Source organism: Cibotium barometz, chromosome 1 (genome assembly GCF_041138505.1).
Source record: "Cibotium barometz isolate CiBa-2024 chromosome 1, ASM4113850v1, whole genome shotgun sequence".
Lineage (NCBI taxonomy): Eukaryota > Viridiplantae > Streptophyta > Polypodiopsida > Cyatheales > Cibotiaceae > Cibotium > Cibotium barometz.
Genome location: NC_141046.1, coordinates 73767238 through 73908369, shown reverse-complemented (window position 1 = coordinate 73908369; position 141132 = coordinate 73767238). Strand labels below are relative to the sequence as shown.

Sequence of the window (141132 nt, the reverse complement as noted above, 5' to 3'; positions counted from 1 at the left end):
CTTAGAGAAGCAAACCAATGGGCTGGAGTGACATTGGTATCCTAGCCTAGGTGTACGACCAAATCCCATAGCTAGGCCACTATAGCCCTGGGTCAGAGAGCTCTACACATCAACGGAACCGCCCAACAACAGCCACACGACATGGCACAACAACAGTGCGATCCATCGAGGCGTTTCACAGCAACAGTGCCATCTAGCAGGACGTCTTTGCAGTAGCGGAAGGAGCATCAATGAGGAGAGCTCTCTCTCCATTTTCTTGTCCACACCCGTACCTTGGCGGGACTGTACCACAACACCACCAACAAAACGAACGCTATGAGCGTTTTAGTCATTCCCGGTGTGCAACTAACTCTTGGTCGCGCAGCTGCGCGCTGGTTGGCGAGTTTGAGAGCGGCTGCGCTGGTTGGTAAACAATAACGGGAAACGATGATGCCGGCCGGCCGTGCCCATCATCTTCACCACGGAAGAAGTTCTGCGAAAAAAACATTTGGCAGGTGTCCGCCAGCCAAGCACAACTGCTAGCAGCAAGTGAGCTCCACCAAAGCAGCAATGGCTGGCTGCACTGCCTTCTTGTCCAGGCGACTGGACCTCAGCAATTGCGGTAGCGTTATACTCTTCTTTTATGAGTCAGCAGGCTGTTACCTCGCGTGTGCGTGGCTATGGGCATCCATCCATCCATCCATCCATCCGAGAGGATACGAATGAGGGAAAGGTGCAATCTGGGAATAATTTGGTGGCAATGCAGCTCGTCCGTGAGAGTTGCCATTGCTCTTCAAGGAGGATCGGCTAATTTATTCCGAAAGGGAACCAAGAGCTACCATTGCTCTTCTTCAAGGAGGATCCGCAAATTTATTCAGAAAGCGTTTCTTGTTTTTGTTGGTTTTTATTTTTATTTTTTTGTTTGGAGATATAGTACTCCAACAGGGGTAAAATCTCTCTGGTTATGCACACAATGGTTCCCGGAGACTGGACTGGTCATATGTTCGACTCATAGTGTCTAGGTTTTTAATTTTTAATTTTTTAAAATTTAAACTTTTACATTCTTTTTCAAGTTGGCCATTGGAAGTGCCTTTTTGGTTGGCTATGTGGTGTGCCTTAATTAAGGCCACCAATCATATGAGTTCTTTCAGTAAGGACTTTGACCCAAACTCTAATCCAACTCATATGGGATTATAAGTGTTTATCATTCACCATGAATAAACGATGAGAAGATAGAGAATCGCAATTAAAAATTGTGATTGATCAACACATGGTGTTATTTGATTGACTGAGCGGACAAGATGTATTACTTTGATTTTATTTCATTAGCCTGCTTCAGGTTTTACGAGAGAGGAAAGTAATTAGTTTAATTTCTTGAAGATCGTATTTCGTGTTCTTTCTAAGGTTTGGATAATCATAGAATAAGGTCCATAGAGATCAATTAATTCTAAGATTCGTAGTAATCTTAGAGCGAGGTCCATAGTGATCTTTGAGTTCGGAGTTTATCAAACATAGAGGAACCTGGGTATTGATGATCTTATGTTCAACATGAGTTTTAATAGAGTACAGATATACTCTACCTACCTTTGGGGTATGTCATTGCTCCTTTTGTCCAATAGAATGGAAGTGCCTTGTTCTAAAGGTGGCTAGTCGATAAGATCTTTATAGATTGGCTTGATTACTAGTTTATGTAGTGGGCCATTAAGATCTTATCGGATTGTTCCATAAATACTCTAGATTAAATATTTGACGTTGTGAAACTTGATCTGGTTCTTAAAATTATAGCCATGTTGAACTTTGGAACAAACTGTTTCTTTTGTTTCTTCTGTGCATCATAGCAATATTTGATGCTGTGGAACTTGATCTGGTTCTTAAAATTATAGCCATGTTGAACTTTGGAACAAATTGTTTCTTCTGTGCATCACATGCAATGTTGCATAGTTCATCTAGTTGGAAACACCCATAGGCTTGGGTGCATAGTCATCCATATACTTGAGATTTTGTAGCTATTTCTCAAGGAGAGGAAAAGAGTCTATTATGTGTCATAATGAGCTTTATGCTCGCTCGATGATATCGAACATCAAGTGTTCATGAAGGTCATTGTGGTCTTAACGGTATGGGACACCAAGGTTGACCTTTTGGTTGGTTATACACAGTGATCAAGTGTTTGACACAAGATTGAGACTCACTTAATAGCCTTTTGTTGGGAAGAATTCCAATGACAAAGTTTGAAGAAGCTTTGGGTAGCACAGCCATCATCATCATAACAGAGTGGTTTCTGATTTGAGAGTGTTATAGAACCATTTGTGAGTAATGAGACTAGTATTGTTGGATGGTTGTTATATGTGGAGATGCCCTACAACATTCAAGAGTGTGGACTCACCTAGATATTCAATACTCGTGTTCATTTTTGAGCGTATGTTACTTGCTATCGTACAAATTATGGAAGTATGGAATGACTTTCATGAATAAGAAAGTAAATTCTTATTTTTCTTAAGCTATTTAGTTTTGCAAAGATCACATCCTTGTAGAACCTACAAGTTGTAAGGCACTGGGAAATGATTGAAGCTTTACAAGTATGAGATGGGGTTATTACATGGTTAAAGTGAGAAGTTCTTTACTCAGGACGAGCATGGTTATTTACTGTCATTGGATTCAACATAATTTTATACACCATGTTTGTGTTTGTTGGAAAGGATTACTAAACTAGAGAGCTTAGTGGAGTATCCTAACGTTTCCAGCAAGTTTAGGGTTGAATATGGTTGTTCAAAAATAAAATAAAGATTTGGAGCTAATTCGAAGAATCAAAGGTAAACCACAAGAAATTTGGTATTACTCTAAAATGATTACACTCAAATCTTGATCTTGATACTGGTATGGAGAGTCCAGTAGTTAACTTGATCGTCCTATTATCAGGCATGGCTTGTTGTACGTGCGTGCACTTTCCAACAATCATCACCTCCCTCACTAGAAATGTGTGCTGATCGAGAGAGATTGGTTGAGGTTTTTGCGATAAGAAGAGTGAGTGGTGCTAATCCAGAGCGATCAAACAAATCTCTTGGGTTATGTACTGAGATAGAGTGCTCAGGGGTGGACACTTTATGCCCTCTTGACCTTGTGTTAAATGGGGGTGATAAATTTATTGAAGCGAAAAGTGGTAGTTTCTTTTAATCGATATGGTGTGTTGACTTCCAAGGAGCTCAAACCTAAGGTGCTTGATATTCTAGATAAAGCCCAGAACTTGTCAATTTGGTGTGACCAAATTGTCAAGAATGTTCAATGTGTAGTCGGGTAGGTGTGAAAGTGTTTTCACACTATACTTGAGCATGGTAGGTAGCCATGAGATGGATCCATAAAATATTTGGGACAAGTTCTTGAAGGACTTTGCTATTTTTATTCAGATTGAAAGTTGAGTCTATGGCTCTACTATCACGGCCTAGGAGGACTCATAACTAGATATTAAACCATAGAGTTCAGAGATTAACATAGTTTGTTGATTAGATGTCATTGGATCAACAAGGATTGGGTGCTAGAATGCCCTTGACTTTGTGTTGTAGCACCAAAGGTTTTACTTCAATTGAGGTGAGCACTTCATAGTAAGTGGCTCAGCTGTCTGTGAGAGATGGCTCTTTTAGATATTTTGACGTAGGAGAGTATATCCATGAGTCCAAAGTTACTAATAGAAATGTAAAGAGTTACTCAACCAAATTGAGAGAGAGATGTAGGGTTTTGATAGAGAGGGTAAAGTGGATGTTGTTCCTCTTTATTTCGCTAGGAAAAATAAAAAATATATGCATTTGTGTTTTGTAATATGTTTATGAAGTGGTACAAAGATCCTTTTTTTTAAGGTCATCGTTACAGTTGGGTACTATATTGCCACCTACGAGTAGGTAGTGGGACTCTATTGTACCTGTCGACTAGCTTGACCTACATAATTATAGACATTTCTCGGTAATTTTTCTCTGTTACTTTATCTCATATATTCTTATATTCTGCCCCATTTGAATTGTACGAACTCCTTTTGAGCATTGCTTCTATTGGCATCTTTTCAAAATTGTGTGTGTATTGTTATCGATGGCAGCAGCAACAGCTGCAAAGCATCGCACAGTAACTCTTTGGAGAGGAGGACTTGATCTGTTGTACCATCTACTTTTGTGACATGTCCCCTCTTTGTTGCCCTATCATAGGATTTTAAGTATTCTACACATAACTCTATGCTGATTGTGCGGGGGAGGCATTCGGCCATTCCTCCAAGCCCCACTTTCACCAGCTTTTCTTTTACTTGTGAATCCTCCAAAATTTGTAAACACTCTGGGCTATGGTACTATAAGGTTATCTTTCCATGTACTGTCTGTTGATCTTTGCTTATCATTGAGCCCTTGAACATCTGTGCATACAGCCCTAGATTATTGAGTTTTATACCGCATGGTACTCTCTTCTTTCGGTCCATTGGTAACCCTGTGGTACTTGTTTATGTAATGGTGGCTGGAGTCTCTTTAACTTCCAGTTCTGGGGTTGCGGAGGACGACATCTAGAAAATTGAGAAAAGCGTCAGTCATAATGACTGATAAGAGCTTGTGGTCCACCCCCCCTTTTTTGGTGATATGGTGTGTTTATGTGTTATGCTTGATGAGAAGAATGTTAGTGGGGTGAGCAATAACAAGGTGTATAAGACATGAAGATGTAGACGTGAGTGCTTATTACTTGAAGATGCAGGCAAAATGCTTAAGTCGTGAAGTGTTAAATCATTGAGAGGCTTAACCCATGAGAGGCTTAACCCGTGAGAGGGCTTAACCTGTGAGAGGGCTTAACTCGTGAGAGGGTTTAACCCGTGAGATTGCAGGATTCTGACCCATGAAGTTGCAGGGTTCTGACCCGTGAAGTTACAGGGTTCTGACAACACAAACAGAAGAAGTGCTACTATTCAATGAACATGACATGTGCTTGATCCCCACTATTCCGAACAAGCTCCCACTTGAAATCGAAGGTCGCAAGTAATGACAGACGGAAGACCTCGTGAGTACAACCCCGCAAGCGATGAACACGAATGCAATGTATGAAGCTTGAATCCAGAAATCGCACAAGGAAATATACACAAAAGAGGAATGAAATGGCTTTTATGATTTAGTTGTCGGCCCCAATGGCTAACTTAAAGAAGCATGCCATGTGTCATTGTTCGATTGGTGGATGGCTAGCGACCGTTTCATAGCGTGAAGCACTAAGGAGGTTCATGACATGAACCGGTCTGACTGTTTCACGACGTGAAGTACTCAGCATTTCACGACACAAACTAATTCTAACCATTTCACAACGCGAAGCACTGAGTGTTTCACGACGTGAAGCTATCTGATCATTTGTCTGTGCAAATTTGGATACCCTATGCTTCCTATATGCTCAAACATTCAATACCCCATATTATGCATTCAGAGAAGGATTGAATACTCATGAAAAGAATGATCATGTTTCACGGTATGAAAATCAAACTCTTTTGCCTTGTATTCTCGAAGAATGGATACCTCTTGTACTTCTTCCCTATTTATTGCCATAGATACCAATTTGGTACTTTGGAACTTGTGGGAATTTGTTGTTGTAAGCGTTTCAATTCAGAGTGGGAGTGTCTGATTTTACCCTCCATCCAATTGAAGAGTTCATCCCCACTGAATCTTGTTGATCCTATTTGGTTGCTGATGTGTGTGGGTGCACGCTTTCCTTTCCCTTCTCTACAATTTTGGTTAGCTCATTTATCTTGGTGGGTGTAGTTGGTGGTATTGCTCCCTTCTGTTTGTTGGGCTGAATAGGTTTCTTCCTCTAAACTAATTTTTGGGTCTTCTTAGTATTTGATTTAGCTAGAAATTGGTTCTATGTGCTTTCATGGTCCTTTCCCGTACTTCTAAAAGTATATGCAGTACTGGAACTCAGGTAGAACCTAGGTACCCATATGGTTGTATTACCTTGATAATAACCTTGTGCAGCTAGTAAATCCTTTCAAACCCATTTCTTTTTAGTGCTGTTAAGATGGTAGTTCTACTTGGAATACTGCTTGTTGTCTTTGGACGGCCTTCTTTGTCCATGTCCTTAGCCTGAATTCACCTTGATCCCCAGGCTACCTCTTTTGTATCATAGTATCCATGTGCTCGAAGTTGGTCCTTGGGAACTCACTGTTGAATTACCAGATACTTTGGTTGTTTTTCCTGTGGTCTTCTTGTAAGGAGGTGTGGTTGTGACGATGACACCTTCTCTGGCATGACGGCTACTTTCTGTGGTGTCAGCGATTTCATGTCATGTATCATTGCCTATTTTCCTTTGTCTAAGGGGCTTCATAATGGCATGGTAATAATATCCTTGCCCTCATTGAGTTATGTTGCCCTCTCTTCCCATTGGATATTACAATTACTAGCACAAATCAAGATCATCTCTTCTTCCATAGATCCTGCACGCATAAAAAACACCTTTCCAACCAAGGGATTATTTATGATGGAAATATTAACATTTAAAATTCCCATAGTTGTGGTGGTTGACAAATGCATACTTCAGACTTGTGCATTAGTGGCTTCAAGGCAAGGTTGAGCTTCCCATGTTTCATAAGAGATCAAGTTATGACTTGATCCCATATCAATTAATGCAATGCTTGTTGCATAACTCTTTCATAGAGACTTTTACATTGAGGCGCGCCGACTCAATGTCCAAGTCATTTTCATCAAGGAGAGTTAGTGAAGCCATGTTTACATGCAATATTTTATCATGGAGTCTTTGTTTGGCCTTAGCTTCCCTTGCCCTGGCTTCCTCTTGCTCTTATTTTATTTTTTGCTTGGACAACTCTTCCTTTTGTTTCAAGTGCTCTTGGATGAGCATCTCTTCGGTCGGTGGTCCATAATACTTCTTAAGCTTGCTTCCATTGATGTATCCTTCCATTTACACTCCCTTGATGGTTTCAATTTGGATTGACCCTTGAGGGGTGATTTCGGACACTCTAAATGGTCCTAACCCTGTGTATTTTAGTTTCTTTTTTTTAGTACTTCCGACACCATACATGAGGACAACGTCCCCCATATTTTCAGTTTCTTTTGTGTCAGGTTATGGTCAAACCAACGCTTTCTTTGCAATTTCTCAACCATAAGCCCATGTGATGTAATTAGCCACGTTTCATCAAGTTTCTCTAAATCCACCAATCTTTTGGCTAATGGATTTTAGGTTAACCTCTCTTGCACCGCAATTCACAGGCTTAGAACTAAGTACTCCGTAGGCATCATTGCCTCAATGCCATAAGCTAGATGAAAGGGAGTATATCCCGTCGCTACCTTATACGATGTTGGATATGTCCATAAAGCTGTAGTTAGCTTGTGTTCCTAATCCGTGCGGCTGGCTTCTAATATTTTTTTCAAGATAGTACACAAAATCTTGTTTGTACTTTTTGCTTGACCATTTACTTATGGATAATAAGGTGATGACTTCCGGTGGACTACAAGGAATCCAGCGAGTAAGTGCTCAATCACCTCATTAATGAAATGTGATCCCCGATGACTAATTCCAGTGGGCAGCCAAATCTAGAAATGCTTTGTTCATATAAGAACTTAGCTATGGTTCGTGCATCAACTCATTTAGAGACTCTTACCTCTGCCCATTTTGTGAAATAATCTATGGCCACGATCACATATCGAGCTTGTGAGACAGATTCGCATTTGGACTAATGGGACCAACAAAATCAATACTCCACTTCTTAAAAGGTTTTCTTACAATCACGGGGGTGAGCGGCATCCTGTCTCTTTGTTGTGGAATAGCAAAGCTTTAACACTCCTCACATCGTTTTACAAACTCCATGGCATCCCTGAATAACGTGGGCCACCATAGTCCTGCTTGAAGTACTTCACGAGATGTAACTTCCCCGTCGAAGTGTCCTCTAGTTATTCCTAAGTGTGCTTCTTCTAGTATTGTGACAAATTCGTCTTCCTATATACATCTTCTTATGATATTGTCCTTTCCTAGCTTGTACAATTCTCCAGCCACCACCAGCAATCAATTGGTAAGGCGCGGCTAACTTAATAAGCCGACGCATTTTGTCCTTATTCAAAGGTCATTCTTACGGGAAACCATAAGCTAGATAGTCTGATATCTCCTCACTCTATTCAAGCACCATGTCTAGTTTGAACAATCAAGCATCTAGGAGATCATCAATAGACATGTGATCGGCCAACACATGTGTCCCTTTTCTTACTTGTGACTGTGAAGTCGAATTCCAAGAGTAAGAGCAACCAGCGTATGATTCTTCCCGTAGTGCAACGCTTATTCACCAAGTATATTAGGGCCTGATGGTCCACAAAGAAAACTAATTTGTTGGCCAATAGGTAATGTCGATATTTCTTGACAGCATAAACCATGGCCAACCCTTCCCATTTTGTGGTGGTGTAATTTATCTCTGCATCATTTAATTAACGACTAGCAAAGCAGACTGGGTAATCCAATTTGAACTCACCAGGTTGTGCCAATACACATCCTATTGCAAAATTTAATGCATCGATGTGTACATGGAATATAAGATCCCAGTTGGGTGGTCTCAGAATTAGTGTACTAGCCAGTGCTTTCTTCAACTTATTGTATGCTTCTTGGCATTTCTTAGTCCATTCAAAGACAATGAGTAGCCTATATAATGGTCTGGCAATTTCAGCATAGAATATTATGAAGCGACGATAATACCCAACGTGGCCCATAAACCTCTGTACACCTTTGTAATTGGTGGGTGGGGATAATTCCAAGATCAGAAATACCATTCTTAGAGAATGTGTCCTAAGATCACACCATTTTTTACCCAAAATTGGCATTTCAAAGGGTTTAAGGATATACGATACAGTCGACATCATTCAAAAACCTTCCTCAATCAAGCCAGATAGTGTGACCACCATCGTGAGTGTACACATAGATCATCAATGAATACCTCCAACCACTTCTGCAAGTAGTCTTTGAAGGTTGTGCACATCAATCGTTGGAAAGTTGCTAGGGAATTGGTGAGGCCAAAAGGCATAACCTTATAAGCATACGTTTCCCACATTGTATTGAAGACTATTTTGTGTTGGTCTTCTGGTGCTATAGACACTTGATTATAGCCTGAAAAATCCGTCCAAGAAGCTATATGCCTCTTCACCACCACAGCCACTTATTTCAATACATGTTTGATATATGGTAGTGGGTGATGGTCCTTCCTAGTGGCTACATTGACCTTTTTGAGATTAATGTAGACTCTCAGTTTTTCATTCTTCTTTGGCAGTATCACGATTGGTGAGAGCCAATCGGTGTGCTCAATCTTGTAGATGAAATCCGCAGCAATAAGTTTGTCAATTTTCTCCTTTACACATATTTTGGATTTATCTGGTAAGGTTTCTGCATGGTTGGTTTTTATCCTTCCATGGATCGTGTGTCGTACCACTTCAAGTGGTACACCCTTCATCTATGTATATGTCCAGGCAAAGAAATCCTTCAATTCTTTGAGGAGAGCAATAATGAGTTCATTTTCCTCAGTTGGAGTCAAATCCTTAGCGATATAAATAGGTTTGTTTTCCTCCCCCTCTGGCTCTGCAATATCAATTTCGGACTATCATATGATGTGGATAGGCCATCTTCCTTTATTCTTTTAGTTGTAAATTGGACCACTTTTTATTCGTTAATGGTGTGTGTTTTGAAATGGTTCGGCACTGAGAGTAGGTCTGGTTTAATACATCCTCTCTTTTTGTCTGCGCCATCTTAGCCTCGCGCTCGGCTTCAGCCAAAACCTTGTTTCGTTTTTGGCATCCTACTTTTGTGAGCTTAGGCATTTCTGACTCTTGAGGGATGATCTCCTCCTTATGTTTTCCTTCCAGGAATATCATACTCAACTCCTCACCCCGATTCTTAGAGAACTCCTCATGCACCTTAGTAGCTTTGAGATATCTCAGCCACTGGGCGTCCGTGGGTTTACTTCGTAAATAGGGCATTTCATCAAGCGATATACCTCTTCTGTTTTAGCCATCTTCAAAGGCATTGGGCACTCGTGTGGCCTTATGATTCTATGCTGGAGGCTTCATCCTTTGTATCCTCTTCTCTTGGTTGCACATTTACCATGCACACTGAGGTGGTTGGGACATTTCCTAATTCAACATATTGGGTTCCTCTGGGCTGTAAAACATCTATAGTGGCCAGCACATGCATCCAAGAAGTCTCTGGAGGGGGGAGTGACGCATACATTGCATCTTCTTCCTCCTCCTTTGAAAATTCTACCATTGGTTGGCAGACTTGTAAGGACGCGGTTTGCTCAGTGTGGTGACCGAATCATTGCCAAACAATTGCCCTTCCATTGGATGTGCTTTCCACATTCGTAGATATATCTTTAGGATTTGCGAGCCCCTTCAACATACACGTGATTCAATGCCCAATCATGCACCAATTTGGATTCCCTCATGAAAGGTCTACCCCAAGACGATGTCGTATAAGTCTGGTTGGCGCAGAAAGTCCATTACAACAAATATATGATGCTAGTAGAACGAAAAGAGTTTGAGTCATATATTCTTCAATAGCCCCATGGGGGTCTTGATGATGTTCCATTTGCCATTTTGACATTTTGACAATTAGATCCGCTCTTTTCCAGATCTAGTTTTTCCCAATTCTCCCAACATCATTTTGTAATGATACTCACTCTCGCTCCTCCATCCAAGATAGCCAATGCTTGGTACCCATTATGATGAATTGGGATTGTAGCATTTGTGTCATCGCTCTCATAATATCGGCCCAGTTGATTGACCGATATTTTGATGAATCTGGGGATTCTCACCTTTGCATTCTTAAGGTCTTTTTTCTGCCAGAGGTGACCGAGTCTCCTTTGCAGCGGACATTGGGTGGTTTAATCTTCCTTCTACCTAATCTTTTATATTTGCCCACAATGCCGGTGAATTGCGTACAATGGTCCTAAGGTGATTTGAACAGTGGTGGATAGTACGGCTGCGAGACTGCCTATGTCTCTTGGCTTCCTGGAAAATGAGGGCTCCTTCCATGTGTTTGTCTCATATTCACCCCTAGGGAATGAATGAATGGTCATATCTTACTCTGCCTCCTCAAACATTCTTATCACGAGGTCACTGTGTGTCCCTCCCTCTCAGACTCTTCTGGAATTAGAGTAGGCACATCTGATTTCCTTTCCCTTATCAGCTCGTTTCTTGGATACATTGTATCCCTTGCCCTGTTAGGCCTTAATTTGGCTTCATGAATTCATTGGCACTCCTCCACTAGGGCCTTAGCTTCTTCAAGAATTCTTATCTCTTCCTCAGCATTTGGGTATTTGCTAGTCTCCTTAGGGTTGCCGGTCTCTCTCTCTTTGTGCCTCTTGGGTATGCTCATCTGATTTTGGCACTTTTTTACTTCCTTCATTTGATTGGGTGTCAATAGTATCTTCTTCGGATCCATCCCAGATTGTGACCTTGGTCTCCTCCTTATGCCAGTACTAGAGGTTGGGTTCTTCCCTTTGTCCTCTTGTTTGGCTTGAGCTCATGTCAAGACATTCAGTGGCATGATGTTCCAATGTTACACACTTATGGTCATGATAATGGTCTGGTTAGAAGTGGAAACGAAACTACTACCGCGATATGGACAATCTTTGATCAAATGATGAACCCTGCACTTAACACAAGTAAGTGTTGGCATGTCATTAGGCGGTGCTGCCATTAGCTGAGTTTAATGAGCTGAGTTTAATGTGCATGAACCACATTCTGTTGGGTTCTTCCCTTTGTCCTCTTGTTTGGCTTGAGCTCGTGTCAAGACATTCAGTGGCATGATGTTCCCATGTTACACACTTATGGTCATGATAATGGCCTGGTTAGAAGTGGAAACGAAACTACTAGCGCGATATGGACAATCTTTGATCAAATGATCAACCCGCACTTAACACAAGAAAGTGTTGGCATGTCATTAGGCGGTGTTGCCATTAGCTGAGTTCAATGTGCATGAACCACATTCTTGTTAGGAAAGTCTGCTATTTAATAAGGTCCACCGCAACCAAAACATTATAGTGGCCCCCTTCTCATACCTGAGTTCACATCTTTACCTTTCCATTGCATCGTGGTTTGGAACATTGGCATTGGCATGCTATTTTGTAAGACATGAAACTCTGGCATAATCTCCACGGCCTCCTCATAATAATCATTATTGATTTCTACTTCACGCACAATCTCACCCTCGTCTAATGGCTCCTCAATCAATACTTGGTTGATTTTGGCCTATGGTGGTTATGGTGGTAGAACAGGTAGCGAACAAGGGCAATGTGTCCTGCATCCGGAACATGCCTGTTGGTAAGTAGGATGATTTTGGCTGCCCATCTGCAACGGTTTACATGGGTAGTGTTGGTAAGGCTAATCGCACTCTAGGTGCCAGCAGTTACGCTACGGTTTGGAACCTCGGATACCTAGACATAGAAGTGTCATGGTTTCCTAATTTCACACAATGAGCACAATAGAGTAGTGGCCTTACTCTTAATTGAGGGCATTCGGTAGTGGTGTGATTCGTTCTACAAAGGGAGCACCATACCAGATCCCTCCGAGGGTACAGATGAGCATACCCTGATGCTTCTCTTCCATCCTTGACTTTTAATTTGTCCAGTATAGCATTACTGAGCTCGTCCCATAGTCATGTTTCCAACTTGCTTGCTCTGTGTTCCTGTGTCCTGGTGACTTGAGACTCACAATGTTATTGCTACTTAAGCTGCCTTGGCATCTTCAGGTTATGGCAATTCAAGCATGTTGTCTTGGCATCTGGGTTCTTGTGTCCTGGTGACTTGAGACTTGCAATGTTATTGCTACTTAAGCTACCTTGGCATCTTCAGGTTATGGCAATTCAAGCATGTTGTCTTCATATTCTATTGCCAACTTATAGCATGCATCTAAGGTAGCCAATCGGGCTAATACTAGATAATCATGTATTTTATGATCTCGGACTCCTCTGTATAGAAGCAAGGACATAACTGATCATCCGTTAGTCTCTCTCATAGCTTCAATCTTGAATTCATGGGCTTGAGCCGGGATACATAATCTCGCATAGACTCATTATCTTTCTGCTTGATATTGTGAAGCTAAGCCACATAACTCCATCTGTCACCACTTCGAGTAAAGCCGGTATGAACACATTCTTGAGCGAAATGAAGTTGATTTTATCTTCTGGCTTCAAGGTTTGACACCATCGATGAACCCTTCCTTCTAGGGTCAGTGAGAAGGCATGGATCATTGTCACATCACTCACTGGCCCCCACAGGTTTCACATGTTGACTCAAAGATCTCAACATGTTAGATCGGGTCCCCATCCCCTAAGAACTTTTGTATAAGCTTGGAAATGATATGTGGCTTCATTTGGGATGGCATGCATTCTACAGCAGTGCCTAGTTCCCTACTAACCATTCCTTAGCCCATTTCCGAATCCATATTGAGCAAATATGCCCTTGTGACCGTGTTAAGATCTGCATTTGGATCCACCATTGGTCTTTGAGGAGCTACTCCCCCCCTACATAAACCTCGTCCTCTTCCTACATAAGCTCTTCTAGGCAATTCGGGTCTATGGGTAGGTCCGACCAACTCATTATGGCCTAGCTCATTATTAGCAGCCCTTAGCCCACCTTTGTTGAATTAAGAGCTCCATGTTTTGTAAGAACACGGGATCATTGATCATTTGCTCTATGTCTTCCTTTGTATAAAGGCTATCCTCACCTTTAGCAGTTTTAGTAGGTAAATTGTCTCCTTCATTGTGCATATTAATGCCTTCCTCCTCCCTTGGATCTTCATTGATGGGTTCTAAATTTAGGGTTGCTTCTTCAATCATACCCAACTCCATACCATCAGTGGTGTTTCGTGATTAAAATGAATTTACATTCTCCATTTCCTTCTGTTTAGCCCTTGTTCTTCGAGTATCGAGCTCTTGTTTCCTTAAGCTCAATAATCATAGTTGTCGCTCTACTTCAGCCCTCTTCAAGTCTAATTCTATTTGTTCTAATGTTGGGAAGAAAACTTGACCAGTCCTAGCGGCACTTTCCTTATCTCTCCTAAACCTGGGGGTTCCACTGATCCTCACAGTGTTAGACAGCGTGGTACTCAAAGGCTGGGTTGGTACTTATGGTCTTAGACCTTGTCTAACACTGGTTAACGGGCCTGTACCCGTAGATTGTGCTTCATCTTTTGTGTTATTTTGGAGACCAAAAAATCCCCTCGCTAGCAAAGATACCACTAGATCTTGTAGGGGAAGATGGTTTTTCTTCCTCTCCAAACCCAGAGAATTGTAGCCCTTCTTCCATTGACTCTTCACTACTTATATCAATGGTAGTTAGATTTCTCTGAGTCGAAACACTCAATTGAGTGCTCGCCGAGTGGCCTGAACCAACACTCTTTTAATAGGAAGATCCTGGGTGATTGGATGCACTATCGTGTCGGGAGCAAAGTCGTCTCCGATGAGTTTACCAGACCTCAACTGCGTGAGAATGTGATTTGATAAGATAAACCACTAACCTAATTTAGATTTTCATAGGGTTCTGTCGATCTAAATTTTTAGGTTCACATCGTGAGATAGCAAGGAATTGTTCACGCCGTGAAACCGTAATTGGTTCACGTCGTGGAGCAATTTTATGCACTTTCATGTGTTTAATAGTCACTTCAAGTTTAAGGTCCGTGTTGCCTTGATCTGAGTTGGTTGGTCTCAATTTGCATAATAAAGGCACTTTCCCAACTCTGACCTGACAGTCCTTGGTTCGTGAACTATATCCGTCACTCATCATTGACACTTCATGCCGTGAAATCACAGAAAATAGTTCACGTCGTGAAGTATGAAATGGTTCACGCCATGAAACAATGGATGTTTCACATCGTGAAGTACTTTTCTGCTAATGCATAGAATTAGATTCCTTAGGATCCGTTGTGTAAGAGGTGTCAGGATAAATTACCCTATTTTTAACAAGGTAATCCCGAAAATTATAGCACTGATTGCAAAAGGCAGTTCACGCCGTAAAGTACTAGGAAATGATTCATCATGAACTGTTTCTGCACTTTCACATGTTTGCCCCTCGCGTCGTCGACATAATGAAGTTTGGGTGTAATTTAGCTATCCAAATGTTCTAGAATGGTTGTGCTAGGAGTAAGGAATCTAATGCAAGTTATAAGCACAACCATTGGCTCCTTATTTTTATAATTTTTGTGAATTTTTTGAAAAAATAGAAAACATAGTATCACACTTGCTCGTTCATGGTAGAAAGTTTGGTGATACAAACATCAAAATTAAAAGAAAAAACGATGCAGCTTTCCTCTAGGATAACCCAAGTACTCACCCACACACTAAAAACAAATTCCCTGGTAGCGACGCCAAAAATGTTAATGGCTATTGCACTGCCCAAGAGAACTCTAAACATTCACCATTGAAAGAAGCAATAGACAACAACCATCATTGGGTACTTACCAATGCTTCGAGCTCACGTCCCTTGAGATCCCCAAGCTCACTTTTGGAAGCTCCAATCCTCTAAGCTCCACCTCCACGCTGTCAGCGTAGAGCTCGCACCACAACATAAGGCAATCTCTCTCTCACTCTACACATATGTGCATAGAGAAGGAACATGCACTAGAGTACACTCTCACACTCTCTCTCTCTCTCACACACACACATAAGACAAGACAAGGGCTGTCATAGCAAAAAGGGGGATTGTGTCCTTCTATTATGAGAAAATGCCTTATATACAATTGGCCCTTATTCACACTTGGGCACCCAAAACTTACTAACTTAGACCTTGGGTGGCCAATATCTCATAATGTACAACTTTTATAGTGCCTTTGCATGACACTTATTAATGTCCTCAAATGGAGAAACATATTTGTTAATCCAAAATGGGATTAATAGACCCCCACTGCAGTTGTTCATGGTATGATGCCTGAACAGATGTTTACAGGCATAAAAGCAGACGTGTCACACTTGAAAGTATTTGGGTGTATTGTATATGTGCATGTTCTCAACAAAGTGAGAACAAAGTTAGATCCAAGGCAGAGAAATGCATCTTCATTGGTTATGCTTTGAAGCAGAAAGGTTGTAGATGTTATAACCCTACCACTCATGAGATGCGAGGTGGCAGAGATATTATCTCCTTGATGAGATGAGTACCTGGTATGCACTAGCAATGAAGGTAGCAGAAGATGTAGATGTAAGAAGTATTGATGTTGCACCACATGTAGAGCAGTAATCACAGGTGCTTAGTGAACATGGAGAGTCCTTGAGTACTAGGTTGCCTTGTAGACTTTCCTACAGCCTTTAACTATACATAACCTTGCAAGGTACATGATACTAACTCCATGCTGTTCGTCGTTTTACGGAGGACGGATCTATGGGGTCATCTACGGACATGGAAACATTAGGAGCTACATCAATAGGTACATCCTCGATCCCTCGCAAGCCCGAAGGAGATCGCGTCATCTCAGTCTACCTGATAAATACAGTCAAGCTCGGCTTGGGACAGGCCAGACACGGAGGACAGCATATGAGAAAACCCCCCTAATCCACCTAGCGGTGGCGAACTACCCCCACTAGCCACGACGTAGGTTGAGGAAAGTTGTAGGTACACATGTATCACGCAAAGGGAAGGAAAAGGTAGATCAACTTTTTGTGCTTGATCTGTTAGCACGTCACTCATATGTATGGATGGTGACTCTAATGGCTCTGAGTAGAGCCTTGATGAGGAGCTTTGCATTCCGTTTGTGGTTACTCCTAGTGTAAGGAGAACCAGGGCTATTTTTAGGACACTTGGTAGTAGTGATCCAAGTGTATGTAGGTCTACGAGGGTTAGGTACCCTATTGATGGGTTGAGATATGATGGATATATAGCCCATTGTTATGCTTACTTGGTTAAAGCAATACATGATTTGGAGCCCACTTGTTTTGAGTAGGCACTTGGAAATAAAAAATGAAAGATGCCATGAATGAGGAGATGGCAGCATTGGATGCAAATGAAACATGGAAGTTAGTGCCTTTTGCCTAAGGAAAAGAAGTAAGTGGGTGTATAAGGTCAAGAATAACGTAAATGGTTCGGTGGTGTAAGGCGAGATTGGTTATCAAGGGCTATACGCAGATCTATGGCATTGACTATGAGGAGACATTCAGCCCGGTTGCAAGAATGGCAACCATGAAAGCTATCATTGCTATGGTAGCAAAGGGTTGGTCTTTACATCATATGGATGTAAAGAATCCCTTCTTGCATGGTGAGTTGCAAGAAGAAGTATACATGATGCAACCACCAGGTTATGAGAATGATGCATATCTAGATTTTGTGTGCAGGTTATGCAAAGCCCTGTATGGCTTGAAGCAGGCACCTAAAGCATGGTCAAACATGAATGGGGGAGTTCTGAGGAGGAGGAATCATGAATGGTGGAGGATAAGGAGAAGGAGAAGGAGGCAAATGAACAAATGTTTTGTTTTTGTTGTGAGTGTTACTCGTGTTGCTTCCTTTGTGTGGCTTATTATTGCAAGGTAAGGTCCTCCCAGATAAAGAGTTTGGTGTATCTCTTCCTAATGAAAATTTATCTTATTGAGATGTTTTTCTAATTGGCAATATACATGGTATGTTGCTTACACATCCATCTAAAGCATTCACTGACTCTATTTTCCATGGCTTCCATGAGTGCACCATTGATGACTCTTTTGGCAACCCATTTAGCCTATATATATAGATATATATATATATCTATATATAGATATAGATATATATATATATAGATATAGATATATATATATATATATATAGATATATATATATATATATATATATATATATATATATATATATAGAGAGAGAGAGAGAGAGAGAGAGAGAGAGAGAGAGAGAGAGAGAGAGAGAGAGATGATGATGATGATGCTGAAGGAAGAAGAAGAAGCAACCTAAGATTCTTTACCTTTTTAAAGAGCTTATAAAATATGTGTTCGCATGTGTGTGAGTGAATGATAGCATTTGCACATGTCAGTGAAATTTGATGTTACATCTAAAATATGCCTGACATGGTGGGAATTCTTATGTGTCATTGGGGTGTTATAAATGAAGTTGTAGACACACTATGTTCACGGGAAGTTGATTTTAGTAGATGCAAATGTGGCATCCACCATATGCCACATCCACCATATTACAAGAATGTGCACATCATGTGAGAGTGTGTGCACACATGGCATGCATATGAAAATTAACAGCTAAATATTAAGGAACTTAGTTTTTATTTTTGATAATTTGGACGCGTTCTCCATGCTTTACTCCCCTCTATCCTCGTCCATAATTTGGATGCATTCTCCATGCTTTAGTTAGTTTATTTTGCAACGATTTATGAAGCCTCTCTCTCTCTCTCTCTCTCTCTCTCTCTCTCTCTCGTCATCGAGGTAGAAGGTGCATACGAGTGTAATCGACTCCTCTCTTAGAGAGACAACCCTCTCCCTCCCTCCCTCCCTCCCTCCCTCCCCCCCCCACCCCCCCCCTCTCTCTCTCTCTCTCCCGTGCATGCAAGAACTAGTGCTACTTTAAAGAACTAGTGCACATGCAAGACAATTGCTACAGGGATCATCTTGCGATTCAAGGGCGAGAAGAGGGAGAGGGAGAGACCAACCTTGGTATTTTTTTCAAGGTCCTAAACTTGTCACTCCCAATTATTTAATGCCATCTCTAAAAAGTCTTATAATTTATGAAAGCTTTACATTTGGCAACCATGGGTTTTAAGTCTTGCATTTTAAATATGTTTTAATGGCATCTCTTAAATATGTTTTAAGTCTTGTGTTTTATGAAAGCTTTACATTTATCTACCATGGGTTTTAAGTCATGCATTTTAAATATGTTTTAATGGCATTTCTTAAATATGTTTTAAGTCTTGTGTTTTAAATACATCTCTAAAACAAATGGAGACTTATTCACACAAGAATGTTGTCACTAGAAAAGGGGGGGACGGCGGGGGTAACCTTTCTTTCAAACAGAACTTACATTAAAAAGGATTGCTACAAAACTAGCCATTAAAATGTGCCATATTAAGGTCAAGCATATATAAGTTTTTGCAATGTTTAAGTGATTAAAGTTATTATTTTCACAAGGTTACAATGTGCCTAGAAGTCTTTATATTTGATGACCTAAAATAAACCAATTTCAACAGTCAATCGTTTTCTTTTCTTTGGTTATAGAATGGTCCTTCAGTGTTTTTGTATGAGAATGGGGTGCATTAGTGGGTGTTTAATTGGCCAGTCCTCCAAATAAATCCTATAAATCCTTGGGGTGCTTCCCCAAGCGTACCACTTTTGGTTTAAAGATCCTCCCTAGCATAAGGTTTTGAAAAAAGGGAGGGATGATGGGGAGAGTAAGCCAAAATGTAAGTGGATGAAAAGTGGCTGCCTAGACTTAAAAGCAATTATCCAACTGTGAGTTTGCCTAATTACTAAACAAAATTTGGGACCCATACTCCTGGGGAGGGAGTATACTGTATGGGTCCTCTGCACAAATCATCACGGGCCCTCTGCACAAATCATCAGATATGTAAACACCCTACAATATAGGTTTAAAAAAATAGTCAAGACCCTAATAGCCGGGGGTGTTTAAGGCCTCCCAGGATGGTGGCCCACCAGGTGCTTCGGGAAGAAAGGATTCCAACTCGTCATAGGCCTATGGCCTTTATTATTTCATCATCATCATCATATCATCGTCATCCTCCTCTGGGTTTTCCATCCATTCACTTCACATCGCCCCATTTCTACGTCGTCCGCACAAGCCGAGAATCACTGCATTTTTACGATTGCCGATCTGTGCTCTCAGAATTCGGGTCTTCGCATAGTATGTGACGGGTCGCTCTCGTTTTTGTTCGTTTTTTTTTTGGGGTATTCGAGAAGGTACATGCAGGGCTTCATCATATCGCTGTATTCAAGGCTTTTCAAGCGTATGCTTTGCCATTCCTTTTGATGTCTACGTATGCTGTTACATTATGGTTTCTCTGTATGCTGTGATGAATGTATGCTGTCACATTAGAGTCAAGCAATATGTTCTCATGTATGCTAGGGTTAGGGTTAAGCAGTATGTGTCATGTATGCTAGGGTCTCTATGCTCGTTTCTACGTTCTTTTCTAGCGGGGTGTGTTGATACATCCGGGCATAACAGTTTGTTTTAATGAAATGCACCTGGTATACCGCTGTTACACAAGGATTTAGCAGTATGTGGCTAGTGTTTTCTGAGTCTACTCTACCTATGCTGTAACATCAGGGTGTGCTGTTACATCGAGGTTCAGCAGTGTGTCTTGATTCTGCTCGTTTTGTAAGGGCATGCTAGGATGTGTGCTGCTACCTCAGGGTTCAGTAAATGTATTGCTAGAGTTTCATAGGGCCTTTATACACCATCCCGCCTGTCATTTTATCAGAGTTGATCTGATGACGGTGGGAATTTGTATAGCTTGAGATGTGCAACATTACCCATCCCTCAGATTTCATGTTGACGGAAAAGTGACTCTTTAGTATATGTTTTTCGTTTTTCTTTCATGTCCAGAATTCTTTCACCTTTTTGAGCTTTTTTCTTGATTATGTGTGTCACAGATTGTACAAAGGAAGTCCTTGATTTTGGCTCAGATTCAGGAAATCTTGCAGAATAGCCTACACTGAATGGTACTTAAAGGTGGAGGAGGTTGGCCAATGAGTTTACTGTTGCTACTGTGATGGGTTGACTGCTTTTGGTCGTTTTCAAAGAGACAGCTTTTACTGTAGATACTGATTAAGCTGTAAATGCAAGCCAAGCACAGAGGACAGGCCATTGCATCAGCTTGAAGGTCAGGCAGTTTGAGTTGGTGTTCGTCGAAAAACGCATGATCACTTGCTTTGAGTTTTCCAATAGCCGATTACGATATTTTATCATGAAAGTGGTATTTTGAAGGTAGAAGGTTTGGGACTATCAAACAAAGTAAGCATCACGGTTCAAAGGTGACAAAACAGCTATACACTCTGGTTTTCACAATGGCGGGACAAGAGCTATTAGAGCTCAAGTTTCGCCTGTATGATGGTACAGATATTGGACCTAACAAATATGCACCTGCAACCACGGTTGCCACCTTGAAAGAGAGCATTCTTGCTCAATGGCCGAAAGGTAAAACAAAAAGCTATTCTATGCATGACGTTTAAGTGGGTTGAGTGGAGTATGATTATGAGCATCAGGGATGCTTTTTTATGGACTTACTGACATCTATTGATGTGTGTCTATGGTTGCTGGGGTGTATCACAATATGTTTGATTGTTGTGTTCTAACTTGATACAAATAAATGTTTTGCAAATTGCTTGTCAAAGAAAGTGGTTTGCAGAATTTCCTTGATAGCTTTAGTTATCATCTCCTAGATATTCTACTTCTAGAGAAGGGAAAAATGGGCATGAGTGCAAAGTTGTGTTCAATGTATGGTTGATGCAAACAACGCTTTTGATGCTTATTTGTGCTCATGTGCAAGGCACATGTATTGTCTGTTTCTGTCAGCTATGAACTTCCATTGGATTGAGCCTATTAGATTATCATTCTTAAGCAACAACAAAAATGCATTTGGAAACACTTGAATAATTTTTGGTGGTGGCTGTGAGGACTTCAAGGGGTTACTCAAGACTGACGTGAGGGCTTGTGCATGGATCGAGGCTGGCGATGCTTAAATTTTTATTTAAATGAACCTTTGGGCTTATGAACCATACAATATTTCAACACCCCCCTCAATGTTGAGTTGGGAACTGGGGTTGTCATAAAGAAGTGCCACAAGCCTTAGGCTTGGTCGATTTGTTTGGACTATGTGTTGGTCCCTCCACATCTTGGGATACCTTTGACCCGTACCTTCAGGAACAAGAGAAGCCCAGCTTCATCCACCTTCATGTAACAAGAGAAGCCCATCTTTGTCTTTCTTGCTGCCAGACCGCTTGTGCACACTTCTAGCCTTGGGGCTAGTCTTCAAACTCAATCTTTTTGGATTTGTTTCCACATCTCTTGAGATGCCCAAATTTCCATTGACAATAATATTCATGCTAACATTGATTTGATTATTTAATGCAAGGTTTATGTTGGTCTTTGTTTATTCCGGAAGTTGATGCAAGGTTTATGGAAGACCATGATGATGTGCAAGTTGATGCATGCACGTGGTGAGTGGGCACAGATTTAATGTGCATTGTTACAATCATTTTATGCATGTGCAAAGGCAGAGAACCCATTAGTGAAAAAGGTTTGATGTAATATGGTGCCTTTACAGAGCCATCAAGAATCAAAGCCATATGAACCTTCTCTTGTGAAAGCCTATCTACACCACATTTAAAACCTAACCTTATCTCTTAGGATTACCACACAAATGCAAATCACCCCGTGGCTGTATGTCTGCCTTTTCTCTAGAGGAAACTACACGGCTGGCTGTTGTGCTTGATCTGCAAAAGGCAAACAGACAGATCTGCAGAAGGCTATGGAGAACTGCCGCTTAGATTTGGTACAATTGTGCTGGTCCACAGCTTGGAACTCAAGTTGAATGGCCGTGGGAGTGTCTGCATAAAGTCTGAGAAATTACGACCTGCTTGGCCTGTAGGCCGATGATATGGAGGATGCCTAATCCTGAGCTGCGCCATGGAGCTCTGTGGCACTGTGAAGTGCTGAAGCTCAAAATTTGTGAACTTTGGAGGCTGTAGCTACGTCAACAAAATAGCCACTAGCTATTGATCCTGCGTAGCTAAAGTAGGTGAAAATGGGCGCAAGTGGGCAAGAGTGTTGAAGCTGTCTCTGCTTAAGTACGCTTCAAATCTGGCTGCAGGGGATACAGAATGTTTTGCTGCGTAGGGATTCGCTGTTGATGAGTTGGAGAGGACGTGTATTCTGCTGATTACACTGCTTTAGAAGTGTGAGGGAGATGACGCTGGTTACTGTGAAACTGTTGAGGGTGCTGCAGGACTGACGGAACAGCTGCCTTTGTTTCTTTCTTACTGTCTTTCTCTGAATGCTACACAAAGAAGCTCTACAACACACAGCAGAATTTCTCTCTAATTAGGAAAACAAGATTGATTAATAACAGAATGCACAGCTCTAGTCTAGCAACAAGAGGCAAGGATCCAGAGAGGAAAAGAGACAGCCCAATTATATACATACTAATTCTAAGCATAATACCTCCTAACGAGGCTCTAATACCAACTTAAAAGTTGGTTGTAAGGAGGCTCATAGCAAGAGATGAACGCCATGATTAAGACTAATGGAAATTAACACTTGTTATGAGATGGGCAAGACAACAATATCACTAATGAGATAGGCAAGACAACAAGATCACTTGTTAACACTTGTTATGAGATAGGCAAGACAACAAGATCACTAATGAAGAACTAAAGTCATTGCATTGCAAATTGCTCTCTAATGAGAGCACCCAAGTACATCATTATATAGACCTCAAATCACCCTTACGCCAAACATGACCCTCATAAATGAGTTCACACACATGATTTGTGCACCTTGCAATTTTCCTGTGCACCATCAATGCTTCTTGGCCTTTCCCTTTTGCATTTACCGACACAAATGAACCTTTGCGCTTATGAACCATACAATTAACATTGATATTTCAACGTCATTTTGCTGAAGTCCTTGGTTGCAGGGGATACAATCTCCAAGATGAAGTTAAGTCACAAGTGTGATGCATTACTGTTTGAATTAATTATTTAGTAGACATGATCCAGACCTTAGGGCAATGCCATTGTGATCGGTTTGTGATTATTATGACGTCTTAAAGTCGGGAAAAACAACAGGTCTTGTTTTTTACTTGAGGAGTGGAGATTTGGAACTGTCCTGTCTAAAACTCAGGAACAACAATGGGCCTTAACGTATTGATGGCAAAGACTGAGGTCTATTACCAAGCCCAGTTGATGCAAATTGTGAAGGGCGAATTATTCTCGAGCAGTTAAATTTTCAAGAGCGAAAAGCATGAGTTAAGGATGCTTACGTTGGAAGGATAAGATGTGCCAGGCTGTGATGCTATTGATGAGCTCCCACTGCTGGTCAGCGTGGGTCTGGGGCGTCCAGTGTGCCACGGTGACCCACCTGCAGATTAACATCCAAGGCTTGTGTGGGCAGCCAGCTAGGACAGGAGAAGAGGCCTAGGAGTGGGTAGCCAGGTTGGACAGGCTGGTGGCCGGCATACTGGCTGCCAATGGGTTGAGCAGCTTCAGCAATTCAGGCAGGGCACGTACCCATAGTTGCAATGAAATGCATTTCATTGCAATTGAATGAAACGAAATGTTTCATAAACGTTTGAAACGCGTTTCTTTCATGTCACCTGGGAAAAGATACGATTTCAGCGTTTTTTTATCTAGAGTCCGTTTTTCGAAAAAAATGCCTGCATGCTTTAATTTGTGTCAGCATAGGATTCAGACTTTTTGTGATCACTTTGAGTGCCGTTATTGAGTAGCTGCCATGATTGATGATGGAATCTAGATCTTGATTCTTGATGTTGCCAGTTTATTTATGCCAATTGGTCGGTTGGGTGCCCATTGTAATTGGGTCACCCAGATTCTTTAGTTTTAGCTTGTAAACATGTTTTAATGTGTAAATGATGCATTTGTAATGCTGTTTTGCAGGGAAGGCAACATATTTTTTTACATATTATAAACTTATAGATAAATTTTGGGGCCTGTACCCCCCCCCCTTTTGTATGAAACGTATGGGAAATGAAAGAAACGTTTATGAAACACGTTTCATGAAACGCCTAGCAACTATGCATGTACCAGAAATTGAGTAGTAGATTTGTTGGGTGGGTAGTGGGTTTGAACTGGCTAGCCACATGTGACAATCTGACCTTTATTATAAGGTTATTTTATTATAAGTTGGACGATCTACATAAACCAGCAGATCGGCCCCGTCAAGGCTCTATGAATAGATGCCTTTAGCCTTGGGTTGTAGCAGGGTGGTCATTCTTGTAGTGTAAGTACTTTTAGATCCCCCGCTCAGTTGCAAAACTGATGTGGAAGAATGGGCCTCCCTTGCCTCCATCACAGAGGCACTGTTTGGCGCTATGTAGCTAGAGCAATGAGCTCTATATGGGCCTACCACGGGTTGGCTGATGACCCATGGTGCAAAGGTCTTCAGCAGACTGAGAGAACAGACTGAGAGAACCAATGGCTTGGTCCGGGATAGTGGGAGCATTTGAAAATGCTTTGCCACTCCTCTTTGGGGGCCTCACTTACTGGGAAGAAAAAGATGGTAGCTTCTACGTCACGATGAGTGGGATGGGAGTGGTGGCATAGGACCACACATACTTGGAGAGGGGTCACCATATGGACGAAGGAGCTTGTCTCAACTTGAAGGCGCCTGAAACATTGGGTGCCCCATGATTTGCTGGGGTTACTTGGGGACTTAGGGGAGATTGCTAAGGAGGCGACAATTGTTTCTGCGAGATATGAGAAGCGCTAGATTGAACAATGTCTGAAGGGCTTTGTTGAGACAGAGCAGTGGCGGGCAAGGGGTGTGGAGGGGTTGTAGACAAAACACCTCCTAAGTAGGCTGGAAAACTTGATCTTTGCAAGAAATGCAAGCTGTTTAGTCGGGCAGCCAAGAGATATTGCAGGAGGTTCTTCGGGGAGGAGATGAGAACTTGAATAGTCAGGAGGTTTATAACCTAGGCTATGGTCCACCGTTGCTGGGAGCTTGATCTCTACTTGTAACGTCTCTGAAGACCACGCCCAAGGATAATTTGACCTAGAACCAAAACCCTAATGAGGTTTTGCGGACCTAACATTGTACGCATCGCATGACCACAATGGATTGTGGCTAGCACCTTGCCACCCAACCATAGGTTCAGTGTCCTAAACCATCCTTGAGTGTGAGGTGTGATTGTTTTGGTATCGATAGCCCCAACCTAGCGTCCCATACAACCACCCACCTTGCAGCTCCAGTAGCCCTCAAAGAAGTAACTGTTTATGAAGGGCATGATCAAACAAAGAGACACGACTTGCGACAGTCCGTCCCCCTGTTTCAGCAGGTCCACCCTCTGTCGGCTGTTATACCTGCCTCTGTCAGCGCTCAACCGCCTGGCCTCTCCTACAGCCGCCTGCACAGTCACTCAACCAGCGGGCAAGAACCCTAGCGTCGCCAGCAATGCCATAGCATCAGTTGCCTGTCGCCTTTGTGCAACGACTTCCTACGCGCTAGTGCTGCCTGAGTCACATCGGTAACTCCTCAGCCGCTGCCTTCAAGAGAATAGTCGCCGCTGTGCAGCGCCTTGTTCTGCTGACTGTCACCTAAAGATCGCCGCCTCCTCCTGCCGTTCAGTCATCAGCAGCCACACACTCAGCCGCTGGCATATTGAACCACCTTTTGTTCTATCAACATCCACCACCGTGTGTGCCCTTTGGATTCCCTTTGTCCGGATTTGGTGAAGAGATACTAGTGATTATACGAGATCATTAGGTTGATTTAGACACTAGATATTGGTATTAGCCCGGTGTAAGACTCTTGTGGGTCATCCTCATGGTGAGCTCGGCAACAGATATCTTGTGTCTCGATATCGACTTCAATCCGATCTCGACGTCGACACTCTTGTTTGATATTGTATTCATTTGTTGTATTGGTCCTGGCTTGGAAAAGCTCAAGGATTGTTCCTGAAATAAATTCCTGAAGAGGGGCCGAGGCTTGTTCCCCGCTCAGCGTGTACCGTGTGAAACCCCTATATCACTGCACGTGCTGTTGGGCTTACAGCTGGAACGATGCACCTCACCCTAGGTATGCATGGCTGGCTTTAGGAGTCAAGCAACAAGTGTGGGAGCACTTCAAGAGTAGGCACGGAAGCAGTAGGACAGTGTAGGTGTGCCAGGTGGCAGTGTAGATGTGGTAGGTTGGGGACATCATATTTGTTGGCCAACCAACAATAGTAATGCATATATATATGTATATTGGAAATCGTCATAATCATCTGCTTGTCAGATTGTCTCAGTGCTGGACTTCACACAGCATTTCTCTACAGGTGAAGTGCTATCCAGTAGTATACAGTAGGTCATAGGGTTGTAATTGACGTTTTCACTCAGCCATATCCCTTGTACTTGAAGTACAATTGTAAATATTTCTTTCTTGTACATAATAAAGACTAGTAGTTTAGGACTCGCGTGTGGTGTTTGTGTGATTCCGCCGCACTATTTGGCTCTCCTACCTATATTTCACATGATGAAACCCATGCCTGGATACTAGACACGTGGAAGAAGACATGTCCATAAGGTTTGATTAAGAAAAACCACCTTTCTTGGTCAAAAAGTAGGAAAAAGCAAAAAGTCAAACAGGGTTGACTGTGAGCTAAGAGTACCATTGGAAAGAGGAGACTGAGTCGGACCAAAAAGCTAAAAGACGCTTTCTCAAAAAGCAAGGCCTTAAAGCCAGAAAAGCAAAGCATCAAAAGTTGAGTAATATTTTATTAATAAAAGTAAAAAGAGCAAAAGCAAAGGCAAAAAGAAAAAAGCAAAGCATAAAAAGGCAAAGCAAAAGCATGGACAATCTTTTGGCAAAAAGTAGAGCCCTTTCCAAGTATAAAAAGGCTTGAACCTCTCTTGTAGCATCATGAAGGAGATCGTGGAGTGTGTGTGGGTATCATTATGATCATGGAGAGCTTCTTCTTCGTCATCAACACTTCTTCAACTTGCTTTTTAGATGTACAGTCAACCGTAGACTTGTATGGGCATATGCATGGGCGATATGGATGCGTGTACGAAGCTGTATGGACATGTATGGACAAAAGTTTCAGAAATTCTAAAACTGCTCCAAAAACCCCTAAAAACTGCTCCAAAAAACCTAAAAACTGCTTTGTGGATGTTTTCATCGCCCAAAAACCATCAAAACAGGTTTTATATCAGTTTTCTTGCCAGAAAGAGCTTTTTCATGGTTTTCTTCATCGATAAGGTTGTAGGAGTTATGAAGATTACTCATGGGATCTTAGACTACTTGAACTTGGATTTGAACTTGGATATGAACTTGGACATAGAGCCTGGGCATGGAACTTGGACATGAACATGGAACTTAGACATATAGCTTGGACATGGATCTGGACTTGGACTTGATTTGGACTTGGTTTTGGATTTGGATTTGGACTTGGATTTGTTTGTGGACTTGAATATGGAACTGGACTTGGACATGGACTTGAACTTGGATTTGGATTTGGACTTGGATTTGTTTCTGGACTTGGATATGGAATTGGACTTGGATATGGACTTGAACTTGGATTTGGATTTGGATTTATTGGATTTGGATATTGGATCTGGTACTAGCCTAGTGAGAGATACTTGTGGGTCATCCCTGTGGTGTGCTTGGCATTAGAGATCTTATGCCTCGACATCGACATCGACTTGGATATCCTACATCGGCATATCTGTTTGTTTTGTATTCATTGATTGTACTGATTCTAGCCAGTGTGTACGTGGATTGTTCTTGAATAAATTCCTGAAAGGGGTTGGGGCGTGTTCCCCGCTCAATGTGGTGAACTGTGTAAGATCCCTATTCCCTTCTCTCTCTCCTCTCTCTCTCTCTCTATATATATATATCTTTATCTCTTGGACACGTGGTTGAGTTTGACACTGCACGTCCCGTTGGCCTTACAGCGGTATCAGAGCAGGATTTCTCTTGAAGAAACTTTCTTGGGGTGACAGAGCCATGTCGAGAGAAGAAGGAAACCAAGGGTCTAATGAAGGGAACAACTATCAAGCCGATCGAGGACTTTAGGATAAGAACCAGGGTCGTTGATCCATTACTCATGAGACCGCAGCCATGTCATCAGAAGAGTACCATGACTTTCAGTAGCTCAGACAATTTCTCAGAGACGAAGAATTCCTTGCTTGGAGAACCAAGAGAGAACGGGACCAAAGAAGGGCTCAAATGTTTGAAGATTTCATCAAGGATCGAGCCACCAATGCCAAGAGAGTTGAAGCTGCTAAAGCTTATCTCAGAAGGATCTAGAGCTACTTGGTCTATTTCTCATGGAGAAGACAAGGAGGCTACTCATAGGCTTGCTATCTTAGATACCACTTCTTCGAAATAGGTAAGGCAAAGAAGGGACACGTGGACTGCGAATTGTCTCGACAAGCCAAATTAATAAACCAGAGAGATAGGAAGATCATTAGATTGACATCATGCTAAGAAACTCAACAAGAGGAGATTATGAAGCAAATGACCGAGCTATTGGAAAAGAATTTGATTAGATCTAGTTCATTATCTCTTTGCTACCCAATTTTATTGGTTCAGAAAAAAGGATGGTTCTTGGTGCATGTGTATTGATTACAGGGCTCTTAACAAGATCACTGTAAAGAATATATTTCCTATTCCTAGGATTGATGATATCCTAGATGGATTGGATGGAACCACTATCTCTAGCAAGATCGACTTGAAGAGTGTTTACCATCAAGTCGGGATTATTCTAGAGGACATTCACAAGACCGCTGGATTGAGTATTTTGGTGATGCCTTTTGGTCTTGCCAATGCCTTGGCTACTTTTAATCGAATGACGGAAAGAATATTTCGAGAACATGGAAAGTTTGCAGCTACTTTCTTTGATGACATTATTGTGCATTTAGAGAACGAAGAAGAGCATCGAAAGCACTTGGATATGGTATTTTAGGAATTGCGAAAGCACAAGTTGTATGTGAATGGCAAGAAGAGAGTTCTTTTTGTCAGAGATTCACTACTTGGGCCATATAGTGTCCAAAGAAGGGGTCAAGATGGACCCACATACGGTCAAGGCTATTATGGAATGGCCATAGTTGACTAGTGTGCATGCAGTTCGAAGTTTCCTCGGCTTATGCTCTTATTACAAGAAGTTCATCAAGTAATTTGCCGTGGTAGCAAGTCCACTACATGATTCAACAAAGAAAGCCATGGGATTTCGGTGGGCCAAAGCTGAAAAAGAATCCTTTGAAGTACAAAAGTTTTAAGCTAGCAAAGGATCAGTATTGATTATTCTAGATTTATCAAAACCATTTATGGTAGAGTGTGATGCCTCGAGAGATTGCATTGGAGTAGTCTTGAACTAAGAAGGCCATGCCGTGGCCTATGAGAGTCAAAGACTTCAAGGAGCTAAAAAGACCGCACTTCCTTACGAGAAAGAATTGATGGCTATCATCCATGCTTTAAAGAATTGGAAGCACTATCTTATGGGTGTTGAGTTTGTTATCAAGACGGATCATCAAAGTCTTAGGTATTTTATGTCTCAACCTAAGATATCAGAAAAGCATATAAGATGGGTTGGTTATTTTGTCCAATTTCATTTTCAGATTATGCATACCCATGGTAAAGACAACAAAGTAGCAGATGCTCTATCTCGAAGACCCTTGAGCCATGAGGTTTCTATGGGTTAGTATATGGATTTCTCTTTGATGGAGAATCCTTATGCTACCAAAGAGGATTTCAAAGATGTTTTGGAACAGATTGTAGAATACAGATTTGGTGACTTTTTATGTCATCAAGAAGGGTTTTCTTATGATACAAACCCAAGTCATGTGTAACACAAGGAATTGAGGCCAAGGTAATGGAAGTGTGCCATGCTTCTTTCTACATGGGGCATTGAGACACCTTGACTACACTTCAAGCTTTGGAGAGGTACTTCTATTGCCCTACTATGAAAAAGAACATTGAACTTTATGATCCGAGAATGTTTGGTTTGTCAAAAGGTCAAGTTTGATTGACAAACACCAGCATGATTATTGCACCCATTGAATGTTCTATGGGAGAGTATTGCTATGGATTTTATTGCCAAAGTCAGGGAATGATGGTATATGAACCTTTCTCAAGATACCAAGAAGATCAACCATGTATGTCATTGGTTGGACCTTCTCGATCATTGGATACATAATGCCTTCCATGACAGTTTATTGGAACCATGTACAGGGTTATCCCTAGAGGAACTTGTTTTGAAGGATCCACCAGGGGTGGAAGAGCCAAAACAGATTGTGTTTCATTCTGTGAGAAAAAGAGCAAAGACAGTGGTTAGAAAGTTCCTCTTGAAATTCAAGAATTATTCGCCATTGAATGCGAAATGGATGCCATAGAAGTACTTCTAGGACTATCCAGATATACTTCGAGCCTATGAGGAAGTGGTTGGTCCAGATATATTTGAAGTATAGATATGGACATCTAGCGATCAAGACAGATTCAAGAGGGAGAGATTGTGTCTCTAGCTCTTTTCATTGTACATATATATATATATATATATACATATATACATATATATATACATATATACATATATATATACATATATACATACATATATATATACATATATACATATATACATATATACATACATATATACATACATATATACATATACATATACATATACATACATATATATATATATATACATACATACATACATACATACATACATACAGACATATATATATATATATATATATATATATATATATATATATATATATATGTATATATATATGACTGAAACTGATCGTTATTCTGCTTATAATGGTTACTTGGACATGCTCTAGTTGGGTGGTAACGATGCCGGATAGTCCAAGGAGCAAGATTTGTATATGGTAGGCAACAATGCCAGATGACCCATTGGACGACAACGATGCCAGAACAAGATTTGTATATGGGAGGCAACGATGCCAAACGACCCATTAGATTGCAAAGATGCTAGATATCTGGGATTTGGTAGTTGGGCAGTCATTGCGACCAGATGGCCCAGATGACTGTATTGGATTTCGCAGTCGAGCGGTCATTGCAACCAGATGGCCCAGATGATAGTATTGGATTTCGCAGTCGGGCGGTCATTGCGATTAGATGGCCCAGATGACTGTATTGGATTTCATAGTCGGGCGGTGGATGTGATCAGATGGCCCAGATGATTATTGATGAACTCTTGGGCGGTCCTAGTGACCAGATGGCCTTGAGGATAGTGTGAGCGGTTTCCTCGGGAGCCAGATGGCTCAGCACGGTTTCAATGAAACCAGACACGACAATCCATGAACAGGAGGATCATTACTTGTGCATTGTATATTGATCTATGTTTGAATTTCTTTGACTTTGTGTACTGTTTTTGATGTATGGACAATGCTTGGATTTATGGCATGTGATAGTCCATTGGGCTTCAGACTACCTGGCCAGTACGTGGAATACCCAGTAGTTAGACACGAATGATGCATACTTGTTTGTTGACTAGCTTTTGTCTAGTTTTTGCACAAGGTGAGTATGCATTTATTTTATCTTACACATGTGGCAGGCCATGAAGATGTACCATCAAGAACAAGGATATCGGTGAAAGAAAAGGCATTGAGATGTTCGAGATGAGCAGATGGCACCACAGATATGGGGAAAGACCAGATGCACAAGCTCACCAGATGGGGCTAGTATCTTCAAACATATGGATGTGCTTGGAACACTTGCAGTCCGCAATTGAGGAAAACTGCGATATAAGAGGGAGGGAATGTAACTATTTGGCCCTCCTAGCTCTATTTTACACGATGAAACCCATGCCTGGACACTAGATAGGTGGAAGAAGACTTGGGAACAGGGTCCATAAGGTTTGATTAAGAAAAAGCACCATTCTTGGTCAAAAAGCAAGAAAAAGCAAAAAGTCAAACAAGGTTGACGTAAACCGGCCTCGGTCTCCAGACAAAACCAAAGGGCGGTGCAAAAACAAACTTGCACACAAAACACTTCAACACCATTGAGGACCTAGAAAAGGAAAACAAACAGGGGGAGCTAGAGTGCTCCTGCAAATAGTACACGGACACCGATTGGCCCCAAAATGCAGTGGCGTCCCTTGCGGTATTTCTTTAATTGATTATAAGAGCTTTGATTACAATAAGGCTGGAAACTCAGCCATCACAGTAGAACTCCTGAAGCTTGCAAATACCTTGCATCATGGCTTCATATCCACTCGGCATCCACAAACAAGTCCAGCCATTGTTCACATCAAAAGATTCACACATTGAGTCTGCATACAGAAGCTTTCTCCCATGATCAAGGTTGCCACAACCATCCATAGCCTCTCACCCTATGAACAACATCACACCTTGACACATCCAGTGCTTGTGCATCACAACACAGATTCCCAAACTGTCTCTCAAAAGAGAACTCGCACCACAGCACAACATACCATACAGTCGACACACCTGTACCAACCCTCTCTACCTTCCAAGGGTTCTATCCATCTCTTTCATGGATTCCCTGTCCCCTGTCCAATCAGTAGCAAGGTTGTACCAAACATGTGTCCATTCCTGTACCTTCTGCTTGCATGTGACGTATCTCGTGGAGAAACCCAAATACATGTTTCCTTGAGAAACCTACGACGTGTTTCCACATGAAACCCTTAGGCCTGTTTCCCTTTGAAACTTTTGTCCTGTTTTCATACAGAACCATTCACAACACCATTCAACAATAGTGCCAACAACGGCATACATCTAGTTACCTGTTCCCTCATGAAACATCTGGAAACATAGAGATGCCCATAACTGTAGGTCCCTCTGTTCCTTTCTAGCAGGAAGAAAACAATCTGCTCCATGAGCACGCAGCCATACGAGCTTGCATCACTCCCATGCCAAGAAACACTTTCAATTGACAAATACTTGCAGCCGGAGACCCAAGCACATAGCTGAATTTGCAGCTAACCAAAAACAGCCCATAAACAATCTCAAAATTGCTCATGTTCGTAGCCACATGCACTGCCACGAAACAGTCCATAAACCCTTTCTAAAACAGTCCCGAACCAAAGCAAAGGAAGCTGAAAGTTCCATCAGTTGAACGCCATCGACATGATGTCTATGTTCATGAAAAACCAGCCCCTGTCCGCCTTTATGTCCAGTGAAACCAGCCCCCTGGCCACTTAGGAGAAGAGCACGCAGCCCTGAGCGCCTGCAGTCCAGCCCTCCTGTGCACCAAGCGAGAGAGAGAGAAAGAAAGAGACCTGCCTTTAATCTCGACAACCTCCCCTAGACTTGCGAAGAGAGAGAGAGATCGGCTGTGCGCTTCCTGCAACCCGACAGTCCTCCAAGGAGAAAAGCACGTATCTCTGCTGCATCTGCCCGACCAGCCCTCCCTGCAGACCTGTAGTCATTAGAGGGAGAGGGCTGTGCGCTTCCTGCAGCCCAACTGCTGCTGTGTTCAGCCCACCTCCATCAAGTCCTGCCCACGATTGCCCTCCATGGGAGAGAGAGAGAGAGAGAACGAAGAAGCACCCCAGTCCCCTGGCCCGACCAGCCTGCCAGCTTTTCCCACAAGCAAAAGCTCCTGTGCGTGTATTGCAGCAGGCCCTTCCCAAAGAGAGAGAAGCACACGCTTTAGGCTCCAGCCTTGCCTGCCTTGCTTTTCACCAAGAGAGAAGTGTGTAGCTACAACGTGCCAGCCTTCCCAAGAAAAAGCACACCCACGTGCAGATGCAGCTGGCGCCTCCAGAAAGAGCATCGGCCCCCCATAATAGCATATGGGCCACGATCCCTCCATAAAGGGTATTGTTTTATTTTTAAAGGTTTTAAACTCCTTTTCCACATGGGTTAAATAAAAAGAACCTTGTTAAAACCTTGAGTCCTTTTCAACTCCAAACTGATGCCATTCACACTGTCCACCATGTCCCCGTACACACCTGCATACTGTCCAGAGAAAAGCACAGGGTTGTGACAGTTGATCGCGAGCCAAGGGCACCATTGGAAAGAGGAGACTGAGCTGGACCAAAAAGCTAAAAGGCGCTTTCTCAAAAAACAACTCTAATGCCAAAAAGCAAGGCCTTAAAGCTAGAAAAGCAAAGCACCAAAAGTTGTTAATAAAAGTAAAAAGAGGGAAAACAAACTTAAAAGGAAAAAGCAAAGCATAAAAAGGCAAAGTAAAAGCATGGACAAGCTTTTGGCAAAAAGCAGAGCCCTTTCCAAGTATAAAAAGGCTTGAATCTCTCTTATAGCATCATGAAGGAGATCGTGGAGTGTGTGTGGGCATCATTATGATCATGGAGAGCTTCTTCTTCGCCATCAACACCTTCTCCAACTTACTTTTCAGATGTACGGTCAACCCTAGCTAGACTTGTATGGGCATATGCATGGGCGATATGGACGCGTGTAGGGAGTTGTACGAACAAAAATTTTAGAAACTCTAAAATTGCTCCAAAAATTGCTTTTTGGATGTTTTTATCGCCCAAAAATCATTAAAACAGGTTTTATATTAGGTTTTTTTTTTGCCAAAAAGAGCTTTTCCATGGTTTTCTTCATTGACAAGGTTGTAGGAGTTGTGGAGATTACTCATGGGAACTTGGACTACTTGAACTTGGATATGAACTTGGACATAGAGCTTGAATATGGAACATCATAGAGCTTGGAAACGGAGCATAGACATGGAGAACTTGGACATAGAGCTTGGGCATGGAACTTGGACATGAACATGGAACTTAGACATATAGCTTGGACATGGATCTGGACTTGGTTTTGGATTTGGATTTGGACTTGGATTTGTTTTTGGACTTGGATATGGACTTTAACTTGGATTTGTTTCTGGACTTGGATTTGGATTTGGATATATTGGATCTGGTACTAGCCCGGTGAGAGATACTTGTGGGTCATCCCTGTGGTGTGCTCGGCATCAGAGATCTTGTGTCTTGACATCGACATTGACATCGACTTGGATATCCTACATCGGCATATCTGTTTGTTTTGTATTCATTGATTGTATTGATCATGGTGGCTAGTGTGTCTGTGGATTGTTCTTGAATAAATTCTTGAAAGGCGGCGGGGCCTATTCCCCGCTCAATGTGTACTGTGCAAGATCCCTATTCCCTTCTCTCTATATATATCTTTATCTCTTGGACACGTGGTTGAGTCTGTCATTGCACGCCTCGCTGGGCTTACACTATCCGTGAAACCCTAGCACATAGTCTCAAGTGTTCTACATGTGGAGTAGAAGTAGATAGAAATGGGTTGGGTTGGTTGGCCCAATACTCCAAATACTCAAGTAAAGTAGGCTATAAGTGTTTTCTTGAAATTGGTGGAGTAGCATTGTCCTCATCTTGCCATTGTGTTTGAAGAGCTCCAAAAGCATAAGCTCTATATAAATGGTAAAAAAAATGAATTCTCTCTTTGAAATTCACTAGTTGTGGCACGTATTGTATACAACGATGGTACGAGGTATACGCATGGACCCAACAAATTGTATATAGGAGTTAGGCGTACCTTGAGTTTTCCTTTTGCTCTATATGTTGGATCAAATTGAAGGAACACTCTAAAGAAGCCGTCTAAGAAAGGCAAGATGACTAGACGCTAAAACTTTTACTTTTTAGGAAGTTAGACGATAGGACCATCATGAAAGTGTTGCTAGATAGCCCTTCTTTTGCAAATGCGGGAGAAGCAGGCTTGAGAGGAGGGGCAGGCAGTATCAAGGTCCCAAGCCGTGGCAGGGGTTTGATGTTGCAGTATGTGTTAGTTGTAGGAAGTTAGACGATAGGACCATCATGAAAGTGTTGCTAGATAGCCCTTCTTTTGCAAATGCGGGAGAAGCAGGCTTGAGAGGAGGGGCAGTATCAAGGTCCCAAGCCGTGGCAGGGGTTTGATGTTGCAGTATGTGTTAGTTGTAGGAGGCATTCAGCTTACTGGGGGTAAAGCAAAATAGCCTTAAAACAATCACCATATGGTGTAAGAACAAGATGATTCTTGTTCATACACACATCCATTGAGATGCTGCTGTGATGGCAGCTGCACACCCTGACTGTTTCTTGTTGTGTTTGGTGCATTCCATGGAGCGTGAACACCTACTTTTTCCAACTTGTGACATCGTCAGGCATCAGGCCTTAGATGCATGTTTACTGGAGCCAGAAAGTTATAAGTCAGTATGAGCCAAAGGGGCAAGGTTATGAGTATACGGTCAGGTAGGGATGGACTAGGATAGAAGTAAGTGCATGCCTATAGTGGGAGATTTCAGTCGCCAGAGGTGGCGACTCACAGGCTGGGAATAAAAGGGGCAAACGAAGGACACCAGATTTGGGCAGATTTCAGCATAGAATGCATGGAGTGAACACCTACTTGTTCCAACTTGTGACATTGTCAGGCATCAGGCCTTAGATGCATGTTTACTGGGGCCAGAGTTCGCCAGAGGTCTTCAAAGATTCACAGGCTGGGAATAAATGGTCATGATTATAAAAACTTACAAGAACATAGTATCATAATCTCCTTTCCATGGATTTACAAGTCTAATTGCTTTATAACAATATTTGGTTTATTCAGCGTGCATTAGGCATGAAAAAAGGTTCCATTTTTCTTGTCAAAGTTAATTTGTATGTTAACTTAGTCCTTGTGTGAATATATGCTCTTATGTGTATGTGTGTGTGTGTGTGGAGTGCGTGTGTGAGAGCATATCTTGGTACAGAGTTCTACACCCACTATTGGGCATTGATGACATTAGTGGGGATGTCGTAGTATCTAGTCCATACTATGCATAATGGAGTTGATAGTTATATAGTCTTGTGGGTTGACTACGATGAGTATATAACATGCATGTTCCTAAAAGGTGAATTTGGGCATGTTCTTGGATTCATCTAGGTATATGTTAACTTAGTCCTTGTGCTCACAAGTGTTTGTTTTTCCAGAGAAGGGAAACGTTCCCAGGACAACAAGTGATTTGAAGCTGATAAATGCGGGTAAGATTCTAGAGAATAACAAGACCTTGGCCGAGTCCAGAGTACTTCTTGGTGACCTTCCTGGAGGAATCATTACCATGCATGTGGTGGTGAGGCTACCGACTTCGGATAAACCTGGTGAGTGCCTAGTCTATTTCTTTTCTCTATTTGCAAACTGGGTGTATATGCTCTTATGGATTCCATGATATAGAGACATTGACAGTTTGATATATTTGCAATCTATTGAATTGGTTTTAGACCTTCTTGAACGTCCTTTTTTGCTGTTTTTTTTGCCTTGAAAAAGATCCTTTTATCAGTTAAAAACAAATGTCCATCCTGTGAGAGACTCCTACCCAACCACTACATGCCCATAGGGGCCCTCGGCAAGACTACCCGTGTCCATGGTAGGCCTCTTGGTCCAAGTCCAGACCTCAATGAATCAATAATAACCCAATACCCACTTATAGAGTGCTTATTGTTGCTATAAATAACACTCCAGTCATGAATAGCCAATAACCTTGGATTTATTAAATTTGAACCCTAGCCACTTGAATTCACGTGCTTTCCCTAATCCCAGCGCTCCCCTAATCCTACTAGATTAGTCCCTAACCCCAAGGGTTAGTGCTAGGTACATAACATTCCTTCTCACTTAGAACATTTCCACTTTTGGAAATAAATGAAGGAGAATCCAAATACCTCCATCAATTGTCTTCGAAATCAGGTTTAGACATATCTATTAATTCCACATAGCCACGTATCAAGGAATGAGCTCAACTGAAGCTGTTGTTCCTCCAACATATGATCGTGGGAACAAGACAAAAAAATAGAACCTTCTCAGGTCTTTGAAGAACATAAACCATCCTTCAATCCTCCAACTCATGGAATTGGAAACCTAAAATCGCTGAGACAAATTTCAGGATTTGACCTAGGGGATATCATACCTCCCTCTCAGAGACTCCTAACTATCAGGCACCACAGTTGTGTCTTCTTCAAGCTATCAAAGTCCGAGGGAATTTGGGTTTTAACCCAACTCTCACCAAACATATTCTAGCTACTGCCAAAACCATATGCTCAGTAGTATCATAGGCAAACTCGACCATAGGAATGTACCTCTCCCAATAAAATAGTCGTCTAGAGCCGTATGCACAAAGCATAACTTTCAAAACCTGACCCCGTCCTCTCCGTCTGCCTATCGGATTGAGGATGATAAAAAAACCAGAAGTCGCTCGAATCTCTGGATGACGTGCTGTAGGAGTGTCACTACATATGAAATTTCTCTCCTAATCTTATAGCACATCCAGCACATAGACTCTATCTCTTGATACCTTCCACTCTATTAGGTGATACCTTCCACTCTATTAGGTGGAATGATGCTTGAGTCTTGGTCTAAATCAATGGAGCTCCCTGCTTGGACCTACTGCCAATACCGAATGAAATGCCCATTGGCCGGATATAGCCCTCTCAAGGAATCATATAAGTTAGCATAAAATTGGGTAAAAAAATTCACTCATTGTAAGCCCAGCGGGGCATGCTGTGACAAATTCAACCACGTATACAAGAGAGAATGATATAGAGAGGGGGAAGAGAGAGGAGGGATTAGGGAGCTTTGCACAGTACACACACACACACACTGAGTAGGAAATAGGCCCCGCCCCTTTCCTAAATTTATTCAGGAACAATCCATGGACTTATCAAGCCAGGATCAATACAATCAATGATTACAAGATCAAACAAATATGTCGATGTAGAAATCCGAGTCAGAGTCAATGTTGAGGCACGAGATCACTGATGTTGAGCACACCACCCACAAGAATCTCTCACCGGGCTAGTACCAGGTCCAAATCCAAATCCAATGAATTCAAGTCCAATGAATCCAAGTTCCAATCCAAGTCCAAGTTCAAGTTCCAAATCCAAGTCCAAGTTCAAGTTTCAAATCCGAGTTTCAAATCCAAGGAACCTTAAGCTTGTACACATAATACACAATAGATTCGTGTTGACGATGAAGAATATGATACTCAACTGTAAGCTTGCTCCCCAAACCAAAGTAGAAAACAGCTCTCCAAAACCAAGCAGGAGAGTATAAATAGGACCAATGCTCTCGTGGCTACATGGTTTCTCTTGGTTCATGCAACGGTTGAAGCGTATAATAGCTTGTATCAAGGGCAGCACAAGCAGCATATAACTGTTAGATAGGTGTTGCAACTTAGTAGCAGCAGCCAAGTCGGTGGTAGTGCTAATGTGTGGTGGTAGTGTCAGGTGCTGTTTGGTGATGATGTCAGTGCTTAGTGGTAGGGGCGACGACGGCTGTGCACAAGCAGGCAGCAATGGAAGCAAAGCGCTGGTGCTGGCTAGAAGGCACAGGCAGTGCAGATAATCAGCAATAAGCGCAAGCAGCGACGCTGTTGGTTGGCAGAGATTCAGTATAGTTGGCGGAGTTGCCAAATAGGCAGCTGGGAGGCAGCGCGCATGTGCTGGAGGCGGGTTGAGAGCAGTAGCCAAGTCGGTGGTAGTGCTGATGTGTGGTGGCATTATCAAGTGCTGTTCGGTGATGATGGCAGCTCTCAGTGGTAGGGGCAACGACGGCTGCGCACAAGCAGGTAGCAACGGAAGCAAAGCGCTGGCGCTGGCTGGCGTTGAACAGAAGGCACAGGCAATGCAGATAATCAGCAATAAGCATGAGCAGCGGCGCTGTTGGCTGGCAGAGATTCAGTATAGTTGGTGGAGCCACCAAACAAGCGGCTGGGAGGCAGCGCACATGTGCTAGAGGCGGGTGTAGGCGGCTCTGCTGGTGGTGGTTCAGGAGGCACAACCAAGTGCTAGTGGCTTGGGTGGCAGCAACAGCAATAAGGGCTGGTGCTGTTTAAAAGCGAAGACCAAGTGGCAGGTGGCAGCGCACTGGCATAGATAGGTGGTCGTAAAACTCTATGCTCAAAAGCTTGATGATGATGGTAACGATGATCTTCACATACTTCACGATCTCGTACATGATGCTACAAGAGAGGTTTAATCCTTGAAGGGGGCCCTGCTTTTCACCAAAAGCTTAACCATGCTTTTGCTTTTGCCTTTCTCCCTTTGCTTTTCTCTTTTTCACTTTATATATTCAAATAAGACCAGCTTTTCAAAGTTATTTTATTTTTTGCTTTTTTAGCTTCAGGGCCTTGCTTTTTGTCCCTAGAGCAGCTTTTTGAGAAAGCGGCTTTTTGCTTTTCGGTTCAGTTCAATCTCCTCTTGCTAGTGGTACTCTTGGCTTGTGGTCAACCCAGTTTGACTTTTTGCTTTTTTTTGGGTGCTTTTTGACCAAAAATGGTGCTTTTCCAAATGCAAACCTTATGATCCCTGTTCCCATGCCTTCTTCCACGTGTCTAGTGTCCGGGCAAGGGTTCCATCATGTGAATAGAGCTAGGAGGGCCAAATAGTTACATTCCCTCCTACATATCTGTCAGAATATGCAGCGGGAATGATATCCAAACTTGGGTAGACAAGAGCAAGTAGACTGCAGAAAATAATCAGCACAAGAAACACTGAGAGATGTGTGTAAACTCTTCTCTATACACAAGATCCCGAAGATACTGAATGAGAAAGTGGAGGAGGATGGGGGGCAATATATACAAGCCCATGAGGGCAGTCGGCCAGCTCTAAAAGAGGCCCACGACTGAATAAATGTCCACGACTGCTGATATTAGCAGTCGGCCAGCATCTGATGCCCCATGCCTGCACAGAACAAGTCGGCCAGCACTCAGACAGCCCACGACTGATACAGATGCAGTCGGCCAGCTTCAGAGTGCTCTTGGCATCAACTGGCAGCCCTCCAGCCACTAGAAAAAATTGGGAAAAAAATACGGGGAGTGTGGAAAAATGATATACGGGCGGGCACACCCACAACAGAGGCCCTGGTGTATACAAATAGACAGGAGATGACTTCTAACACCCCCTCTCAGCTCCTGGCTGTGTAACGAACCCCAGGGAGCTGGAGTGCCGCCTGAGCGTAGCCTGAGGTAGAGACTTCGTGAAGAGGTCCGCCGCATTGTCCTCCGTCGAACAATAAAGTAGCAAGATGTCACCCGCCAAGATCTTCTCACGAACAAAGTGATACTGTATCTCTATATGCTTGGTCCGGGCATGGAAAACCGGGTTCCGAGCAATAGCTATACAACTCTGGTTATCACACTGGATGACTGTGGGCTCCCTCTGTGGAAACCCCATCTCGCCAAGCAGCCTCCGCAGCCATACAACCTCACAAGCAGCACCACAAGCAGCCCGATACTCTGCCTCTGTTGAAGAAAGGGCAATAGTCGGCTGCTTCTTGCTGCTCCAAGAAACCACTCCTGAGCCGAGGGTAAAAGTGTATCCTGAAGTAGATCTCCTCGTGTCTGGATCTCCTCCCCAATCTGAGTCACTCCAACCTTGGAGCTTGACTCCATTCCCTCCTGTGTAAAAGAGTCCCAGATCCTTCGTACTCTGCAGATACCGCAAGATCCGCAATCCTGCGTCCCAATGAGTCTTCAATGGCGTCTGCAAAAGAGCTCAACAGCCCCACAGAGAAGCTCAAGTCCAATCTGGTGTTCAGCAACCAGATCAATGAACCAACCAACTTCCGGTACTGCGAGGCATCAATTGGCTCACAAGGATCTGTAACGGTTAACTTTGTGTTCGGGTCCATCGGCGAAGTAATAGGCTTGCAGTTCTCCATCCCAAAGGCCTCAAGCAACTCATGAACATACCGCTGCTGAGAGACGAAAAACCCCCTCTGGGTCTGCCAGATCTCCAATCCCAAGAAGAAGTGGAGTAAGCCTAAGTCGGTCATCTCAAACTCCTTTGACAAGGCAGCCTTCGTCACTCCAATGTGCTCCACATGACCGCCGGTGAGAATGAGATCATCCACATAAAGGATGATGAGTGTGACCATGCCGCGTTTCCGAAAGAGATACAGGTTCGGATCTGCAACCGATCTCTGGAATCCAGTCCGAATAAAGAAGGAATCAATCTTCTGATTCCAAGCCCGCGGAGCCTGTTTAAGACCATACAAGGCCTTACGTAACCTGTAAACCATCCCTTCCGATCCTGGAACAATGAAGCCTGGAGGCTGCTCTACGTACACCTCCTCCTGCAGGTCACCATTAAGGAACGCCGATTTTACATCCATCTGGTACACGGGCCACCTCTGAGAAGAAGCAAGGGCAAGAACGGTCCGAATCGTGGTCATCCGCGCTTTCGGTGCAAAGGTATCCTCGTAGTCGATGCCTGGCCGCTGAGCATAACCCTTAGCCACGAGCCTGGCTTTGTGTTTGTCCACCGACCCATCAGCCGCGTACTTGGTCTTAAAGACCCATTTGACACCAATGACTGACCGCTTCGACGGCCTCGGTACCAACTCCCAAGTGTTGTTCTTCTCGATGGCGTCAAGTTCCACCTGCATGGCTTCCCTCCAAGTATCCTGTGAAAGGGCTTCCTTTACGGAAGTGGGCTCTTTATCCCGCATGATACGAGACATAAGAGCATAGTTCACCTGAAGAAGCTCCGTCGTGTTGCTTTTATCTCGAACTCGATGTGATCTTCGAGGGCCGTCCTCTGTGGTCCACTCGGAGGGTAGCTCCGTGACACCTGACTCCCGAAGGGTGTCCATCAACCACCTAGGTACTCGAACAGATCGTGGAGCCTCCTGTGGTCGCGGGGGCTCAACTCCAGCTGCGGGCTCAACCTCCTGTGATGACTGAGGTGGATCAACTGGAGTGGTAGACTGGGAATCATCATCAGACTCTGGATCTCCAAGAAGTGGCGGCTCCTCGACAGTGGATGCTGGAACATGCTCATCAAAGACCACATCCCGGCTGACAACAATCTCGTTCCTCTCTGGATCATACAACCTGTATCCCTTGGAAAGAGAGTTATACCCCACAAATACCAGCTTGCGGGACTTGGAGTCAAGCTTCCCCCTCTGCTTCTTCGGAATATGTACATACGCGTCACTCCCAAAGACACGGAAGTGCGAGACATCGGGTTTCCTGCCAAAATATGCCTCAAATGGAGTCATATGGGGTACAGAAGTCGTCAGAGAGCGGTTAATGGTATGGACAGCTGTCGCCACAGCCTCACCCCAAAGTGGACGAGGAAGATCTCGATGCTCCAGCATGGTCCTCGCCATCTCCACCACAGTCCTGTTCTTACGTTCAACAACTCCATTCTCCGAAGGCGATCCGGTATTGGCCAATTCCCTCTTGATGCCATGATCTGCACAAAACCGAAAGAATACAGTCGAGGAGAATTCCCCTCCTTTGTCAGCCCTGAGAGTCTTGACCTGAAATCCAGACTCTTTCTCCACCATCACGTGCCAATCCTTGAACCGAGCAAAAGCCTGGTCCTTCTGTGAAAGAAAGTAGACCCACGTGAATCTGGTACAATCATCAACAAGCAGCATGAAGTAGAGAGATCCTCCCAAGGATGGTATCTGCTGTGGTCCACACAAGTCAGTGTGAATCAACTCCAAAGGTTTCGAAGCCCGCCTGGAAGCCTGCTTCGGAAAGGATTCCCTGTGCTGCTTACCACGTATGCAAGAACTGCAGCGTCCTTGCCTACTACCAACATCTGGCAAGCCAACCACCATCTGGTCCCGGAAGGCGCGCCGCAAAGCATCCACATTTAAGTGGCCAAAACGAAAGTGCCACAAGTCTCCGACCTGAGAGCCTGTCAGTGAGGAGAGTGCGGAGAGTTTGTAGATACCGTTCTCCACACCGCCTTCCCAAACAACTTTGCCTGTCTCACGGTCCCTTAGAGCAACTGAATGCTCCTCAAATTCCACCCGAAAGCCAGTCTTGCATACCTCATGCACTGACAAAAGATGAAAGCCCAGAGCAGGGACATAAAGAACACGGGAAGCATGCTTGCACCCCTTGCCGTCGGGAATGATCTCCATCTGGCCCTCACTATGAATCGGAATAGTGGAGTTATCGCCAATAAAGATACGACCTGATTGCCGTTTCAGATCCAGGAAGAAGTCACGGGATGGAGTCATGTGCCTGGAAGCACCACTGTCGAGAATCCATTCCCGGGTATCCTTTGCGGTGAAGCCAACTGCCGCCTCGCTCGAAGACGATGAATCATCGGAGTCCACCATCTCCAAGTGCACAAATGCCGGAGTCTTCGCAGCTGAGGCTGAGGAATCAGCACTCTTCCCTGTCCGCTTAGGGCACTTCCTCCAGTAGTGGCCTTTCTCGCCACAATCATTACAAGATCTTTCGGCCTTCAGCTTCTCTCGTTCTGGATCAGGCTTCTTCTCGGAAGACTTATCTGGTGAAGCCTTCCCTTTGCCCTTGTTGGTATTACGGCCTTTCGACCGTTGGCCAGTTAAGGCCTCCGAACCTCCGCCGTGAGGCGTGAGGAGGGTTCGTGAAACGTTCCTCCTGGTCCAAGACCATTGGCACAAGCTCCTCCCATGTAATGGTGCTGAGCCTGCCACTCGTGATCAACGAGGAATAGAAAGCGGAATACTGACCAGGCAAGTGGGAAAGTAACGTGATGGCCATATCTTCGGACGATATCTCTTTCCCAGCTTGAAGGACTTCCTGCTGAAGGGCCTGCAGCTTGTTAATGTGTTCCCGCATCGTCGAAGACTTTGCAGGGTTCATAACCCGCATCTGCACTTCCAAGGATATCCGCTTCATGGGTGACACCCTGTTGTACAAAGAAGCCAAGTGCTCCCATATGCCTCTCGCCAGCGTCATGTGCTTCACATGGTTGATCACCTGTGGTGTGCAATTGAGGAATATAAATGACCAGACCCTGGCGTTGACACGGTCCCACATTTGTGCCTGTGCCTCTCGGTCCTTCCTCGCTGATAAAACCTCCCCTTCCTCAGCTTCCGGCCTTGGCACCCCTTTGATAATAAAATCAGCAAGATCATATGACTCCAGAACTTACTCCATCATGACCTTCCAGATGCCATAATTTGACCCGTCCAACTGCCGATCCACTGGGAACGTGGGAAGAGTCGGAATCTTCACGTGCTTCTCTGCCATCTCGAGTAAATCCGCCATCTCGGAGAGTAACCTGAAAGGGTGGGTGGGTGGGAAAAATCAGAAAATCAGAAAATATGCAAGTGGCTGTCCAGCCCCTCTGCCCGCCTTCCTCTTGCACCTTCACTTCCCGTTCAGCCCGAAACAGTCCACCAATCAGCAACCTGTTGCTCCCCCTCTTGCTCAGAAAAAACGCCCAAGATCTGCTAGAGCCTAGGGCTCTGATACCATGTCAGAATATGCAGCGGGAATGATATCCAAACTTGGGTAGACAAGAGCAAGTAGACTGCAGAAAATAATCAGCACAAGAAACACTGAGAGATGTGTGTAAACTCTTCTCTATACACAAGATCCCGAAGATACTGAATGAGAAAGTGGAGGAGGATGGGGGGCAATATATACAAGCCCATGAGGGCAGTCGGCCAGCTCTAAAAGAGGCCCACGACTGAATAAATGTCCACGACTGCTGATATTAGCAGTCGGCCAGCATCTGATGCCCCATGCCTGCACAGAACAAGTCGGCCAGCACTCAGACAGCCCACGACTGATACAGATGCAGTCGGCCAGCTTCAGAGTGCTCCTGGCATCAACTGGCAGCCCTCCAGCCACTAGAAAAAATTGGGAAAAAAATACGGGGAGTGTGGAAAAATGATATACGGGCGGGCACACCCACAACAGAGGCCTTGGTGTATACAAATAGACAGGAGATGACTTCTAACAATATCTCGCAGTTGTCCTGAACTGTGGAGTGCAAGTGTTCCAAGGATTTTCATATGTTCCCAGTACATCCAATTGTTCCTAGTACTAGTCTTGTCTGGTGAGCTTGTGCATTTGGTCTTTCCCATATCTGTGGTGTCAGGCCTCCTTCAGCCACCTCTGTGTCGCCCTGTAACCAACACCAGCTGCCCCTGCAGTGCCTCTGTGTTGCGTGTAGTTGCCATTGCTACTGCCTCTAGTCGCCACCAGCAGCACCAGTGCAACAGACGCTTGCTTCCTCTACGTAGAGTTCCAAGCACCGCCAGCCCTTCTGAGCACTGCCCTGTAATGCGTACACCACTTGCTACCTCCAGAAACGTTGCCGTGAGCCGTCAATCTAGCAGTGCCTCCACCTCAGAGCATCGCCACCGCCCTTAAAGAAAACACCGCCGGCTTGAGCTGCTTCTTGTCCGGCTCTACAATTATCATCTTGAAGTGTACCTTTTGGAGATTCTCCTTGTCCAGTTTTGGGGTGAGACATTTGTGGGTATCTGAGAGCATTTGACTTGATTCAGACATTGGATATTGGTACTAGTCCGGAGTAAGACTCTTGTGGGTCATCCTCATGGTGAGCTCGGCATTAGAGACCTTGTGCCTCGACACTGACTTCAGCCCGACTTCGACATCGGCTCTCTTGTTTGATATTGTATTCATTTGTTGAATTGGTCTTGGCTTGGAAGAGTCCGTGGATTGTTCTTGAAATAAATTCGTGAAAAGGGGCCAAGGCCTGTTTCCTGCTGAGCGTGGTGTACTGTGTGAAACCCCTATTCCCATCTCTCTTTTCCCCTTCTCTCTCTCTATCTATATCTCTTGGACACATGGTTGAATCTGTCATTGCATGCTCCGTTCGGCTTACAGTGGTATCAAAGCGGGATTTCTCTTGAAGAAATCTTTTCTGGGGTGACAGAACCATGTTAAAAGTCGAAGGAGACCAAGGGCCTCAAGAAAGGAACAACTACGAAGCCAACATAGAACTTCTGTAAGGGAACCAAGGCCGCCAATCTATCTCTCATGAGATTGCGGCCATGACATCTGCAGAATATTGAGATTTTCAAAAGTTTAGAGAGTATCTTCAAAAAGAAGAGTTCCTAGCTTAGAGAGCCAAGAAGGAACAGGACCAAAGAAGGGCTCGAATGTTTGAAGATTTCATCAAGGATGAGTGTCACGACCCTGTGTTTTTCTCTGGACAGTATGCAGGTGGGCACGGGGACATGGTGGACAGGTTGAATGGCATCCGTTTGGAATTGAGAAGGAAGCCCATGTGTGGACAGTCCCAAGTGTGAAGAGGACAAAAGAATTTTAATTTATAAGGTTTTATAACCTTTGGTGGTTCAAATTAAATAATATTTTGAAGAAGCGCTTTTTGCTATTGTTTTTGCTTTTAGTTTTTTTTAATGAGAAAAAGGGGGGGTGGCGGGCTGTTCTTCAGGCGCCTCCTTTTGGTGAAAAAAAGAACGAGCTTCTTCTTGGATGGCTGGTCGCCAGAGAGCACAGGCGACACCAGAGCTGCAGTGCAAGGGCTTATCCCTTCTCTCTTGGTGAAAAGCAAGGCAGACTGAACGGCTTCCCTCTCTCTTTGAGAACCGGCGGGCTGGGCTGCAGGGAGCGTCGGGCTGGACTGCAGGGTGGCGCAAGGCTGTGTAGGAGGCAGATGACGGCACTGATGCTCGCTCTCTCTCCCGTTCTCTCTCTCTCTCTCTCTCTCTCTCTCTCTCTCTCCCACATATCGTACACTGCGTATGGTTCCACCTTGACTTGAACTCATCCTCTGATACAGAAAGCTTAAGGTGTGCATGATCCATCCTCTATCAAGAGGTAATCCTAGTAAGAGGATCTCTCTCTCTCTCTCTCTCTCTCTCTCTCTCTCTCTCTCTCTCTCTCTCTCTCTCCCACTCCCTCACTCTCACAGTCTCTCTCCCACTCCCTCTCCCACGGGCCACTCACTCACTCTCTCTCTCTCTCTCTCTCTCTCTCGCTTCCGCCGCCCTTCCCTGTCCGCCGCCTGCCCTGCTCGCCGCCGCCACCCTCATCGCTTCCGCCGCCCTGTTAGCGCCGCCTGCTGTTCGCACTGCTCGCTTCCGCCTGCTGCCCTATCCGCCGCCTCCCCTGCTCGCCGCCGCCACCTGTTTCGCGCTTCCGCCGCCTTCCCTCCCGCCTGCTGCCCTGTTCGCTGTACGTTGCACAGGTCTGCTGCCCTGTTAGCGCCGCCTGCTGTTCGCCCTGCTCGCTTCCGCCGCCCTTCCCTGTCCGCCGCCTCCCCTGCTCGCCGCCGCCGTCTTCCCTCCCGCCTGCTGCCCTGTTCGCTGTACGCCGCACAGGTCTGCTGGCAATGGCCAGCCTATCTATCCGTTAGGGTGTGCGCCCCCCTTTTCCCACCCACCCTTGCTCAGGCCCCCAAGGCAGCAGCATAACTCTCTCTCTCTCGCTTCTTCCATGGCTTCCCCTTTGCGCAACCCGACGAAGGCGACCTTTATGGTCACAAACAAGAGGATAACAAATGTGGAAAAGGAAATGAAGGAATGGAAGGCAGAGATGGAGGGATGGTGGAAGGAGAAAGCAAACTTTCTCCAAATGGTATTCAATGAGGGTAAGCGGTGGAAAGAGGAGAAGGAGGACCTCATAGCGGAAGTCAGAGACCTTCACGGGGAAGTCAACACGCTCAAAGGCGTAATTTCAGCTCTTCAGAGGGAGCTTGCAGAGGCCAAGGCAAATGGTGGACTTGAAGAAGGTGAAATTCAGCCATCCATGATAGAAGAGCTCAAGGTTATCAAGGAACAAGTACGGGCAATTAAGGAAGAAGAGAAGCAACAAGAAGCAAAGACTTCCTCATGGGTGGAAGTCATCACCAAGACGCAAAAGAAGATGGATGAAGCGGAGAAGTGGATAGAGGTCGCCAAGAAGGGTAAAGGTAAGGAGATAACAACCCCTACACCTACAATCATTAACATGACTTTGGAAGAGGAACAACGAAGACGTACACGTGCTTTGCATGTGAGGATTACCGGCCTTAAAGACGGGGATAAAGTTGAAGAGGAGGTGAAAGAGCTTATGGTGTTATGGGGATTGACAGTCCGACACACGCAAAAGCCTGGAGAGTGGGCAAAAAAAGCGGAGGCAACGGGGAAACATCAAAGGAAAGAGCTCTCATACTTCGCTTCCCTTCTATTGAGGCGAAGAAGGAGTTCTTGAAGAGACGACCCACTTTAAAGAATACAGGCATTTTTCTTGGTGATGATCTTACTCTTTCACAGCTTGCACATATGAAGGAAGTCATGCCAGAAATTAGAGCGGCAAGAGAAAAGGGTAAGATAGCATTTTATAGAGAAGGGAGGGTGGTCATCGTGGAGCGACGCTCTACATGACGGTGCGAGACCTATGGGACCAAATTAAAGCTGGCAGCCTGGAACTGCAATGGATCCCTCAGACTTGATGTAGGTGCCTTTGAGGACAGCTTTAGAGATAGAGATATAGTCTTCTACTCGGAGACTCACCAGGCCCCTGGTCAGATGATGCCACAGGTGACAGGATACAGATGGGAGACAGCTTGCAGAGTAGGGACGAGATCGGTACACAGTAGTAGAGGATCAGGAGGGGTGGCAGTTCTTTTCAGGGAGGAGCTGCAACCGCTTCTACACATAGTTCGGAGAGATGATCAGGCCAGATATATGTGGGTGAGACTGAGGGCCGACACAGGCAGATTCCTATATATTGCCATATGCTATTTTGCTCCTAGTACATCGACATATGCAGCACCTAGAGGGCAGTCTCCTTTCTCTGTGCTAGATGATGACATATGGGAGTTCTCTAGGGATGGAGACATCATCCTGGACTTTAATGCCCGGACGGGCAACCGCCAGACAGCCTTTTATGATACCTCGGAGGAGATGCTCAGAGAGTTGGACACTCTGGATATGGGATTAGACAGACGCTCACAGGATGTGGAGTGCACAGAGTATGGGAGATATTTGGTAGATATGGGGACTGCGCATGGTTGGCCATACTTAATGGCTTGCACAGGTTTCCGTCAGCAGCTGGATTTACTTGCTTTCCACATAGACATGGTGCTAGCACAGTGGATTATGTTATGGCTATGCCCAGCTTTGTTTCATGCATTGAGGACTTCACAGTTGGATCTCGGCCCATTGGGGTAGTAGTGGATCATGCATTGTTGACATTGACTATCTCTTTTCACTTTACCACAGCTCAGAGGACACGAGGGGCAGATCACACTCGATATACTTTTACCTCAGAGACTGATGCTGTCTACACAGATGGGATTTATAGACGTCTGTACACAGAGGAGCCAGGGAGACCTTTGGAGGAGTTGACCCATATACTGACAGAGACTTTACATGATGCAGCGAGAGAGGCATATCCACATACTCAGCCTGGACAGAGACAGCATTCTAGATGTATGCCCCAGAACAGCTGGTATGATGAGGAGTGCAGAGAGACCAGAGCCCGACTGCAGCGGGAGGTTGCTTTGGGAGTCACTACTCACCGACAGTCACGTATTGCCTTCCGACGCCTTGTGCAAAGGAAGAAGCGGGCCTTCCTTGCTCAGCTAGAGCAGGAATTATACCAGCTGTTCTTGAGCCAGGATTCGAGGGAGGCTTGGCGTCTGTTTCATGAGTCCTCCCCTGCTTTGGCCATCACTTCTACAGAGGTCTGGGGTAGTTATGCAGCATCTCTATATACAGTTCCTGGACAGACACCTTTTCCTGACCCGCCAGCACCATGCCCACAGACATGTACTTTCTTTACCGCAGAGATGGTAAGGAAGGCCATTGATAGGATGAAGACTGGGAGAGCATATGATCACGATGGATTGGTTGCTGAGCACTTTATTCATGCGAGAGACATGCTGGCAGAGCTTCTAGCAGTGATGTTCAATCGTGCTATGTGCGAAGGCTTACCCGAGACTTGGAGTAGGTCCACCATCGTGCCTATCTTGAAGTCAGGGGACCCTATGCAGCCAGGGAATTATCGCACTATTATGATTGGTCACACACTAGCACGATTGTATGCATCCATTCTTGAGCAGCAGTTGAGTAGATGGGCAGAGAGAGTTGGCATTCGAGCAGAGGGACAGGCAGGGTTCAGGAGAGGTTTCTCTACTCTTGACCACATCTTGACTTTGCGGGCCATTATTGAGGAGGGCAGGTCGCATGGGCGACGGATTTATTGTAGCTTTGTGGACTTCCGCAAAGCATTTGATACAGTGCCCAGAGCCAGATTGATGAGGCGATTACAGGAGATGGGGGTACCCACAGAGCTCATATGGGGAATTATGGCTTTATACAGATCAGTTGCAGGACAGGTACGCACCCCAGAAGGGGTCTCTACTTTGGTTCACTCCACTATAGGAGTGAAGCAAGGTTGCCCGTTATCTCCTTCACTGTTTGGTATGTATGTGGATGAGGCTTCTGACTACATTGAGAGATTGGGGGACAGAGGAGCCCAGCTAGCAGGTACATGGATCCCACTATTGTTATATGCTGATGATATTGTGTTGATCTCTGACTCCCCTGAGGGTATGCAGCGTCATCTGGATGCTTTACATGAGTTTGCACATGATAGTGGATTGTCTGTCAACCTTGGCAAAACCAAGGTTATGGTGTTTAACACCACGCCACAGTGGGTTAGGCGATCAGCTTCCACATTTACATATGGGCAGGAGATTGTGGAGTATACAGATGCATATACATATCTTGGGGTAGTATTCAGTGGGCCAGTGTTTTCGATGAGGAGAGCAGCAGAGACTAGATTGACTAGAGCACATGCAGCCCTGGGTGGTTTGGAGAGGATGTGTTCGCAGGTTCAGTTTCAGGAACCTCGAACGAAACTCTGGCTTTTTGACACTCTAGTGACATCAGCTATGCTTTATGGAGTGCAGATATGGGGACCTTCAGTGGGCCATCACAGCGCAGGCGGGTGGAGAGGTATGGAGAGGCCTTTGGTATCTATGATTGCTAGGCTTATTAGAGCCAAGGCTGTGGTACCTCATGAGATTATTCGAGCAGAGCTGGCGGCTGCCCCTCTGGTGATTGAGGCTCTTACGAGATCAGTCTCCTACATACATGGCTTGTGGGATCTCCCCCGAGACAGATATGCACGCCTCGCCCTGGAGTCCTCCCGACAGTTAGCTTTACAGGGAGACACGGCTTGTTGGTATGGACAGATGACATCTTGGTTCCAGGCACATGGTTTTAGCATGGACAGATTGCCTCCCTTCCAGTATTCTCTGGAGGCACCCTCTCTCACTCTTACACGGACAGAGATTACCAGACTCATCCGTCAGGATTTAGTTCAGTTGGACATTAGGAGGACATGGATACAGCCGACTGAGGAGCTGGGCACGAAGATGGCTTTCTACAGAGAGCATTTTCTTCAGCTCACAGCAGATGGCTTTGTGATCAGACCCAGTTACATGGATGTACACCTGTCTCATGCAGTACGATGTGCTATTGGTCAGATTCGCACATCCTCACACCAGCTTGAGATTGAGATTGGCCGATATAGAGGTATACCAGCTGAGGCCAGGATATGCCGAGTATGCCATAGGGAGCCAGAGACAGAGCTGCATTATATATGCCATTGTACTGCATACTATGAGATACGTGGTCGTTTCCACTGTTTATTCAGAGAGGGTTTTGGACCACTTTCCAGAGTCATGGGGTACCAGGACCAGAGGTGTTTGGGATTGTTCTTGCTTGAGCTGCGGAGACATAGAGATAGCCTGCTTAGGCGCACAGAGAGCCAGACTCAGAGGCACATTACAGACTTCTTTAGTCCAGCCATCACTGCGCCAGATGGACCACAGCAGCAGCAGGACATGGATACCGCCCACACCAGGGGTACACTGATTGATCGTGCGATTGAGCTTGGGTGGTCCAGACGCCCACGACTACGGAGGAGGGCATCCCAGCATAGACGGAGGTTGCAGCGGCAGATTCGGATTATTCTTGCGAGGCATGCGGGACACCCAGTCAGGGTGCTGACCACAGAGGATATTGAGGAGATCCGCCAGTGTCCGATGCGGCACATATTATGAGATGGAGGTACCTCCATAGTGTACCTTCCAGTTCCAGTTTCATTTTCTAGGTGCCAGTAGTATCATCTTTATTTTTCATTTTCTGGGTTTTTTTATCCAGACATTGTATCAGATCCACCATGATGTAACTTTTGGTCTCATAGGTCATTATGGCCTTTTGAAGACGTTAATATAACATTTCATTTCATTTCATTTCTCTCTCTCTCTCTCTCTCTCTTTTGAGTTATTTTTTTTCAGTTTTATGCCTCTTTGGCATCGATACCCAGAGTGGAATGTAAATGGATGTACCTGATCTGTCCCATAGGTCGGATTCGGCCTCCCGTGGACGTTAATATAACTTTCTTTCTTTCTTTCTTCGGCTTTTGGCAAGAAGCAGGCTGGCTGGGTGTTGCGTAACAGTGCACAGGCGCCTATTGAATGTCTCTCTCTCTCCCGCTTTTGGCAAGAAGGCTGGCTGGTCCCTGTATGGCAGGGACTACTTTTGGGCAGTTTGCTTCAGTCTGCCAGGGCCCATGTATCCATGTTCATGCAAGGTTCAGTTGTGGACATGTTGTGCCCGGATGTGTGGACATCCCTAGGTGTGAAGGGGGGGGAACTAGAACATTAAACTTTAATGTTTATTAAAGTTGCCCCTAGGCCTTAGTGGCCCCTAGGGACTTTTAAAGTTTGGGGGCCCTAGGATTATTATGGGGAGGAGGCCACTCCACTTTTGGAGTGTGTGCTTCTCTCTCCTCCCTCTCTCTCTTCCCTTTTGGAAATCGTGGAGCATACTTGCATGTGGGGAAGCGTGGAAAAGGTGAGAAGAAGGAGTCGACTGTTGGAACTGTGTTGCTGCTGTTTTCTCCTCTGCAGATTCAGCCGTACACCCCACGTGTGCAGTCCGTACAGCACTGTATGACTGCAAGTACAGTGGGCTGCTGTAATCTGCTGCAGATTCTTCACTGGGTGCAGTCGGCGTAGACATTCAGAGAAAGTACAGGGACTGGGGGCTCTGACAGGGGCTGTACGGCAGGTTCTGACACTTGTACGACTGCTGGCAGGTGGCCGTACAGTCAGGTACGGGTGGTGTCTGTTGTACAACAGCAAGTACAGGTGCAGGCGCCTCCTCTGTTGCAGTCGGCGCAGGCGACCAGTATCAAGACAGCAGGCGGCGTTTGCAAGTACAACTCTTGGCACGTATCCCGAGGTAGTACAGACGGGTACGGGGTTGTTTTTCAGATCTGTATAGTCAAAGACAGCATAGAAGTGAACACAAGGAGGAGGGTACAGACAAGTACGTACATGCGTGTGAAGCAGAGTTGTGGAAACAAGTGCCTGCAAGTACAGATTGGTACCGTTGCTTCCTCCAGTGCTGATTCACGAGCTGATTTTGGTAAGCTCCTCATCTGTTCATCTATCTCTCTTTCTAGTGCTTGATGTCTGTTGCAGATATGAGCTATCTGGCCCCTTGTGAGAGGAGGGGTATGGCAGATTGACAAGGGTTGAGACAGAGTTTGGAGAGTACATGTATGTATGAGCTGAGATGTTGAATCATGTACTTGAGTTATGCCAGATGTATGCTCATGGCTGCCCTGCTTAGTGGTCTTGGCTGATCAGAGGGAGGCACAGTGTGTTATTTGGAGACACAGATCTGTGTGCATAGATCCTCTGTGCTAAGAGGTATTGTGGGCCGTCAGATTGGACATACAGGTGTAATCTCTTGGCTGATTTTTGTTGTACTCAGTCATTCATATTTTTGGAATTGAATAAAGAAATACCGCAAGGGGCACCAAGCTTTGGGGCCAACAGGTGTCGCCTTGTTTTCAGATTTGGGCACTCTAGCTCCAATCTGTTTTGTTTTCATATCTAGACTACAAGTGGACGGGTGACTGCTAGTCTACCGCACTCTGGTTTCTATCAGAGGCCGGTTTCAAGGTTCCGTCCCCGGGACCAATCATCAACTTTCTGAAGGGGGTGAGCTCGTGGTTGCCTCGAAGAAAGCCATCGCTGAAAAATTCAGCAAACATGTCTGATACAGAGGATGAGTACTTCTATCATGAAGAAGAAGAGCAAGAGACTTCTCCTGAGAGAGATGTATCCGAGGATATTTTTGCAGGAGAAGAGGCTGCAGATGTTGAGCCTTATGAGGATGTAACACAGCCAGAGGATGTACATGGTAAAGAGGATGATGATGCTCGGTTCAAAGATCGTTTGGCTAGTGTTATGGATGTATTTATGCAGCTCACACAGAGTGAGAGATTTGCTGAATTTATGAGATCCCGCACAGAGCCCAAGAAAAAGAAGAAGAAGGTTCGTTCTAAGAATCTTCCACAGGGTCATAGTGGTGCCATCCCACAGGAACCATCTTTTGGCTAGTTTCCGAACATGCAGCATGCTTATGGTGCAAACTCTCAGAGTTCCTTCTATGGACAGCCACCTATTCCTCAGCAGAATATGCATCTAGGTTATTTTGGTGGTGGCTCGGTGTTCCAATCTATGACTGGGGGTTATCCTCAGGGAGGCATGGGTATGTACGGGCCTTTTGGAGCTAATTTTCAGCCTGGTATGCAGGGGAATATGTATGGTGGTATGCAGTCCGGTATGCAAGGAAATATGTTTGGAGGCATGCAACCTGGGATGCAAGGCAATATGTTTGGTGGTATGCAGCCAGGTATGCATAATGGAATGTTTGGAAACATGGTTGGAATGTATGGTATGCCTGGTGTGGGAATGGGAAATGTTGACCCAATGATGGGCATGAATGTTGGGGGTAGCAATCTTGCGAAACCACTTCCATATGATAATCTAATGCCTATGGGAAAGGCGAAGGATTACAAGGAAGGGGGAGCTGCAGTGAAGTTTGACACATTCAGTGGGGCCAAGGATAAACTTAAAGCACTTACCTTTTTACAGCAGTTTGATGCTGCTTTTTCTGGTGGGAATTACATAGAGTCCTCTAAGGTGAGGAAAGCTGCCACTTTTCTCAAGGGCAATGCTTTGCAGTGGTGGTCTACTCTTCTTTTGCAAGGCATAGCACCCACTACATGGGTCCAATTCAAACAGGTTTTCTCTTCCGTATGGCTCACATCTACATTTGAGGTGGATGTTATGACCGCATGGCACAAATTGGATGCTTCAAAGTGTGATAATTTGGAGGATTATAACAAGAAGTTTTTGGAAGCTTTACTCCCAGTGACTTCTTACCGTGCGGTGCCACTGTCTGAGCAGGTAGAGAAGTATTGTTGTGGGCTGCCCAAAGAGGTGCGAGATTATTGTATCAAGACAAGAGTAACGAACATGTCACAGATGATTGAAAATGCTATGACAGCTAATGCGTTACTCACTGGTGGATCATCTGGGTTTAAAGACAGTAAGAAATTGAGCAAGAAAGCTGCAAAATTTGGGCATGCTTCTCGTGATGCTAAAGGGTCTTCAGAGACGAAGTATAAGAAGTTGCCAATGCCCAAGAGGACTTCTGAGGAAAGACAGGTTTTGAGAGATGCTCATAAGTGTTTTTACTGTACTGAAGAGGGGCATATGTCATTCAATTGTCCCAAAAGAAAGTCCCAAAAGGACTCTGACAATAAAGGAGAGCCCAAGCCAAAGAAACAAAAGTCTTCTGTAGGCTTAGTTCCTGATCTTGTGGGGGAACAGCCAAGTGGTGAAGCTACAGAGTTGTGCAGGGCATGGGGCAAAGTGAGAGATCAGAATGCTTTGATCTTCTTTGATACAGGTGCTAGAGCCAACTTCATTTCACCAGATTTGGCTGGCCGATTGGGGATTCGCGCAGAGGAGATGGGGCCGTTACATGAGGCTAATATGGCTTGTCCAGGGTATGCAGAACCCGTTACTCCTATCATTGGGAAGCTTCGGCTTCATTTGCAGGGTTATGTGGACAGTGAAGAGTTCTTTATCATGCCTTTGGATGGCTGTGATGTTTTGTTGGGGATGCCATGGTGCCACAGGGTACATGCGGTGGTGGATACTTACAATAGGAAAATCACTCTGACTCATAGAGGGAAAGAACATGTATTGGATGTAAAACTCAAAGGGGAATCTGTTCCTATTGTATCCGCTTCGGCGATTTCATCAGTAATGAAAAAGCATCTTTCCGCGTACTTGATTTATGTAAAGGATGCACAGGATGATGAGTCTAAGTCTAATTTGTCTATGTTAGATAAGGACAGGATTGATTTCTTATGATTTCTTATGTGGGTTTCAAGACTGTTTTTCCGAGTCATTGCCAGGAGAACTTCCTCCTGAGAGGCCAGAAGATCATGCCATTGATCTGATTCCTGGTAGTACTCCACCGAATAGACCGCCGTACCGTGTTAGTGCAGCCCAACAGGAAGAGATTATGAGTCAGGTGTAGGAGCTTTTGAATAAAGGGTTGATACGGCCTAGCTCATCACCCTTTTGCTCACCTGTGCTCTTAGTGTAGAAGAAGGATGGTTCTTGGCGCATGTGTATTGATTACAGGGCGCTGAACAAGAATACCATCAAGAATCGATTCCCCATACCGAGGATCGATGACATTTTGGACCGCTTATAGGGTTCCACAGTTTTTAGTCGTATTGACTTGAAAAGCGGGTATCATCAGATACGCATTAGACCCGAGGATGTGCATAAGACAGCATTCCGAACCACGTTTGGGTTGTATGAGTTCTTGGTTATGTCCTTTGGTTAGACGAATGCGCCTGCCACATTTAACAGAATGATGGACAGGATTTTCAGGCCTCATAGAGAGTTTGTCGGCACATTCTTTGATGATATGATTGTGCATTCACAAACTGAGGAAGAGCATAGAAGGCATTTGGCCATTGTGTTTGCAGAACTTAGAAACCATAGGTTGGTTGTTAATGGCAAGAAGAGTGAGTTCTTTTTGCAAGAGATACATTTCTTGGGGCATATTGTGTCTGCGCATGGAGTCCGTATGGATCCAGCAAAGGTGGAAGCAATACTTAATTGGCCAGCTTTGAGGACCGTGCATGATGTATTCAGTTTTCTAGGATTGTGTTCCTATTACAGGCGGTACATACGGCACTTTGCTGAAATTGCTTCGCCTCTTCATGCTTTGACGAAGAAGGCAACTCCATTTAGATGGGCTGATCGGGAAATTACAGCATTCAAAAAGCTCAAAGAAAAGCTTACTTCGGATCCAGTATTGGTGTTACCAGACCTCCGAAAGGCTTTTGTTGTCCAGTGTGATGCATGTGGAAGTAGCATTGGTGCGGTTCTCATGCAAGAGGGACATGTGATAGCCTATGAGAGTAGAATATTGCAAGATGCTGAGAATTATTTACAGGTTTATGAGAAAGAGATGTTGGTTGTAATTCACGCTCTTTCTACATGGAAACACTACTTGCTTGGGGCTGATTTCACTGTACAGACAGATCATCAAACCTTGCGCTATTTCCTCACGCAGACTAAGCTTTCAGAGAAGCATATGCGTTGGGCAAACTTTTTGTCAATGTTTCACTTCCAGATTGTGCATGTGGAAGGCAAAAAGAATGTAGTGGCAGATGCCTTGTCACGCAAGCCACAGGTCTCTGCAGTTTCACTTGCTTATCATCATGAGCTTGATGAAATGAAAGAGCAGTATGCCCATGATGAGGACTTTGAAAGGTTGTATGATCAGATGTCTGAAGGTCAGCGGCATGAGCACTATACTCTCAGAGATGGGTTTTTATTGATGCATGGTAGACTGTGTTACCAGGCCATTGCGACTCAAGGTTATGATTGAAAGTCATGCTCCACTGTATGCAGGTAATAGAGGTATTGACGCCACGGTCAAAGCAGTGGAGACTTTCTTTTATTGGCCAACCTTGAGAAGAGATGTTGATGCCTTTGTGAGGCAATGCATCGTATGTCAGAAGGTAAAGTTTGACCGTCAGAAGACACCAGGGTTATTACAGCCTTTACCTATTCCAGATAGACCTTGGGAGAGCATTGCCATGGATTTTGTATTTGATCTTCCACGGACACAAACGGGAAATGATGGCATCTGGACTATCATATGCAGGTTCAGTAAGCAAGCTCATTTCATTCCCGTGCGTAAGACGATCAAAGTGGATCATATGGTGAAGTTGTTCATGGCGAACATCTTCAAGTATCATGGCTTGCCTACGTCTATCATTAGTGACCGTGATCCACGGATGACGAGTTTGTTTTGGAGAGGGTTGTTTGACAACATGGGTACAACTCTCAAGTTTTCATCGTCATTTCATCCACAGACAGATGGTCAGTCGGAAGCGGCTAACTCTACAGTATTGGATCTTCTCAAGTGTTATGTGGCAGAGCACAAGCAACAATGGGAAAAGTATCTTCCTTTGGTGGAGTTTGCATATAACAACACTGTACATACCTCGACAGGCAAGGCGCCTTTTGAGATTGTGGAAGGAGGGAAGAAGGCACCACCCATTTTGCATACAAAGGATAAGATTTTTGAGGCTGATCAGTATGTGGAGAGTATGGATGAAGCTTATCGGAGGGTTAAGTTGGCACTCCAGAAAACTCAGCAGAAGCAAAAGAAAGCCGCAGACCGTCACAGACGTGCTTTAGAGTTTGCATTGGGTGATTGGGTTCTTTTGCGCTTTGAAAAGGCTAGACTCAAGAAGATGAAGGGTAAAGAGCGCTTATTCCCTAAGTTGAGCATGCGTTATTATGGGCCTTTTCAGGTTTTGGAAAAGATTGGTGAGGTAACCTATCGTGTGAAGTTACCAGATCACTGGAGGATTCACAATGCTTTTCACGTGAGTCTTCTTAGACCTTTCCATGGGGATGTGCCTGAGGATGTATCAGATGAGGCTCAGCCAAAAGTTGAGGAACTTGATGAGGTTCTGATTCCAGAGCAGATACTGGCACATAAAGAAAGGAAGGTACGAGGTAAAGTTTCCCGTCGCTATCTTGTGAAGTTCAAGAACTATTCACCGATGGATGCGAAGTGGATGGAGGAAGGTGACTTAACAGATTCACCTCAGGTTTTGCAGCTTTATCTCGATGCCTTTGAGTTAGAGCCGACTCTTGTTGTGGCTCATTCAGGTTCAGCAGAGCATGGGTCTGGAGCATTACCTGATGCTCAAGAGGGGGGTAGCACCTCCACTCCCTTGGTACAGACAGGCTCAGATGACATCTAGAGGTCGCTTGGTGTAGTTTTTATCTCACCCGAAGGTACTGAGGCTGACAGTACATCTGTTTATGGGACTTCTAAGATATATGTGTACTAGTCACATGAGATTTTGTGGATATGTATGGTTCACAGTGGTATACAACTTGGACTATTACTATGCCATTGGTTTGCAGTGAATGTTGATACATGTGTATGGCTTAGAGAGATTGGGACGCTGATCTTGCCATATTGTATATTTCACTTTGATTATTTTGCTCTATCACCAGAATGCAATCGAGGACGCTTGCCATTTTTCAAGAGGGGGGTATGTCATGGCCCTGTGAAAATGGAACAGCACAAGTGTGGGCATGGTGGTTGTAGAGTCAGAATATTGAATGATTCACATGGGGGGTGCCCAGACAGAGTTAAAGATGTGTGGACATCCCTAGGTGTGAAGGGGGGGAACTAGAACATTAAACTTTAATGTTTATTAAAGTTGCCCCTAGGCCTTAGTGGCCCCTAGGGACTTTTAAAGTTTGGGGGCCCTAGGATTATTATGGGGAGGAGGCCACTCCACTTTTGGAGTGTGTGCTTCTCTCTCCTCCCTCCCTCTTCCCTTTTGGAAATCGTGGAGCATACTTGCATGTGGGGAAGCGTGGAAAAGCTGAGAAGAAGGAGTCGACTGCTGGAACTGTGTTGCTGCTGTTTTCTCCTCTGCAGATTCAGCCGTACACCCCACGTGTGCAGTCCGTACAGCACTGTACGACTGCAAGTACAGTGGGCTGCTGTAATCTGCTGCAGATTCTTCACTGGGTGCAGTCGGCGCAAACATTCAGAGAAAGTACAGGGGCTGTGGGCTCTGACAGGGGCTGTACGGCAGGTTCTGACACTTGTACGACTGCTGTGGCAGGTGGCCGTACAGTCAGGTACGGGTGGTGTCTGTTGTACAACAGCAAGTACAGGTGCAGGCACCGCCTCTGTTGCAGTCGGCGCAGGCGACCAGTATCAAGACAGCAGGCGATGTTTGCAAGTACAACTCCTGGCACGTATCCCGAGGTAGTACAGACGGGTACGGGGCTGTTTTTCAGATCTCTATAGTCAAAGACAGCATAGAAGTGAACACAAGGAGGAGGGTACAGACAAGTACGTGCATGCGTGTGAAGCAGGGTTGTGGAAACAAGTGCCTGCAAGTACAGATTGGTACCGTTGCTTCCTCCAGTGCTGATTCACGAGCTGATTTTGGTAAGCTCCTCATCTGTTCATCTATCTCTCTTTCTAGTGCTTGATGTCTGTTGCAGATATGAGCTATCTGGCCCCTTGTGAGAGGAGGGGTATGGCAGATTGACAAGGGTTGAGACAGAGTTTGGAGAGTACATGTATGTATGAGCTGAGATGTTGAATCATGTACTTGAGTTATGCCAGATGTATGCTCATGGCTGCCCTGCTTAGTGGTCTTGGCTGATCAGAGGGAGGCACAGTGTGTTATTTGGAGACACAGATCTGTGTGCATAGATCCTCTGTGCTAAGAGGTATTGTGGGCCGTCAGATTGGACATACAGGTGTAATCTCTTGGCTGATTTTTGTTGTACTCAGTCATTCATATTTTTGGAATTGAATAAAGAAATACCGCAAGGGGCGCCAAGCTTTGGGGCCAACAGGTGTCGCCTTGTTTTCAGATTTGGGCACTCTAGCTCCAATCTGTTTTGTTTTCATATCTAGACTACAAGTGGACGGGTGACTGCTAGTCTACCGCACTCTGGTTTCTATCAGAGGCCGGTTTCAAGGATCTCTAGGATTGTATTGGAACATAGTTTTGTGACTTTTTTTTTTTCATAAAGAAAGATTTAAGAGGAACCTCTAGCCATCTTCATTGTATATATATATATTTGGACATGCGCTAGTTTGGATAGCAACGTTGCTCGAAAGCCCAAGGAGCAAGATTTGTATATGGGAGGCAACGATGCCCGAACGAGATTTATATATGGGAGGCAACGATGCGAGATGACCCTTTTGACGGCAACGATGCCAGATATCTTGGACTTCGCAATTAGGCGGTCATTGCGATCAGATAGCCCATATGATTGTATTGGATTTCGCAGTTGGGCGGTCATTGTGACCAGATGGTTTTAAAGACTGTATTGGACTTCGCAGTCGGGCAGTCATTGCGACTAGATGGCCCAGATGAATGTATTGGATTTCATAGTCGGGCGGTCAATGCGACTAGATGCCCCAGATGATTATGGAAGACTTCTCGAGTGGTCGTAGTGACTAGATGGCCTTGAGGATAGTCTGAGCGGTTTCCCTCGGGAACCAAATGGCTCAGCACGGTTTCGATGAAACCAGACAGGATAATCCATGAACAAGAGGATCATTATTTGTGCATTGCATACTGATGTATGCTTGAATTTCTTTGACTTTGTGTGCTACTTTTGATGTGTGGACAATGCTTGGATTTATGACATGTGATAGTCCATTGAGCTCCAGACTACTTGGCCAGTACCTGGAATACCCACCAGTAGATGCGAATGATGCATACTTGTTTGTTGACTAGCATGCGTCTAGTTTTTGCAGAAGGTGAGTATGCATTTATATCTAACACATGTGATAGGCTATGAAGAACATGTACCATCAAGAACAAGGACATCGGTCAAAGAAAAGGCATAAAAATGTTGCCAGAGGAGCAAAAGGCACCACATATATGAGGGAAGACCAGATGCACAAGAGCACCAGATGGGGCTAGTACCACGATCTTATGGCATATTTGTACCTAACAGTTGAGGACAATTGTGATATAAGAGGGAGGGAATGTAACTATTTAGCCCTCTGAGCTCTTTTCACATGATGGAACTCATGCCCAGACACTTGGACAGGTTGATGGACACATGGGAACAGGGTTCCTAAAGATGGCACTGGAAAAAGCACCAGTCTTGGTCAAACAGCAAGAAAAAGCAAAAAGTCAATGTTGACCAAAAGCTAAGGGCACCATTGGAAAGAGGACATTGAATTGATCAAGAAGCTAAAAGCTGCTTTTCCAAAAAAGTAGCTCCAGGGCCAAAAAGCAAGGCCTTGAAGCTACAAAAAGCAAATCAAGAACTTTGGCCATTATTAATAATATTGAGAAAAAGCAAAAGCAAAGAGATAAAGCAAAAGATGGCAAAAGCAGGCACCCCCATCAAGTATATAAGGAGCTTGTTCTATCTTGAAGATGCATAGAACTTCTTGTGGAGATTTATGAAGAATAGCCCCCATTGGAGATATATCATCACCATCTTTTATCTATCTCCTAGCACCACGCTCCTCCACCGTTGCTCCGCCTATAGCCGCCTCTGCATCGCCCTCCTTTGCCACTGGTTTGCCTCCTTGCGCCACGTTTGCGTCGCCTTGTGAGTAGCACCGCCTTGTAACCAACGCCAGCTGCCCTTGCAGCGCCTTTGTGTTGCCTGTAGTCGCCTCTGCTATTGCCTCTAGTCACCGCCAACAGCGTAGCGCCAGTGCAACAGTCGCCTACTGTCCCTGCGCAGAGTTCCAAGTGGCGCTAGTCCTTCTGAGCACTGCCCTGCAACGCCTGTGCCACCTGCTACCTTCAGAAACGCCGTTGTGAGCCGTCAATCTAGTAGTGCCTCCATCTCAGAGCGCCGCCACCGCCCTTAAAAGAAAACATCGTCGGCTTGAGCTACTTCCTATCCGGCCCTACAGTTATTATCATCTTGAAGTGTACCTTTTGGAGATTCTCCTTGTCCAGTTTTGGGGTGAGACATTTGTGGGTACTTGAGAGCATCTGACTTGATTCAGACATTTGTTGCTTGAGGGACAATCTTCTTCGAAAGAGTGGAGGTTTGTCCTCGCTCCCATCGTTCTTCTCTTGAGATTCAAATCTTGATGGGGATTGGTCTTTAAACTTCTTCCTTTGAGGTGGATCCCAATTGTCGTTCTTTGTCTTGCCGTCCATCCAAGGCACGTACAAGGCCTCGGCTTGCTAAACTTTGTCTTGAGCTTCTTTCAAAGTTTATGGACCAGCCATATACACTATTTGCATAAGCTTGGGTTGCACTCCATTCACAAATTTATCCATTTCCATTAGCGATGGAATAGGAGTATAAGAAGTAAACTTCAATGAAACAATTGAAAATTCGTTAAGATATGATGCCACATTTGCTTTACCTCATCCCACTCTTTCGGCACACTTGCTTCAAAATTTGCAGGTAGAAACTTCTTGCTGAACATAGTCTTTAAGTCGGTCCATGTCTTAAAGCTTCTTTCGAATACTCAGAAGAAGAGGGGCGTGCTTCTGCTCCGGAGAGATCAATGCCAACCTGGCATCCAAGGTAGTGAATTGGAGTGCCTCTCGGGATCCACTAGAAAGCCTCAACTGGCCGCCAAGTCGGGGCGGGTGCTGAGCCTACCCAAAAACCACATGACTTGTGCCAATTGATCCCTGCTCGACATGCGCATTAGAAAACCTCAATCGCCTCCGCGAATCTTTGGAGATTTCCCACATCTCCTGAAAGGAAGGTTGCTGTGTCATCTGCAAACTGTGAATCGAGCAGCTCCTCTTGCGTGCGGAGGGGGAGACGCAATCCCTCATGGCGTCGGCGACGAATAGGAAGAGGTAAGGGAATCAAGTGTATCAAGCCCTCTAAGAGCCTCTCTGGCATGGTACCTGTGAGCCTAATCTCTTTGAAGACAGCTCGAAGGCCGCCTTCCATGAGGTCCTAGTGGCGAAGAAAGAAAGAGACTAGAAGCACGTCCGCCCCTGGGAAGTGCAGTCAATAAGGAGGACCAAAGCGAGGGGGGAACCACCTCTCTCGTGTGCCGCTAGACCCTCTCCCGCACGGCCATCACCTGTGGAGATCGGAAAAAATCCGTGGCGATGGCTCTCACATGGAGGGGATTAGTAACTTTAGCTCCATCTTGGCCACGCAACCTACGAATGCCGTCTCCCCTCTTGTGGGGGCCGGCTATCTCAAAGAAATCCCTTGTGACTCTGTCACCGGCTTGAGTCTAGAATGAAGCTTGTGGCTCTTTCCTTGATGAATTCTTGATGAGCTATTCTTTGGTCATGTTCCCTCTTGGTTCTCCAAGCAAGGAATTCTGTGTCTCTGAGAAATCGTTTGAACCGCTGAAAGTCATGGTACTCTTTTGATGTCATGGCCGTAGCCTTATGAGTGATGGATCGACGACCCAAGTTTTCCATCATGAACTCTTGGATCGGCTTCATAGTTGTTCCTTCATTAGGCCCTTGGTTGCCCTCTACTCTTGACATGGCTTTGTCACCCCAAGAAAGTTTCCTCAAGGGAAATCTTGCTTTGATACCACTGTAAGCCCAACGGGGCGTGCGGTGATAGATTCTACCATGTATCCAAGACATATAAATAAAGAGAGATAAGATAGAGAAGGGTAGAAAGAAGGGATAGGGAACTTTGCACAGTGTTAAATCCCCAACGGATACCTTGTAGACTTGAAACCTGGCCAAAACCAAGTAACGTGAAGGGGGTGCATGCCTGACTCACCTTCCAACCTTGACAGCCGTGGTCAAGCCCACATGTCTTGGATGTCCCCACCGACCCACGAGCTGAGCTAACTAGTTGGACGTGCTGACCAATCTCTACCTCGTGATGCCACGAAGCTACCCTCGCGGGCCTCAAGACTGTTGCCGGCCTTGGCTGCATAAAGCAGGTGCACGTCTGCACTAGATCCAGGCTCCTGACCATAGAGCTCTCACAAAGACATGCGAGACTGTGAACTATTGACTAACCTTGGCCACCCTTTTATAGGCTCTTGGTTGGTCACCGGGCGTCCACACTTGGGCACCCGCCCGTCCATACTTGGGTGCCCATCTCGCCAATCAGCTTGCCTAACTCCAAGCTTCCCCAAGTCTCGAAGCTAGTCTTGTGCGTGTAGCACACAATAGATACACACTGTGCACATGACATACTTCCCTTCCTCTAAGAGCTCGCTCTTGAGCTCACTAAATCCCATGTAGCGTCCTCCTCAACACGATCCTTCCACTTGATCTTGTATTCCGTGATAAGTGTATTACGCAACCGTCTTTCACGAAATTCAAGAATCTTTTTCGGTTCGTGTGGAACAAATGTCATGTCCTCGACATCTATGATTTCTTGAGAAGTAACTAACTGGTCTGTTTCACCCAGTACTTCCTTAAGTCTACTGACATGAAATACAGGATAAACTTTCACATGAGAAGGCAAATCCAATTCATATGCGACTGAACCAATCCGTCGTGAAATACAAAATGGTCCACAGTATCTAGGGGATAATTTCGGAGATCGATCTGTCCGTAAAGTCTTGAAATCTTTCAAACCTCGCAAATACACCATCGTTCCTTCAGCGAACTCTCTGGGTGAATGATGTCTATTAGAATAAAATCTGTCTCTGTCTTGAGCACTTCTAATAGATTCCTTCGCAACTTGTAACATTTCTTGCATATCTTGCAGAAAGTTACGTGCTGCATCATGCTGAAGTCTTGAAAATCCCACTGTAACAGGTGATCTAGGTTGAAAACCATACATAAGCATAAAAGGACTAAAACCTGCACTCGTATGCTTAGTACTATTATATGCAAATTCTAACATAGGAAGATAATCCTCCCATGAACTCTATCTTTTGGAGACACATGCTCGAAGCATATCCTCTAAAATCTGATTCACTCTTTCAGTCTGGCTACCAGATTGAGGATGATCTGAGGAACTCAAATTCAAAGTTGTTTTCAACTTCTCAAAATAGCAGAAGGGACGTTGTGACACTCCTTATTAAGAATCTTGGACCTAATGTGTGAGATCTGTGGTACACAAATTGTCATTACAGAACAGTAAACCATTCCGAATCATCCACTGACCTCCTGTAGCTTGAATGGTAGGCTGCTCAGTCATTGAGTCTTGGTCAATCAATGAGCTCATGTCCTGGATCTTCTGTCAAAATGGACCAAAAAAACTATCAGTCCTGCAAAGCCCTCTCAATGATTGAAATAAGTCTGTAGAAATCTCGGGTGAACGACAAAGTATTCACCTCTTAATTCGACTAAGCGCATCTACGACACTATTCATGGATCCCTTTCGATAACGAATCTCAAAATCAAAATCTTGCATTAACTCAGCCTATCGAGCCTTCCTTCCTCTCAAATCATCTGCATTACACACATACTTGATTGACTGATAATCAGTCAATACTACACACTTGGAGCCATATAAATAATGTCTCCAAACCTTGAGAGCGTGAATGACAGCATAAAGCTTCTTCTCAAGGGTGGGCCAACGAGATTGAGTGTCGTCTAGCTTTTTACTCTCGAAAGCAACAGGTCTACCATCTTGAAATAGAGTAGTCCCGATTGCATAGTCACTGGCATCAGTTTCAAGAACATAAGGCCGACTAGGATCGGATAATGCTAAGATAGGTGCTTCCTTGACTTTATCTTTCAAAAGTGTGAAGGCCATATCCAGATCCTTATTCCAAGTGATAGGCTGATTTGACTTACGTCCATGACCTTTCAATAAGTCGGTCATCGGTAGTGTGAGCTGAGAGTACTCCCGCACAGATTTTCAAAGAAAAACAACAAAACCGAGAAAAGAATGAAGCTGTTTAACAGTCTGCGGTATAGGCAAGGCCAGAACCTTTTAAACTCGGTCAATGCCCAACCCGTCTCTAGTGATCTTGTCCCCCAAGTAAATAATGTCTGTCATGAAAAACTCACATTTACTTAATTTAGCATATAGTCGATTGTGTCTTAAAATAGTTGAGACAATCGTGAGGTGTCTAACGTGATCCTCAAGAGTACGACTATATATTAAAATATCATCCAAGAACACAACCACAAATTTTTCCAAATGTTCACGAAAAAGATTGTTCATCATTTGCTGGAAAGTGGCTGGAGCATTGGTTAATCCAAAAGGTAATACGAGAAACTTGTAATGACCATACCTAGTCCGAAGAGCGGTTCTTTTGACATGCCTTTCATGAATACGTATCTGGTGACAGCCAGTACGTAAATCTATCTTTGTGAAATACTTCGCTCCGGCTAACCGGTCAATCAGGTCATCTGATCTAGGGAGAGGATAACGGGTCTTAATTGTCAGCTTGTTCAATCTCTTGTAATCTATACACATTCTCGAGGTGTTGTCCTTCTTTCTCCTAAGTAACACACGTGCACCCCAAGGTGATTTACTTGGATGGATTTGGTCCATCCTCAAATAATCTTCGAGTTGTGAGTTGTTTGGCCAACTCATCTTCCTCAGCTTGGCTCATCTTGTAAGGTGGAATACTAATAGGTTGAGCATCAGGGATCAGGTCAATACGATGATCTATTACCCTTTCAAGTGGTAAGCTTGATGGCAGGTCCTTAGGAAATACATCTTGAAAGAAATCAAGTATCTTCTTTAATTCGTTGCTTTCAAACACACTTAATTCATTAACATCCTTAGTAGGTATGAGAAATGAAGACACAATGGAAAGCATTATTTTTTTTTCCCGCTTTTCCTTACGTGCGTGTGGCAGTCTCTATGCGGCGCTCAAGTCTCTCTCTCTCTCTCCCGCAAATTTGAAACTAAAGATTGTATAGTATTTGTAAGTGCTTTAACTTCATATTTAAAAATTTTATAAGTAAACTATAAATTTTGTATATATATATATATATCGGGCTTTGTGTGAAATTATGATAGAAACTCAGTACGAAGGGCTGTGTGTGAATATATGCTCTTATGTGTGTGTGTGTGTGTGTGTGGAGTGCGCGTGTGAGAGCATATCTTGATACAGAGTTCTACACCCACTATTGGGCACTGATGACGTTAGTGGGGATGTCGTAGTATCTAGTCCATACTATGCATAATGGAGTTGATAGTTATATATTCTTGTGGGTTGACTACCATGAGTATATAACATGGTCATTTCTAAAAGGTGAATTTGGGCATGTTCTTGGATTCATATATATATATATATATATATATATATATCGGGGACAACGTTCACTATGTTTGGAATCTTTTCAGCACGTTTTCCAAACGTACTAAACGTATCGTTCACTACACTTGGAACCACCTTGGAACACGCCTTGCCTCCTTTCAGGAATTTATTCAGGAACAATCCACGGGCACGCTGGCCAAGATCAATGCATTAATGAATACAAAAGCAAACAAATATGTTGATGTAGTATATCCAAGTCGATGTCGATGTCGAGGCACGAGATATGTAATGCCGAGCACACCAGGGGAATGTCCCACAAGAATCTCTCAGCAGGCTAGTACCAGATCCAAAATCCAAATCCAAGTCGAGATCCAAGTCCAAGTCGAGATCCAAGTCCAAATCTAAGTCCAGGTTCAGATGGCTACATGGCTGTTTCAACAAGTGATCGCAGTGGCAGTGATTTCCCGTGGCGGTGACAGGTGTAGAACAAAATAGGAGACGGCATTCAGGCACTGGTGGCGGCGACGCAGAAGTATTGGCAGGCGTCATAGCCAGACAGCTCAAATGGTAGCAGCCAGGCGGTTGGAGGATCATCGAGTGCATGACGTCTCATGGATTGAGGATTTTTCTATGGATTTTTGCTGGTTGTCGAAATGCCTGTAAAACTATTAGTGCCCGTAAAACTATTAGTGCCCAAAATGCCTATAAACTGTGTAGTAGCAATGTTTATGGAGCACCACGATATCTATACCTGTGAGTGATTCTTATCTTATGTTACACATTTGAGCCCCCCTCTCCTCCAAGGTGTGGTCACAATACCAACACAGAGTGCAAGTGGTAGAGTGTACATGATGCCTGGTTGGCAGCGGACATATGTCTATGCCAAGGGTCATTTGGAGTGACTTCTTGTTGGCAGGCGAACTTACTATATGCCAAATGTCAGTAGACTGGTACTTGCTGTATCAGCCCATGTACTTACTGTTCCAGATTTTGTGCTTGTTGTACCAGCTCTATTGGTGCTACCCCGACTTGTATTGGTTGCCCATTGTGCTGTGCCCAACTTGTTCATAGTGTCTGGGATGGTGCCTAAAGCTGTCTGGATTGTTCTACACTGGTTTTATAGCTACTCAAGTTTGTATTTCACCGGTGTTTTGGATTTATGGTATATGTGGAAGTATTATTTACTTCAGCTGTGTTTTTCCTTCACATATGGCATCTTGAAGACCCATGGTGATGGGGAATCAATACCCTCTGGGGAAGAGATGGTTTAAACACATTCATGGTACTTTGGCACTTCTTCTTTTGATGATAGCCCATGTGTATGGTGAAATGATAGTTGCATATGGATAATCCGGTATCTCCCGTGGGGAGAATAAGGCTCTCAAAGCTTGTACATGTTATTTTTTACTCGGCAATAAAATACTCCACGTGGGGCTGCCGCGCGGGGGGGGGGGGGGGGGGGGGGGGTGTCGGCCCATTCCAGCCTCTATGTGGTGTCAGGTGTGCACATCTCTCTTTTATAGTTTGTGGAATTAAGTGGCAGATGTTTAAGGTTGTGGCCAATTTAAGTGTTTGATTGCATTAATGGTCAAGTGTTTTGTGAAACCATTCTGCCCCACTCCGAGTTACAGGGTGAAAGACAGGTTGAAAGCCCAATGTTTGACAAATCAGTTGTGCAGGAAAGTTTTCCACCTTTGTTGAGTTGTCAAAATCTGTGGAGTATTGGTGTTGAAGCTCATCTAAGCTTACAGCTCAGATGTTCAGTCCATTGATGAGCAAGGAATTACATTTATGTCTTGATGACAAGTAGTGAAACTTACAGTAAACCCTAATTAAATGAACATGAGACCCCTAAATGAAAAAGATTTAAGGATACTTAGATGAACACGAGACCCCCTAGGCGAAAAAGAGTCCTGTAAACTGTCCTCCCTTCATACAAATGAAGTGTCATGTATAGTTGTTTGTGTTCCAATGAACATGATGTTGCTTAGTAGAGAGTCATGTCTCCTTTGGGTATGTTCCTGGATTCATCTAGGTATATATTCATGTCTCTTTTGTCGAGGTACAAAGGATGTGACCTGTGGTGAAAAGGTGCAACCACCCATGTGACAGGCAAAAACTTTCCATAAGGACATTTTTTAGTCTGAAAGAAAACGATTATGTTTCAATTCCATATTTAAGAGTTGTTTCATGAAACACTCATCATGATCATCTTTGCTTTCATGATGACTTTCTGGCGTCTAGTGTTCTTGGATAACTACCTTCAAGCTCATTGAAAATTACCCTTTCTAGTGATGTCTTGCACCATGAAAACCCTCTTGGATAAACCACCCAAAACACACCTAAGATGTTGTCTTGAATCTGAGTCCTCAACTTTGCCTTGGGATTTGGTGCTGATGTCAAAGACTAAGTCTGCCTGCCCAGGAAATCCATTCTTCACCTTAATGTGAACACCTAGATGTTGGTTGATTATGGATTCATGGCTACGCCTTGTAAGTTGGTGCTAATGCCAAAGAATTAGTTTTGCCTCCTAGGAAAACTCTTCATGTTAATTTATTTTATAATCTCCTATGTCTTATTGGTGGCTTATAACCTGTGTCCTATAGCATTAAACACTGGCCGGTGGTTGATGTATGTGGTAATTTTATGACAGGTGGGGCAAGTCCTGTGGTATGTACACCCCCCCCCCTCTCAGGATTTTCTCTCTCTCTCTCTCTCTCTCTCTCATAGGCCCATTGGGTCTTTAGTAGACGCTTAATATATCTTTCGTTCTTTCTTTCTCTCTCTCTCTCTCTCTCTCTCTCTCTCTCACACACACACACACACACACACACACAAAGTGGTCCTAGATTGGGGTGGATGACATCATTGATTGTTACAACTATTGGGAAAGATCTACGGATGATGGTGGGCAAAACAGTTAAATTTGTAGAGAGAGAGAGAGAGAGAGAGAGAGAGAGAGAGAGAGAGAGAATGTTTCTTTCTGGTTTATACAGACAAGCTGCCTCCTGGCTCACCAAAAAGGAAAAAGTGTGCTTGCTGCATTCTTTAGCGCGTTTGTCCTGGCAAACTAGCTGTGATGGATTTGGCTTCAGAATGGGGAGGCATCGTTTTTTTAACAAAGTGTGTGCTGGTATACAAGTGTGATAATGTACTGGTATTTAAGGATGATTTAGTGGTTGGTTCCTCAATAGTTGAGTAGCTCAATTGTCCTGTTGTGTCTGGACATGAGTGAATTTGTTACTCCGCTTGTCATGCTGCCTTGCATTTCATATGGAGGAGGGATAACTCCATTTATGGTTGCCCTACCACCGAGTTGTGGGGTTTGGTGGTTGTGGGTCGGCCAATTGCATAGATGCCTGCTGTTCATATTATCGCAGGCATATGGAGGAATGCTGATCCAAGTGCATAGATTTGAGTCTGGATGATAGATGAAAGTGATGATGGTTTTTTAAAAGTTTCTTTTATGTGTTTTGTGGATGAAGGTGCTTCATAAGCATGTAAAAAGACATAGGATAAATTATACAGTTGAATATCTGAAGGTTTTCAGTGTAGCTGTGGCAAAAAATGTGTTGTTTTCAAGGTTTTTATGTTTGATTGGAAGTAAAATGTTGAACAATCAGTGTTGCAGTTGTAACTGTGGATGAGCTACTACAACCACTAACACATCGTTAATGTGCAAGGTCTTACATGCAACGTGACCATTAATGCAATGTATAATAAGAAGTCAATTTATTGCAAGTCTGCCGAAGTTTTAAGTGTTCATTTCAAAACATTCACCTTATGCAATTGTTCAACATTCTCTTTGGGCTAGTCACAGATGATGCAACCTGAACAGGTGGGTGTTGAAAGATGTTTGGCAATGGTTGAGTTGAACCTGGGCAAAAGCTCGATTTCATAACCTAGTGCTAACCTAATCGTGGATACTTTATAAGGTCTAGTTTCTGTAGTTTTTTTTTTTTGGGAGGTTTTTTTTCGATTAATCAGAGCGTGTGACGTAGCAAGGCTGATGGTTGCGCCATTGCTGTAGTGTTGTTTTTTATTTGTCAAAGTCATCTCCAATTGTGTTCCCCAAGGAGTCCAACAGCTTTGGTGCTGGCTACGGCACGGAAACCACCTCTCATTTGCAAAAGCCGTGGTTGTAAATCTGGATGAGCTATCAAAACCACCTACACATGTTCAAAGTGGATGGGTTTTGATAGAGAGCTTGGACCAATGTGCATCCAAAAAAGCACCAAACGCGCGCATGCAAAATCACCTGATGTTCTCACCAACCCAACAATAAGTCCCATTGTTATGGAACACATCAAAGCGTAGGAGAGAATTGAGTGAGGATACATGAACATGCATCGATATCATACATGTGGATGACTATTGATTCAAATCCATTTACTATTGGCTGGATAAAGTTAAGGCAAACCCATTTACTTAAAACTTAAAAGGGATGGAATGACGCACAAAGTATTAATCTTATCCCTTAGCTTGTCCATGCAATCCTTTCAACATTTCTCCCTTCCTAAAAGCTCGCTTCTATAGAGATGTTGCCAATTGGATCAACCGCTCTTTGTTATTTCGAACGTATCCCAGATTCGAAGTCATTAATTCACTTTTGATGAGGCATTGTTCAAACTATCATTGAATCCTCAACAGATCATAACCCACCAATAATTTGCAAATACCTTTTTTTCCAATAAAGTCGTATCTCGAAACTTGGAAGTGAAAATGAAAAGCAACCTTAAGGTTCTATGTGGTAATTCCTCAAGTTTAATTTTTCAAAGTATAAATCAACATACATGAGTGTCCTTTACACAAAAGGAAGTACAACACTAGGCATTTGTTATCAAATACGCTTATAGTGGAAAAATAAACCATTTTGGACATTAGTCAGCTCCAATAAGAGCACCTAGAAGTGGGTAGTGGTTTGCTCTCCATTATCATCTTACTACAATGATGTAGACATGCCAACACCTTCACAAGACCATGAAGAGTCAATGATTAAGAAGTTTACAATCACATAGAAAGAGGATTTCAGCACCACATAGAGGAAATTAGTTGTAATGAATTTTTCTATAGTAGGCATGAAAAGTACTCTAGAGAGGTCCACTAGCTCTAAGATTTATGAAGTTACAGGTTGAAAATTGTAGAAATAGAAAAATAACATACACCATATAAATCGTCTATGAATAGCTTTCACGAAAGTGCTTTTAGGGTCACAAAGATTGTATTAAAAAAGGTTGTGGAAGAATCAGACAAAGATGAAATATTCATGCTTTATATAAACCCACTTGAATTGCATGCATGCCATAAAGGTACTCTAGGACTAATCAACACCTTCATAAACTAGATTAATGAATGGAAGTGATTACTATATATGATTAATGCCATAAAGGTACTCTAGGACTAATCAACACCGTCATAAACTAGATTAATGAATGGAAGTGATTACTATATATGATTCCAACATTTGAATTGCTAAATATATAAAGCAATCAACCTTATTACTTCAACTAAACATGTTTAAGAAAAAAAGCATATTGAAGAAAAAGAATCTTTTGACTTGAAAAACTAGGAGCGGAGAGAGAAAAAAGGCCAAAAGTTGTTAACAAATCAAGAAATAATTGACATAAAGCTTGAGACCTGCATGAACAAAGTAAATAAAGTGCTTAGGAGGAGTTATTTCAACATTCATGCATAGAGATTGTCTTGAGAGGTAAGAGCCTGCACCATGTTATGGGACTATGGAAGCTCTAGTGATTGTGGCAATTGCCAGGTGGCTTACATGTTCATAAACCCTTTGTAGGGGTCGGGTAGAGTAACCATATTAGTGACACACAAGAAAATGCAAGCCTTTGATGAAGCATAAAACAATAAGATCTTTAGTCATCCTTTCATCATAGTTGTCTTCTCCTTATATTTGCTTTGGATGGTCACTCTTTTCTATGTACCAAAGAAAAGAATTTAAAAACTGAATTTTGACCTCTCTCAGAGTGGGGATATCACCTTATGAAGTAGGCACCTTTTTCTCATCATTATCTCCAATTTTTAATCAATAAAATGAGATATTTTTATCTCTCCTCTCTCCTGTTTCAAAACTAGATCCAAAAAGTAAGCTGAACTGATCCAAAAATGATCAAACTGATTTGAAAAATTTTAGAATCAGTTTGTTTGGTTAGAGGCTCACTTTTTTCTGTAAATAGAAGCCTCCCCCTTTGTAAAAGCTTAATGGTGTTTATGCACTATTACTCTACTCCTGTCCTGAGCCATCTACATTGAATTTTTTAATAATTCAATTGTTTTTGGCCTAATCCTCTCCAAAGTGAATTGGTGGCCACTATTGTTTCAAACAATAGTAGAAACCTCAATCCCTCAAGCCAAAAGGAGAGCTTACAAGCTCCATGTAAACTAATTTTCTTATCTTGTTTACGAATTTTTAATGAAAAGTTTATGGTTTTCTTGATTTTTATGTTTTGCAAATGCTTGAATTAAATTCAAATGCTATGCTTTTGATGAAAAGGCCACCCCCTTCTCTTCTTTACATTCCAACCTTTCTTAATCTTAGAAAGATTAACTAAGAGATTAATTAAACTCTTTTTATTGTTTACTCTCTTGATTTTAAAAAATTATGTAGATTAGAGTTTTATAATTCTAAATCAGGTTAATTAAGTTAAGTGAAGATAGATAAAAATGAGAAATGGTCAGACATACAGAGAAGGTTATGGTAAAATTTTTTAGAATTTTATGTTATTCTAAAAGAGTAATTCTCACCATTTTTTGCATCTATAAGAAATATTCTAATTACTTCATGTACATATTCACCTATGAGTATGCATGGATATCACTGATATTAACTATTAAATTTGATTTCTATGTATAGAAAGATGCATAATGAAATTTTTTTAATTATAAAAGTGTTATTTCTATTAAATTTGATTTCTATGCATAGAAAGATGCATAATAGAATTTTTTAATTATAAAAGTGTTATTCTTATTAAATTTGATTTTCATGCATAAAGATGCATAAAGAATTTTTTAAATTATAAAAGTGTTATTCTTATTAAAATTGATTTCTATGCATAGAAAGATGCATAAAAGATATTTTTTTAATTATAAAAGTGTTATTCTTATTAAATTTGATTTTTATGCATAGAAAGATGCATAAAGGAATTTTTTTAATTATAAAAGCGTTATTCTTATTAAAATTGATTTCTATGCATAGAAAGATGCATAAAGATTTTTTTTATTACAAAAGTGTTATTTCTATTAAATTTGATTTCTATGCATAGAAAGATGCATAATAGAATTTTTTAATTATAAAAGTGTTATTCTTATTAAATTTGATTTTCATGCATAAAGATGCATAAAGAATTTTTTAAATTATAAAAGTGTTATTCTTATTAAAATTGATTTCTATGCATAGAAAGATGCATAAAAGATATTTTTTTAATTATAAAAGTGTTATTCTTATTAAATTTGATTTTTATGCATAGAAAGATGCATAAAGGAATTTTTTTAATTATAAAAGCGTTATTCTTATTAAAATTGATTTCTATGCATAGAAAGATGCATAAAGATTTTTTTTATTACAAAAGTGTTATTCTTATTAAATTTTATTTTCTATGCATAGAAAAATGCATAAAAGAAATTTTTTATTATAAAAGTGTTATTCTTATTAAATTTGATTTTTATGCATAAAAAGATGCATAATGAATTTTTTTTAATTATAAAAGTGTTATTCCTAATACTTGAATTAAATTCAAATGCTTGAATTAAATTCAAATGCTATGCTTTTGATGAAAAGGCCACTCCCTCCTCTTCTTTACATTCCAACCTTTCTTAATCTTAAAAAGATTAACTAAGAGATTAATTAAACTCTTCTTATTGTTTACTCTCTTGATTTTAAAAAATTATGTAGATTATAGTTTTATAATTCTAAATAAGATTAATTAAGTTAAGTGAAGATAGATAAAAATGAGAAATGGTCAGACATACAGAGGAGGTTATAGTAAAATTTTTTAGAATTTTGTGTTATTCCAAAAGAGTAATTCTCACCATTTTTTGCATCTAAAAGAAATATTCTAATTACTCCATGTACATATTCACCTATAAGTATGCATGGATATCATTGATATTAACTATTAAATTTGATTTCTATGTATAGAAAGATGCATAATGGAATTTTTTTAATTATAAAAGTGTTATTCCTATTAAATTTGATTTTTATGCATAGAAAGATGCATAATAGAATTTTTTAATTATAAAAGTGTTATTCCTATTAAATTTGATTTTCATGCATAAAGATGCATAAATATTTTTTTTGATTATTAAAGTGTTATTCCTATTAAAATTGATTTCTATGCATAGAAAGATGCATAAAAGATATTTTTAAATTATAAAATTGTTATTCTTATTAAATTTGATTTTTATGCATAGAAAGATGCATAAAGAAATTTTTTAAATTATAAAAGTGTTATTCTTATTAAAATTAATTTCTATACATAGATTTTCTATGCATAGAAAAATGCATAAAAGAAAATTTTTATTATAAAAGTGTTATTCTTATTAAATTTGATTTTTATGCATAGAAAGATGCAGAATAAATTTTTTTTATTATAAAAGTGTTATTTCTATTAAATTTGATTTCTATGCATAGAAAGATGCATAAAGGTAATTTTTATATTATAAAAGTGTTATTCCTATTAAATTTAATTTTTATGCATAGAAAGATAAATAAAAGAAATTTTTTTAATTATAAAAGTGTTATTCTTATTAAAATTAATTTCTATGCATAGAAAGATGCATAAAAGGATTTTTTTGTAAAAGTGTTATTCTCATTGAAGTTGATTTTTATGCATAAATAGATGCATAAAGAATTTTTATATCAAAATTAGAATTCTCTTAAATTTTATGTTTAAATTCTGAGTATTTAATAAATGAATAATAAGAGAGAAATTTCTATCATTTTATATTCACACAGATTGTAAAAAGAAAATTCAAGAAATCTATCGAGATCAAAATATTCAGATAAATAATTAATTTATTCCTCATTAGAATTCGTAACTAATTTAGAAATCAGTTAAGTGAATATTCAAAGAAACAAATTCAGTAAAATAGTAACTGAATTATCAAATCTTTTTGAGAAAGATAGTTCAGGAAAAATCTTATCCGACTCGAACCTTGAATCAGACTATGACCAAGACTAAACTCTTTTTTCAGTTTCGAGGAAAGAAGGTGTGACCAGTTTAGAAAAATACACTCGAAACTCCCGCCAAATCTGAAACTAAGTTTGAGACTCTTCAAATTGATATGTGGATCAAGGTTATAGAATTCGAGGAATCCTGGTATGAAATTCAAAATTTCGATCAAGAAGTTTTGGGGATACTGATTCAAGAAATACTCCTTGTATTCAAAAGAAAATCAAACTGAAAACTTGCATAGAAACCCTGTTTTCTTAAAGGAATGTCTTACGCCAGAATGCTGGAGGGAGCATCTGGTATATGTTTTTCTAAGAAAAGTTCGGTTGTTGCAACAGTAGTAGGGAGTGTTCAAAGGATAGCTCACGCGACAAAGCCAATAACTATTTGTCAATGGATTATTTTATATGTTAAAGTTTTAAAGAGAAGTGTGTGCTTATCTGTATTTAAAAGCAAAATTTAAGAAAGGTATTCAATTATGGGAGGGTGAGTAATTGTCTGGTTCTACCAATTAGAGTTGTTGGTAACCCATGGGCCGGATGGGCTGGAATCAGTGGAATTAAATTTAAATAATAAGAATACGCTTACAATTCGAGTAGTTAAATAAACCTGAAGAATTTCTTAAATGAGTAGATCAATGGTTGTGCTTGACTTTGGCTAGGAAAAAAGCATTGATTTTCTCAAATGATTAGATCAACGGCTGTACCTAATTTTGGTTAGGAAAAAAGCATTGATTTCTTCAAATTAAGTCAGTGATAGTTTTCCTTCTATCTGGTTCAATTAGGTGAAGGATAGTTTAGTCTCTTGATGTAACGTACCCATCTTCACTAATAAAGAAATGTCCATGTACTTATGAGTTTTTATGGTATAAATATCAATGATTTTATTATTTGAGTCATTTCTACTTAGAATCTTCAAATTCCGAGTCCAAATTTGGAATCTGCGTGCAATTTTATCCTAATATAGGATTTTACAGCATCCAAAACGGACATCGGATCAAGCCTATACGCTAATTTCAATCATTTTAGTTAAAAAACGGTGACCTTTAAACCTTAATAAATGCACGACCGCACGTCCGATTGACGAACGGTCTGAACCCCTGCGACCAAGAGAACCTCCCGGACAAAAAAATTTTTCGCCCCTCGGGGCGGTCCGGCACGTAAATCGAGACGGGCGTCCCAAATTTGGGTATCCCGCTCCAAAATTTGGACCGTACACACTTACTAGGGCGCCCGTACAATGGCCACCCAAGAACCAAAGGACGGCCGTCCACTGTATGGTCCACGCGTACCCTTAGGTGGAGACCAGATAAGGTACATGCGTACCACTCCTTTCCCAGACAACTGACACCGTACCTTTCCCCTAGACCCATGCAGGCCACTGATCCATAGCCTTTGAAGGTACACCGTCCTTTCGTCCTTGCTTTGCGCAGCGCCCGTACCCTCACTCCTCAGCTATATAAACCCCCGGGGTGCTCCTCAGTCGGCACGCATTTCTGTGTAGCGTATGCCCTGTTGTGTCGCCGTCCGTACCTGTGTAGCGTACTTGCTGCAAGTACAGCCGCCCTTGGCAGCCACCCCTCTCACACCCCCTCATTTGGCTCTTTTCAGATAAACCAATTTTCCTCCATCCTCCTCTTGCTATGGGCCAATGTCCTTAACTCTTCTCCCCCCCCCCCCCCCCCCCCCCGCCCCCCGCGGTGTGAATAGACTTACAGAGAGGCTTACAGCAACCCCTCCTAGCCCTCTCCACGTTTTTGCCTTTGCCCTTAAGGACATCTCAACAATTCCCCCCCCCCCCATTTGCGTAGACTTTAGTAAGGGTTTTTTGACTCAAGCAAGGGTTCGTGCGCCATATTCTTTTGCTCATACGGTGAGCGAACGAGCTCGGAATTCAGATCCGACTGAAGCGTTTCGATCGCAGCAGCGAGCTCTACAAGGCGACGCCTAAGATGGCCTCATCTCGGAGACGACAAAATATTGCCTCAAGAGGAGCACGTAACAACGAGATGGGGGAAGATGCGCCCAATGCGGCTCCAGTCCTCCCTTTTCAAGCCCCTCAAGGAAACGGTGGCCAGGTTAGCTTGGTTAATTTTCAAAAGAAGAGATTTTTTCTTAAATTAGTGTTAATGAATGGTGTCTTTTTCTCTTAAAATGACGACATAAAAATTATATGAAGCTATGAATTATGTGATGTTGTATTCGATAAATTGTGTTGAAATTGTTATCTTCATGAATTATGAATATTTAGTAAATTGCATTGAAGATGTTATCTTTAGAATTCAAGATTTTTTTTTTGGCTTTAACGCTAACTCCGTTCCGTGCTTGTGTAGCCGGGCGGCGTCGTTAGCCAAGCCCGGGAATGGCCCAAGGTATCCCTCATACCTTTGGGAGAATAAGGATCGCCGATTGAGGCAAGAGATTATGAGGCTGCCTAGTTCTGAGGGCCCAGGCTAGTGCGGTAAATAAGCCCACCCTAGTGCGCAGACATCCCTCTGAGGGGCGGGATGATCGAGCGATGGAGCCTGAGAGGGCGACAGGCCGGCTTGAGTCCTCGCCAGCGATGAGGTGTATGGTCCCGTAGGGTTTTGCCCAGCATGCAGAGGCTGGAAGGCCGAATTCTAGATCATCGGCAGAATAAGAATAAGAGAGCCGGTTTGGCTTGTATGGAAAGGGATTCATGTATAAAACTTTTTATATAATTACATCTTGTCTTTGGTATGATTGTATTGTGTAAGAAGGCTGTTTTAACGAACCTTGTGAAGAAGGGCCTTAATTAAGGAATATGTTTATTTATGTCAAACAGTGTGGTAGTATTAATTAGAAAACAAATTGATGCGTGAGTAGGGTGGAAAGTGGGAGGATGGAATGCCCTGACGGCACCATCCTACGGACGGGTGGACCCGATTAGTCGGGTAGCTTTCCAACAGATTAAGTGAAAGCCTTACGTTAGATAGTTAGGTTCTTGGGCAACTCTATTCTAGAAGACTAGGCCAGCGGCTGTGCCTTGCATAAAGATGAGGAAAAAAGCGTTGTCTCTAGAAATCAAGTCTAGTAGTTGCCCAATTTTTGATCAATTGCCCTATGGGTGATTTGATGTTTAGAAGATCACACTCCCCCTGCGGGATAGAGCTAGGTCATACCTATAAATCGTATCCTTGAATCTCTACAGGGTCAAGGTGTCGATGAATAGGAAATTTTTTCCAAGATAAGACTTAGCGGACTATCTTAAGTATTTCTCCCATTTTTAAAGGGAGGAACCTTACAATTGGTATCAGAGCAAGTTTGGCTCCTAGGAATTGCAATTTAAGGACTGTTTTGTAATAAATGTTTTACCTAACGTAATGCTAATTAGTAAAGACATCCTACTAAAACAAATAAGTTAAATTGATGTTTGAATGATTGTAGGAAGAGGAAGATGCCGACTCCAAATTTCTAGTTTTCCAATGCATCTGCGAGACTGCTAGTCGCTCCTCGAATTTCGAGTTCCGTGACACCATGGTGCAGATATTAGAGAAGATATCCCTCCCTCATTTCTCTCATATTCAAAGAGGATGGGGTAGAGACTCGAATTTCGAGTTCCGCGACACCATGGTGCAGATATTAGAGAAGATATCCCTCCCTCATTTCTCTCGTATTCAAAGAGGATGGGGTAGAGATTTCTGGAGTCGTGGGCCGAGATACTTCTTCATGCGAGCAGATCAGATTGGGAACCTCACCACCGACCTTAAGCGGATTCGTTGGATTGAGAAGCTGAAGATGATCCGCTTATTTTGGTTCGTCGGTACCCCCAGGACCGACACCTCGGTGACTATAGATGGGGTTCGCATACCTCAGGATCGTTGGGTGTATGACAAAGTGATGCAGGTCTTACCTGCTGATAGAGTAGCGGTGTTGGGATCTACCCCAATCCAGAGTTTACCACCCTTACCATCAGTTTTTAGAGTCTTAGAAACTACAGCAGAACCCCCATATTTCACCTATGTGGACCGCTCTACCCTTATGTCATAGTCAAGCCTAGGAATTCCCCTTGATGTCAAATAAGACTAATTATATTAGTCTCAGATCTTTGTAATAAAACTTGTCCTTGTAAATATTTGGAAATAAAATAATTTCAATGTTTTACTTTCCAAAAATTAAGCGTTGTGCAAATATGAATCTTGTAATCTTAAAATTGTTTTTACAATGGTGGCCAGGACGACCACCCTCCACTTCCCAATGCGCTTTACACCGATACCCAGGAGAAGAAGCTCCTGCTCAAGCAAATGCAACCTCCCTCCTTTAAAGGAGAAGGTTCAAAGGTTGAGAAGGATGCTGAAGTCTGGATTGAGGCGATGGACGATTATTTCTCTGCTGCCGGTACTGGAGTAGCAAATCAGTCTATGCTCGCACGGTTCCGCCTCATTGGAGATGCCAAACTCTGGTGAAAATAGTGGTGCCGTGACAAGGAAGTCACCGAACATTCTCAAACGTGGGAAGACATCAAGCAGGCAGTGAAGGAAAGATATCTTCCTCCATCCCATGAATCCATAAAGATGAATGAGTTTTTTAGTCTTAGACAGTGCAGCTTAACTCTTGAGGATTACTATTCCAAATTTATTACCCTTCGGAAGTATGCCCCAGCTATGACTACTTCCCAGCAAGTGGCTTGTTTCTGCCAAGGGCTAAATGAACCCCTAGATTCCCGCCTTGAAGCAATGAGGCCAAGCACATTACAGGATGCTCTCATACGAGCAAAGCCCCTTGTGAAAGAAATGAAGGCTAACAAACCGAAGAATCAAAAGAGATCTTACCCTGAGGCAAACCTTAGAGATCAACCCTACAAGAAACCTCAACAGAACTTTCCCTACTACAACAGAGGGCGACAAGGCAACTCTTTTGCCCCCCCGCTCGTATGCTGCTTCTTCCAGAGAAGGCCCTCTGTGTTTTGAGTGCAATGAGCCGGGACACTTTAGAGCCAACTGTCCCAAGATGGTAACATCATTTCCCCAAAGTAACAGAGGAAATCAAGGCCGTGGAACCCCTACCCAGCAAGGTGCAAGAGGCAGTGGCCGTGGCAGAGGCCGCGGAGGAGCAGTTGCTAGAACTGCCTGTGTTATAAGTGAAGAACCGACCTTGGAAACGGCTGAAGAAGAGCGCGCCACCGTCCATGCGGTCTTAGAACACCAAGGTCCGAACAAACAATTTGGTGTAATCCAAACCCCCGCCACTCATCACGGTAAGCCATTTCAGCTTTTGATTGATTGTGGCAATACCCATTCATTCCTTTCTCCTAGGTGCTTGCAAAAATTAAACTTGAGTCAAAAAACAGCTAGAAAAATGATTGTAGAGTTAGCCAGTGGGAAAGAAGTAGTATCTCGCCACTCTATAGGAAACCTTGATTTTGAGCTGGGTAATGAGCAAACTCATGGTCACTTTAGAGTCTTGCCACTAGGAATTTATGATGGAATCCTTGGGATGGATTGGTTAATTGCAAACAAAGCTAGCATTCATTGTAACCGGGGGAGTATCACTTTTGAAAATGAGCATGGCCAAGTAATATCTGTTCAGGGGATCACAGGAAAACCTAAGTCTAGGGTAGTCAAGGCAAAACATCTTCTCAAGGGAACATGTAAGGGTCAGCAAGTTTTCTTAGTCAAACTCAACAAAGTCATTGAACCTAGTATGGAGACAGAACCCTCTTGGCTCTCCACGAGAAGTCGACCATGAAATCGAGGTGATCCCTGGAGCTCAACCCGTCTCAAAAACTCCCTATAAAATATCCCTTCCTGAAGCCATTGAACTTAAGGAGCAACTTTCCCAACTCATTGAACAAGGATTTGTATGCCCCAGTAGCTCTCCTTGGGGAGCACCTGTTCTTTTCCAAAAAAAGAAGGACGGGACTCTCCGCCTCTGCATAGATTATCGAGGGCTCAATCAAGTCACTGTCAAGAATAAGTATCCTATCCCTCGCATCGATGAACTTTTTGACAGGCTTCATGGGGCCAAAGTCTTCTCAAAAATAGATTTGAGGTCTGGTTACTATCAGATCAAAGTCAAGGAAGCAGATATACCCAAAATAGCCTTCAATACCCGTTATGGCCACTATGAGTTTACTGTAATGTCATTCGGGTTAACCAATGCTCCTGCAACCTTCAACCGCCTAATGCAAGATATATTCCGTCCTTTCCTGGATGAATTTGTGCTTGTTTTCTTTGATGACATCTTAATCTACTCCAAATCAATGGAAGAGCATGAGGAGCATGTGCGTAGAGTTCTGCAACTGCTGCGCAGACACAAACTCTATGCCAAGAAGAGCAAATGTACCTTCTTTACTCATCAAATTGAGTATCTTGGATTCATCGTCTCCAAAGATGGCATCTCAGTAGACCCTGCCAAGGTCAAGGATATTCTAGAATGGCCACCCCCTAAATCAGTTCGTGAAATTCGTGGGTTCTTGGGAATCACGGGTTGGTATAGGATTTTTATCAAAGATTATGCCTTGGTAGCTACACCCTTGACAGATCTTCTTAAGAAGGATTGCAAAATAGTGTGGCTGCCAATCCATCAAAACAGCTTTGATCAGCTGAAAGTCATTATTACTTCTGCCCCAGTCTTAAAGCTTCCTGATTTCTCCAAGGAATTTGAAGTGGTTACCGATGCTAGTAGTCTAGCACTTGGTGGTGTCTTAGGCCAAGAAGGAAGACAAGTCGCTTATACTTCCCGCAAGCTGAAGCAATATGAAGCAAACTATGCCACCCATGATTTGGAACTCTTAGTAGTTGTTCATTGCCTCAAATTATGGAGACATTATCTCTTGGGAGGCAAATTCCAGCTTGTAACTGACCACAAAAGTCTAAAGTGGATCTTCACCCAGCCTAACCTCAACATGCGGCAAAGGAGATGGATTGAAATTCTACAAGAATATGATTTCGACATCAAATTCCGCCCTGGGAAAGATAATGTGGTAGCAGATGCACTTAGCCGCAAATCTTTCTTGAATGCAGTTTCAATGCCAAATAATCCCATACTGGTCAAAGTAGAAGAAGTCTCATCTCATGATCCAGATTATCAGAGAATGAAAAAATTAGTAGAAGAAGGGGGACATTCAGAGAAAGAGAAGAATCTAATCAAGGGATACTCCACTCATGAAGGAAGCCTCTACTTCAATCACAGGCTATGTATCCCTAAGGATCCTGCTTTAAAGAAACTAATCCTCCATGAAGCTCATGATAGCCCTGCTGTAGGACACCCAGGTTATGCAAAAACTTTAAATGCTGTAAGAAGGAGCTTTCATTGGGCAGGCTTGAAAAATGATGTGCTTCGGTACTTGAAGCACATGTCTCTCATGCCAAAGGATCAAAGCTGAAAGGGTCAAGATGCCCGGAAAACTTCAACCATTAGATATTCCCCAAATGAAGTGGGAGTGCATTAGTATGGATTTTGTCACAAGTCTCCCCACTATTCAAGGAGGATATGACTCCATTCTAGTAGTAGTGGACTTACTTACCAAAGTAGCTCACCTTATACCAGCAAAGAAGACCTTCAAAGCTTCTAATGTTGCTCGAATATTCATCAAGGAAGTCCTCAAACTTCATGGTCTCCCAAAAAGGATAGTAAGTGATCGGGATTTTGAATTCACCTCAAAATTCTGGCAGTCTTTATTTCAAGCTCTGGGAACTCAACTTTTCTTTACAGCTTATCATCCAGAGACCGATGGCCAGACTGAGAGAGTCAATCAAGTAATTGAAGACATTCTCAGAGCATATTGTGGACGGGAACCAAGAAGGTGGATTCAATACCTTCCTCTCGTAGAATTTGCCTACAATACATCTTATCATCAAAGCATAGGAATGCCACCATTCAAGGCACTCTATGGGCAAGAATGCCTGTCTCCTCTAAATTTCTCTGATCTAACCATAAGAGTTGAGGCATCCAGGAAAATGCTCGAAGAAATGGAGGAACAAACCAAGGCTATCCAAAAGGATATTAAAGCTGCCCAAGATCGACAAAAGGATTATGCTGACAACAAGAGGTCTGAAAGGATCTTCAAGGAAGGAGACAAAGTTCTTCTACGAGTGCAACCCAAACGAAGTTCTCTATCACTTGGGAAATATAAGAAGCTCAGCCCTAGGTATTGTGGTCCTTATACAGTTATCAAGTGTCTAGGTAAAAGTGCCTATAAACTCCAACTCCCAGCCCATATCAAAGTCCATAATGTATTTCATGTAAGTTTGTGAAAACCATATGTCCCCAGTCTCAATCATATTCTTGATGATGAACAAGTTGTAATCCCTACTCAAGGAGTCCTTGAATTACAGCCTAGTAGCATCATAGATTCTAGGGAAAGGCAACTCCGAAATAGAACTCTTGTAGAACATCTAGTTCAGTGGAAAGATTACCCTGAAGAGGATGCAACTTGGGAAGATGAAGCTACACTCTTAAAGGATTATCCCCAATTCATGACGAGATGAGGACATCTCGATTTCTTTAAGGGGGGAAGGATGTAACGTACCCATCTTCACTAATAAAGAAATGTCCATGTAATTATGAGTTTTTATGGTATAAATATCAATGATTTTATTATTTGAGTCATTTCTACTTAGAATATTCAAATTCTGAGCCCAAATTTAGAATCTGCGCGCGATTTTACCCTAATATAGGATTTTACAGCATCCAAAACGGACACCGGATCAAGCCTATACGCTAATTTCAATCATTTTAGTTAAAAAACGGCGATCTTTAAACCTTAATAAATGCACGACCGCACGTCCGATTGACGAAGGGTCTGAACCCCTGCGACCAAGAGAACCTCTCGGACAAAAAAATTTTTCGCTCCCCGGGGTGGTCCGGCACGCAAATCGAGGCGAGCGTCCCAAATTTGGGTATCCCGTCCCAAAATTTGGACCGTACACACTTATAGGGCGCCCGTACAATGGCCGTCCAAGAACCAAAGGACGGCCGCCCACTGTATGGTCCACGCGTACCCTTAGGGTGGACACCCAGACCAGATAAGGTACATGCGTACCACTCCTTTCCCAGACAACCGACACCGTACCTTTCCCCTAGACCCATGCAGGCCACTGATCCATAGCCTTTGAAGGTACACCGTCCTTTCGTCCTTGCTTTGCGCAGCGCCCGTACCCTCACCCCTCAGCTATATAAACCCCCGTGGTGCTCCTTAGTCGGCACGCATTTCTGTGTAGCGTATGCCCTGTTGTGCCGTCGTCCGTACCTGTGTAGCGTACTTGCTGCAAGTACAGCCGCCCTTGGCAGCCACCCCTCTCACACCCCCTCATTTGGCTCTTTTCAGATAAACCAATTTTCCTCCATCCTCCTCTTGCTATGGGCCAGTGTCCTTAACTCTTCTCCCCCCCCGTGTGAATAGACTTACAGAGAGGCTTGCAGCAACCCCTCCCAGCCCTCTCCACATTTTTGCCTTTGCCCTTAAGGACATCTCAACAATTCCCCCCCCCCCCCCCCCCAATTTGCGTAGACTTTAGTAAGGGTTTTTTGACTCAAGCGAGGGTTCGTGCGCCATATTCTTTTGCTCATACGGTGAGCAAACGAGCTCGGAATTCAGATCCGACTGAAGCGTTTCGATCGCAGCAGCGAGCTCTACAAGGCGACGCCTAAGATGGCCTCATCTTGGAGACGACAAAATATTGCCTCAAGAGGAGCACGTAACAACGAGATGGGGGAAGATGCGCCCAATGCGGCTCCAGTCCTCCCTTTTCAAGCCCCTCAAGGAAACGGTGGCCAGGTTAGCTTGGTTAATTTTCAAAAGAAGAGATTTTTTCTTAAATTAGTGTTAATGAATGGTGTCTTTTCCTCTTAAAATGATGACATAAAAATTATATGAAGCTATGAATTATGTGATGTTGTATTCGATAAATTGTGTTGAAATTGTTATCTTCATGAATTATGAATATTTAGTAAATTGCATTGAAGATGTTATCTTTAGAATTCAAGATTTTTTTTTTGGCTTCAACGCTAACTCCGTTCCGTGCTTGTGTAGCCGGGCGGCGTCGTTAGCAAAGCCCGGGAATGGCCCAAGGTATCCCTCATACCTTTGGGAGAATAAGGATCGCCGATTGAGGCGAGAGATTATGAGGCTGCCTAGTTCTGAGGGCCCAGGCTAGTGCGGTAAATAAGCCCACCCTAGTGCGCAGACATCCCTCTGAGGGGCGGGAGGATCGAGCGATGGAGCCTGAGAGGGCGACAGGCCGGCTTGAGTCCTCGCCAGCGGCCGACGATGAGGTGTATGGTCCCGTAGGGTTTTGCCCGCATGTAGAGGCTGGAAGGCCGAATTCTAGATCATCGGCAGAATAAGAATAAGAGAGCCGGTTTGGCTTGTATGGAAAGGGATTCATGTATAAAACTTTTTATATAATTACATCTTGTCTTTGGTATGATTGTATTGTGTAAGAAGGCTGTTTTAACGAACCTTGTGAAGAAGGGCCTTAATTAAGGAATATGTTTATTTATGTCAAACAGTGTGGTAGTATTAATTAGAAAACAAATTGATGCATGAGTAGGGTGGAAAGTGGGAGGATGGAATGCCCTGACGGCACCATCCTACGGACGGGTGGACCCGATTAGTCGGGTAGCTTTCCAACAGATTAAGTGAAAGCCCTACGTTAGATAGTTAGGTTCTTGGGCAACTCTATTCTAGAAGACTAGGCCAGCGGCGGCTGTGCCTTGCATAAAGATGAGGAAAAAAGCGTTGTCTCTAGAAATCAAGTCTAGTAGTTGCCCAATTTTTGATCAATTGCCCTATGGGTGATTTGATGTTTAGAAGATCACGCTCCCCCTGCGGGATAGAGCTAGGTCATACCTATAAATCATATCCTTGAATCTCTATAGGGTCAAGGTGTCGATGAATAGGAAATTTTTCCCAAGATAAGACTTAGCGAACTATCTTAAGTGTTTCTCCCATTTTTAAAGGGAGGAACCTTACAATTGACCCCATTAGAAAGTTCGTCTTAAGAAAATAAAAAAGGTGAAATTGTCCCCATTTTCTAGGCAAGGGAAAATTTCTCGGTTTTGGTTTCGGAATGACCACCAGATTAGTCTTGTGTCCGGACATTCGAGGACGAGGCCCCGAGTGGGAAACCCTACCCCGCGTAAGAGGAAGCTACTTCCGCTATGCTAGCAACCGGGAATCTGGTGCGCGGATGGGCAAGAGGGGTCACACAGTTGGTATCAGAGGGGTCTCACACAACTGGTATCAGAGCGCTGTTGTAAACTTACGAGAAACAGCAGCAGAAATTGCCTAAAATTTTAAAGTAAATTTGGGAAATAATGTTTTCACTTGTTAAGATCATATTTGAAATGAACTTCATAAATTGAAAATTGAACTGGATTTTTAGATGGATACCCCAAATTTGTCTAGCATTCTTGGACTCACCTTTGCCTTCGAAAATCTCATCAACTCTGCTATACAACCCGAGAAAGCAGAGTGAGACTTGCTCGTCACTTTGAGGATCTATACTTTCCTGATCTAGTAGAGCAATGTCAGCATATGTGGTTCTTTGGAGGGTGAAGTATTCGTGTCAATACCAATCAATGACAGAGACTCAAACAGAATATCTTGCAAAGAGGCAGCAAGGCCCTAATCAGAATCAAGATGCTGGGAAATTCATAAGTGAAGGAAAACCCTTCCCTTAGAACACTTTCTCAGGAGTCCCACCTCTTTTAAGGATTCAGAGGGATGAGGCTAGAAGTGAGAACATGTGTTTTGGGTGTCAGGGTTTCAGTCACCAGCTTAAAGACTGCTCGACTCCTACCATGTCAAGAGGACAGGGAAGTCAAGGACCTAGAGTGCAGAGACCAGTCCCTTCTTCGTATCAGTCAAATCAGGGTCCGCCGTCTCGCCAAAATCAGGGAAATCCCAAGAGGACTCCAGCTCAACCATCTTCCTCTATTCAGAGTAATCTCAGAACTCCCTCCCGAAATTGGGGTAACCAAAGAGAAAGAGTTCTGCCCCAATCTGCAGGCAGCTACTAGAGCAATTACGATAGCAGAAGAGTGGAAGAGAAAAGAGGTCAGATTTATGCCGCGATTGAAAACCACGGGCCAAATTGTTAATTCTCTGTCATCCATGCTCCAGCTGAGTATAAGGGTAATCCATTTAAGCTCTTGATTGATTCAGGCAGTACTCGTTCATTTATTTCCCTAGGATGCTTGCATAAGCTAGTCTTAGAACATAAATCAGGGAAACCTATGCAAGTTGAATTGGCCAGTGGGAAGATTCTTTTCACTCACCATGAGACAGATCGTATACAAAAATTAAGCTGACATTCGCTGTCACAATGGAACCATTTCCTTCCATGACCTTCACAAGAACAAAGTTCAAGGAACTGGAATTTTTGGATTCCCAGATCTGTAATTTAGTAAAAACTTCTAGGTTACTGAAAGGACTTAGAAAGAAGCAGCTCATTTATGTTGTCAAAATGAATCCGGTAGACACAAAGTTAAAGGCTAAAGAACTAAAATGGTTAAGTGAGTATGATGATTTATTCCCAACAGAGCTAACTGAGATGCCTCCGATTCGGGAAGTAGATCATGAGATAGAATTGACCCCCGGCCAGTAGCCCAGCGCATGTACAAAATGCCAGTCCCTGAAGCCATTGAACTCAAGGAACAGCTTAGGCAGCAGCTGTTAGAACAAGGGTTTGTAAGACTCCTTGGGGAGCGCCAGTTCTCTTTTAGAAAAAGAAGGATGGAACGTTAAGACTGTGTGGATTATAGAGGTCTCAATGAGCTGACAATTAAGAATAAGTATCCTATCCCCAGAATTGATGAGCTTCTGGGGACAGGCTAAATGGAGCCCAGATCTTCACAAAGATAGATCTCAAATCAGGGTATTACCATATCAGGATTAATGATCAAGATATCTCGAAGACAGCCATCAATGTTGGCTATGCGCAAGCACTATGAATTTACTGTCACGCCGTTTGGATTGACAAATGCCCCAGCTACATTCAATCGCCTAATGCAAGACATTCTCAGAGAATACTTGGATGATTTTGTTCTATTTTCTTTGATGATATTTTGATTTACTCAAAGAATGTAGCTGACCATGAAGCTCACGTCCGTAAAGTTCTTGAGATTCTAAGGAAGCACCAACTCTTTGCAAAAAAGAGCAAATGCACTTTCTCTATTGACCATGTTGAATACTTGGGCTTTCTGGTATCCAAGGACGGAATTTCTCTAGATTTTGCAAAAGTCAAAGCAGTCTCATAGATTGGCCTGAACCAAAGACAGTGAAAGAAGTCAGGTGATTCTTGGGATTAACTGGTTGGTATAGAATTTTTATACCTAAGAATGCTCTCATAGCTTCCCCCCTGAGTAATCTTCTCAAGAAGAATACCCCGTTTCAATGGTCTGCCAGGTGTCAGCGCTTTTGATAAGCTGAAGACTGCCTTGGTAACCAAATCCTGTTCTGAAGTTGCCAAATTTTTCTCTACCCTTTGAGGTAGTAACTGATGCCAGTGGTTTTGCCCTAGGAGGTGTGCTCATGCGTAGGAAGGTCATGTAGTGGCCTATGAATCCCGAAAACTCAGAACGCATGAGAGAAATTATGCTGTCCCCACAACCTGGAGCTACTTTCAGTAGTCTATGCCCTGAAGTTGTGGAGACATTACCTACTGGGTCAAAGATTCACTTTGATGACAGATCATCAGAGCTTAAAGTGGATCTTCACTCAGAAGGATCTCAACATGCGCCAAAGAAGGTGGATGCAGACCCTGTAGTAGTAGGAATTTGATTTTGAAATCAAGTACCACCCAGGCAAAGAAAATGTGGTAGCAGATGCACTCAGCAGAAAGGCCTCCAAATCACAGTGGTGTCAAATCCATTGATTAATGAAGCAAGAGAGAAGATCATGCATGATAGATTCTTTGGCCCTATTGCTACCCTACTTATGCAGGAAAGCAAAACTCCTCAGGAGTTGAACTGAGTTCAAGGGTACAGCCTGGATGAAGAAATTATGTATTATAATAGCAGCAAGCTATGCATTCCCAATGATGAGGGAACTAAGGGTCAAATTTTGAATGAAGACCATGATAGCCTTATTACAGGACATCCAGGTTTCATCATCAAGACCTACATGTCTGTAAGAAGGAAAAGCTTCTTTTGGCCTGGACTAAAAAAGGATGTACTTAATCATGTATGTCAATGCCTGATATGTTAGAAAGTCAAAGCCGAGAGAGTAAAAATGCATGGGAAGTTACATCCATTAGACATCCCCCAGATGAAGTGGGAATGTATCAGTATGGATTTTATTATACTGGACTACCTTTAGTGCAAGCAGGTTACAACTCCATCTTCGTGGTAGTTGACAAACTAACCAAAGTTGCCCATCTGATTCCAATAAAAGAAACCTACACTATAGTGGATGTGGCCAGAGTGTTCCTCAAGGAAATCTTCAAATTGCATGGCCTACCCATGGCCTACCCAGGAGAATAGTAAGTGATCGAGATCCCAAATTCATGTCAAGATTCTAGACTGCATTCTTCGAAGCAATAGGAACTTTCTTGGATCTCAGCACAGCTTACCACCCCGAGACCGATGGTCAAACAAAAAGAGTGAACCAAGTAATCGAAGATATACTTCGATCATGCTGGCAGGGAACCTAAGAAGTGGCTAAGCTATCTGCACCTAGTCGAATTGGCCTACAATGCTTCTTATCACCAAAGCATCGGGATGAGTCCTTTCAAAGCTCTGTATGGACAAGACTGCCTAACACCATTAACTTGGTCCGACCCGTTGATTAGGGTTGAGATGTCTAGACAGATGCTTGATGACATGGAACAACAGAGGCAGTCAATCCGCAAGGAAATAAAAGCTGCCCAGGATAGACAAAAGCAGTATGCAGATAAGAAGCGGTCAGACAGAAAATTCAAAGAAGCAGATATGGTCTTCATTCGAGTGCATCCCAAAACAAGTTCTCTATCTCTTGGGAAGTACAAGAAGTTATCCCCCAGATACTGTGGGCCATATCTGATTACAAAGAAAGTAGGTGACTTAGCCTATGAACTTCTTCTGCCTCCTCATCTCAAAGTACATAATGTATTTCATGTCAGCCTACTTAAGAAGTATGTACCGAGCCCGAATCATGTGCTTAATGATGAACTCTTAACTTCTTCAACCCAAGGATAGATGGAACTCCAACCTGCATAAATCCTTGATGTTCAAGAGAAGGTTCTCAGGAACAGAATTCTGAGAGAATTATTAGTCAAATGGATGTTCTATCCTTTTGAAGACGCCACCTGGGAGAAAGAACCCGAACTGATACAGGATTACTCCCAGTTTGCGAGATGAAGACATCTCACGTTTTTCAAGTGGGAGAGGATGTAAGATTCCCCAGCCCCTCAAGATGTCCAGTTTCTTCCCCTGTAATCAATCCCCTTTTCATAATAATAAAAGATCTTGTTTCTACCTATTTTGGCCTAGAGAGAGAAAATATTCTAGAGAGAGATAATTTAGTTTTTAGATATATTTGGATGGAAAAATATCCCTTATTAAAATAAATTCCCCCGAAACAGAAGTTTAAAAAGAAAATCCTAAGGTACATTAGAAATAAATTATAATGTACATAAAAGACCTTAGCCTAAGGGTCAAGATTTTCTGAAAATTTTTGGATTATGGTTCAATTAAGGTTCCTATGGACCAATAAGATTAATCCAAATGTAGGGAGGAGATAAATTGAAGAATAAAAGAAAAATCTCCTAAAAATGAGTAAATGCTCACATAAGATGAAGAGTGGACTAAGGACCAAAGAAAAGAATTTAAAAATTGAATTTTAACAACTCAGAGTGGGGATCTCCCCTCATGAAGTAGGTGCCTTTTTCTCATCATTACCCCCAATTTTTAATCAATAAAATGAGATATTTTCATCTCTCCTCTCTCCTGTTTCAAAACTAGATCCAAAAAGTAAGCTGAACTCACCCAAAAATGGTCAAAAATTGACCAAACTGATCTGGAAAATTCTAGAATCAGTTTGCTTGGTTAGAGGCTCACTTTTTCCTATAAATAGAAGCCTCCCCCTTTGTAAAAGCTTAATGGTATTTATGCACTGTTAGTTTACTCCTGTCTTGAGCCATCTACATTGAATTTTTTATTCAATTGTTTTTGGCCTAATCCTCTCCAAAGTGAAATGGTGGCCACTATTGCTTCAAACAATAGTAAAACCCTCAATCCCTCAAGCCAAAGGAGAGCTTACAAGCTCCATGTAAGCTAATTTTCTTACCTTGTTTTATAAATTTTAAATGAAAAGTCTATGGTTTTCTTGATTTTTATGTTTTGCAGATGATTGAATTAAATTCAAATGCTATGCTTTTGATGAAAAGGCCACCCCCTTCTCTTCTTTACATTCCAACATTTCTTAATCCTAGAAAGATTAAATAAGGGATTAATTAAACTCATCCTATTGTTTACTCTCGTGAATTTAGAAAATTATGTAGATTAGAGTTCTATAGAAAGCCATTCAATTATGGGTAGGTGAGTAATTGTCTGGTTCTACCAATTCTAGTGGTTGGGTGGTGGGGACCGCCGGATGGGGTTAGGCTGGAATCAGTGGAGTTTTAATAATTAAATTGAAATAATAGGAATACGCTTAGAATTCGAGTAGTTAAATAAACCTGAAGAATTTCTCAAATGAGTAGATCAACTGTGCCTGACTTCGGCTAGGAAAAAAGGATTGATTTTCTCAAATGATTATATCAACGGATGTGCCTGATTTTGGTTAGGAAAAAAGCATTGATTTCTTCAAATTAAGTCAATGATAGTTTTCCTTTTATCTGGTTTAATCAGGTGAAGGATAGTTTAGTCTCTTGACCCCGTTAGAAAATAAAAGGATAGTTTAGTCTCTTGACCCCGTTAGAAAATTCGTTAAGAAAATAAAAAAGGTGGAATCGTCCCTGTTTTTCGGGCAAGGAAAATTTTCCCGGTTTCGGTTTCGGAATGACCACCAGATTAGTCTCGTGTCCAGACATTTGAGGGCGAGGCCCCGAGTGGGGAACCCTGCCCTACGCAAGAGGAAGCTACTTCCAATGCTAGCAACTGGGAATCCGGTGCACGGAGGGGACAGAGGGGTCTCACATCAAAAGCCCTCCAAGAGAAAAGAAAATGCAAGGAGATCAAGAGATCATGGGTGAAAACGTCGCCATGCACAACAACAGAATGCGAGTGAGTAGGCAGTGGCAAGAGAAGCCAATTGTGGGAGGCAGAGGCAGTGGTGAGTTGTGTGCGAGTGAGCAGGCGGCTACAAAGCCAAATGGCGAGGCGTCTATGGGCACGCAGAGGGGGAATTGTGTAGGTTTCATTTTTTTAATGAAAAATAAAATAAATAAATAAATTAGAAGAAGGAAAAAGAAAGGGGGTCTAATTTTAAAATTTTAAAATTTAAAAGGTAAAAGCAAGGGAAAACTTAAAAAAAAGACAGAGTGGTTGCTTGCATGCTTATGTGTGGTATGAGTGCTTGCACGCAAGTGTGTGGTATGAGTGCTTGCACGCAAATGTGTGCAGGTGCACACATGAGTGTGCATGTACACGTACGTGTGGGTGTAACTGTACATGCATGTGCATGTGCATGCGTAAATGTACATGCATGTGCATGTGCATGCATAGGGTGTGTGCATGCAAATGTGCAATGGTGGGATGATGCATGTGCAGGTGTGAATGGGTGCGAATGTGCATGCACACATGTTGGATGCAAATGTGGGTGCATGTACGGGGGGTGTTGGGCTCGCACAAGGTAGTAGGTATGCGTTGGGAGGGTGGAGGACGTGCGCATACATGTATGTGCGAAGGTGTGTGCACGTGTGAATGGGTATGCTCGTACGGTGCAAATGGGGATGCACGTATGAGTAGGTGGGTGTGCACGTGCAAATGTGTAAATGTGTATGCATGTGTGTGTGTGCACACATGCGAATGGAATTGAATGGGCTGCATGTGCAATGTACGAAGGGGGGGTGTGTTGCATGTGCAGATACAAATGTGTAAATGTGTACATGTGAGCATGTAAATGGGTAAGAGTGTGTGCATGTGTAAAGGCGAGTGTTTTTATTAGTTTTTGACGTTTTTTTATTTTTTATGTTTTTTTTCCCGACGAAGTTAGTGACTGTATATTTAAGCACGACCAGGGGGAACGTCCATATGTACACATGGGCTTTGGGTTTGAGATTTACCGTGTGCGTGCTTAGCGCTAAGGCAGGGGCAGAGAATCACTTTGCCTATCCATGATGAAAACTTCAATGCCACCATAATCAGGTTGGCTGGCATGTTTGCTTAAACTTTGACCTTCTAACTGGTGAGTTGGTGTTGTGACATGATGCATGGAGGTGTCGAGGGACCATGGGGATCCTTGTGGGATTGGCACAAAAGTGTGGGGCCCAGTGGAACACTTGGTACCTTGGGTGGCTCATTAGAAATCAAAATTGTCTGGGACTACGCATGGAATTGATGGCATGTTCAAAGGTTCTTCTGCCTACCTCATTGGCAAGTTTGGCATAAGGGTGCTGCCATTGTTCTCCATTCCTGCTTGGACTTTGGGGTGGTGTCGGAGATAGGACCTTGGGTCTCCACGCCCACTTGGATTTGACATTCGAGGGTTCATTTGCAGGGATCCGAGGTATGATTTTCTTTGATTTTGGCACCCAAATGTGGGGGTTTCCTTCATAGAATCCTTGTGCCTCTAGCAATTTTGTCCAAATCTAATAAAGCATTGAGTGTGCTGGGGTGGTACTAGTAGATACAGAGGTCATTATTTAGATCTTTGTGGCTTTAGGGTGGTTTGTGTAAATGGCAAGGTTATTGGGACCCAAACGAATGGGTTCTCTTCATCAAAGCCCTAGGCTTTGATGGGGATCCAATAGGGCTCAAGGTTTAGATAGAACCCAAACGAATGGGTTCTCTTCATCAAAGCCCTAGGCTTCTAGAAGCTTGATGGGGATCCAATAGGGCTCAAGGTTTAGATAGAACTCTATTGCATGGGGCTCCCTCTTAGCAGATCTTTGCTCAAGGTTGAGATTTGGGCTAGGTCTTTGCATGGGCATCGTACTTTCCCTAGCTTCTTGAGGACCTCCTTGAAGAGTTGTTGAGGTTGAGGTTTGGGGGGTGGTCTTCATTTCTGTTGGATAAGGTTTTGGTTCTCCCATAAAGTTGGAGAGGGTGGCCACCAATGTAGTGAGGCAAGCATGTTGTGTAGTGTTAGAAGTTACCTAAGGTAGTGGCCTATAAGCACTACTACAGGATGACCCATTTTTGACGCCCTAGTTTCAATGATCGCAGTGCTGTCCAAATACCAGTCGATATAAATGTCGAAATAGAACCTCGAAATGATCATAATAATCAACGAAGATGAGCGTCAAAATAAGCATTGAAAAGCGCGTCAAAATAAAGGTCAGTATAAGCGTCGAAAACTAATTTTTTGGGGCTTCTTTAAAAAAAATTAAATGTGCAAAAAAAGAAAACATTCACAAAACCAAGTATTTCTTGGTAAATAAAATTGAAATAAGATGTTACAGCTCATCATCGACTCTCTCATTCTTAGCTAGATCCATGGCTCCAAATACATTTATTTTGAGAAATGCCTCTCCATCTGAAAGATCCCTGTTCCCTCCTCGCAAACGAATCCTGGGGTGCTAGTAGCAGTGGAAGTAGCACTTCTTGCGCGGGGCAAGGTCCTTCACTCGGGGCCTCGCCCACGAATCTCCGGGCAAGAGACTTATCCCTTGGTTCTGAACTCGGAAAAACTTCCCTCGCCCGGAAAGCACGAGCGATTCCTCCAAGATATTTTTACTCTAATGTAGTCAAGAGCCTTAACTAACTGAACTGATCAGAGCGAACCCGTAAGTATCATAGTCAGATCAAGGAAAAGACTTACACTTGGATCATAGAGACCAATGCTTTTTTCCTCATTGAGAGGCACAACCGTTGATTCTTTTCCATAGAACAATTTTTATCCAGGATTTACTTCATCTATTGTACCATAACAGAATTGAGTCTCATTTTAGGGATCCATTAGTCCAGCCTAGTCCCATCCAGTCCCGTGGGTTAGCCAACCACCCAACCACTATAGTGATGGGATTGATCCATTTAAGAATTTGATTAGGTTTTGTCCCGGGTACCAGGGAAAAGAGTTCCCAGGCCCCCTAATCGGATATTCATGCAAACTTAAAACTAGTCACACCACTTACACACCCAAGCATATGTACTATATGAAAAAAGGAAGGGCATAAATCTAAACAATCTAATCACCTAGTTCTTTCTTGTAAAAGGTGAGAATGAGGATTATGATAGCATGAAGCTGAAATAACAGTGTTAGGGGCCAGGAGGAGCTTGGGAGGGAGATGGGTCACCAGCATTAGGAGGAGCTTGGGAGGGAGATGGGTCACCAACATTAGGAGGGGAGTTGTTGAATCGATCGAACTTTTGATGATGAAATTACAAATCCACAAAGCTTGAAAACTAATTGCCTTTTTCACAGATTTAGCTGTCTTTAAAACAATCATTTAATGAAACTATAGTATCACTGATCATAATCCTCCAAAATTAATCCGGTTGAATCCTAATTTTCAATTTTTCCTTCATCGGTGTACTTATGGCATCATTGGCAAACCAAAACGCTCACCACTTGTCCACTCAGGGGCCTTTTCAATAGTTCCTAGCTCATAGTACCTGGCAATATATTCACTTATAAAAATTCAAAATGGAATCTCCGTCGAAGATCAGCAAGATCAACCAACAGATCCATATAAAAGAGCCATGGACTCATCCGTTGAGGACAACAAGGTCAATCAACTAGATCCATGCCCGAATTCAGAAAACAACTCTTACTCCTTGTTCCAATATCTTCCACGACGTACGTGTGGATATCTTTGACGACTCAGAGCCCGAGCACCGTATGGTCAGCACCCTCTAGGATCCTTCGCAGGTCACCTAGCACTTCACTCATAGGCCACTTCCTTAGTCCCTCATCCACTGTACTGGAAGCTTACCATTTAAATCGAACCAAGGCTGGTCAAGACCTCGGTCCACCTTGCTACGCGAGACGTTCTCTGTTGACTCTCCGTCAGTTCAGCTGTTGCAACTTTATCAGATAGGTCTCCATGACCTCATTCACAAGACGGTCAAAATGCTTCCCTAGCATTTTTGACATAAAACAGTCATTTAAAGTAGGTCATAAATATAATTTCTATAACGAACTCTCGTCTTTCCACATTGTTCCACATCAATCCTCATTTATTTCATATGTATTTCCATTCTCATCACATCATTTTCCATCTCATTACATCTTTTCTCATTTATCTGCATCAGATCTCATCCACTCACATCTACCCATATCTACATCTCATCACATATCACATCTATCCCAATTTAAATCACATCTCATTCACTCACATCCCGATTCACATGACATCACATCTCATTCATTCACATCCCGATTTACATCACATCACATCTCATTCATTCACATCCCGTTTTGTAATTAAAAAAATTCCTTTATGCATCTTTCTATGCATAAAAATCAAATTTAATGAGAATAACACTTTTGTAATTAAAAAAATTCCTTTATGCATCTTTCTATGCATAAAAATCAAATTTAATGAGAATAACACTTTTGTAATAAAAAATTTTCTTTATGCAACTTTCTATGCATAAAAATCAAATTTAATGAGAATAACACTTTTGAAATAAAAAAAAATTCTTTATGCATCTTTCTATGCATAGAAATCAATTTTAATAATTAATATCGGTGCTATCCATGCATATTCATAGGTGAATATGTACATGGAGTAATTAGAATATTTCTTTTAGATGCAAAAATGGTGGGAATTACTCTTTTGGAATAACATAAAAAATAAACTTTCTTTTCCACAAAATTCTAGAAAATTTTGCCATAACCTCCTTTGTATGACTGACCATTTCTCATTTTTATCATTCTTTATTTAACTTAAATTAACCCAATTTAGAGTTATAGAACCCTAAGCCACATAATTTTTTAAATTAAAAAGAGTAAACAATAAGAAAAGCTCAATTAATCCTTTAGTTAATCTTTCTAGAATTGAGAAAGGTTGGAATGTAAAGAGGAGAAGGGGGTGGCCTTTTTATCAAAGGCATAGCATTTGAATTTAATTCAACATCTGCAAAACATAAAAATTAAGAAAACCATTGATTCTTTAAACAGGTAAGAAATTTAGCTTACATGGAGCTTGTAAGCTCTCCTTTGCCTTGAGGGATTGAGGGTTCTACTCTTGTTTGAAGCAAGAGTGGCCACCAATTCACTTTGGAGAGGATTAGGCCAAAAACAATTGAATTATTAAAAAATTCAATGTAGATGGCTCAGGACAGCAGGGGCAGAGTAACAGTGCATAAACACCATTAAGCTTTTACAAATGGGGAGGCTTCTATTTATAGGAAAAAGTGAGCCTCTAACCAAGCAAACTGATTCTAGAATTTTCCAGATCGATTTGGTCAATTTTTAACCATTTTTGGGTCAGTTCAGCTTACTTTTTGGATGTAGTTTTGAAATAGGAGAGAGGAGAGATGAAAATATCTCATTTTATTGATTTAAAATTGGGGGTAACGATGAGAAAAAGGTGCCTACTTCATGAGGCGAGATCCCCACACTGAGGTGTCAAAATTTAGTTTTTTAATTCTTTTCTTTGGTCCTTAGTCCACTCTTCATCTTATGTGAGCATTTACTCATTTTTGGGGGTTTTTCTTTTATTCTTCAATTTATCTCCTCCCTACATTTGGATTAATCTTATTGGTCCATAGGAACCTTAATTGGACCATAATCCAAAAATTTTTGAAAATCTGGACTCTTAGGCTAAGGTCCTTTTTATACCTATTTTTAATTAATTTCAATTGCACATTGGAAAGTTCTTTTTGAGTTTCTGTTTCAAGGGAAACCATTTTAGATACTAGGAGGATTTTTATATCCAAAAATATCTTAATTTTGAATTACCTCCCTCTAGACATTTTCTCTCTCCGAAGGTTCTTACACCACCTACACACCTTAAAAGCTGGAAGGAGGAATCTTACATGCTACCCCACTGAAAACCCCACTTAAAAAACGTGAGATGTCCTCATCTCACAAACTAGAGGATAACTCTTTCGCTTAAGATCCATTTGATTCTGGGGTTCCTTATAGTCTAGTGAACCCAATAGAATCCTGGGATAAAGATCTCTTATATAGAACTCATCATCAGATAACAATTCATTCAGATCATATCATTCATATCCTTAACATATAATAATGGTCCATTAGACCGAAATTTCCATCTGAACATTCCTCTATGGGAATATTAATTATATGTGTTTTTAATTTGTCATTCCTTGACTTGATCCAGTGTTAATAGTAGCAATATGTCAGCACAATCCACTAATATCATAGTGATTTGTTGAAGTCATTATCGTCATTCCAGTTATGAATATCATCACAGGGACTCGTCCCATTCATCCTCATTGTGGTTTTGCTCAGCTTATCGCTTTTCAACCAAAATTCAAGAATCATCATTTTTCAATCAGAATCCAATTCAACCCATTAGTTCTCAACCAGAATTTTAAAGTCATATCAACCACATTAGAATTCATCTCATCTGGATAGCATTTTTGCTTATAATTTCAAGGTCTTAGATTTACTCGTATATACTGCCAGTAAAGAGTTGCAGTTATACCCTCGGTATATACGGGTAGTCACGGTCCTTGGAATTTTAAGGTTAATACCATCATGTCTAGGCCTCAAGCAAGTCAGGGATTCCATATAATTGCGGTACTTCCTTTTGAAGAGCCAATTACCTAATTTATGAATCTTCATTTTGAATATCAATTTGTATGAATTTCATCACACAATTACAACCTTTTACTGCTACTTCATAAATTTTTGACATTTCTGGTTTCTCGGTTGATCCACTTTAGCCAAATTGCTCTGATACCAGTTGAAAGATCCCTGTCCCCTCAGGGCAGGGTCCTTCACTTGAGGCCTCACCCACGAATATCCGAAAAAAAGACTAATTCCTCGGTTCTTCCAAAACCGAACCCGGAAAAACTTTCCTCGTCTGGAAAGCACGGGCGATTCCTCTAAGATATTTTTACTCTAACGTAGTCAAGAGCCTTAACTAACTGAACTGATCTGACTGAACCCGTATCATAGTCAGATCAAGGAAAAGACTTGCACTCTAACGTAGTCAAGAGTCCTACCTAACTGAACTGATCTGTCTGAACCCGTATCATAGTCAGATCAAGGAAAAGACTTGCACTTGGATCATAGAGACCAACGCTTTTTTCCTCATTGAGAGGCACAGCCGTTGATTCTTTTCCATAGAACAATTTTTATCCGGGATTTACTTCATCTATCGTACCATAACAGAATTGAGTCTCATTTTAGGGATCCATCAGTCCAGCCTAACCCCATCTAGTCCCGTGGGTTACTACTGTAGTGATGGGATCCATTTAAGAATTTGATTAGGTTTTGTCCCGCATACCAGGAAAAAGAGTTCCCAGGTCCCCCTAATCAGGGGGCTTTTCAATACTTCCTAGCTCATAGTACTCGAAAATATATTCACCTATAAAAATTCAAAATGGAATCTCCATCGAAGATCAGCAAGATCAACCAATAGATCCATACAAAAGAGCCATGGACTCATCTGTTGAGGACCAGCAAGGTCTATCAACCAGATCCATGCTCGAATTCAGAAAAGAACTCTTACTCCTTGTTCCAATATCTTCCACGACGTATGTGTGGGTATCTTCGACAACTCAGAGCCTGAGCATCGTATGGTCAGCACCCTCTAGGATCCTTCGCAGGTCACCTAGCGCTTCACTCATAGGCCGCTTCCTTAGTCTTTCATCCACTGTACTGGAAGCTTACCATTTAAATCGAACCGAGGCTGGTCAAGACCTCAGTTGACCTTGCTACGCGAGACGTCCTCCGTTGACTCTCCGTCAGCTGTTGCAACTTTATCAAATAGGTCTCCATGACCTCATTCACAAGATGGTCAAAATGCTTCCCTAGCATTTTTGACATAAAATAGTAATTTAAAGCAGGTTGTCATAAGCACAGTTTCTATAACGAACTCTTGTCTTTCCACATTGTTTCACATCAATCCTCATTTATTTCATATGTATTCCCATTCTCATCACATCATTTTTCATCTCATCATATCTTTTCTCATTTATCCACATCAAATCTCATCCACTCGCATTTACCCATATCCACATCTCATCACATCATATTCATTCACATCACATATCACATGTATCACAATTTAAATCACATCTCAATTCACATGACATCACATCTCATTCATTCACATCCCGAATCACGTCACATCACATCTATTCACGTCCATTATATTCATTTACATCACATCCATTTACATCCATCACATCACATTCATTCATATCCATCACATTCATTCATTCATATCCACCACATTCATTCTCATAACCATCCCATCACATACATTCTATCCACATTATATCACATCACTTCTATCCACATCATATCTCATTCATACATAAATTCATCCACATCCATCTAATCGTTCACATGTACGACTACTCACATCTATCCATACATTCATATCTATCACTTCACATCCACATATATTCATGTCACATCACATCTCTTTACATCACATCACATTCTTTCACATACACAACCACATCCATTCTTTCACATATATCCACATCCATTCTTCACATACACGTTCACATCCATTCTTCACATACATGTTCACATCCATTCTTTTACATACTCATCCACATGCATTCTTCATATACACATACACATCCGTTCTTCACATACACATCCACATCCATTCTTCACAAACACATCCATATCCATTCTTCACATACACATCCATATCCATTCTTCATCACATACACATCCACATCCATTCTTCACATACTCATCCACATCCATTCTTCACATACACATCCATATCCATTCTTCACATCTATCTGATTCACATCGCATCTCATCACATCTATTCACATCTATTCACATCACATCTATTCACATCACATCTATTCACATCACATCTCATTTCTATGCAAGTTTTCAGTTTGATTTTTTTTTAATACAAGGAGTATTTCTTGAATTAGTATCCCCAAAACTTCTTGATCGGATTTCTGAATTTCATACCAGAATTCCTCAAATTCTATAACCTTGATCCACAGATTAATTCGAAGGGTCTGAACTTAGTTTCAGATTTGGCGAGAGTTTTGAGTGTATTTTTCTAAACTGGTCACACCTTCTTTCCTCAAAACTGACGAAAGAGTTTGGTCTTGGTCATAGTCTGATTCAAGGTTCGAAGCGGATAAGATTTTTCTTCATCTATCTTTCTAAAAAAGGTTTGATAATTCAGTTACTATTTTACTGAATTTCTTTCTTTGAACTGATTCTAAATTAGTTACGAATTCCAATGAGGAATAGATTAATCATTTATCTGAATATTTTGATCTCGATAGATTTCCTGAATTCTCTTTTTACAATCCCTGTGAATATAAAATGATAGAAATTTCTCTCTTAGAGTATTTAATTAATCATTTATCAAATACTCATGGAATTTAAGAGAATTCTTATTTTGATATAAAAATTCTTTATGCATCTATTTATGCATAAAAATCAACTTCAGTGCGAATAACTCTTTTTAAAAAAATTCTTTTATGCATCTATTTATGCATAAAATCAAATTTAATAGGAATAACACTTTTAAAATAAAAAGAATTTCTTTATGCATCTATTTATGCATAAAAATCATTTTTTATAAGAATAATGCTTTTATAATAAAAAAATTTCTTTATGCATCTTTCTATGCATAAAATCAAATTTCATAGCAATAACACTTTTGTAATAAAAAAATTTCCTTTATGCATCTTTCTATGCATAAAAATCAAATTTAATAAGAATAACACTTTTGTAATAAAAAAAATTCCTTTATGCATCTTTCTATGCATAAAAATAAAATTTAATGAGAATAACACTTTTGTAATAAAAAAAATTTCTATATCCATCTTTCTATACATATAAAAATCAAATTTAATAAGAATAACACTTTTGTAATTTAAAAAATTCCTTTATGCATCTTTCTATGCATAAAAATGAAATTTAATGAGAATAACACTTCTGTAATAAAAAAAATCTTTTATGCATCTTTTTGTGCATAAAAATCAAATTTAATGAGAATAACACTTTTGTAATAAAAAAAATCCTTTATGCATTATTCTATGCATAAAAATTGATTTTGATGAGAATAACACTTTTGTAATTAAAAAAATCCTTTATGCATCTTTCTATGCATAATATCAAATTTAATGAGAATACAACTTTTATAATTAAAAAAACTCCTTTATGCATCTTTCTTTCTATGCATAAAAATCAAATTTAATGAGAATAACACTTTTGTAATAAAAAAATTCTTTTATGCATCTTTCTATGCATAAAATCAAATTTAATGAGAATAACACTTTTATAATAAAAAAAATTCCTTTATGCATCTTTCTATGCATAAAAATCAAATTTAATGAGAATAACACTTTCGTAATTAAAAAAAATCCTTTGTGTATCTTTCTATGCATAAAAATCAACTTTTATGAGAATATCACTTTCGTAGTAAAAAAAATTCCTTTATGCATCTTTCTATGCATAAAAATCAAATTTAATGAGAATAACACTTTTGTAATAAAAAAATTCCTTTATGCATCTTTCTATGCATAAAAATCAAATTTAATGAGAATAACACTTTTGAGATAAAGAAAATTTCTTTATGCATCTTTCTATGCATAGAAATCAATTTTAATAATTAATATCAGTGATATCCATGCATATTCATAGGTGAATATGTACATGGAGTAATTAGAATATTTCTTTTAGATGCAAAAATGGTGAGAATTACTCTTTTGGAATAACATAAAAAATAAACTTTCTTTTCCACAAAATTTTAGAAAATTTTACCATAACCTCCTTTGTATGACTGACCATTTCTCATTTTTATCATTCTTTATTTAACTTAAATTAACCCAATTTAGATTTATAGAACCCTAATCTACATAATTTTTTAAATTCAAGAGAGTAAACAATAAGAAAAGCTTAATTAATCCTTTAGTTAATCTTTCTAGGATTGAGAAAGATTGGAATGTAAAGAGGAGAAGGGGGTGGCCTTTTTATCAAAGGCATAGCATTTGAATTTAATTCAACATCTACAAAACATAAAAATTAAGAAAACCATAGATTCTTTGAACAAGTAAGAAAATTAGCTTACATGGAGCTTGTAAGCTCTCCTTTGGCTTGAGGGATTGAGGTTTCTACTCTTGTTTGAAGCAAGAGTGGCCACCAATTCACTTTGGAGAGGATTAGGCCAAAAACAATCGAATTATTAAAAAAATCAATGTAGATGGCTCAGGACAGGAGCATAGTAACAGTGCATAAACACCATTAAGCTTTTATAAAGGAGGAGGCTTCTATTTATAAGAAAAAGTGAGCCTCTAACCAAGCAAACTGATTCTAGAATTTTCCAGATCAATTTGGTCAATTTTTAACCATTTTTGGGTCAGTTCAACTTACTTTTTGAATGTAGTTTTGAAATAGGAGAGAGGAGAGATGAGAATATCTCATTTTATTGATTTAAAATTGGGGGTAATGATGAGAAAAATGCGCCTACTTCATGAGGCAAGATCCCCACACTAAGGTATCAAAATTCAGTTTTTTAATTCTTTTCTTTGGTCCTTAGTCCACTCTTCATCTTATGTGAGCATTTACTCATTTTTGGGGGGTTTTTCTTTTATTCTTCAATTTATCTCCTCCCTACATTTGAATTAATCTTATTAGTCCATAGGAACTTTAATTGGACCATAATCTATTTTTTTTTAAAATCTGGACCCTTAGGCTAAGGTCCTTTATACCTATTTTCAATTAATTCCAATTGCACATTGGAAAGTTCTTTTTGAATTTCTGTTTCAGAGGAAACCATTTTAGACACTAGGAGGATTTTTATATCCAAAAATTTTGAATTACCTCTCTCTAGACATTTTCTCTCTTCATGCCAAAACAGGGTAAAACAGGATCTTTCTATTATTCCAGAAAGGGAATAATTATAAGATCAGAAGGGGAGGTTTTTACACGTGCACACCTCAAAAGTTCGAGGGAAGAATCTTACATTCTACCCCACTTAAAAAATGTGAGATGTCCTCATCTCACAAACTAGAGGATAACTCTTTCCCTTAAGATCCAACTGATTCTGGGGTTCCTTATAATCTGGTGAACCCAACAGAATCTTAGGATAAAGTTCCCTTATATAGAACTCATCATAAAATAGCAATTCATTCAGATCATATCATTCATATCCTTAACACAATAATGGTCCATTCGATCGAAATTTCCATCTGAATATTCCTCCATGGGAATTTCAATAAGTTTTTAATTTGTCATCCCTTGACTTGATCCACTGGATCAAGTGTGAACAGTAGCAATCTGTCAGCACAATCCACTAATCTCATAGTGATTTGCTAAAGTCATTATCGTCATTCCAGTTACGAACATCATCACAGGGACTCGTCTCATTCATCCTCATTGTGGTTTTGCTCAGCTTATCGCTTTTCAACCAAAATTCTAGAATCATTGTTTTTCAATTAGAATCCAATTCGACTCACTAGTTCTCAACCAGAATTTTAAAATCATATCAACCATATTCGAATTCATCATCTGGATAGCATTTTTGCTTATAATTTCAAGGTCTTAGATTTACTCGTATATACTGCCAAAGAGCTACAGTTGTACCCTCGGCGGTATATACGGGTAGTCACGGTCCTTGGAATTTTAAGGTAAATACCATCATGTCTAGGCCTCAAGCAAGTCACGGATTCCATACAATTGCGGTACTTCCTTTTTGAAGACCTAATTACCTAATTTATGAATCTTCATTCTGAATATCAATTTGTATGAATTTCATCACACAATTACAACCTTTTACTGCTACTTCATAAATTTTTGACATTTCTGGTTTCTCGATTGCGGTACTTCCTTTTTGAAGACCCAATTACAATTGCGGTACTTCCTTTTTGAAGACCCAATTACCTAATTTATGAATCTTCATTCTGAATATCAATTTGTATGAATTTCATCACACAATTACAACCTTTTACTGCTACTTCATAAATTTTTGACATTTCTGGTTTCTCGGTTGATCCACTTTAGCCAAATTGCTCTGATACTAGCTGAAAGATACATGTTCCCTCCACGCAACAAATCATGGGATGCTAGCAGTGGAAGTAGCACTTCTTGCACATGGGGCGCGGTCCTTCACTCAGGGCCTCGCCCATGAATATCCAAACAAGAGACTAATCCCTCGGTTCTTCCAAAACTGAACCCGAAAAAAACTTTCCTCGCCCAGAAAGCACGGGCGATTCCTTTAGGATATTTTTACTCTAACGTAGTCGAGAGCCTTAACTAACTGAACTGATCTGACCAAACCAATAAGTATCATAGTCAGATCAAGGAAAAGACTTGTACTTGGATCATAGAGACCAACGCTTTTTTCCTTATTGAGAGGCACATTCGTTGATTCTTTTCAATAGAACAATTTTTATCCGGGATTTACTTCATCTATTGTACAATAACAGAATTGAGTCTCACTTTAGGGATCCATTAGTCCAGCCTATCAGTCCCGTGGGTTAGCCAACCGCCCAACCACTGCAGTGATGGGATCCATTTTAGAGTTTGATTAGGTTTTGTCTAGGGTACTAAGGAAAAGAGTTCCCATGCCCCCTAATAATCGGATATTCATGCAAACTTAAAACTAGTCACACCACTTACACACCCAATATGAAATTGTCTTTTTCACAGATTCAGCTATCTTTAAAATAATCATTTAATGAAACTATAGTATCACTGATCATAATCCTCTAAAATTAATTTGGTTGAATCTTAATTTCTAAATTTTTCCATAACGGTCACCACCTGTCCACTCAGGGGCCCTTTCAATAGTTCCTAGCTCATAGTACCCGGCAATATGTTCACTTATAAAAATTCAAAATGGAATCTCCGTCAAAGATCAGCAAGATCAACCAACAGATCCATATAAAAGAGCCACGGACTCATCCGCTAAGGACCAGCAAGGTCAACCAAACAGATCCATGCCCGAATTCAGAAAATAACTCTTACTCCTTGTTCCAATATCTTCCACGATGTACGTGTGGTTATCTTCGGTGACTCAGAACCCGAGCACCGTATGGTCAGCACCCTCTAGGATCCTTCGTAGGTCACCTAGCGCTTCACTCATAGGCCGCTTCCTTAGTCCCTCATCCACCGTACCGGAAGCTCACCATTTAAATCAAACTGAGGCTAGTTAAGACCTGAGCCGACCTTCCTACGCAAAACGTCCTCCATTGACTCTCTGTCAGCTATTGCAACTTTATCAGATAGGTCTCCATGACCTCATTCACAAGACGGTCAAAATGCTTCCAACAGTATTTTTGACATAAAACAATCATTTAAAAATAGGTCGTCTCATAAATACAAATTCTATAACGAACTCTCGTCTTTCCACATTATTCCATATCAATCCTCATTTATTTCATATGTATTCCCATTCTCATCACATCATTTTCCATCTTTTCTCATTTATCCACATCAGATCTCATCCACTTTCATGTACCCATATCCACATCTCATCACATCACATTCATTCACATCACATATCACATCTATTCCAATCACATCTCATTCACTCACATCCCGATTCACATGGCATCACATCTCCTTCATTCACATCACATCACATCTATTCACGTCCATCACATTCATTTACATCACATCCATTTACATCCATCACATCACATTCATTCATATCCATCACATTCATTCATTCATATCCACCACATTCATTCTCATAACCATCCCATCACACATACATTCTATCCACATTATATCACATCACTTCTATCCACATCATATCTCATTCATACACATCTCATCTCATTTATCCACATCCATCCAATCGTTCACATGTACGACTACTCACATCTTTCCATACATTCATATCTATCACTTCACATCCACATATATTCATGTCACATCACATCTCTTTACATCACATCACATTCTTTCACATACACAACCACATCCATTCTTTCACATACACAACCACATCCATTCTTTCACTATATCCACATCCATTCTTCACATACACATTCACATCCATTCTTTACATACATGTTCACATCCATTCTTCACATACATACACGTTCACATCCATTCTTCACATACACGTTCACATCCATTCTTCATCACATACACATTGACATCCATTCTTCATCACATACACATTCACATCCATTCTTTCACATACTCATCCACATCCATTCTTTCACATACACATCCACATCCATTCTTTCACATACACATCCACATCCATTATTCACATACTCATCCACATCCATTCTTCACATACTCATCCGCATCCATTCTTCACATATACATCCACATCCATTCTTCACATACACATCCACATCCATTCTTCACATACACATCCACATCCATTCTTCATCTACAAATTCACATCCATTCTTCACCTACAAATTCACATCCATTCTTCACATATACATCCACATCGATTCTTCACATACACATTCACATCCATTCTTCACATACACATCCATATCCATTCTTCACATCTATCTAATTCACATCGCATCTCATCACATCTATTCACCTCACATCTCATTTCTATGCAAGTTTTTAGTTTGATTTTTTTAAAAAATACAAGGAGTATTTCTTGAATCAGTATCCCCAAAACTTCTTTATCGGAATTTTGAATTTCATACTAGAATTCCTCGAATTCTATAACCTTGATCCATAGAAAAATTCAACGGGTCTCAACTTACTTTCAGATTTGGCAGGAGATTTGAGTGTATTTTTCTAAATTGGTCACACCTTCTTTCTTCAAAACTGACGAAAGAGTTTGGTCTTGGTCATAGTCTGATTCAAGGTTTGAGTCGGATAAGATTTTTCCTGATCTATCTTTCTCAAAAAGGTTTGATGATTCAATTACTATTTTAGTGAGTTTCTTTCTTTGAATATTCACTTAATTGATTTTTGAATTAGTTACGAATTCTAATGAGGAATAGATTAATCATTTATATGAATATTTTGATCTTGATAGATTTCCTGAATTCTCTTTTTACAATCCGTGTGAATATAAAACGATAGAAACTTCTCTCTTAGAGTATTTAATTATTTATTTATCAAATACTCATAGAATTTAAGAGAATTCTTATTTTGATATAAAAATTCTTTATGCATCTATTTATGCATAAAAATCAACTTCAGTGGGAATAACTCTTTTAAAAAAAATCTTTTTATGCATTTATTTATGCATAAAATCAAATTTAATAGGAATAACACTTTTAAAATAAAAATAATTTCTTTATGCATCTATTTATGCATAAAAATCAAATTTTTTTAAGAATAACGCTTTTGTAATAAAAACAATTTCTTTATGCATCGTTCTATGCATAAAAAATAAATTTAATGAGAATAACACTTTTGTAATTAAAAAAATTCCTTTTTGCATCTTTCTATGCATAAAAATCAAATTTAATGAGAATAACACTTTTGTAATTAAAAAAATTTCTTTATGCAAGTTTCTATGCATTAAAATTAAATTTAATGAGAATAACACTTTTGTAATTAAAAAAATCCTTTATGCATAAAAATCAATTTTAATGAGAATAACACTTTTGTAATAATTTTTTTTCTTTATGCATCTTTCTATGCATAAAAATCAAATTTAATGAGAATAACACTTTTGTAATAAAAAAAATTCCTTTATGCATCTTTCTATTTATAAAAATCAAATTTAATGAGGATAACACTTTTGTAATAAAAAATTTTCTTTATGCATCTTTCTATGCATAAAAATCAAATTTAATGAGGATAACACTTTTGTAATAAAAAAATTCCTTTATGCATCTTTCTATGCATAAAAATCAAATTTAATGAGAATAACACTTTTGAAATAAAAAAAATTCCTTTATGCATCTTTCTATGCATAGAAATCAATTTTAATAATTAATATCAATGATATCCATGCATATTGATAGGTGAATATGTACATGGAGTAATTAGAATATTTCTTTTAGATGCAAAAATAGTGGGAATCACTCTTTTGGAATAACATAAAAAATAAACTTTCTTTTCCACAAAATTTTAGAAAATTTTGCCGTAACCTCCTTTGTATGGCGGACCATTTCTCATTTTTATCATTCTAATTTCAACTTAAATTAATCCAATGAAGATGTATAAGACTCTAATCTACATAATTTTTTAAATTCAAGAGATTAAACAATAAGAGGAGCTTAATTGATCCTTTAGTTAATCTTTCTAGGATTGAAAAAGGTTGGAATGTAAAGAGGAGAAGGGGGTGGCCTTTTTATCAAAGGCATAGCATTTGAATTTAATTCAACATTTGCAAAACATAAAAATTAAGAAAACCATAGAGTCTTTAAACAAGTAAGAAAATTAGCTTACATGGAGCTTGTAAGCTCTCCTTTGGCTTGAGGGATTGAGGATTCTACTCTTGTTTGAAGCAAGAGTGGTGGCCACCAATTCACTTTGGAGAGGATTAGGCCAAAAATAATTGAATTATTAAAAATTCAATGTAGATAGGAGCAGAGTAATAGTACATAAACACCATTAAGCTTTTACAAAGGGGGAGGCTTCTATTTATAGGAAAAAGTGAGCCTCTAACCAAGCAAACTGATTCTAGAATTTTCCAGATCAGTTTGGTGAATTTTTGACCATTTTTGGGTCAGTTTGCTTACTTTCTAGTTTTGAAATAGGAGAGATGAAAATATCTCATTTTATTGATTAAAAATTGGGAGAATGATGAGAAAAAGCTACCTACTTCATGAGGGGAGATCCCCACATTGAGGGGTCAAAATTCAATTTCTTAATTCTTTTCTTTGGTCCTTAGTCCACTCTTCATCTTATGTGAGCATTTACTCATTTTTGGGGGGTTTTTCTTTTATTCTTCAATTTGTCTCCTCTCTACATTTGGATTAATCTTATTGGTCCATAGGAACCTTAATTGGACCATAATCTAAAAATTTATGAAAATCTGGACCCTTAGGCTTAGGTCCTTTATACCTATTTTTAATTAATTCCAATTGCACATTGGAAAGTTCTTTTTGAATTTCTGTTTCAGGGGAAACCATTTTAGACACTAGGAGGATTTTTATATCAAAGAATATCTCAATTTCTCTCTCCAGGCCAAAACAGGGTAAAATAGGATCTTTCTTTTATTTCAGAGAGGGGAATAATTATAAGATCAGAAGGGGAGGTTCTTACACCTGCACACCTCAAAAGTTGGATTGAGGAATCTTACACCATGTGCATCCTCGTCAATTGGAGTAGCCTCCGTATTTGTCCTCTTCTATTTCAGGCATTAAAGGTGGTTGTGTTGAAAGTTTTTCTTGTATTGCTTCTTCAAATTTCAGATTAGTTGTTGTGTTTACTTCTGGTTCAAGTGCTAGTAATTGTTGAATTACTATACCTTTATTTGATCCTACTTCTAAATGTTCAATTGGATCAATATCTGTTTTGTTCTTCTTAACTGGGTTTCTCAACCTCTACTTCATCTGATGTTTCCATATCTTCAAATATTTGTTTACTATGTGGATCAATTGGGATTACAAACAATCACCTATCATCTCTCGGGGTCCACCTCGAAGACGACTTGCTCACAATGCTCTGGTAGCACAAATGTCTCCCTTTGGTTTGTCCATATCTTTGTGGAGTCTACTTGAACAAATCTGCTCTTATCTTTGCGCATAGTTGCTTGTGGTTCCCTTGACTCACTACCTTGAACCACTTCACATAAAAATTGAACATATAAAACTTTATGAACCCAACCTTAATAATGTCTTGTATCGTTCCACAGTAATTAAGCATGCCAACTTCACTACTTAGATCACTTGCGCTTGAACGACTTTCTTGCATAAAATTTGCTTTGACACCGCAATAAAATGTTGTTCTCTTCTCTGATCTATTCACTCTACTTGAAAGTGATGCCCGCATTACCAAAGTGCACCAAATTTGCAATGCAAGCAAAAGAAGATCATGAAATTGTGTCAAGAACAAAAACTTATACAAGACTACGTCTTACGGTTTCTTGTGTACATATAAAAACTCAATTACATGGTAATCACGACCATATGCAAGCTCCTCCTCCTCGTTGCTTATAACCTCAATTACATGGTTTGCTGAAGCCATCTACTAGAAGGAAATTCTGAAAGTTGAGCGAGTCAATCTGGGTATGACAATGCTCTAGTTGTTCGACTCTTTCTAAAATTCAAATGATCTCGGTCTCTTTCCCTCTTTGCTAGGTTATACCTCTTGATCCATTTCTCCATAGAAAAAATTATTAATCTTCTCTCCAGCAATGCCATATCCATTGTTCTGTGAAGCCGTTGTCCTTGAAGCTCTTCCCCAATGAGCCGATCCTGCTCTTCTTGTGTCCACAATTATGGCATATTTGGGTGTGACGTACTAAGAAATTATGTATGTATACAAGAGATTCTTGAACAAGCCATCCCATTGCCATATTGCCATAAGGGCGAGCTTTTAATGTCTTCATAAATCTCTTGAGGAAAAACATCCATCAACTATGAACAACACCTACAAATAGCAACCTCATCAATCACATGAATAAGTAGGTGCAATTGAATGTTCAAGAAACTTGTTGGAAAGAATTTCTCTGCCAGTGTAACTGCTTCAATGGAGTTTAGATGAGCTACTTCCAAGGTATTTCTTTTAATCTCCTTCTTTGATATCCACTGTACCATTGCACTAATCTTGTATATTGTCGCTCTTATATCTCCACTAAGGCAATCCTTAATGGCTATTGGTAGCACAAATTGTAAGATTTTGTGCCAGTCTTCAAGCCACTAAGCTCTTCATCCTTTGTGAATTCTCCCTTCAAGAAATGCATGCAGCTAGTGGGAATACAAAACTCACTGATGCACTTCTTTACATGCCACTGCTCTTCTTTGGTTAAGATCCAAGGTGCTCTAGTGTTATATGCACATTATGTGTGCATTACTAGGAGGCTAACCCTCATTAGGCTTGTGAGCATGGGAGCATGGGAACAAGCTCTAGTGGAGCATGGGTTAGACTAGGGTTAAGGTTAGGGTGGTCAGGCATCCAAGGGTCACACATGGAAAATGGAGAGTCAAGAGTCACTTGATGGCCCTCCTATATAATAGGGGCATGGGGCACACTCAAGGGAGGCTAAGGCTATGTTATCGAGGCTAGCTTATGATATGATGTTATCTTGTATAGAGAATTATATCTACTCACCTACCATTTCACACTATAGCTACATGCTATTGGATTGGTGTTATACCTCTTGATGGTATGGGACATCAAGGTAAAGGTATGATGTACCTCATTATAATTCATGTGTGCATCCCTTTAGCTCGGGGGTGACCGAGTGGATGAGTTTATGCCTGATTTATGCATGTTTATACATAACAATTATCTAGAGAGATCTTAGGATTTTAACAGTGGTATCAGAGTAATCTCTAGTTAATTGTTGTTATTTGTTCTTTCTTATTATAATTTTTGACATTTTTAAAAGTAAATTTTAATATTTACTAAATAAAAATATTTTTTTATTAATTTGAGTTTATGATTATCACGTGGATCATCAATATGGTGATTGGAATGTGTGTTTCTTCTATTCAATGGATGAATCGATGTTGCGGGGGAATTTCGTGAGTTTAAATGCTATTTTTTTCTATTTTTGTGGTTTAAAATAAGCATTAATGGAAATTTTTACCAAAATACCACATATTTTATTGTAGATATTTTGGTAGAATGAATTTCCTAAATTTCTACAAATTTTAGGAATTTTTGCTAATTTTTTAGAAATTTTTGAGCATTTTTATGGTTAAAAATATATTTTAATGCATTTTTTTCCGCTGAAATGCTATCCATTTTCTGCCAATTTTTTGTTGAAATGCAGTGTAGGGCAGCCAATTGATGCATTGAATGCTCTCTTGTGTGCGTGGAAATCTCTTCTTCTCTCAATTCTGAATTTTCCTTCTATTTTTCTCCCGCGTGAACACCTAAAAAGCATATTTTTTATTAATGTTAATCATAATTAGGATTTAATTATGATTAAAAAATAATTAAAGCTTAATCTTCTCTCATTTAACAGAGAGAAGGAGGGGGTGGAAAAAGTGAGAAGGAATGGAGAAGAAGGAGAGGAGGGAGGGGAGAGGAGAGAGGACTCCTCCTCCCCTCCCCATGATTTTGAAAACGGGCAGAGGGGGGGCTGCGTTGCAACTTGCGAGTGAAATCGCCCCCCCTCCCTTGAATTTCTTTTTTGTAAAGCTTTTGCTTAAAGCTTAATTAAGCTTTATTAAATATTTTATTAATAAAAAAAAGTGTTTTTTTTAAATAAAAAAAAGCTTTTGAAATCTTTTCAAAGCTTGGAAAAAAGCTGAAAAAGAGAGGAAAATATGAATTTTGAGAAAAAAAAATTCTCTGAAAATTTCTGAAATTATCTTTTTGAAACCTCTTGGCTTCCGCATTCCTGGGAAACCTTTTGGCTTTCTAAATTCCAGAAAATCTTTTGACCTTTCGGATTCCGAAAACTTTTGACCTTTCACATTCCAATTTTTTTTTGTCTTTTCATTATCCTGAAACTGTTGGCTTTCCATATTCCGAGAAGACCGTTGGGATTTCAAAATTTTTTGACCGTTCGTATTCTAAATGCGTTTGGGGTGAATTAAATTTTTTTTAAAAATTCTAGAAAATTAGTGAAAAATTAGACAAAGGTTATTTGAAATTTTTGGAAAATGTGGGGTTGGTGTTTGCCATGTGGTGTGTCCATTGGAGCGCCCGTGACCATTCAAATTCCTTTAAAATATATTTTTGGCCTAAAAAATTAAAAAATCCATAAAAATTATAAATTTTCATTGGGTTTGAGAATTGTTGGGCGAAATTGGAAATTTCATGAATGATGGGATTCTCATGAAAAATTAGGAATATTCTAGAAAATATTTTTAGAAATCCTAAAAATGAGGGGGGATCCCCACTATGAGGTGTCAAAATTCAGTTTTTTTAATGCTTTCTTTGGTCCTTAGTCCACTCTTCATCTTATGTGAGCATTTACTCATTTTTTTTGGGGGGGGGGGGGTTCTTTTATTCTTCAATTTATCTCCTCCCTACATTTGGATTAATCTTATTGGTCCATCAGAACCTTAATCCAAAATTTTTAAAAAATCTGGACCCTTAGGCTAAGGTCTTTTGTGTAGATCATAATTTATTTCTAATGCACCTTAGGAATTTCTTTTCAAACTCCTGTTTCGAGGAAATTTATTTTAATAAGAAAGGATATTTTTCCATCCAAAGATATCTAAAAACTGAATTACCTCTAGAATATTTTCTCTCTAGGCCAAAACAAGTAGAAACAAGATCTTTTATTAGTCTCTGAAAAGGGGATTGATTTATAGGGGAAGATACTGGACATCTTGAGGGGATGGGGAGGAATCTTACACATAGAGAAAGCTCAATTTGGTCTTTTGAACTAGGAGTGTTGTTTTATTAAAAAGTTTCTAAAGATTTTCAGACTGTCAGAAAAATGCTCGAATTTATCTCCTAGATATTGTGGTCCATTTCGATTTATACATTGGATTGGCACGGTTGTGTATGAACTTAAACTACCTCCACATGTTAGAGTTCATCCTGTCTTTCATATCAATAGATTGAAAGGGAAACTAGGAGGTGAGGATAACATAGTTACTCCTCAAGAACTCGTTGAAGTCGAAGAATTATCCTATGTTCCACATGAACCTGATAAGGTACTTGAATTCAGGGAAAGGAAACTTTGTAGTTGACTAATCCCTGAGGTTAAATTTAGGTGGAAAGATAGGAAAACTGAGGATTCGACTTGGGAGCCGGTTGAGATTGTTCAGCGTAGTTCTCCTTCTTTTCATTGCAAGAGTGCAATGTTTTGAGAGAGGGGAAGTATGTTATATTCACATTATGTGTGCATATACTAGGAGGCTAACCCTCATTAGGCTTGTGAGCATGGGAGCATGGGAACAAGCTCTAGTGGAGCATGGGTTAGGACTAACCTTAAGGGTTAAGGTTTGGGTCAGGCATCCAAGGGTCACACATGAGAAATGGAAAGTCAAGAGTCACATGATGGCCCTCCTATATAATAGGGTCATAGGGCACACTCAAGGGAGGCTAAGGCTATGTTATCTTGAGGCTAGGTTATGATATGATGTTCTCTTGTATAGAGGATTATATCTACTCACCTACCATTTCACACTATAGCTACATGCCATTGGATTGGAGTTATACCTCTTGATGGTATGGGACATTAAGGTAAAGGTATGATGTACTTCATTATAAATCATCCCTTGGGATGCTCGGGGGTGGTGGATGAGTTTATGCCTGATTTATGCATGTTTATGCATAACAGTTATCTAGAGAGATCTTAGGGTTTTAACATCTAGGGAGAATCACCTTCCCATCAGGTCTACTCTGTGCCCATAAGTGCTGCATGCGATCCACCTCTTGTAGATCATCCCTTTGTATCCCTAGAAATCTATCTCGCAACTCATGTTTGTTAGGGAGATACTTTTGTGGCCCTCGTAAACAACCTTCTTCAAAGCTATTGAGTACCGGGCCTCTAATCCAGGCCCACATATAGGGCATGCATTATAACTAGATATTGAAAGCCCTGTCAAACATGCTAATCATTGTGATGAGATATGCAAATAATACAAAAATATAAAAATCATGAAATTAAATCAGATAAAAAATCTTAGAAATTAACTTACCAGAGCACTCTTGTAAGATTCCTCCCTCCAGGTGTGCAGGTGTAAGAACCTCCCCTTTTGATCTTATAACTATTCCCCTCTCTGAAATAAAAGAAAGATCCTATTTTACCCTGTTAGAGAGAGAAAATGTTTAGAGAGAGATAATTCAAAATTAAGATATTTTTAGATATAAAAATCCTCCTAGTGTCTAAAATGGTTTCCCTTGAAACATAAATTCAAAAAGAACTTTCCAATGTGCAATTGAAATTAATAAAAAATAGGTATAAAGGACCTTAGCCTAAGGGGGTCCAGATTTTTAAATTTTTTTGGATTATGGTCTAATTAAGGTTCCTATGGGCCAATAGGATCAATCCAAGTGTAGGGAGGAAATAAATTGAAGAATAAAAGAAAAACCCCCCAAAAATGAGTAAATGCTCACAGAAGATGAAGAGTGGACTAAGGACCAAAGAAAAGAATTAAAAAATTAAATTTTTGACACCTCAGTGTGGGGATCTCCCCTCATGAAGTAGGTGCATTTTTCTCATCATTACCCCCAATTTTTAATCAATAAAATGAGATATTTTCATCTCTCCTCTCTCCTATTTCAAAACTAGAATCCAAAAAGTAAGCTGAACTGACCCAAAAATGGTTAAAAATTGACCAAACTGATCTGAAAAATTCTAGAATCAGTTTGCTTGGTTTAGAGGCTCACTTTTCCTATAAATAGAAGCCTACCCCTTTGTAAAAGCTTAATGGTGTTTATGCACTATTACTCTACTTCTGTCCTGAGCCATCTACATTGAATTTTTTAATAATTCAATTGTTTTTGGCCTAATCCTCTCCAAAGTGAATTGGTGGCCACTATTGCTTCAAACAATAGTAGAACCCTCAATCCCTCAAGCCAAAGAAGAGCTTACAAGCTCCATGTAAGCTAATTTTCTTACTTTGTTTTTTCATAAATTTTAATGAAAAATCTATGGTTTTCTTGATTTTTATGAATTACAGATGTTTGAATTAAATTCAAATGTTATGCCTTTGATGAAAAGGCCACCCCCTTCTCTTCTTTACATTCCAGCCTTTCTTAATCCTAGAAAGATTAAATAAGAGATTAATTAAACTCTTCTTATTGTTTACTCTCTTGAATTTAGAAAATTATGTAGATTAGAGTTCTATAATTCTAAATTGGGTTAATTAAGTGTAGATAGATAAAAATGAGAAATGGTCAGCCATACAAAGGAGGTTATGGTAAAATTTTCCAAAATTTTGTGAAAAAGAAAGTTTATTTTTATGTTATTCCAAAAGAGTAATTCCCACCATTTTTGCATCTAAAAGAAATATTCTAATTACTCCATGTACATATTCACCTATGAATATGCATGGATATCACTGATATTAACTATTAAAATTGATTTCTATGCATAGAAAGATACATAAAGGAAATTTTTTATTACAAAAGCGTTATTCTTATTAAATTTGATTCTATGCAAAGAAAGATGCATAAAGGAATTCTTTTTATTACAAAAGTGTTATTCTTATTAAATTTGATTCTATGCATAAAGGAATTTTTTTAATTACAAGAGTGTTTATCTTATTAAATTTGATTCTATGCATAGAAAGATGTATAAAGGAAATTTTTTTATTACAAAAGTGTTATTCTTATTAAATTTGATTCTATGCATAGAAAGATGCATAAAGGAAATTTTTTTATTACAAAAGTGTTATTCTTACTAAATTTGATTTCTATGCATAGAAAGATGCATAAAGGAAACTTTTTAATAAAAAAGTGTTATTCTTACTAAATTTGATTTCTATGCATAGAAAGATGCATAAAGGAAACTTTTTTATTACAAAAGTGTTATATTTATTAAATTTGATTTCTATGCATAGAAAGATGCATAAAGGAATTTTTTTATTACAAAAGTGTATTCTTACTAAATTTGATTTCTATGCATAGAAAGATGCATAAAGGAATTTTTTTAATTACAAAAGTGTTATTCATATGAAATTTGATTCTATGCATAGAAAGATGCACAAAGGAATTTTTTTAATTACAAAAGTGTTATTCTTATTAAATTTGATTTTTATGCATAGAAAGATGCATAAAGAAAATTTTTTAATTATAAAAGCGTTATTCTTATAAAAAATAATTTTTATGCATAAATAGATGCATAAAGAAATTCTTTTTTATTTTAAAAGTGTTATTCCTATTAAAATTGATTTTATGCATAAATAGATGCATAAAAGGATTTATTTAAATAAAAGTGTTATTCCCATTGAAGTTGATTTTTATGCATAAAAAGATGCATAAAGAATTTTTATATCAAAATTAAAATTCTCTTAAATTCTATGTTTAAAATTCTATGAGTATTTGATAAATGAATAATTAAATACTCTAAGAGAGAAATTTCTATCGTTTTATATTCACACGGATTGTAAAAAGAAAATTCAAGAAATCTATCGAGATCAAAATATTCAGATAAATGATTAATTTATTCCTCATTGAAATTCGTAACTAATTTAGAAATCAGTTAAGTGAATATTCAAAGAAAGAAATTCAGTAAAATAGTAACTGAATTATCAAACCTTTTTGAGAAAGATAGTTCAGGAAAAATCTTACCTGACTCGAACCTTGAATCAGATTATGACCAAGAACAGACTCTTTCGTCAGTGTCGAGGAATGAAGGAGCAACCAGCTTAGAAAAATACACTTAAAACTCCCACCAAATCTGAAACTAAGTTTGAGACCCTTCGAATTGATTTGGGGATCAAGGTTATAAAATTCGAGGAATTCTGGTATAAACTTTAGAATTATGATAAAGAAGTTTTGGGGATACTGATTCAAGAAATACTCCTTGTATTCAAAAGAAAATCAAACTGAAAACTTGCATAGAAACCCTATTTTCTTAAAGGACTGTCTTACGCCAGAATGCTAGAGGGGGCAGAGGGGTCTCACAGCTCATATCCAAGCCACTAGACTCTCCATCAACAAGAGAATACCCTATAGAAATATCGGGCATACCAAGGGACTCAACCACTTTCTCTTTACCTTTATGTGCTGACATGTGAATCAGATAGATGTGAATGAATGATATGGGATGTGAATGGATGATATGTGATGAAAATGGATGTGAATGTGTATGTGAAGAATGGATGTGGATGTGTATGTGAAGAATGGATGTGAATGTATGTGAAAGAATAGATGTGGATGTATATGCGAAAGAATGGATGTGGATGTATGTGAAAGAATGGATGTGGATGGATGTGAAAGAATGGATGTGGATGTGTATGTGAAAGAATGGATGTGGATGTGTATAGAATGTGATGTGATGTAAAGAGATGTAATGTGACATGAATATATGTGGATGTGAAGTGATAGATATGAATGTATAGATAGATGTGGGTAGTCGTACATGTGAACGATTGGATGGATGTGGATGAATGAGATGAGATGTGTGTAAATGAGATATGATGTGGATAGATGTGATGTGATGTTATGTGGATAGAATGTATGTGATGGGATGGTGATGAGAATGACTGTGATGGATATAAATGAATGTGATGTGATAGATGTGAATGGATGATATGTGATGTGAATGACTGTGATGTGATGTGATGTGGGATAGATGTGAATGAATGAGATATGATGTGAATGGATGAGATGTGATGGGATGTGAATTGGGATAGATGTGAATGAATGAGATGTGAGGTGAAATGGATGTGATGTGATGTGATGTGACATGGATCGGGGTAGATATGAATGGATGAGATGTGAATGAATGTGATGAGATGTGGATGAATGTGATGTGGATATGGGTAGATGTGGGTAGATGAGATACGGGTGAAATGATGAGATATGATGTGGATAGATGTGATGTGATGTGGATCGGGGTAGATATGAATGGATAGATGTGATGTAATGTTATGTGGATAGAATGTATGTGATGGGATGGTGATGAGAATGAATGTGATGGATATAAATGAATGGATGAGATGTGAATGAGATATGATGTGGATAGATGTGATGTGATGTTATGTGGATAGAATGTATGTGATGGGATGGTGATGAGAATGAATGTGATGGATATAAATGAATGTGATGTGATAGATGTGAATGGATGTGATGTGATGTGAATGACTGTGATGTGATGTGATGTGGAATAGATGTGAATGAATGAGATGTGATGTGAATGGATGAGATATAAATTGGGATAGATGTGAATGAATGAGATGTGAGGTGAAATGGATGTGATGTGATGTGGATCGGGATAGATATGAATGGATGAGATGTGAATGAATGTGATGTAATGAGATGTGAATATGGGTAGATGCGCGTGGATGAAATCTGATGAGGATAAATGAGGAATGATGTGATGAGATGAAAATGATGTGATTGGCTGAGAATGGGAATACATATGAAATGGATGTGGATTGATGTGGAACAATGTGGAAAGACGAGAGTTCATTATAGAAACTGTATTTATGACCTATTTTTAAATGACTGTTCTATGTCAAGAATGCTGGGGAAGCATTTTGACCGTCTTGTGAATGAGGTCGTGGAGACCTATCCGATAAAGTTGCAATAGCTTACGGAGAGTCAATGGAGGACGTCTGACCAAGGTTGACCAGCCTCGGTTCGATTTAAATGGTGAGCTTCTGGTACGGTGGATGAGGGACTAAAGAAGCGGCCTATGAGTGAAGTGCTAGGTAACTTGCGAAGGATCCTAGAGGGTGCTGACCATACGGTGCTTGGGCTCTGGGTCGATGAAGATACCCACACGTGCGTCGTGAAAGATATTGGAACAAGGATTAAGAGTTGTTTTCTAAATTCGGGCATGGATCTGGTTGATTGACCTTGCTGGTCCCCAACGGATGAGTCCATGGCTCTTTTTTATGGATGATCTTGCTGATCTTCAACGGAGATTCCATTTTGATTTTTTTAAGTGAATATATTACTGGGTATGAGCTAGGAACTATCGAAAAGGCCTCTGATGAGTGGACAGGTGGTGAGCATTCTTGTTTGCCAATGATGCCATAGGTACACCATGAAGGAAAAATTAAAAATTAGGATTCAACCGGATATTTTGGAGGATTATGATCAGTGATACTATAGTTTCATTAAAAGATTGTTTTAAAGACAGCTGAATCTATGAAAAAGGTAATTTTATATTGGGTGTGTAAGTGGTGTGACTAGTTTTAAGTTTGCATGAATATCCGGCTAGGGGGCTTGGGAACTCTTTTCCCTGGTACCCGGGAGATAAAACCTAACCAAATTCTTAAATGGATCCCATCACTACAGTGGTTGGGCAGTTGGCTAACCCACATAGGCTAGACTATTGGATTCCTAAAATGAGACTCAATTCTGTTATGGTACGATAGATGAAGTAAATCCCAAATAAAAATTGTTCTATGGAAAAGAATCAATGGTTGTGCCTCTCAATGAGGAAAAAAACGTTGGTCTTTATGATCCAAGTGCAAGTTTTTTCCTTAATCTGACTATGGGACTTATGATTTTGGTCAGATCAGTTCAGTTAGTTAAGGCTCTTGACTACGTTAGAGTAAAAATATCTTGGAGGATTCGCCCGTGCTTTTCGGACGAGGGAAGTTTTTTCGGGTTTTATTTTGGAAGAACCGAGGGATTAGTCTCTTGTTCGGATATACATGGGCGAGGCCCCGAGTGAGGGACCCTACCTCGTGTAAGAAGTGCTACTTCCGCTGCTAGCACCCCTGAATTTGTTGCGCAGAGGGGACAGGGATCTTTCAACTCTCCATAGCTCGGCCAATCATGCATGGTCCACATAAGTATTCCTCGCACTGTTGTAGCCCTTTCTCCAAACCACTTAGACACATCATGACCTTGGATACCATCCCACAACGTGCGTAGCTCGTCAACTAATGGAGCCACGTAGACGTCCATGTTCTTAACCTTGTACTTCCATGGAACTATCAAGGAAAGTAAAAGGTGCCCCTTCTTTTCTAACCATGGTGGAAGGTTATAATTCACTAGGCAAATGGGCCATGTACTCCATGATGAAATTTGTTAGCCAAATGGATTGACTCCATCCATTGCTAGTCCAAGACAAATATCACGAGGCTCTTCCCCAAAGTCCAACCCACTTCTCTTCCATATGCCTCCATGCTAGGGAATTAGTGGTGGCAGGCACTCGCCTAACGTCATCTGTGGATCTGGTGTTTCGATGCCAAGTCATTAAAGATGCAATGGATTTCCATCGGAACATTGTTTGAATACATGTAATGATGGAGAAGTGTCATAAGACTTTAGCAGGGACCCTTTGTCCTCAGACATCTTGCCTATATCTCAATGAACCACACTGTGGACACTCGTGTGAAGAGTGTCATACTCATGCCGAAAGAGAATACAATTATTCAGACAAGCATGGTGTGTGTTATAGTCCATCCCTATAGAGTGCAACATTTCTTTTGCTCGTGCATGGTCCAAAGGCATCTCATTGTCTTCTGGTAGAATTTGATCCTTCAATAACCTGTTACATATAACAGAACGAATAGTAACGGAGAAAGACAAGACATTCATGCAAGCATGTGAAACATAGAGAGGGGAAGGTACACATACCCCATAAGTTTTTAAATGCTCGTATTAGACCACCCATATATTGATTGCAAGTTCAATATGGAGAGACAAGTGTGGAGAACTGAAACACATGCTCCACAAGCCTACGTAGCTCTATCTCCTCTCGAGAAGCATGCTCCACACGTCATCAGATGTCTTCTACTTGTTGATTTTCTACTCTCTGGCTTGTGTTGTGTAAGGAATTTATCATGTCGGCCATGTCACGTTCTAGAACTTGATCCGAGTCTGTAAAAGCTTGTCATGTTCCAATCCCATATTGAGGTTGCCTTTGCCCTTACTCTTTTGCTCCGTTTTACAAATTTTTTGACATCGACGGGCGACTTGTTACTTGCAACGACTGCATGGGCACAATGTTTTCTTCTCTAAATTGACAAAATTTGAAAGGTTCATAGCACTCACGGGCTCCATGTATGTTGAATACGCATGTGAATTTGGGTCCAAATGAGGGGGAGGTGGAGCTTCTTTTATACTTCATGCATGGCCTAGTCAATATATTATAAAAATGTGTCGGGCCACCAAAAAAAATAAATTTAAATTTGAATAAACTTAAGCGGCTATTGAAATAGGTGTCGAAATAACTGTCACAAATACCATCGTAACCTACGTCGAAAACATTATCTATCGATGCGTATTTTGACGACTATTTCGATGTTGGGAGTTATTAATAAAACCGTGGTGCCTAACTATTAGCGTTTTCAAAAATTGGTTTTGCTTGTCCTCTCCAAAAATTAGGAGGTTCTCTCATCCCTTTCTTGTTTCAGTTTTTTTAAATGTATGTGTCTCTAATATGCAGCTTCTAATTGTGTGTTTGTTTTGCAGCTTCGAATTTGCTAAGATTCCAGGTAGCCCTTTACCTTCCTCTTGTTTTTGTTTGTTCATTTGCTTTGCTTTTGATAATTGCATCCTTGGGTGCTAGGGTTTAGGATTATCTTAGGTTTAAGCACGCATGCATCTAGCTTAAGGCTATGCTTAAGGCTTATGCATAAGCTTAAGCATTATGCTCAAGCTCTATGCATAAGGCTTAAGCTTAGGCAAAGAGATTGAAGCTTATGCATAGAGCTTCAAGATTATGCAAAGAGATTAAAGCTTTAAGCTTATGCAAGGGACTTTGTTTCCTTTGCCTTCCCAAGCTCTGTTAATGGTATGATTTGCTTGTTGGTTTGCTTATGTTGTGTGTATTTGTAGGTTTGCCTATCTTTACACAATCTCTTCACTTCCAGGTATGGACCGTAAACCCTTGCTGCTTTTTTTCTTTTTCTTTTTCTACCTTGTATACAAGAGGCCTCGAGATGGGGAGGTGGGTAGATGCTACATAGGCTTATTTCCTTGTATAGAGTTTATGCAAGAAGCTCATGCATAGGCTTCTTGTAAGCTCTATGCATAGGCTACTTGCAAGATTGTATGAAGGTTATACATATAGCTTGCATAGGCTTCTTGCAAGCTCTATGCGTAGGCTTCTTGCAAGATTACATGAAGCTTATGCATAGAGCTTGCATAGGCTTCTTGCAAGAAGCCTATGCATAGCCATTTTAAGAAGCCTATGAAGCTTCTTAATTAGGTTTACCTTTATGCAAGAAGCCTATGCATAGGCTTCTTGCAAGAAGCCTATACATAGCCATTTTAAGAAGCCTATGAAGCTTCTTAATTAGGTTTACCTTTATGCAAGAAGCCTATGCATAGCCATTTTAAGAAGCCTATAAAGCTTCTTGATTAGGATTACCTTTATGCAAGCTTTATGCATAGCCTTGCAAGCTCTTGCTTAGGTTTTTACCTCTATGTAAGCTCTATGCATGTTGCTCTATGCATACATGCTTAATGCATCTAGGCTTATGCATAAGCCTTATGCATAGGCTTATGGATAATTGTTTATGCAATAGGCTTAGGGTTTAGGGTTTATGTATAGGCCTAGGGTTTATGCATAAGTCCTTATATAATAGGATTATGCATAAGCCCTTATGTAATAGGTTTATGCATAAGCTTAGGGTTTAGGGTTTATGTATAGGCCTAGGGTTTATGCATAAGTCCTTATATAATAGGATTATGCATAAGCCCTTATGTAATAGGTTTATGCATAAGCCTTATGCATAGGCTTATGGATAAGATGTTATGCAATAGGCTTAGTGTTTAGGGTTTATGCATAGGCTTAGGGATAAGATGTTATGCAATAGGCTTAGGGTTTAGGGTTTAGGGTTTATGTGCATAGGCATAGAGTTTAGGGTTTAGGAATAAGCCCTATGCACTAGGCTTATGCATAAGCCCTTATGTATATAGGCTTATGCATAAGCCCTTATTCAATAGGCTTATGGATAAGCCCTTATGCAATAGGCTTAGGGTTTAGGGTTTATGCATAGGCCTAGGGTTTAGGGTTCATGCATAAGCTTAGGATTTAGGCTTTATGCATAGGGTTAGGATTTAGAGTTAATGCATAAGCCCTTATGCAATAGGCTTATGCATAGGCTATGCAATAGCCTTATGCATAGGCTATGCATGCATGAAGTTTAAATGTGTAACTAATCACTTTTTCTCATGCTATGTTTTGTAGATCTTGCATTTTTATCCTCTCCTTTGGCTGACATTGTCAAGGTAAGCTCTCTTATTCATGCAACCTTATGTTTGTGAGGAGACACTGCGCTCGCGCTCATCTCGTCGCTTCAACACAAATCCCTCTACCCCCAATCCAGCTTGCTTCCCTCTAGCAAGTAGTGGATAGAAATGTAGTCTTGGAAGATGTTGGCAATGACTCGAATCCGTGAGTTATGCCATGTAGTCTTTGCTCACACAACTGCATGACTACATGGCATAAACTTGATAGCTCCAAGAAGGAACGAGTCGTGAATCAAATCAAAAGTGAGTTTATGTGAGCACTAGGTAGTGAAGAGGCCCATCCTAAATGGATAAAAGATCACATGGCGAACATGATGAAGCACTAGCGCAGGGACATCACACACAAGGTAAAGTGAGGGGGACAAAAGCCTTGGAATTGCTCACACACAAGAGATTTGGGAAAAGGAGTGTAGAAAGCACCATGCAAATCCCATAATGTATAAGCAACAAGAGGAGGTTGTATAGCGAAGCGAATGGAGAGCATAGGGAGCTCCCATCTTGGAAGCGGTGGTTGGGATGCTTTCCACACCTACTTTATAAGTGTTTATTAATACACATGTCACTCATTTTTTTTGGCATAATGAAAATTTTATTTTTTTAAATAAGTACTCATGCTTCATGCTTCCAGCTGCGAGTGGTTGCTATGAGTGATGTGGAGGAAAGGTGCATCCTGATGATGCACGTGACATATGCCCTTGTCGAGCAACTTGAGCGAGAGGGCCACAACATGAATTGGACAGATGTGGTGAATGTGGTAAACCTTTACATTTTCCACCCATCAATTAGTTTTTTCTCATTTGTTATTTCTAAGTTTTTGCCCCTTGAATACTCTTTTGCAACAGAGCAGGGACCAATGCCAAACCCTGAGGGCAACGATGATGATTAGATCCTATGTACATGAGTCGGCGGGCCTCTTTTTTGTACTTCTTTTTGTCGGCTCTATGCCTCTTTTTTGTACTTTTTATCGGCTCCATTATAAGCTATGTAACTTTTGTTAATAAAAATTACCGTTTCATGATCTTTCAATAGAGAACAGGGATGTAATTTATAAAACTGGTATACATGTACACCCAGCTGCTGCAAGACTGCACCTGGGTGTACCATTATTTAAAAAATAAATAAAACCTACATGTGTTGATATAACCGTCGATATAAGTGTCGAAATTGTAGTCGCAAAACATGCGTTGTCAACATCGAAATACCAGTTACAATAAGTGTCATTGTCAGCATCAAAACTGACATCCCAACAATAAGCATCGAAATCATGGTTAAAAAATAACTATTATTTTCTATGGGTATATCGATGTGTATATCGATGTGCATATCGATGCTTTTTTCGACGTGCATAATATCGACGCTTTCGGGGATTTTTCACATGTTTAAATCTGTCAAAAAAACATCAAAAATCAACCCACCTGTAATAGTGAAGTGGAGGATGAGGCTTGGGATGTTGATAGGTTTAGGGTGACCTTATTTACCAAAGGTATGGTAACTGTTTCACAAGGAAGCTTGAGTGTTATGGTCCTTCTTTACCAACTGATGATGCATATGTGGCTATGATTCATCCCCTTCCGGAGGATGATGCTCTCTCTCATGGTACCTACGAGGGTCACATATAACTTGCACACGGTGCAAGTTTAGATCCAATAAGAGACTCCACTTAGAAACAATCGACACCCATGGATCAAGGTGAAAAATAAGATGCCTTCATGAATATATAACTATAGGTGGGTTGGCAATTATTCCTCCTATATAAATCTAAAATTATAGAAAATGGGGCGAATGTTTTTTAAAATGCCCTAAAATAACCAAATTTGGGCGAATATTTTCTAATACCCTTCAAAACGACAAAAATTTGGGCGAATGTTTTAAGATGTCGGGCGGCGAATATATTTTTGGAAAAACCCCAAAAAATAGCCAATTGGTGAAGATTAGCCCTTATTTTTTTCCTGAATTTCACCATAGTAATGGTCATTGCCTATGGAAAGTGTGAGGGGTAGGTGGCCTAATGAAGTCCATGTCTCTTGTAAGGAAGGGAATCTAGGGTTGCACTCATTAGCATGGAGTACACACATGTGCTGCTCATCATAGAGAGTAGCCACAACACAGACATGGAAAGACTACCATGAATCAACCATAGAAGCATGAGCTCCAAGAAAAGCCATAATAGGTATCAAAAAGGTATAATAGCTATCTACTAGTTGACTTATATAGGTGTCAAGAAGGTACAATAGTTGTATAATAGTCAAAAGATCATAATAGGTATCAAAAAGTACAATAGATGTCTACTAGTTGACTTATATAGCCACTTTCCCTAAAATATGTCCACACTAGCCCATGTCTCAAGCCTATGTGCCTCAACCCCAATGTGTGCATGTGCTAGTGGAAAATAGCTTTGCTATAAACCATCCCCTCCTATGATGATTTTGTCCTCAAAGTCAAAGGGTGGTTGAGCACAAAAGACACATACAAAAGACTGTGTACAATAGCCAAAAATCACGTCCAAAACTAAATGCGAATGTCGTCCAACAAGGCCATATGACCCCTCCTAGATTAAATGGAAAGGAATGTAGTGCAATGTCAATGATAAAGCTAACAATACGTCCTCTAAGTCAAATGTGAAGCCAAGGAGTCATATGACCCCCAGGGTCAAATAGAAAGGACAACAGACTCCCGTCACAATGATGAAGCTACTCATGCAATCGCTTGAATCAAAGGGAAATCTAAACCATCTTAACTCCAAAAGAATAGCCCTCCAACCACTTCGGTCCAATGGTAAATATAGGGGACCAATGTCGATGATGAGGCTAGCCCCAAATCCTCCTGGGTCAAAGGGAAGACTAACAACTAGCCCATCCTCACAGTCGTAATGTGAATCTGGCACTAAAGATATCTACACAATGAGCTCAAAGCTCATGGTTGGATCATCAAACTATCCTAATATAGAAGAACCATTGTGTAATCCAAGACTAGGATGTGCCATAGGTACATATGAATATCAAGCCACATAGTCAAAAACCATACACTGCAAAATGATGCACCCAAAGCTAAATGTCACAGTTCTGCAAAACATAGGGTTGTGTCAACAATCATAGGAACTAAACATACATAGCTTATAGTCAGCATTATGCAAAGCCCTATGGGAATCGGTGTTGTTGCCCAATGTAGCACAAATCGAAACATTTTCAAGGAAGGATTCACTATATCCATGTGTACAAGGACATGATCTAAACTATGCACCAAATCCTCATGTGCAAATCCCTCTACGTGTGCATGATCCTCCAAAGGTAAAAATATGATCAACAAGATCATCATAAGCGTCATTGAAGACCAATAACGTATCCACACATGAGAGATAAGTGGAATCATCATACAAAAAGTCACTAACCCTAGAATCTCCAAGGTTACTGAAGTAATCCTCATAGAGGTATTTGTGCCCTCATCATCCTCATGATCATCATGCCCCAACGCAGGCTACTCTATTGATGTAGATTTGCACCTAATGGCAACTCTGTCAATCTACTTCTGTCATGTCCTTTTGCCGTACAACTCCTACGGTTTAGAAAACTTCATTAGCTAATGTTTGAATACTTTAGTTAGAAGTATAATGACATTTAATCAAGATTACTTACAAAAGTAGCTGGTGGAGGTAGTTGGGTCTTCAGATGCTTGTAACCTTGATAGGTGATCGTTTCTATCTCTTGAGGAGTGGGCTTGCAACCATAGTGCTTCACTTGTTATTTAAAAAACACATGAGTTATCGGTTGATATAAAAAACATATGATACACACCTATATGCACATATAAGACCAAATGTAAACATTCAAATAATTACTTATAAAAGTGGCAATAAATACCTTCTTACCCATCTTGCCAAGATGTGATGTATGCCCAACCTATAGCCTAGATTGTGCTACATTCTATAAACATACATTCATAATCAAAAAACATGTATACATAGACCTAAGATTTAAGGCAGGCACTAGTACATAGCTAGAGAGTAAATATTGCATACCTTCTGCTGATCCCAATGTGTCTTGAGTTGCATCTCTCGTTGAAAATCCCTCCACGACTCAGGATGCATACTAGTGGGTGGGAATTCTCTGCCACCACTGAGCAATATCTCCTACACATTTCCAAGTAACATTCAAGAAGTTAGAATAAAAATTTAATGCATGTGTCAACAATTGTGCGTTGTGAAACACTTGCCCATCAAGTCACTAAATTTCATGTCACATAGACATAGGTTACAACAAATAATGAGTCTAAATACAGATTACAACTAGAGATAATACTTTCTAGGTTCATATGAGTGAAGAACTCCAAAAAAATTGACTATGCTATGAATACTTTCACTACAAACTCATACATAACCTACTTTAACAAGTAGTTGCTCTAACTTTTCTTTTGTTCTAATGGCAAATAGGTTTCGACTCATCCTTTGGTACACCACCTCCTCTAGAATGCCTACGCTCAGCTCCTATGATAGGGTGAGGAGATGTGTCCTCATCTTCATACATCTTGCAACATCCTCTAGATCCTTGCAACATAAATCTCATGAGGCATAGACATACTACATGCAGAGAGTTCCATGTTGGTGTGTGTGAATTATTGAGGCACTCATTGATGGACACGACGGCAATGTCCACCAGCTAGAGTTGGAAGATGTCATGGTGCACTAGTACAGGATCAGCCTATGGTAAGTGATATTTCTTTTTTCTAAGCATTCTATATTGGACTCATTCAAATTCTATATGATCTTGATAGACAAAGTGATATATAACATGCATCTAGGTACAATTATCATGCTAAATCCAGTTGTACATCTTTCTGGTGATGAACGATGGCTTTCATGGGCTTGATCGATCTATGCTTCCTCACACGCAACACGGTCAAGATGTTCTTCATGGGCTTGATCAATCTATGCTTGCTCGCATAGCAACACGGTCAAGATGTTCTTCATGGGCTTGATTGATCTATGCTTGCTCGCATAGCAACACAGTCATTCTTCAATTACAAATGGAGGCACGTGTGCACCAATTATCTCCTAGTCCTCATTCCGAGATGTCTGGCAATCATCCCTTACCCAGTCACCTACTACCTCTCATAGAGACATATAACCGTAGACATTATAACGGCTAGTTGTTGTTGGGAGTGTCACTTTTGGTTGATGGTGGAGAGGTTTTCATCTTTTGGGGTGCTCACTATCTATGATTGCGGGCGAGGGTTGAGGTTTTTTTTATTACATAGAATTTACATGTCCCAGTTCACTCTTATGAAATTTTGTGGACCTATCGATTCATGGGGTTTGTGGCATCAGCTTACTCACTACATCAGGAGTATGACCACATATGGGATATGTGCACTCATTGAAGAGGCATTACCCATAACAAACCAGAGAGATTGTATATCGATGGTAAACCATATAGTCAAGGAAATATATTGGGGCTAATCAACAGTATAGCAAAGGGGGAGGAATGAAAGAACTAATTGTACTTTTGTGGAGTGTGACACAATGGTCATAAGCAATGAAAAATATCTCTGAGAAAAAGCACTCACAAAGATCTATGACAGTTCTTGTTGTATGACGAGATTATCTATGACCTTCCTTATCCTGAACCTCCAAGCTCGCTACTCCTAGAGCAATGTATCTATTTCAACATTACTAATGTAAGTGTATCATATAAATGGATGCTAAGTGATAGGGTATGTTTATTTTTTTAATAAACTATTGTCAGATTACTTTCTAGTAAGATTCTACCCCTCGATAACACCATCCCAAAAACAAGAACCGAGGCATGAAAGATGATGACGAGTCTTATACTTGACTACAAAATGATCCATGCATGCATCAATGCATTTTGTATCGAGAAGAGCATCAAAACTCCATTCTCTGACCTAAATACAGTGTTTCACATTTCAAGGAGGGAGCAACACTTACTCCTCATAAGGTTCTAAGACATTTTCCATTATCTCCATGAATAGAGTACCTATTTTAGAGCTCGGAGTTATCAAAGCTTATGGATTGGGTGTGGCAAAGAATGTGAGCACAGATGGGATCCTACACATTCTATCTGGCTGTGAAGCCTTCAAGCACATTGATAGAACATGGCTAGAGTTTAGTCAACCCTGTCACTTAAAACTTGGTGTTGGTCTCACTGGAATCAATCCATTTTTGCATAAATCAAGCAAGTGGTCAACTTGGCCGGTAGTGTCGCGATCAATTACAACCTACCACCATTCATGTCCATAAAGAAGGAGCATCAATATTGAGTTTACTAATTCTAGCTACATGCATAAGCAACATGATCTGAAATTGTGTCCACCCAATATGTTTATACTTCTTGAAAATTGTGATTCAATACAACACTTTAATGTAGGAAAACAACAAGTTAAAGACATCAATATGTGATCTACAACAATTATGGGAAGGGATAAAAGTGCTTGACATGTCTAAGCCTATAGGCGAACAAAGCTTTGGGGTTTGCGACATTATAACATGGACTATTCATGACTACCCTACCTACGGTTATTCTTTAGGTACATGTTAGAGTTACTTTGTTTGGATTTGAAAGTGACATGGAATAACAATTACATTAAGACTTTGATTGTTTGTAGGTCTATTAATAGGCATGTACACCATGTAGGGATTGGCTATACAATCAAAATATAGCAAGAATCTAAACAAGAATATATATCTTCAACATTCTTGCCCTGAAGAACACATATTGCAATCAAAAGAACAAGCAAGACATTTCAATAGTGTAAGATTCCCTCCTTCCAAAATAGTAGAAACGCTTAAGATAGTCTACTAAGTCTTAGCTTGGAGAAAATTTCCTACTCGTCGACACCTTGACCATGTAAAGATTCAAGGATACGATTTGTAGGTAAGACCTAGTCCTATCTCGCAAGGGGAGTGTGGTCTTCTAAAAGTCAAATTACCCATAGGTTAATTGATCATAATTTGGGAAACTACTAATCTTGATTCCTAGAGACAACACTTTTTTCCTCATCCATGCAAGGCACAGCCACTGGCCTAGTCTTCTAGAATAGAGTTTCTCAAGAACCTATTTATCTAGGGCTTTCACTTAATTTGTTGGAAAGCTACCCAACTAATCGGGTCCACCCGTCTATAGGATGGTGCCGTCGAGGCATTCCATCCTCCCACTTTCCACCCTACTCACGCGTCAATTTATTTTCTAATTAATCCTACCACACTGTTTGACATAAATAAACATGTTCCTTAATTAAGACCCTTTCACAAGGTTCGTTAAAACAGCCTCTTTTCACAATATAATAATGCCAAAGATAAGATTTATAGAAAAAAAGTTTATACAAGAATCAATTCCATACAAGCCAAACCAGCTCTTTTATTCTTTTCCTTTATACTGTCGATGATATAGAATTTGGCCTTCCAGCCTCTACATGCTGAGCAAAACCCTACGGGACCATACACCTCATCGTCAGCCGCCACTGGTGACTGGGACTCAATCCGGCCTGTCGCCCCCTCAAGCTCCGTCGCTCGATCCTCTCGCTCCTTAGAAGAATGTCTACGCGCTAGGGTGGGCTTATTCACCGCACTAGCCTGGGCCCTAAGAACTAGACAGCATCACAATCACTCACCTCAATCGACGAATCTCATTCTCCCAATGGTATGAGGGATACCATGGGCCGATCCTGGGCTTTGCTAACGACGCCGTCGGGCTACACAAGCATGGAAACGGAGTTAGTGTCAAAGCCAGGAGAAAAAAAATTAGCTATACTCTTTCTCTTAAAGATAGCAATTTCAATACAAACCATTGATTATAAAATGCAACATCACTTCAAATAGAAGCTTCATAGATTTTTTTTAACATTTTTCAATGGAAAAATTTACATCTTCTTTCTTAATTTATTGACATTATATTAATGAATAATTTTAAACTCTTTTTAAATGATAACCAATCTAACCTGGCCACTGTTCCCTTGTGGAGCTTGCAAAACGGGAGGGTTGGAGCCGTATGAGGAGCATCTTCTCTAATCTCATTGTTGTTAACTTCTCCCGAGGTGACATTGTGGCGTTTTCAGGATGGGGCCATCTTGATCTACCTTGTAGTTCTCGACGTTGCGATTGCAATGCTTCAATCAGATCATCTCGATTCTGAGATCGTTTGCTCACTCTATGAGCAAAAAGCTACAGCGTGTGAACCTCCTCTAGACTCAAAAACCTCTAGTCTACGCAAACGCCACCGGCGGGGGGGGGATTGTGAGATGTCCTAAAGGCAAAAATGTTTTGCCGAGTGGCTGGGGTGTCTTGTGTTAAAATTACAGCAATGTGATGAGCTATGGTGGATCAAATGCTATAATCAACATCATTAACAAAGAGATTAGATGATAATTAAGATGTGATTAGTGAGCAATTAACTGATAGCTTAATGTAGGCATGGATAATAAAAAACTAGCAAATTCTCATTAGGCCAATGCCTCAATTTATAGAGTTTACATCCAGGCATCCAATCCCATTGATTTCTCCTTGATTCACTCCACCTCTTTTACTTGATTCTCTCCACCTCTCCCACAATATCTCCACATCTCTTAAATCTCCTCATGCCACCCTTTATTCTCTCCCAATAGATTCCTCTCATCTTTTCATAGGTTCTCTCACATTTACAATTTCTTTTTTACAGCCTCTAGCCAAGGGCTTGTTCCCTCACACACCCTATTCACTTGTATATTTCAACACCTCCCCTCAAGTGAATACTCCTAGCACACCTGGACCCTATACCAAGTTTCCCTCTTACTTGATAGTCAGGGACTAGTGCCTCAAGTCCCTAAACTCATGACACACTCTCTCTATGTGTCCAATGCTACTACAAGTGCCCGTGACCTTGACTAAAGTGCTCACACATACATCTACCACATGGCCTACATCATCGGTGGCTCAGAGGTGGTTTTACTTTGTTGGGGCAGGTTACATTGGGTTGTGGGGTTTCTCCCTCTCTCTCTCTCTCTCTCTCTCTCTCTCTCAGAAAAGATGATCTGACTCCACTTCCTTAGGAGCCTCCATGAAGTTTGTTGATGTCGTCCCTTCTCCACTGGGTTTGCTGTAGTAGTCTCTTGCCATGTGTCCTGGCTTTCCACAGTTGTGGCAAGTGAAGGTCCTTCCTCCTATTCTACCTCTTCCTCCTCCTCCTCCTCCTCGAGAGAATCCTCCTCGGGTGAAGAATGCTTTTTCTTCTCCTGCTCTTGAGTCGAGCCATTTCTTCTCTTTGCCTCTACTCTCTTGCTCTAGTAGAGCTCCTTCTATCTCGTGTAGCTTCAATTCAGGTACATTCTTTAGTGTTGCTACAATGTTTTCATATTCACCTTTGTCCACACTCTTTAGAAGAAGCACTGCTAGTGCCTCATCAGCTTCTACCTTTTTGCCAATAGCTGCTAGTTGTTGCTTAATGCTTTTATATTTGTTATCTTCTACCTTTTTGCCAATAGCTGCTAGTTGTTGCTTAATGCTTTCATATTTGTTCAAGTGTGTGATTAAAGGTTCACTTTCCTTCATATCCAATTTGTAGAATTGCATTAACAGATTTATCTTTGAATTTTTAGCTTGTGTGCCAAATAATTTATTGAGTTCATCCCATGCATCTTTTGCCCTTGTATCCCTATGATGTGATGAATGATTTCATCATTTAAACTGAGTGCGATAAATCCCAATGCTTTTTCATTCCTGCTCTTCCACTCATTTTTCCCTCTCACCTCTAGGCATTCATCTCTTCCCTCAACTAGCCCCTAGATATTTTTCCTCATGAGCAGATACATGGTTTTTGTCTGCCATGTGTAAAACTGCTCCCCATTAAATTTGGCTATTTCTTGTGCCGTACTCATGATAATGTGAAGGGGGTTTTACCTCTTGATCCAATTTCAAGATTCAAGGGTAGTGTCTACCCTTTTACAACTCAATCTGGTGTTTAGGAGATGATTACAACAACAGATTTATCAATATAAAATCACTAGAAATTACATTAAATCAAGGGTAACCAATTTGTACGAAATGGTTGGAGTATCAAACCATCTTCGAATTACAATCTGAAGTTATAGGGATCTGTATTATCAGATACCTAATGATTAATTTGAACCCTCAATTGCACCAAAAATAGTGATTAGCATTGATTAATCACTGATTAGCAAATTAATCCTTTATTTTGTGTGCAAAAAACAGAGTATGCGGGGAGTCCATATCTGAGGCCTTAGAGTTCAAATGAACTCAAATACTTTTAAGGCCATCAATAGAAATTAGTCTAGTAGAGGATTAGGCCAATAAACAAAAGATTTGACCAAACATTGAATGCTTAATCTCAGTTTTACCAGTCACCTGCAAATTTGATGAAGAGCTTGGATCTCACTGTAGACTTGATCAAATCAAATTTTGACTTCACCATCTTGTAGAGCGCCCTTGAAAACCCCTAGGGCCAAGAGGAATTAGACCCATTTGATCTGGAGCAGTAGAGATTTCAATTTCTCCTCAAAAAAATAGCGCCTGTAAATTAGTGAAATTTGGCAGCTCCAGTAGGCAGTTTTCGATTTTGTTTGGATGGGCTAGAGCACTAAAGTGTTAGCTATGTATACCTAGAAGGGCTTGCCCTAATGTTGCTCTTGGGGGGAGATCAAGCCCCTCCACTGGCTGGGGGTATAGAGGGCTAGTTGAAAATAGTTAAAAAAAAAGTGATTATTTCCTAATAATCATCTACTAATTTTAATTAGTTAGATAATGGGCTCATAAACTTGATGGATTCTAGGCTAGGTTCTGATGCCATGTTAAAATTACAGCAATGTGATGAGCTATGGTGGATCAAATGCTAGAATCAACATCATTAACAAAGAGATTAGATGATAATTAAGATGTGATTAGTGAGCAATTAATTGATAGCTTAATGTGGGTATGGATAATCCAAAACCAGCAAATTCTCATTAGGCCAATGTCTCAATTTATAGAGTTTACATCGAAGCATCCAATCCCACTGATTTCTCCTTGATTCACTCCACCTCTTTTGCTTGATTAGTGATTAGTGAGCAATTAATTGATAGCTTAATGTGGGCATGGATAATCCAAAACCAGCAAATTCTCATTAGGCCAATGTCTCAATTTATAGAGTTTACATCCAAGCATCCAATCCCACCGATTTCTCCAACCCACGAACTTCACGAATTGATTTAGGGGGTGGCCACTCCAGTACATCTTTGACCTTGGTGGGATCTACTGAGATACCATCTTCAGAGACGATGAACCCAAGATACTCAATTTGATGAGTAAAGAAGGTATATTTTCTCTTCTTAGCATAGAGTTTATATCTGCATAGCAATTGTAGAACCCTACGCACAACATGCTTCTCATGTTCTTCCATTGACTTTGAGTAGACTAAGATTTCATCAAAAAAGACAAGCACAAATTCATCCAAGTAAGGACGGAATATATCTTGCATTAGGCGGTTGGGTTGCAGGAGCATTGGTTAGCCCGAATGACATTACAGTAAACTCATAGTGGCCATAACAGATATTGAAGGTTGTCTTGGGTATATTTTTTTCCTTGACTCTGATTTGATAGTAACAAGACCTCAAATCTATTTTTGAGAAAACTTTGGCTCCATGAAGCGTGTCAAGAAGCTCATCGATACGAGGGATAGGATACTTATTCTTGACAATGACTTGATTTAGTCCTCGGGTCGATAATCTATGCAGAGGTGTGGAGAGTGCCATCCTTCTTTTGGAAAAGAACAGGGGATCCCCAAGGAGAGCTACTAGGGCGTACAAATCCTTGCTCAATGTGAGTTGAGAAAGTTGCTCCTTAAGTTCAATGGCTTTAGGGAGGGATATTTTATAGAGCGTTTTTGAGATGGGTTGAGCTCTAGGGATCACCTCAATTTCATGATTGACTTCTCGAGGAGGCGGTCGCCCTGTAAACTTGTCTCAGGAAAGATGTCAGAGAATTCTTGGAGCCAAGAGGGCTCTATCTCCTTACTAGGTTCAATGATTTTGTTGAGCTTGACTAGGAAAACTTATTGTCCCTTACGTGCTTCCTTGAGAAGATGTTTTGCCTTGACTACCCTAGATTTAGGTTTACATGTTTTCCCTTGAATGGATACTACTTGGCCATGCTCATTTTCAAAAGTGATACTCCCCTGCTTACAGTGAATGCTAGCTTTGTTTTTGTAATTAACCAGTACATCCCAAGGATTCCATCATAAATTCCTAATGGCAGGACTCTAAAGTGGCCATGAGTTTGCTCATTACCCAGCTCAAAATCAAGGTTTCCTATAGAATGGCGAGATACTACTTCTTTTCCACTACCGAACTCTACAATCATTCTTCTAGCTGTTTTTTGACCTAAGTTTAATTTTTGCACACACCTAGGAGAAAGAAATGAATGGGTGCTACCACAATCAATCAAAAGATGGAATGGCTTCCCCGCGATGAGTGGTTGGGGTTTGGATTACACCAAATTGTTGATTCAGACCTTGATGTTCTATCGGTGCAT

At 41.0% G+C, this 141132-nt stretch overlaps 1 protein-coding gene across 4 annotated transcripts; it reads left to right on the top strand.

Moving 5' to 3' along the window:
- The first annotated feature begins 19550 nt into the window (after positions 1-19550).
- Positions 19551-72925, top strand: LOC147642399 (membrane-anchored ubiquitin-fold protein 3-like). 4 transcript variants are annotated; one of them, XM_086806049.1, is made up of 5 exons: positions 19619-19795; positions 20545-20774; positions 20879-21088; positions 37545-37712; positions 72390-72925. In XM_086806049.1, exons 3-5 carry the CDS (start codon positions 20959-20961, stop codon positions 72443-72445), a joined length of 354 nt encoding a protein of 117 aa, XP_086662175.1. In that variant the 5' UTR covers positions 19619-19795; positions 20545-20774; positions 20879-20958; the 3' UTR covers positions 72446-72925. The 4 variants fall into 4 exon arrangements, with proteins under 4 accessions (XP_086662152.1, XP_086662175.1, XP_086662158.1 ...); XM_086806026.1 differs by having other exon boundaries at positions 19551-19795; positions 20545-21088; XM_086806032.1 differs by having other exon boundaries at positions 19620-19851; positions 20545-21088.
- The last annotated feature ends 68207 nt before the right edge of the window (positions 72926-141132 follow it).

Coding starts and splice junctions, on each gene's coding strand:
- LOC147642399 (XM_086806026.1), top strand. CDS start 20,959: ATGGCGGGACAAGAGCTATTAGAGCTCAAGTTTCGCCTGTATGATGGT. Junction 21,089..37,544: donor TCTTGCTCAATGGCCGAAAG/GTAAAACAAAAA, acceptor TTGTTTTTCCAG/AGAAGGGAAACGTTCCCAGG. Junction 37,713..72,389: donor ACCGACTTCGGATAAACCTG/GTGAGTGCCTAG, acceptor TGGTTTATACAG/ACAAGCTGCCTCCTGGCTCA.